We start from the raw sequence: 144,179 nt of genomic DNA on the forward strand, positions 1-144,179 counted from the left end.
ACAGGTAATAGAGTTGTGTGGTACCTCCAGAAATGGTGTTACCGGCAGAGCGTCGTGGCTTAGAGTGGTGCTTCTCTCGTCTGCGTGGACGTTGCCGTCACCTGGAACGCTCACCGAGTCACCGGTTGCGGGGCTCCAAGCTTCCAGATTCTGGTTCAGCAGGTCTGGCAAGGGGCCCCCAGACATGCCCATTTAAAAGTTGTTAAATGAGGATGCTAAATCTCAGCTCTACCATTTCCAGCTGTGTGATTTTTGAAGACCGCCTCTTTTTGCCTCATTTTCTCCTGTAAAATGGGGCTCATCATACGGTTGTGAGGTTTAAATGAATCACAATATTAAAAATTTCCTGCATATTAAGAATGATGTCATTTTGCTACTGTTAGGTATATACCAGCCTCTAAATGAGTATCCAGCTGTCATCTATGATTCTTTAATGTCAGCCAAAGGAATAAATCTATATATGTGCCAGTACTCGGCTTTCTTCATGATGATGACTTTTTTCACCTACTTATATACAGATATGTTTAGTCCTTTTGAATTATGTTCACATGAAATCACAGGCAGATGTACATTCTGGAGGATCTATTAGCCCTCGAAGCGGCCACACTAAGTGGTTTCGAGGTGCTAGCTAAGCAGCATCCTCACACACGTCCTGACTCAGGTCTCGTGAGCATGTTCGTGGAGTAAATTCCTACAAGGGTGGCTGCTAGGCCAAAGTGGATGTGTATTTTACATTTTGGTAGTTGGAAAACTTCAATACAAATGCATGTTCTTGGGAAGGCTACATTCATTTCTAAACATAGGTCTGCCAAAGCCCCTGATATAACAACCTAAGGGTAAATGGTGTTTTCTTACAGACTTTTTGGTCTTCATCTTCAAATTGAGAATGAGAAACCAAATAACGTTGTATATGGAGGGTCAATTATCTCTGAGCTCCTTGTTGAGCACAGAGCAAGAAGCTGAGGATCCAGAACTGGTTAAAGCATGTTCTCTCTGCTCAAGGAGCCCTGCTCTGGAAGGGTGTCCCTCAAGAAAACAGCTGCATTACAGTCTGGTATGAGAGATACATTTAGAGGGTAATATGTACAGATCAAAGAATGCATAAAAAGTGAATTGGGATCAGGAAAAGCTTCTGGAGGATGAGATGTAGTTTTCGCAAAGTAAGAATGGACAGGAGGGAAGGGCACTTCCAAGATTAAGGATAGTATATGTGAGAGCCCAGAGGTTTGGTAGCACCTTACCTTATGCACAGTAGGTGTTCAGGGAGTGTTAATTGAACACAGTCTCAGCCCTGTGGGGTGTACGATACACAGAAACCAGTGCCTTAGGTTCTCTCTGATCCAACTAAAGACCAAGAATTCCTTCAGACAAGGCTGCTACATTCTAACTGTAATTTTAGGTTCATGAATAGCTTAGTGAATTCCTAATGAATTCACACAATCAAGACAAGATCTTCTTACACCTCCAATGACTGGGTTGGAATATAAGTACTGAAATAATCTTCAGATGAGTCTAGCCTTGCCTGCACTACCTACACCCTGGAGAGAAGTCCCAGGATTGAGTGTAGAATGATCCTAGTCCCTCCCTTCCCCAAAGACTCCATTCCCTGGTCGATGGCCAGTGGACCTTGCTTGAGCTCTCCTGACAGCTGAGAAGGTCTACTTACACAATCAACTAAAATCCTGGACACATATGCAACCTTTTAGTTAAACACTTGGATCTTGCAAACTTTTTACCTAAATGGTAAAGGAAAAGACATGAAACAGAACTGTAGGGGACATTTGCTATCCCTTGCTTCAAGGGACAAAGAGTGTTCTGGTCCAGGCTGCTCTTCAAATATGTCCCAAGATGAACTGGAAAGCACACATCAGAAAGGTGTGTTTCATTTTTACAGTTTGCAGGTGGAGTTGGATGAGGGTACTGAGACTGCTGTTGGTAAGACAACATGGCCCACTGGCATGGAATAAAAGCAGAAGATACCATCTTAAGTTGTCCCCAAAATATTCTAAAGTTATCATCTCATTGAAAAAAAATAGGTAGAAGAAGATCTCTGAGGTGCTCTGATTAACCTGCCCCATTATCAGACCCCTGATTGACAACAAGCAAGGTCTTTCATCCTTGGTCCCTGCTCACTTCACCAGCTTTCTGCCCCCCACCTCCACCCCATGCTTCCCTGCCAGCCAGTCCTGCAGGAACCCAAGCATGGGTGCAAAGTCTGACTGACTTCAATCCAAGCAATGCTACTTTGCAACTATACAACCAAAAGAAAGTCAGCTAGCCACTCTGAGCTCCAGTGTCCCTATCTCTATCATGGAGTTAATGTTGAGAGGATTAAACAGTCACAGTTTTTGGAAGGGTCCAGCTCAAAGCCTCAGGCACATGCATTTAATTTTTTACAGTGCCCTCTATGCCATAGAAAGAGAATTGCCATCACATATGGATAATCGGTATCCCCCCCGCTTTAAGTTGGATGGCTTATTAGCTCATCCCTTAACTATGGGTTTCATTGGTGATCTTACATATGTGCTAATAAGAGTTAGGGAAATAAAATGAATTAGTTAGGACTTTTTGTGCTTGCCAAGACTAAACCCAACTTGAGCTGGCTTAAGGAAAAACACAGATGGTGTATTAGCAATAGTGATGTTTCATGAAATGATAGGATGGAAATAGCAACTGAGCTTAGCTATGGAAGGGTCTGCAAACCAGGACTAGAAGCTTTAAGTAGATCTGATCATCGGTTCTCTCCACTTGATATTCCTGCTTCCCTTCATGTGCTCAATTCATGGTTTCTTCTCTTTTCCTTACAGCCCCTCTCTGCTCCCAGTTCCATGGTAGAATATGTGGCTCCACAGATCCTGTATTTACCTGAGGACCAATGAGAAACAGAGACCGTCAATGCTGTTCTTGGTCTCAGTTTGAAATTCCTAGAAGATGGAATCTGATTCTTCTGGCTGGAGCCTATACTTGCTCTAATCAGCTCTGGGTGGTGAGTAGAGTCATGAAATAACTAATGGGTATTGAGGGTTCTTGGGCATCATGCATATAAGATACGAGTCTGTGATACAGGGACAGATTGATGATTTTAGTAAGAGAGGAAAAGGAGAGAGGTTTAAAAGGAAGAAGTAGTAGATTAAATGTTGCTCATTCCCCACTCTCTATAAAGCACTATTGAATACCCAGATGTGTATATCGAGCTTCGGAAAAGTATCTATTTTTACATGAGAAAGTTGAACTAGATCGATGGTTCTCAGCCTTGGCTTATCTTTTGAATAACATGGGGAGCTTTTAAAAATCTCAGTATTCAGGCAACATTCCCAGACCAAATAAATCAGAATCTCTATGGGATCCTAATATCAATTGTTTTTAAAGTTCTTTAGATAATTCCAATTTCAGCTAAGGTTCATAACAATTGGACATAAAAAATGACTCCCAAATCAGAATCTAGTGAAAATGAATATTGTGATCTAATAGGTTCCAAGTGAGGCGTAGGGTTCTGCAGGGCTAACGAGCTCCCAGGTGTTGTCAACACAGCTTGTCTATAGATTGTACTTGGAGCAGCAAAGCACTACATTATCCCTGAGTTCTAGTCCAGCCCCAAGACTTGAAGAAAGAGAATATTTACTCTGCAAATATTTATTTTCTGCTCTGCCCCAGACCTTGTGCTCAATGCTAAGGCACAGAAATCTAATAAGTTTCTACCACAGAGGGGGTCCCATGTAGCCCCATAGCTTGAGAGAGGCTAGAGAAAATATCCTGTGTATACTACGTTGTCTTAGTTGTATTTGGAAGTCTGAATCAGGGATTTTTGTTTTGTTTTTGTTTTTAAGAAAATATCCTTATTGAAAAGGCAGCTGGTTTTCCTGACAAGAGAGAAGCCAATTCAAGTCTGGGGCTGAGGCCATTTGACATAGAAGGAAGGGAGGCTTTACCATCTAGTCATTGAGGGTGATAGGAGCGAAACATGGAGTCTGTGATGGCGAGAGCAGCTTGGCCCTGAGCAACAATAGACAACAGAGAAGCTAGTGCTCGGGAATAAGACAATGATCTGTGTGATGTTACATAGATATATAAATACTCCATGAAAGGATCTCCTTGTTTTGCAGTAGATTCAATGATTAATGAGTCAAAGCCACTCTAAGAGATCGTTAGCATGTTTTAGGGCATAGCTAGAGTCCCCAGTAATAGTAACAGAACCAAAGTCATGCCAATGCTTATGGTGTAAGTCTGCTCACATTTCATTAAGCTCCTTTGTACCAGAAAGCCTGGAAAGACACAAGTTATGATGCCTCGTTTCCATATCATAGAGTGGGCATCTAAATAGTGGGGGGGGGGGGGGAGGCCATAATAAATGGCCTGATTTCCATTCAGCAAATATTCCCAGAGTGCCTCTTAATTTGATCAAAGCACTAATTTGATCGAAGTTTCATGTAGTTTGATGGTTATTCCAATGCTATCATCTTTTGGTGACAAGTGCCGGCTGCCCAGCTATACACGGTTACATTTATTCCTCATCAGGACCCAGGGTGGAGGAGTCAGGCTGGTGATGCCGTTGATGTGGTTGATGGTGGTGATGGTGATAATTTGGGGATAGATTTCCTATTTAAGAAAAAATTTTAAATGGGCTCCAAAGTGACAAAGGATTATAGAAAAGTCCCACAGCTGGTACATAGCCAAGCTGAGGCAAGAACTCAGACACCCAAACTCCAAGCTCGGCTTACTGCCCACTCAGCCATGTTGAGGAACTAGAACATTAGCCAGTTGCTCAAGGTTAGCTTGGGGTTAGCCATGCTAAACACAGTGGAAAGATGAATGAAAAATCCAGGACCAGGGCGCCTGGGTGGCTCAGTTGGTTAAGCGTCTGCCTTTGGCTCAGGTCATGATCTCAGGGTCCTGGGATTGAGTTCTGGGTCAGGCTCCCTGTTCAGGGGGGAGTCTGCTTCTCCCTCTCCCTCTGCTGCTCCCCCTGCTTGTGCTCTCTCCCTCCCTGCCTCCCTCTCTCCCTCCCTCTCTCAAATAAATAAAACCTTAAAAAAAAAAAAAGAATAGAAAAATTCAGGATCTACAAAACACTATGGCTCCATGTATAAGAGGAGAGCTTCACAAAGGCGACTCCGGAAGTCTCACCGAGTTTTCACTCCCAGCTCACATTCTTCTCTCCTGGCAAGGAAGGCTGGAATAAGGATCGGTCGTAAAGGAAACGTTTCACTCTGCCTCACAGATGCATTTCTGTGCCAAAGTTAGCTTTATAGCTAATACACATAAAAAGAGAATATTTAGACAGGCACTTCACAAAATCGTGGTTAGCTTAGGAAGTCAGGGGTTTATAACTGCCCCCAAGAAAATGCCGTGCTTTTCAAAAGGCTTCAGTCTCGCTGGCCTTGCAACACACACGCTGTCTGGCTGAGCTCCAGTCCCACCCCATACCACAGCCAGAATGAGTCTATCCAAAATGCAAATGTGATTGCCTCTCTGTGGGGCTAAAAATTCTCAACGGCTCCCTCATCTGCGGAAGAAAGTTCAGGCTCCTTAGCTTCCAACCCACTGCCTTTTGTGACATGTCCATCACTGACCACTCCAGCCTTATTTTCCTTCTCTCCTTCCAGCCTTCCATAATGTTCTTCAGCAAAAGCTAATCACATGTAGCCGCAATCCCGCTTATTGAACTCACAGCGTGATGCTCCTATGCCTTCGATGATGCTGGTTCTGCTGCAGGAATGCTGCCCCTGCCTTCCTCACCCAGCAAACTGTTACTCATCCTTAAGGACTCACCTTATCCAAAAACCCATCTTAGACCAGTCTCAGACCAGAGCAGAGGGGCCACCTCAAGCATACTTCTATCATCATCACCCCCACACACAAGCAATCATTGAGGGTCTACTAGGTTCTAGCCACTGTTCTAATCACTTTACATGTATTCTCATTTTAAATATTCATACAGCTCTATGGGATTGGAAATTAACAACAACAAAAAATCTCGAGCTTCCCAAATGTAATAGTATCTGGAATATAGTAAGCATAGTACTGCTCAATAATTTGTAAAGCTAAATTGATAACTTCCTATTCATTCATTTTTAGAAATAGGCTTTATTTTTAGAGCAGTCTTAGATTTACAAAAACATTGAAAATAGAGTACAGAAAGTTTCCATATACTCCACACCTGGTTTTCCCTATTATTAACATCATGCATTAGTATCCTATATTTACAATAAATGAGCCAATATTTATACATGAATATTAACTAAAGTTGATAGTTTATTCAGATTTCCTTAGTTTTTACCTATTGTCCTTTCTGCTCCAGCATCCCATGCAGGACATCATAGTACATTCTGTTGTCATGTCTCCTTAGGCTCCTCTTGGCTGGGACAGTTTGTCAGACTTGCCTCGTTTTTTTGATGACCTTGACAGTTTTAAAGAGTATTACTCAGGTCTTTTGTAGGTGCCTCTCCATAGGAATTTGATGGTTCTCTCATGATCAGTCTAGAGTTGTTGGGTGTTTTAAAGGCTTTATTTTAATTCCAGTTAGTTAACATAGAGTGTTCGATCAGTTTCAGGTGTACAGTATAAGGATTTAACACTTGCATACAAGACCACTGCTCATCACAACCAGTGTGTTCCTTAATCCCCAACCCCCACCTCCCCTCTGGTAACCATCAGTTTGTTCTCTATAGTTAAGAGTCTGTGTTTTGGTTTGTCTCTCTCTCTCTTTTCCCCTTTTTTGTTTTGTTTCTTAAATTTCACATGTGAGTGAAATCATATGTTGTCTTTTTCCGACCCCACTTTGCTTTATACTCTCTAGCTCCACCCATGCTATTGGAAATGGCAAGATTTCATTCTTTTTTGAACTAATATTCCATCATACACACACACACACACACACACACACACACACACACACACACACACACCATATCTTCCTTATCCATTCATCAACTGATGGACACTTGGGCTGCTTCCATATGTTGGCTATTATAAATAATGCTATAAAATAGGGGTGCATATATCCCTTTGAATTAGTGTCTTTGTATTCTTTGGGAAAATACCTAGTAATGTAATTGCTGCATCATAGGGTAGTTTTATTTTTAACTTTTTGAGGAATCTCCATACTGTTTCCCAGAGCGCTGCACCAGTTTGCATTCCAACAGTGCGAAAGGGTTCCTTTTTTCCCCCCCACATCTTCGCCACACTTGTTTCTCGTATTGGTGATTTTAGCTATTCTGACAGGTGTGAGGTGATAGATCATTGTAGTTTTGATTTGCATTTCCCTGATGATGAGTGATGTTGAGCATCTTTCCATGTGTCTGTTGGCCATCTGTATGTCTTCTTTGAAGAGATGTTTGTTCCTGCAGTCTCCCCATTTTTTTATTAGATTGTTTTTTGAGTGTTGAGTTTTATAAGTTCTTTATATATTTTGGATACCAACCCTTTATTGGATATGTCCTTTACAAATATCTTCTCCCATCTGTAGGTTGCCTTTTAGTTTTGATTGTTGTCTTTGCTGTACAGAAGCTTTTTATTTTGATGGAGTCCCAATAGTTTATTTTTGCTTTTGCTTCCCTTGCCTCAGGAGACACATCTAGAAAAAAAGTTGCCTACAGCTGATGTCAGAGAAATTCCTGACTGTGCTCTCTTCTATGATTTTAACGGTTTCAGGTCTCACATTTAGTCTTTATTCCATTTTGAATTTATCTCTGTATATGATGTAAGGAAGTGGTCCAGTTTCATTCTTTTGCAGGTTGCTGTCCAGTTTTCCCAACACCATTTGTTGAAGAGACTCTCTTTTTCCCATTGGATATTCTTTCCTGCTTTGTTTCTGGGTTTTCTATTCTGTTCTGATCTGTGTGTCTGTTTTTGTGCTAATACCATACTCTTGATTACCACAGCTTTGTATTATAGCTTGAAGTCTGGAATTGTAATGCCTCCAGCTTTGCTTTTATTTTTCAAGGTTGTTTTAGCTATTGGAGGTCTTTTGTAGTTTCATACACATTTTAGGATTGTTTATTCTAGTTGTGTGAAAAATGGTGGTGGTATTTAATAGAGATCACACTGAATGTGTAGATTGCTTTGGGTAGTATAGACACTTGAACAGTATTCTTCCAACCCGTGAGCCTGGGATGCCTTTCCATTTCTTCATGTTGTCTTTAATTTCTTTCATCAGTGTTTTATAGTTTTCAGAGTTAGAGTTGTGAGTTTTTGAGAGTAAGATCACAGTGGTAAAGTTGCATTTCTATCCTGTCGTATCAAAGATACTTACTATCCACATGACTTTTGTCTGCTGATGTTGACCTTGATCACCTGGCTGAGATAGTATTTGTCAGTTTTCTCTACTGTAAAATTACTTATGCTTTCCCCATTTACATATATTTTTGGAACAAAGTCATTGTGCAGAGATCAAACAGAAGGGGTCTGGAGTTAGGCTTCCTCCTCCTTCAGGGCAGAGTATCTACATAATTGTTTGGAATTCTACATAGGAGATTTGTCTCTTTTCCTGATACATTTATTTTATCACTTATTTAGAAAAGCATGGACTCATGAATATTTTTTTTCTATTTTGGGTTTTAATCCAACACTACTTAATTTTGTTGCTTAAATCATACCAGCTTTGGCCATTGAAATTTCTTTCAAGTGACTCCTGTGCTCCTTTGACTGCCCCCCCCCCCCCGCCCCATCAATGCAAGTTTTTTAAATTTTTGAGTTCCTTCTTTCTGGTCCAGGCTTATCTTGTATCTTTCCTGCCCTGGCGTCAACCATTTCTCCTAGAAGCCCCAGTTTAGCAACAATGATCTGGGTTCTAACTGTGCACATTGCTACCGGGGTGTTGTTTCTTTTAGGTCTTCTCAAATGAGGAAAAAAAAAAAAAAAAACTGTATGTATTTTGTACATATGTGTATACTAACTCCTGTACATATGCATTTATATACTCATGTATTACACACATGGATATTTCTACTGTAACCATCTGTATCTATATGAAGCTACTCATGAGTTCATACTCCTATCTCCAGCTTTAATCCATTACTACATGAATCGCTCTAGCTTCCTTACCTTGCCTATCAGTAAATTCCTACTTAAACAGTGAGAAACCTAGCTCCCATCACCTGCCATCCATTTGCTTAATTGTTTTGTTCCAGTGTGCACACATAGCTGCATGAGAATTGTTAACCTGTAGCCCTGTGGGAAACAACATTATCGGCCTGAGTACAGTGCTTATGTGTAGTTCTTTTTGCCTTTAATCTTACAGACTGCACTCATTTCCAAAGCTACCTCAGTCAGCACCTTCTCCTCGCTGCCCGCTTCAGCGAGGTTGTCTTACACATTTGTAATACACTTGGATTCTCTTGTCACGATCTACATTTCTTCCTGAGGTTCTCCTGATTTCCTAAATGATTTTTTTATGTGCGTGCATTAAGGTTCATTCTTTGTGCTGTACAGTTCAATTATTCATTCATTTTTCATCATCTATTTATTCCCCAGTCATTCATTGTTTATAGCACTCCTATCACATACTCAAAAATAAGTTGAATTAACTGACATTTAGAAAATGTCTCTGATGGCATTTAAAGTAGAAAAGATTAAAATCTACAGAGAGGCATGGAATAGATAAACCCTATCAGAGCTTAGCTTCAAAGAATTACTGCAGTGGGAGAGAATTAAAGTTGGCTTGGAGTCTCCTGGCTGCCAAGCTGATGAAAAGAAGTATAGCAGGATCAGCTAGCTAGATTCTCTCCTGGCCCTAAACACTGAGTAGCAGCTCAGTGGGCTCCATGGCAGGGTGGGGTGAACTAAGGTTGACTTGGGATCTACATGCAGACTCCCAGATGGCAGGTATTGAAATAAACCCTAAGTCCAGAGAAACTTGCATTTCAAATTCCTTATGGTTGCTCCAGGACTCTCTCCCCCAGAAGTTCATGTGAGTGTGTGAGATTCGCTGCCAGCATTGGATAAGAGCCTTCATCACCACCCTCATCATGAGGGACATTTGAAGGGACACATTAGCCCTGTCTTTACAGAATGCTTCTGTGTGTTCATCCTCTTCTCATGTTCATGCCCACCTGGGAAGTCTTCCCAGGTATATGGTCATCCCCATTTTATAGATAAGTGGAGGGTCAGAGAGGGCTTGATTTCCTGATAGCACACAGTGAGGACAAGGAACTCAATTCCAGTATCCAGCTTTCTCCCCACTCCCCAAAATGACTCTTGCCATTTCTATCACCCTTGATGACTTTGGGGATAGAACCCCAAATAAAGGTCATCTAAACCAGAGAGTATGCTTCCTCATTTCTGATTCCTGTGAGAATCCACGTTAGAGGGACTGAGATTTCATATACATGGACTTGACAATTCCCAGTAGGCGAGCCAGGCCCAGATGTTGTATCACGGCACTGCAGAGCGGCCAGTGGCCTTCTGTGGCAAAGAAAGCAGATGTTCCCTTTTGTCTTCCCAGGTCCTTCTTAGGTATCCATGTTTTCTCATATCTAACATCATTTTTTTTAAATACCCCGAAACTAAGAAGTAAAGAGTAAAACTTCTGAACAGAGCAGGTGGTGTTCACTCCATTCCCTCTTCATTTGCACACACTTACGTGGGGCTTCTTCACTCTTATTTTACACACACAGTCCAAATGGCAGTAATTACTTGATCTCCAGGCATACTGCATATTCGAAACAGCAACTGGCAGAGAGGCGAGTGGGGACTGGAAGGATTAGGCATGAAGTGTTCAAAATAGGAAACTGGGGGCAGGGGGGAGGTTTAGATCAGGGGCACAGTGTCTCTAGGAGCCTCTACTCCCCCTGAAATTGCTCGTTCATTGAAGCACAATGGTATGATCTGTGCTGGGAAAAATGTTTCCAAATTATTTTTTTAGATACAAATACCTGAAATTTTTTTTTATTCAAAATGATTAGAATAAGTAAATATTTCTGTATTTCAAGTAGGTAAGCCTTAAATGTGTGGAAAGCAAGATTATTCAGTTTACCTCATTAACTCAATAAACATTTACTGTGTATAAATTGTGTGACAGGAACAGGGGATAGAGAAATAAATAATATTGATCCCTGTCTTCAGGAAGCTCAACATCTAATTTGAGAATCTGCCCCTAGGGGTCTGGATTGCTGAGGTTTTTAGAGCATAAAAGGCTGATGGTTAAACCTTTCTGCTCTGTGAGTCTTGACGACTCCTAGAGGTGAGAACCACGGAATCACACATTTAAGGTTTGAAAAGAAGCAACAAGATTCATATAATAAGGAAAGAAGGAAATAACCCTGCTACCTTACTGAATTGGGGCAGATGGAAAAAAAAGTCTTATCCAAAAACTTCTCTGTGGATCCATGTAAAGCTAGCCAAATGCTATAAATAAAAGGGTAATTTTACAAATGCCATCCCTTCCATGATTTGTAAGTTAGCAATGTAGGTGTTATTATCCTAATTTTGTGGGGTAAGAAACTGAGGCCTCAAGAGTCTAACCATCGTGCCCAAGCTTAGACATAGACAGGCAGGGTTAGGGCTGGATGTAAATCAAGACCTGTCACATTTGGTGTGAAATCTCATCCCTCGTCACTATGCAACATTGCCTTCAGCCATAAGAGGTTGGACTGATGTGAGAAGTGTCTACAATGGCATGCTACAAAAATAAAAAAAAAAGAACATCCTTAGGATTCCCTTCACAAGAGAGGCAAGCACTCACTCCTCATTCACCCATGACTTAGTATCTAATCCATCCCCTTGTAACATGGCCATTCTGTCAGTCAGCGTTGTGGTGCATTCCAATTGAGTGACTTGAGAGTTTAATAGAATATTTACTAAAGACATGACACCATGTAGGAAACCCACAGGACGTATGTACAGTACTCCAAGCCTAGTAAAGAAGCAAGGGTAGGGAAACAGTGACTGGGATCTGGAGAGAGACTTGAGAGCAGAGGGACCTCCTTACAGGAGCTGTGCCCTTCCTTTTGAGGGGGTGAAGTCATCCATGGTGATCCACAGTGAGGGAACCAGGGAAATAAATGCTCCCACTTCAGTCTTTTTTCTCCCTCGTTTCAATCTCCTGATGGGTTCTCCACTGGCCCAATCCATTTGGAAGCTGGGAGGTGAGGGACCCCCTGGATGTAGACTGTAGAGGTCAAGCACAGAGCAGAATGAAAAGGGAAAGTGGATATGGGTAGGTAAATAAAACACAGCCATCCCAGTCCCCCTTATGCATTCCAACATGGAATCAACTTAGCTCAATATCAAAAGATGTTTTCCCATTGGGATCAGAAGCAATCTCATGATCTGTGCTCACTTTGGCAGCACATATACTAAAAATTTGAACAATACAGAAGTAATCTCATGATCTTTCTTAGCATAGCCCTCCAGGGACCTCAGAGTAATTGATTGGAATTGGACGAGAAGTTGGGATACATGTGCCATCCTTGCCCTAACCCAAGCCTGGACCTTGTTCCTTTTTGTTCTTTCATTGGTTTGATCATTTTGATGCCAGCAGGCCTTATAACTCTTTATGATTTGCTAGAAACACAGCATAGATAACATTTTGTGGATTCAAAATATCCAAGGAGATAATAATGTTGTCATGAAAGAAACACTGGACTTGATTTTAGAAATCGCTATATCTTACAAACTGGGTCACCTTGAACAAGCCATGTGCCTTATCAGAGTCTCTGATCTTGTTGGGGATGTCATCAAAAAGAGGTGACTGCCGATTGACCTGTGAGCTGGACGTGGGCGCTCAGAGGCTCCCCATCCCCTACTCCTGTCCTTGGAATGTGCCTTTCCTGCTCCCAGAGGCTGTTCCAAGGACATAGCCTTGAGATTGTGACATGGTACTGAGAACATCTACATGGTATACGTGACTGAGCACAGGTAGAGCCTCTTTATAAACTTTTAAGATTTGGCAGGTAGGTGCAGGGATCCATTCATTTTGCTGCTGCCCATGACAAGCCTTGCATGTAAGTTCCCTTTGCTTATTAAAACCGCCATCTACCAACCTGGAGTGCCCTGCCTCTCCCTGCGCTCCAAGTATGGGTCCGGTTTCAGATTACACCTGGGAAGCTCTGGGAAGGTTGCAAACCAACAGATCTCCCTGGTGTGAAATAGGAATATGAAGTTACTTCTCAGGATGGTACATTTTTGGCAGTCTAAAGATACAAAGCAAAAAAGGAAACTGTGATTGCATCATACACAAGAGCATCATGATTTTTCAATTTGCTTTTCAGTAAGGCATTATAGCAGTTAAATCAAGCTCTAGGTCACAAATTAAGGCTTTGAACCTGGGCTCTAGAGCTTCTTATCTGGGTGACAATGAGCAAATGCCATAATCTTTCTATACCGTAGTTTCCTAATCTACAAAATGGTACTAACTAAAACACCCACCTTAAGAGCTGTTATTTACTGGTTCATAAATAGTGAGAAAACCATGGGTATTAGTTATTTTTGTACTGTCCTAGATTCAAAAGATGCCTTCACAGCAATGGCCAAGTCCATAATTCATGTCATTCTTTAATTAAACAGCCCTTATTGTGCCCTGCTATTCTTTAAGATGTATTATCTAGCTGGAGACAACATCAGTAGTTACATCTACTACTCCTGAGACCATAGTCATAAACAGAATTAAAATCCTCAGTGCTGTTCTTCCTGAATTTTGTTTATCAAAGAGATCTTTGCTTCAGTCTTAAAATTTTCAATGTGAGCTGTTCGAACTCACTGGCTTGGGAATCAGGTTGGTCCATTTCCTGTTGCTGCTAACTTGCTGGTTGACCCTCTATAAACCACTGAATTTCCCTAGGTCTCATCAAACTCCCTTGATAAAAGAAGATAGATAGGATTTTCACCAGTAAACCCACTCAGTTTCCATTTCAGAGATTCTGTGGCTTCATCAACCCATTCTCTGAAAGCAAATTCATTTATTCCTGGAGTTCCTTTACCACTCTTCACACATGGAAAGTGTTTAACAAGCTCAAAAGAACACACAAATATCAAGCACCTACAATGTGCCTGACACCAGATATAGACTTAATAAATTCTGGATATTTTCTGAAACAAACAACATTTTCCATAATCAATTCCCCAAACCAAGACATTCATCTGTCTCCAGTGGAGTAGAAGTAATTCACATGAATCCCACCTCTGTTAAATTCTGCAGTGGACCTAAAAGTTCCCAAATTCCATATGGATGCACATTGCTGTGCTTTGATTCATACTCAATTTCCTAAAATAGGAAGGGAGGATTAGTTGGATGAAGGGGCTGCAGTATAAAGAGCAACACATATGTCTTCTTGGCTAATGTCTGCTCTTTTTCCAGTCATTAGAGTTAATGCCGTCACAGGAAGGGAGCAGAGTTGTTTTTCCCCCTTAGAACAACAGGGGGAATGTGCTGCAGATAAGAGGCACTGGGGTGTTTTGGCTTTTGGAAACGGAAACAGAATAGCTGTATACATGACAGCTTGATCTGGGAAGCCTGACAACCTTCCCCCTTCCCTCATCTTTTAATTCTGATTACTGCCAGCCTGAGATCTATCTATCAGTTCTGAATGCTCTTTGCAAGAAAGGTTTCATTGTGAAGGAGGGGGGCTGGCCTTATTTTACCAGTAGAAGGCTATTATCTTGCAACAGCTGTTTATAGTTAACTGCAGCCCATACTTAAAGCCTGAACGCTGGAGCCTTATTTAGTGCCCGTGGATTTGCGGTGAACAGAGTCAGGCTTAACTCTTTCTGCCCCCTGTAGTTGATGACTTCAGTGGGGATTGGAGATGGAGGAGTCTGTTAACAAAGAGGGTGGAAATAGATGGAGGGTTGCCCATGTGAGTGGAGCAAACTGTTCTTCCTAACTATGCTAAACAGTGAGGTGTTAGGAGATTTCAGGGATGTGTTGAGCACTTTGAAGGATTATTTCAGTGAATTTTGACTATCGGTGCTCTGATGTTGATAGGGTTGTGCCTCTTTCAGAGGTGAGGAGATGGAAGCTCAGGTGATGAAAACTGGGATTCACATCCACACAAATCTAGTTATAGAGCCAGAGTGCTTCACTCCCACAGTATGTTGTATTATGCTTCCCATTATTCCAGAGACATTAACTGAGGATATTTTATGTGCTCTGCACTGTGCTGCACACACTATTAGGGATAGAAAGTTTCCACCCCAGAGGACTCTCAGGCCGGCCAGGAAGGTGAGCAAATACAGGTGATACACTGACAATAAAGAAAAGCCATAACAACTCCAGAAACTTCTCACTCTATCTAGGGTGGAGAGAGTAGATAAGGGCCCAGAGGAATTTAGGGAAGGGGCAGAGTTTACTCAAAAAAACAAAAACAAACATTTCAAGAAGGCAACGCAGCTACAAAAAATATGAAATAGTGCACAGAAAGAGGCTGATTTAATCAGGGGTTGAGGGGGCCGGGGGATACAACCAGAACCCCAGGAGCATCTTGGCTGCCCTGCCAGGAACTTAAACTTGATTCTTCAGGAAATGAGCAACAAGGTAGTCAGATGTGCATTTTAGACAGATCACCGTGGCTGTGGTGGGAAGATGTTTTGGAGGGAGCAAAGCAGGGAAGAGAAGAGTTAGGACACAGTGGTGATCTTGAAAGAGGAGAATGGGCAGAACAGTGGAAATGGGCAGCGGGGACTGGATTCAGGAGATAACGCCGAAGATAAGAACAAATAAAATGATGCTCAGCTTCCTTGCCTGGCTAAAGACTAAAAGACTAAAAAGAGGTTAAATTTTCCAGCAGGAAGTTGGAAGGAACATTGCTCAAACCACTAACTCAACCCCAAATGACATACATTCCTAAGGGTTACAATGCTGATCAGTGGCATTTGACGGTGGTGGGTGAGACTATGCCAACGTGCGCGCGCACACACACACACACACTTTCATTTTCTCAGCACGTCTGGAATTTTTGTTCTCCTTTGTTTGACTCCAACATCTTTCCTGATGACAAAGAAAACCAAAGATCTTGCAATCCATTGTTAAGCACAAAGAGAGGCAAAGTGGGGGGTTGTGGGGGAAAAGTTGGCCGACTCCGAATTTTATTCTCAGCCGAGGTTCGCAACAATTCACAGTGGGAGAGAGAGTGGCTTGCCAGAGGGCTCCATGTGACTGGGCTAAACTAGAAGAATATGTCAAGTTCAAGATGAAAAGACAGCCCTCACAGTTGAAAACGGAGCTGGGAGCTAATGGAGCTGGGGAAGGGGGCCTTTACAAAGAAAAGTGCTTATTTGCAAACTCGTTTCTCTGCAGCAAATGCTCCCAGGACCTCTGGCAAAAGGAATTCCTGGACACAGGCCTTCCCATTGAGCCATTAGTGATCTGCGGTTAATTACCTCTCGCCAGGCTCCCTTCTGCAGCCAATCCGTGGGGCGACTGCAGAGATCTGGGGTGGAGGTTTTGCCCTTTTAATTCCAACATTCAACAAAGTTAAAGTCTTACAACTGCAGAGCTAGAAGAAACCTTACTTCTCCTTCTGCTCTAAGTTCCCAATTGTTCCAGTGGCAGGAGTCCTGGGTCAGACAAAGCAGGGAGAAAGGCAAGGCCTCCCGTGGGAGGCCTGGGGGTCTGTGGGTGGTCCACGAGCAAGGTGTGGTCTTCATGCTGTGAGGGTATTCTAGGAGATCCTGTCACTCAGCCAGGATGATCTGCCCTCATTATAGGAAGTGGAGTGTAAACTATCATTTAGGTCCAGATTCCACTGGCCCAAAGGGGTAAGGTCCCTTCCAGGACTGCTGGTCTAGGCTCCCTTTATTTGATATCAAAATGAAACAAACTTTTCCTGAAAAGAAAGTGCATGAATCAGATTAGTCAGTGCTCTCCAAAGATAGGTTGATAGAGATTTATTTTGAGGAATTAGCTGATGTGATTGTAGGTGCTGACAAATCTGAAATTTATAGGGAAGACTAGCAGGCTAGAGATTGAGGTTAGAGTTGATGTTGCAGTCTTGAGAATTCCTTCATCACCAGGAAACCTCACTTTGTTCTTGAGGTCTTCAGCTGATTGGATGAGGCCCGCTTACATTATGGAGGGTAATTTGCTTTACGTGAACTCCACTGATTTAAATGTTAATTACATCTTTAAAAACGTACCTGTGTTTGACAAAACAACTGAGCACCACAGTCTAGCTAAGTTGACGCATAAAATTAACCATCACAGAAGGTATTCCAACAGGGTCCAAAATGTGTCAACAGCCTGTATTTGGACATCCTGGGGATGAAGTCCTTGTCCAGGGATTTTTATTCTTCCTTCCCTGACGACGGTTGAACACATGCCATTTTAGATCTACCTGCATCCCCACCCATCTCTTCATCCCTAATGCTAGCATTCTACCCATTCCAAAAGTAAACATAAATCATAAGACAAGTGAAACCCAGGACTCTGGTTCTAGATCAAGGATCTAATAACTGGCATGAGCCCTTGGCAGGGGATTGTTGAGGAGTCTAGAAACCATAGAGTTGTGTGGTGACTTTTATCCATGATTTATTCATTCCATTACTGAAAGCCTGTATTTCCCACTCCCCTTCACCCATTGACCCAGCCCCCTCTCCTCTTCCCTATAGCAACCATCAGTCGGTTCTCTGTATTTATGGGTCTGTTTCTGCTTTTTGCTTTTTCATTTGTTTTTTAGATTCCGCATATAAGTGAAATCATATGGTATTTGTCTTTCTCTTTCTGACTTATTTCATGAAGCCTAATACCCACTAGGTCCATCTAGGTTGTTGCAAATGGCAAGATCTCATTCTTTCTATGGCTTTGTAATATTCCATTGCATATATTTACCACCTTTTTTTTTTTTTTTTTGAGAGAGAGAGAGAGAGAGAGAATCCCAAGCTGGGTGTGAAGCCTGACATGGGGCTCAGTCTCACATCCCTGAAATCATGACCTAAGCTGAAATCAAGAGTCAGATGCTTGATTGAGCCACCCAGGCACCAGTATACCACACCTTCTGTATTTATTCATCTATCATTGGACACTTGGGTTGCTTTCATATTTTGAGTATTGTAAATAGTGCTGCACTAAATATAAGGGATAAAGATAAATATATCTTTTTGAATTTGTGTTTTTGTTTTAGGTGAATACCCAGTATTGGAATTACTGGGTCATATGGTATTCTATTTTTAATTTTTTGAGGAACTGACATTTTTTTTTACACAGTGGCTGCACCAGTTTGCATTCCCACGTGAGGGTTCCTTTTTCTCCACATCTTCATTAACACCTGTTATTTCTTGTCATTTTGATTTTAGCCGTTCTGACATGTGTAACCTGGTATCTCATTGTGGTCTGGATTTGTGTTTTCCAGATGATTAGTAATGTAGAGCATCTTTTCATGTGTGTGTTGCATATTAGCATGTCTTTTTTGGAAAAAATGTCTATTCTGGTCCTCTGCCCATTTTTAAGTTGGATTATTTGGTTTTTTGTTTTGTTTTGTTTTTTTGGTATGGAGTTATATAAGTTCTTTATATATTTTGGATATTAGCCCTTTATTGAATATAGCACTTGACTTTCTTCTCCCATTAAGTAGGTTGCCTTTCATTTTGTTGACAGTTTCTTTCACCGTGCAAAAGCTTTTTATTTTGGTGCATTTGCAATAATTTATTTTTGCTTTTGTTTCCCTTGCTTGAGGAGACCTATCTAGAAAAATGTTGCTAAGGTCAATGTCAAAGAAATTATTGCCTATGTTTTTCTAAGCGTTTTATGATTTCATGTCTCACATTTAGGTCTTTAATCCATTTTGAGTTTATTTTTGTGTATGGTGTAAGAAAGTGGTCCAGTTTTATTCCTTTGCATGTTGCTGTCCAGTTTTCCCAACACCGTTTATTGAAGAGACTGTCTTTTCCCCATTGTATATTCCTGCCTCCTCTGTCATAGATTAATTGACCATATAAGTATGGTTTTACTTCTAGGCCATCTATTCTCTTCTATTGATCTATGTGTCTATTTTCATACCAGTACCATACAGCTTTGATTACTATAGCTTTGTAGTATATCTTGAAGTTTGGAATTGTGATACCTCTGGATTTGTTGTTCTTTTTCAAGATTTTTTTTTGCTATTCAGGGTCTTTTATGGTTCCATACAAATTTTAGTATTATTTTGTTCTAGTTCTTTGAGAATCAGGATTGCATAGAATATATAGAGTGCTTTGGGTAGTATGGACATTTTAACAATATTCTTCTAATCTATGAGCATGGACTATCTTTCCATTTGTGTCATCTTTAATTTCTTTCATCAGTGTTTTATAGTTTTCAGAGTACACATCTTTCACCTCCTAGGTTAAGTTTATTCCTAGATATTTTATTCTCTTGATGCAATTGTAAATGGGACTATTTTCCTAATTTCTCTGTTATTTGTTATTCGTGTATAGAAATGCAACTGATATCTGTGTATTAATTTTGTATCCTGCAACTCTACTGAATTCATTTATTTTTCTAGTTTTTGGTGAAGCCATTAGAGTTTTCTATGTATAGTATCATGTTAACTGCAAATAGTAATAATTTAACTTCTTCCTTACCAATTTGGATGCCTTTTATTTCTTTTTCTTGTCCGATTGCTGTGGCTACAACTTCCAGTACTATGTTGAATAAAAGTGGTGAGAGTGGACAACCTTGTCTTGTTCCTGATCTTAGAGGAAAAGTTCTCAGTTTTTCACCATTGAGTGATGTTATCTGTGGGTTTTTCATATATGGCCTTTATCATGTTGAGGTACGTTCTCTCTAAACCCACTTTGTTTAGAGTTTTTATCATGAATGTGTGTTGAATTTTGTCAAATGCTTTTTCTGCATCTATTTGAGATGTTCTTACGATTTTAATTCTTCCTTTTTTGATGTGGTATATCATGTTGATTAATGGGTGAATATCGAACCATCCTTGTATCCCTAGAATAAGTCCCACTTGATTGTGGTGAATGATACTTTTAATATATTGTCGAATTTGGTTTGCTTATATTTGCTGAGGTATTTTGCATTTGTGCTCAGGAAGGATATTGGCCTGTAGTTTTCTCTTTTTGTGTCTTCTCTTTTGTGGTGTCTGTCTGGTTTTGCTGTCAGGATAATGCTGGTCTTACAGAATGTATTTGGAAACTGTCCTTCCTCCTCTATTTTTTGGAATAATTTGAAGAGAATAGGTATTAACTCTTCTTTAAATTTTTGGTAGATTTACTTGTGAAGCCATCTGGCCCTGGACTCTTTGTTGGGAGTCTTTTTGTTAATGTTTCATTCCATTGTTGTTGCTCTTCATGTTCTTTATTTTTTTAAACCAAGAGAAAACACAAGGGGAGAAAAGGTCTGGGAAGAAACAAATTTAAAACAAAAATCAAAATGTGAGAATTAAAATGTTACTCTCTTATTAAAAAATAATATATCACTCTCTCATATATTTTTTCATACTACTTTTGGCCTGAAGGTCATCTATGTAAGAGGAGGGGCACCCTACCCCTTGTTTGGGACTAAAGGTCCATACTGGGGTTTTTCAGACCTTTAGTGAGCATATTCTGAGCATATCCCTAATTTTTTCTCTTTGCCTAAGAAGGAGTCATATTTGTAAATACAGGTGGAAAGTCATGGTATAAGTCCTTGACTTAGATAAAGGGTACGTCCTAAGAAATGCCTCTAAAAATTCACATTCATGAGTGCCTCAGTAGCACACAATTTACCCCCACATAATTCAGTAAAACAAAGCTAAAACTTGGAGTCACCCAACTTAATCTTTAATAAGTATCATTTAGTATTACATGATAAGAAAAAACAAAACCGCTTGAGTTTTGGGTGCCTGTAGGTAGGGTTTAGGGACATTTGCAGGTTGAAAGGGTCATGTGATTCTGCCAATTTCCCAGTGAATATTTATGCACAGGCTTCAGAGAAATGGCATATCATAGACCCATGAGGCCTCGTAAGTATAATCAAAATCTAACTTTCCTTAGTCAATGCCAAAGCATAAGATCTCTCAGATGCCTTCTGATAGGCATTCCCATGGCCAAGGTTGCCTTCAAGTCTGTGCTTCTCCCTTTGTAGACTCCTTGCCATTGTGGTGAATAAATTGCTGGTTCATTTGTGTATTTGATGGTCTTTCTCCTCTGTTGTATGGCAGATTTTGTAAGGGCAAGATCTCGGCCTAGTGTAATGATGACATAACACTAGGTAAACTTAGCTTGATGAATACTCATCAAATGAATGAATGTATTGACTGACCAACCAGTAGCCAAGGTACTACATTCCTTGCATGTGATTCACATGACCATGTCTACTTCCAATTACCATAGATACAAATAAAACCTTACTTTTCCCTCTCTTTTTCCTTTCTGCTTTTGGAGTATAGACATTGATAACTTGCTCCATACTTTCAGGAATATTTAGAGGCTACCACATATTTGAGGCTGCCACCATTTTCTGCTACCACTATGCCCCATGAGATTCTTAGAAAACCATCATCATGTCAGTGTTTGTCAACTACCCATCTTTTATCTTCCTTTCCTATAAGTTCCTGCAAAGCTTGAAGAAAATCTGGTGTGTTTGTGTTTCTTCCACATTTGGTTTGGTTTTTCAAAATGAAGGTGTCTGGGAGCATACTTAAGTGCAAGACATTAGTCAAAGGGCTCTATAATTTTATCTCCCTCTGTTAATTTGTTGTTCTCATTCCTAGCCACTTTCCACCGTGCCCTGAGTCCCCCAGCCCACCACTGCATAAAATATGTATAGAAAAGTGGTAACTAGGTATCAGGTCTTGAGGAAAGTGCTGAGAATCCATGGAGAACAAGACAGACGTGGTCTGAGCCCTCATGAATTTACACTTGTTAAAAGATAGACTGAGGCATATTAGAAATTTTAAGATTTTATTTGACCAAAAACCAATTCAGATCAGGCAGCATCAAACCAGAAGTGGTTAGGAGCACATTGCTGACAGGAATCAGGGGAAAAACTTGTACAGAAAAAGTGCAGAAGCAAAGAAAGGAAATTACGTGATTGGCTATAGTGTAAAGTTGTACAGTGTAAAAAAACGGCTGTTTGTGATTGGTTGTCCTTAGCATTTTAATTTTGTAACTTCGAGGCATTTACAGGCTTAGATTTTGGTTTGCTTACTTAGTCCTCGATGGATTAGGGACTCATCAGTCTTGTGGCCTCCTTGTTTAATTAATTTAACACACTGGATTGGGGAAGGCAGGCATGTAAGCAAGTATGTTGAGTATAATGCAAGTTAACAAAGAGGATTTTAAAAGTGTGATGAGCGCATAAATGTAAGAATTTAACTGACTCTCCTGTGTCAGGATAGGCCAACTTGAGAACATGACATTTAACCAGGGAATTGAAAGAAATGGGTAGAAGTTAGTTAGTGACCAGAGTTGGGCTGGGAACACTGTTACAGGCAGAAGGAAGAGTGGTCAAGAAGACCCAGTGTTGAAAAAGAACATGCTATATTCAAGAAAATGAAAGAAGCCAGAATACTGGCAGAGGAGGAAGAGTTCTCCCAACGTAACATACATATAAATTTGTGCCCTTCTGTGTTCTTGTCTTCTGTTCCCTTTCTCAATCTAGTGCATACTTGGTTCAATATTAATGTTCTAAAAGTTTGCCCAGTGTCTCCCCTGATGGAGTTACTTCTTCCTTGACAACTCTTCATTCAAACTCTTCCATGGTGCTCATTCATTCACAATTCTGCTATGTCACTACATCCTTCTCAACTTGGTGGTGGCCTCCATACACCTTATTCCGTGGACTAACACAGTGGCCGGTACAGAGAGAAACTCGGTGCCTTTACCAAAATGAATTAAATTGTTTGATTCAGCAACACTGGGCAGGATGAATACCCCCAGCAAGCATCAAGTTCTCAGTCCCACCTAATACTAGAACACTTTCTTCAGCATTTCTAACTGACAACAGAGTTTCTAGCTAATTATTGCCTTAAGAAAGCCCACAGAGGGCAATGAATGTAAGCTTCTGAGTTTGGAAATATCTATAAAAGAACAGATTGAGAGAAAGGTTTAACTTGGGTAAGAAGATTAATAGTCTGAGCCTAAAAATCATTAAGAAGATGTGAAGGAGGAATGAACTTTGAATAAACAAAGCCATATCTAATGAAACATTTTTTTGATACCAAAGTCAAGTTAGTAGCAAAGGGACTGACATTGGGTTTATAAACATCGTAGAGTCATGGATATCATGAGCAGGAAAACCTGTCACAGTAAGATGGGGCCCTGAGAATTAGGTCAGCACTGAAGATCTGAGAATATGCTAAGTGTTGCTGGGCGGTAGACTCGGGAATGTTGAATCACTGCTTATTCCTCAGACCCAGATTTCACCTCTTCAGCTGTCCTGGTCTCTGGGCCCCTGTGCTCTTTTCTCAACCTACAATCCCTTCCGCACTTGTTTTTCTTTGGGCTTGTAGTCCCTAGCATGTAACAGGTGCAAAAGGCATCATTATGTGGCATCATAATGATGAGTAAAAACAATAACAGCAGCAACAGCAATGATGCAATATATAAAAAAAAATCTCTTCACCTCTGTGAGCTGCCCTTTCTCCCTTTCTAACGTGCAGATCCATAACATTCAGCCCACAACATTTAAACTGTAGTGAGTACACATAAAGGGTCACTGGAAGTAAAAGGGAGCATCATGTCATGATAGGAAAGTATCAGTTTTTACACAGATCGCCTTGGCAGACTTACCTTTGTTTATATTCGTTCCTTTATTCAATCATTTGTTCATTCATCAGCAAATGTTTATTCCATGACTGAGAAAATCTGTCGTTAATAATATATTTGCTACTTACCACTAAACATGGTATCTAGAATCGTCGAGATGAGAAATTTGATTGTGAGTCAAAGCATATAGCCTTTTGATTTAGAGCTTGTGTTTGTAATCACAGTGTATTTGCTATTTCATATGACCTTGCATGAAGGAATTTTCTTTTCCATTTGGCTGTCCTGGGGCATCTTGTTGTATCTCAGTGGCTATAGCTCAGAAATGCAGTGGTCTGTTATTGTTTTGTTTTGTTTTTTTGTTTTGTTTTGTTTTTGGTATGGTGCCCCGCCCCCCCGGAGACACCCAGTGGGAATTTGAGCTTTGACAAATAGTTTATATTTTATCTTAGACCATCCCAAACATACCTTCTAAATTGCTGGTGTTACATCCACAGATATTTGTGAAATGTGGTAACAAACAATCAGAAATGTGATTTTATTTATATGGACACAGTACTGGACCTCGAGCATGTCATCCTAAACAAGGGAGGCCCACCACCTGTTCTCCTGCAGCTTAAAGTCTTTGAGGGAAGACAAATGTTATGCAAGAAACCACAGTAAGATCTCATGAGTGTTCAAGTAAGGGAAGAATACAGGGATATGCAGACAAATAACAGAGACCTAACACAATGGTAGGGGTCAGTGTGTAATCTTGAGTAATTTGAAGGCAGAGCTGGGATTAGGGGAGGAAGCAGTGGGGACCAGGGAAAGATGACTGTGCCCCAGTTAGCACGGCTGGATGGCATCTGCAGTGTGGCACTGAAGGCCTAGCAGTGAACACCAAATGCTAGAGTTCAAATCCTACCTCTGTAACTTACTATGTGACTCTGGGCAGGTTACATAACCTTACTGTGCCTCAATTTCCTCATTTGTAAAATGTAAAAATACAATGCTCAATATTGTGGCATTATTTTGATATTCAAATTGATATATAAAGAGCTCTTAGAAGACTGCCCCACTCATAGGAGAGCTACATAAATGTTGACAATTTTGATCATGATTATAATCATGATTATTCTACTGTTACTAACTTAATAATTTTAAAAGAGGCAAACAAACTCCCAGAGCCTCAAGGTCCTCAGCCACAAAATGGGAATACCAATACCTTCAATGCAGGGACATTATTAACTTAAATGTTAAATGCAAAGCATGTGTATCTTCTAGGCATCCTGTAGATGTTTAACAGATGCTACCTGGTTTTCATAGCAATAGCCCAAACTTCTTGGAATGCCTTGACCTTGGCCCTGGCTGCTCTTGACAGGCTATGTTCATGTGTATATCCTTATAGGTCTTCCTCCTCCCCGTCTGCCTAAGGCAGCAAAGGTTATGTAGAGGACAGGTCAGGTATCCCTCACCCAGACAGAAAGGTGGGCCACCTTTGAATTGCTTCCTTGCTTGGCAAGGGCCATGTTAGTGAGCCCAACACTACCTGCTGACTACATGCTTATTTTGTAAGTTGTTTAACGTTGGTGCTTCAGACATCCTGAACTCTGGACAATTTTCCATGTCTTGCTCTGAGTTTCACACTCAGTGGGGGAAAGGTCAGCAACAAAGAGGAGGTGGACACAACGGGGAAACGCTTGTGCCAACACCTGTCAAAGAGAGATGCAGTGACCTTTCAGTGGCTACCCTTGGGCTCTCCTTGAGGCAAATCTGGGAGACAGAAGACGGGGCTGCTCTCTGTAAAAAGAATCCATCACCCAGCCATTTCCCTAGGTCCCATTAAAATGCTGACACCATTAATCTGCACTACTTTACTTTTCATTATGCAGAAATGTGCTCTTGATCAAAAGTCCCCTTGTGTAGCAGCTTGATTCATCACCAATAGCTGTGGGCCACACACCAGAAATTCATAATCGGTTGACATTATCCACCCAAATCATTCCCAGGGTTTGAAAGCTCAAAACCATGCCTGTCATTGGGAAGAGGCTGCCACATAGGATGCAATCTGCAAACATCTGCAGAGAGTGCTGGTGGTTAATACAATAGAGTACCTTTGGAACAGGGTTAAATGAAGGAACGAACTATCTCCCACGTCCGTGTCTGGTTCATCTATTTTCTGAGAACTCACCCTCATTGACCCCATGTTGGAAGTAAACAGGCTACACAGTTTGGAGACAAAAGGAACCTAAGATAGGGAGATGGAGACTTAGTGACACAAAGGTACTAGCTCATGGACACAAAGCCAGACATTTCTACTATGAGCCTGCACACTTCTGAGTGCAGTACCCTTTCTCCAACACCCAAATTTGATGGTTGCCATTCAGTGATATGTGAGCTAGGTCCAGTCACTTCCATTCTACCCTCACTTCCTTATTCTAGCTCTTACTGCCTCATGTAAGAGTGACTTAGATTAAATAACAGACCATGAGTTGCAAATGTGTTAAGACTCTGAGTCTGTGTTCTGAGTGATAACCTCTCAATTGACTAGCACATTTTTTTTGCAAGAAATGGAGTCCTAATCAAGCTTGTTAAGAGAACTAATTGCTACATAATTCCCTGAGAGATGATCAGGTAGCAGGGACTGTGGCATGTGCTTTGTAAGCATCATAGCAATTATTTCGACAAACTGCCACAACTTCATAGGATTGTTTTGGGAATTTAAAAATTAATACATATAAAATGCTTAAAACATAGTGAGTACTCAATAAATTATATTCATTAAGCATTAGGGATCCCTGCAAAACATTCTATAAACAGGGCTGCTTTGTTTTTGTTTGAACATTTTCTGACAAGAAGATTGCTTCTGAGCACTCTGTCTCAATTCCAGACCCTTCTGGCCATTGGATAGATCTGCTGTAACTCGGGCTAGAACCTTCATCCTTTCAGGTCCCATCCACTGTTTCTCTATTTGCCTACCTACATAGAACAGGTCCAGTTCTTTCCCTTAGGAAAATATCCCTGGAATAATTTTAAAAGAGTAATCCTAATCTCCTTAAGTCTTGTATTATCTGGGCTTAACAAAAGTCATTTCTTTCTACTGGCTCTAGTATGACTTGAACTTCACTTCCTAACTTACCATTTCAAATCGAGTGTCTCCTCATCACTGTGCTTCATGCTGAGGAGCCCAGACAACTTCTCTGTCTAATAAAGAAAGGAAATAGGCAATAAACAGACACCCAGGTACTTTGCTCAAAGATTAAACAGATGCTATCATTTCATTATATTTGCTTCAATTTTCTTTTAGGGAATAAATAATACAGTGTGGCTAAAACCCTACCACACATTCCTTCACCTGTGGCTAACTCCCAAGGTGACCAAATTGGAAGTTGATTTGTAACTTTTTCATGCATGTTTTTCTATGTGGATACATGTGGATATTTCCACAAATATGTAGTGTTGTGAAAATTTAAAGTGTAAATAAATGCTTCCATGCTGTGCATATCATTTTATATCTGTTTGTACTCCATGTTAAGGTTTTTCATTTTAATACTTTTTGTTGTGTAGCAATCCACTGTGTGAGTTAACCACAGTTTATTCGATCCATTATAAAGAAGAATTACCTGTAGGTTAATAAGGTTGATTCCAATTTTTAAAAAATATATATATATATGTTTGTATATACACATATATACATAGATGTGCACACACACATATATAAATACACCCTTTCCTCTTTTGTATTTGCACCCATATATCTGTGTGTATATATAAGCACATAGATACATACACTCTCTCCTTATGTGGATATGTGTGTGTATGAATTTCATATAAATCTGAGTGGAATAGAATAGGCTGTCACAGAATATGCACATTAACAACATTATTGGATATTGAAAAATTCTTCCCCCAAATCACTATGCCAATTTATTATCGTCATTAATATATGGAATCATATACTTGATCTCAAAAAACTAAAAGAGAAGAGATTATATAGGTCACATTTCCTAATCACAATCCAATAAAATTGGAAACAATTACCAAAAAAAAAAAAAAAGAAAGAAAACTTACTTTTATTTATTTTTTTTTTTATTTTTTTTTTTTTTAAAGATTTTATTTATTTATTTGACAGAGAGAGACACAGCGAGAGAGGGAACACAAGCAGGGGGAGTGGGAGAGGGAGAAGCAGACCCCCCGCCGAGCAGGGAGCCCGATGCGGGGCTCGATCCCAGGACCCTGGGATCATGACCTGAGCCGAAGGCAGACGCCCAACGACTGAGCCAGCCAGGCGCCCCAGAAAACTTACTTTTAAAAGAGGACTAGATAATTGAATTCTGAACCTAGGACTCAAGTAATGAGACAAACTGTCGCATACCAAAACCTACAGAAGTTAACACAAAACTGTACTCAGGGGAAAATTAAAGCCAAAATTAAACTCATAAATTTTAAAAGGCATTTCAGAACCAAAGAATAAGAACAAATTAAGAAATGTGATACTCAATAAAACAGAAAAAAAAAAAGGAAGGAGGAATTAGTAAAATCTATAGTTAATAAAATTTTCAATGACAGTGAGACCCAAAATCTGTTTCCTTAAAAGACCAATAAAATAGATCAGGAGTTCTGTTAAGAAGAGAGACAGAGACAGAGAGAAAGAAATATGAAAGATTCTGAGGAAGATGACCTGACTGCAAACAGAAGACTAAAAGAATGAAGGGAATCATACCTATAATCTTATGAAATCAGTTAGAAAACTTCGAGGAAATACATGACTTCTTAGAAAAATATAAACTGCCAAAATTGACTCAGGAAGAAAAAAAATAGAGTACTATATTACTCCAAATGATATTAGGAATTAAAATTTATCACTGAAAAAGGCAACAAGACAGACTAGTACAAAGTTGACTTTCATCCATCATTCATAAAGTAGCCAACTCAAATGTTGTATCAGCTAGTTCCAACCATAGAAAAAAATGGGAAACTAACCAGTTTTACATGCGGTCAGAAAAACACCAAAATCTGATGAAGATAGTATAAAAAACACAGAGTACTTTCACTTTTGAATATATAAGCACAAGTATTATATTAAATGTCAACAAATGGAACCAGTGATATACCAAAGACTAACACTTATGAGAAGCAGCAAAGGTGGCAAGGGTTCATTTCAACTCCTGGGAAAAGAATGGATTATTTCAAAATAGCATTGGCATAAGTGGCTATCCATCTGTAAGAAAACAACCATCTAAGACCATATACAAAAATATACACAGTAAATTCTTAAAAGTGTATCAGAGGATACTATCAAGAAAGTAGAATGACAGACACAGAATATGAGAAAATACTTGCAAATCACATATTGGGTAAAGGACTTGTATCCAGAATATATAAAAATTTCGGACGATCCAACAATAGACAACCCAATTAAAAAATGGGCATAAAGGTCTCAATATATATTGTCTCCAAAGAAGATGCAGAAACGATCAAGAATCACATGAAAAGATGTGCAATATCATTAGTCACTAGGGAAATGCAAATCAAAACCACAATGAAATACCACTTCACACCCAGTGGAATGGTTATAAAAGAAAAGATAATAACAAGTGCTGGCAAAAAAGTGGAGGAATTGGAACTCTTCTACACTGCTGGTGGAATGTAAGATGACACAGGCACTTTAGAAAAAGGTTTGGCCCTCCCGCGCACTGTTAAATATAGAGCTGTCCTATGACTCATCAAATTCACTCCAAGCTATATGCTTAAGAGAGGTGAATACATATATCCGGACAAAAATTTGTACACTGATGTTCATAACAGCATATTCACAAAGCCCAAAAGTGCAAACAACTCAAATGTTCAAAAAAAAAAAAAAAGGCTAAATAAAATGTGATATAATCATTTGATAAAAAACAATAATCTATGAAGTTGTGATACATACTACAGTCTAGATGAGCCTAAAAACATTATGCTCAGAGTAAAGTCAGAAAAAAAAAAAAAAAACCCACATATTGAATGGTTCCATTTTTTTTTTTTTAAGATTTTATTTATTTATTTGAGAGAGAGGGAATGAGAGACAGCATGAGAGGGAGGAGGGTCAGAGGGAGAAGCAGACTCCCTGCCGAGCAGGGAGCCCAATGTGGGACTCGATCCAGGGACTCCAGGATCATGACCTGAGCCGAAGGCAGTCGCTTAACCAACTGAGCCACCCAGGCGCCCTGTGGTTCCATTTATATGAAATGTCCAGAACAGGTGAATCCACAGAAAGAGAAAATAGATGGATAGTTGTCGTAGGCTTAGAGAGATAATGGAGAGAGACTGCTGATGGGTGTGCGTTTTTGGGAAGGTGATAAATATGTTCTAAAATTAGACTGTGGTGATGGCTGCACAGTTCTGTACTAAAAATTATTGATATGTGCACTTTAAATGGGTGAACTATATGGTATGTAATTATATCTAAAACATTAAAAAAAATGAAAGAATGGATTGAAAATCCAAAGATGAATCAGACTGGCCCACATTTGGGGCCTAGTATTATGAAATGTCTCTTATCACCTGTGAGACTCCAGGTTCTTTACCTGTTCCAATGTCTACTTTAAAATGAAATGAAGAATTAAGCCTTTTATTCTTCCATGGAAATTTATATGACATGAAAATTGCCATTCTGTTACAGAATATAAGGAAATACCTCATTGCAAATTGTATGCCTATCCCAAATTGATAGCTAGAAGCAGCTGAAAAACATGTTCTGAAATTTTAGAAATAATGAAGTTCACAGAAAAGACATATTTATAACATCAACAACCTTAATGCCAAAATGAGAAAAATAATTATAAAGTGATTTGGTGGGGTTGGATCAATGAAAGAATTTTAAAACCATCCATATAATATACACTATAAAACCATATGTATATAATGTTCATGTATTAGTTTCTTCACATATCAAACTGCAAACTTTCATTCTAGAATGTGCCAGTTACAAAGGTGAACTTCAACTCAGTGGCTTCCTTCATAGAGCTCCATTTTGTGATTTTTTTCATTAGTATTCATTTGGAAGCCCATTATTGACGTGAACTTAACATATATAGACTTTTTTTCTAGAAGTATTCTGGGAAGTTAACTACTAATTAAGTATGACTAATACTGAAGAAGAAAAGGCACGTATCAGGGCTGATTCACAACTAAGATCCTTCTGGAGTTCACGATGGTCTACATGTGTAGTCACCTAGAGTCTTCATAGTGTCCACCAAACTTACGATTACCCTCTTTAGGGCCCTTTCAATAAGTACGACAGGCCACCCAAAATCTCATAAAAGGCCACTAGAGTTTCTTGCTTTTGAAGCTTTTCTTCACCATTCTCTGTCTGTGTGTCTTGATCCTCTTTGTCAGCTTTACTAAGTTAGAAGCTCCATTCCATTCCATGTCTCGCCATCTTAAGCTTAACATTGTGAGGTGAGACTCTGGACTCCTTGCATTTCTGCTGTTGTATAGAATAAGAGTTTCCAAACTGTCCATGAGTGTTTTCAGTACCCCCAAGAACCTCCACCCTTCTCACTGGAGTGGAGGTAATAAAAGTCATTATTGTTAAGCACACAGTAGAAATCCGTTTTGACATAGGTGCTTTATATAGATTACCTTTCAATGTTCATGAGCATTCTCTCCCATTGGGTTTCAACGGGAAATGCTTTCAATGTTTTGGGAACTTTCATACTATGAAGCCATGAAAATGGGCAGAATCTGAGTATTCCACTCCAGCGCCAGTGTTTCTGTCAGCTTGGTGGAAGAACACGTGTCAGGTCACCTGGGGAGTTTGTGAAATGCACAGATTCTCTGGCCCCAGCCAGAGTTCCTGAATCAGACTGGGTGGGTGGGAGGGATAGGTGCTTATGTTAATACTTCACAGTTTCCATTGGTGATTATGATACAGGCAAATGTGAAATACAACTGCATTCTCTCTTGAGTGTTTAGTACAACATTTTAGCAATTTCCTAAAAAGATCTAATCCCCTCATGGCCAAAATGTACATTAGTGGCATCATTTCCACAGTGGATGGGGGAAGATTTTCTTATACTTCTCTTTCCAATCCCCATTTGTTATACTGTTCATGATACATTACATACTGGAAAATCCAAAGGGAAAAAAAACACAACGAATTATTCAGCGTGTCTGTGGCACCCCTCGACTAAAAAAGATGAGCTCACGAATCTGGTTTTCACTAGTCATTGTTCAAACGTATGTAGAGGACCCCCACCCTGCATCTTGCAGGGCTCAGCTGCAGGCTTATCCCAGAGCTACTGACCACTCTTGCTTGTGACTTGAAGTTGAGTTTCCAAACACAGTCATTCTGCTCCTATTTCAGATGCAAGATCCACAGACATGGAGAAATGTTGATAGTCTCCATACTCTTGAGAACAAAGCCCTCACAGTGGTCGGGGAAGGGTTTTATCGGATGCTTGGTAGAAATGTTTCGTTTAGGATTTAGCTATGTATTGTCCCTAATCGAATCTTCTCCAACACCCAACACAATGCCTTGTTAATGGCAAATTGCTTCACACATAGGAGTGGGGTTGGTTTTAATGTGTGCATCTCTTTTCCCAGTTGAGATAACATGATCATCGGGATGAGGCCACTCCATTTCTTTCTCCATAGTTTAGAACATTTGATTTAGGGTCAGTCGTGCCATCCACATAAGGTCTCTGTGAGTCTCCGACCTTTGACAGATTTCTCAGTGACACTCGTGTTTGCCCAAACCACTGTGACTTCAGCCAGTGTTAATTCTCCACTCCTTCTTTAGTTAGTATCGATACCTGCCATCTGCCTGACAGAGAAAAATAAAAAGCACACTTGTTGAGAGAATATAACAAACAAGAAAGAGAAGATGATACTCTGAATACACTACTCATTAAAAGACATGTGAAGAGGAGAGGAAGGGGCAGAAGATCATTTCAAACACACAATCCCACTGAGCTTAGAATACCCCCTTTTAGGGTAAAGTTTCGTTCATACTGATATGACAACCATTTTCCCAGCAGAGGAAGTTTAACACATTATATAAATACCCCAACACACATACGCAGTGGTAGTAATAATTAGTTTTCTCCTCTTTCATCTCCGTTGTGTCTGCCCACACATATTTCCTATTTCAAGCTTTGGTGTAACAAATGCATCTTTCATACTGGAAGCCCACGCCTTGTTTGCACAAACACAGGTCTCTTTATCGCCACGCGCAGTCTCTCCAGCTCACAGAACTGAACAATGAGGCATTTTCTTTTCTCCCTGGCCCCGGGGCTCGGACAGAATTCATTTAATTTCCCTGTAAAATGTAATTTGCAGATAATAATAGGTCACTCGCAGCAATATCATTCCCCCCCCCACCCCAGTCACCCATCGTTGTGCTAATTGCGGGATAACAGAATAGACAGCTAAGGCGCGCAGATGGAAGGGGACTGGCCATTTTGTTTTTGTAATGCGATGAAGAAGGGTGGAAGAGAAAGGGTCAGCAGATGCCACAGACACTGCACCCCTCTTCTAAACTGACTCAGGAAACAAAGGTAAGGCTTCCCTGTGGACAGGTCACCCTTGATATTCTTGATGTCACCTGCAAAATCCACAGGATTTTGAAGTTTCACTGGGCAGGGGGGACCACTTAACTGCTCTCCCCTGCCCAACAGAGCAGCTTCTTGGGAAGAAGTGGAGAGTAGCCAAGTGATTGATGCTGCATAGGTGACAAGCACCCACTGATTAATTTTGCTTTAGAATATTTCTAATATGTTGGTCACAAACCTCAGATTCTTCCTTCTAAGCCCAAAAGAGAAGCAGGGCCCATTTCTGCAGAGCACGGCTTTCCTCAGTGGAGAAGCCTGCATTTGCCCATTGCTTACCGTGTTCTTTTGCTTCTGAGTTGGCCAAGTCGGGAAGTGCCACGGACTGTGAGTGCCAGAAAGGTGGGTCCAAAGATGACTACACTCAAAACACTCACTGACCTGATTTCATAACATTCTTTTCTTATTACAAAGATAATTCATGGTTGTTGTAAATTATTTGAAAAAGGTGAAGACAGCAGAAACAGGGTCCCCCCTCCAGAGAGGCTGTCAGTGTAGATGGTGAAGGTGAAGCGAACTCTTCTGTCTCAGGAGGGACAGCAGCAAAAGGGGGCTTGTGTTTACAGTGAGGTTTGGAAACCGGTATCTGGAAAGAGCATGTGTATGTGTCGCTCTTAGCTGTCGGTGTCACTTTGTGCCCACTGGATGAGGCAGAGGCGGGCTGCTCGGGCAGGGCCTCCCAGCTCCCCTCCTGCCAAAAAGCAGAGGCCCACTGGGTCAGAGTGAAGCGTGGCCAGCTCCAGGGCATGGGGCCAGATCGTCAGGCTCTGGAAGAGGAAAAGAGCTGGCCCATTCCCTGCACTTGTTCTCCAGTTTGGTTTGGGTATGTGAAGCTGGAAACTGTGCCCACACTCTGGAGACCGACAGAAAGCTGGGGCCGGTCAGAACAAGCAGAGTAAGCCCAAGAGAGAAAGGGAAGCCGAGAAAGTGGAGGGATTGAGGGACAGGCACAGAGGGGAGAAAGGAGGATGCAAGAGACAGGCATGGGGACAGGGAGATGGAGAGAGAGAGAGAGAGAGAGGCAAGGAGGATTGAAAGAGAGAAACCGGCAGGAGCACTGTAACACCCTGATGTGTGCATGTACGCGTGACGGACGGATGTGTGTGAGGGTGGGGTGTGGGGGGAGTCAGAGCCGGAAGGGCCTAGACGGCGCCCAGGGTTTGAAAGCTTTCTCTGGCTTTTATAATGCCCTCCCGCACATCTACCCCTAAATACTTCCAGCACCTCTGGAAGCCTCAGAGAATTCTCTCTTCGTTCTGCCTCTCTTTCTTCAACAGCATCGGTCCTTCCCCCATTCCAGTCATTGTGTGGACAACTTGGTGACTCTGGTTTGGAACTCCACACCCCGAGACGTAGCAGGGGTCATCATGAAGGGGGGTCTTGTGGCCTGAAAGTGGTGTGGGGAAGGGAGCTAGGCCAGCCCCACAGGTGGGAGAGGGCTCTAATACAGGGGTGAGACACTGAGGGCTATGTCACATCCTCACTCAAAGGTCTGATGCAGTCAGGTGGGTGATACTCACCACCTAGGAGGTCGGTTGTGGGTGCGTGCGTGGAGTGTAACAGGCACCATGGTGGACACTGGATCCAGGGCACAAAGACCAGGATGGAATTCTTGACGCCAATATGGGCTGGGGGGCAGGTGAAGAGAAATCTGTCTGTGAGAAAGGCCACTCTAGGGACACTGAGTTTTGTTTTTTTTACGATTTTATTTATTTGAGAGAAAGAATGAGCATGAGCGGGGGCAGAGGCAGAAGAAGAAGCAGACTCCCCACTAAGTGGGGAGTCTGATGCAGGGATGCAGGGGCTCAATCCTGGGACTCCGGGATCATGACCCAAGCTGAAGGCAGACACTTAACCGACTGAGCCGCCCAGGCATCTTGGGACACTGAGTTTTGAGAATGAATAGAAGTGGAGGAGATCCAAGGTAGAAAGTGAGGTTTCCCAGCAAATGGAGCTGGGTTTCTCCATCTCAGGTCACAGGGGTTGACTTGATTTAAAGCCTCCTAAGGTGGAAGGAGGGAAGCAGCCCGAACCTTCTGCCTAGGAAAGTTGTTTCAAGTCCTAGACAATGGTGGACCCATTTGTGGGGAATGAGAAGATAGTCCGATGGGAAGCCTGTCCTATAGGGACACACACACACCTGAGAAAGGAATGGCAACTTTACACGCTTCCTACTCAAAGTGCGGCCCAGCAGCATAAACATCACCTGGGGCTTGTTAGGAATGCAGAAGCTCATGCCGCACCACAGACATAGTGAATCAGAATCTGCCCTAACAAGAGCATGTCCAGTCCCGCAGCTGGCAGGGGGTCAGGGAAGGCTTCTGAGAGGTCTAACGATTTCATGCGTTGGGCATTACTTTCTTTGTCTTAGAGGTAAGGAAATGAAGTTGGAGAGATTCTGTATTAGTAGCCCAAGGTAGCAAAGCTGTTAAATAAAAGCTGGTCTCAAGCTCAGGTGTAATGACCCAAAATTAAATTTCTTAAACCATGACTACCACTTAGTCATGGCTTCTGTGCCAAGCCCAGTGTTGAGTACTTTATGCTATCCATTAGCCACTTGGATTCTCACAACAACCATATAAGATATATTTTCTCTAGTTCACAGAGCAAGAAACAGTTGGCTCAGAGAGGTCAATAGTTTTTCCCAAAGCCACACATCTAGCAAGAGCCAGAGCTGGGATTCAAATTTATGCTGTTTAACCCCTAAGCCTGTGCTTTATTTCTGATGTTGCTCTGTATTGCCCAGTGGCTCACCACCATGCCTTCATTTTGTATAGATGGAAAATCTGTTCCTCTGGTCTCAATCGCCATTCTCTTCCCCTCTCTGGTCACAGATGGCCACAGCAGTCAGGCCTGTGGCCAGCAGGCAAGGACCACTGAAGCCACATGTTGAGGGTAGGTGGCAGACAGATCTGGGCACCTGCTGATCACTAGCATTGAGCACAAGGACTCCAGACCAGACCTGCACTTGGAACCCAACCGTGGGGTCAGGAATAGCAATTTGTGTCCTTTCTGCCTGAGCCACACAGTTAATGTCTTCCCATGGCCTCAGGCTGGACCCCCTGGGGCTGCCAGCCTGGGAAAAGTTCAAGGAAATCAATTTCCCAGAATGTCTCGAGGTTTCCCAGTAGCAGAACGTCTGGGGGACACGTCTGCTCCACTGTTTCTCTAATTATAGCAAGGAGTCTTTCAGCTCCCCCTGCTCACTGTTCTTCCCATGCAAACTCCAGGTGGCATTTCCTGTACTGGAAACTCTTGCTTCAAACACAGGCAGCTGAGAATCTCCGCCCTGCTACACCGATCAGCAGAGCTAAGAAAAGGAGCACACGCAGGTGGACCTCCTCACAAGTCTGTTTTCTGAGTTCCAAACTCCCCCAGACTGTGTGTGAATGCATCTGCCTGTAGGAGGGAGCTCTCCAAAATGCAAACCACATGGGCTTGAAGCGAGAAGGCTTGTTTTCTATTATACAAAGACTAGCAAAATCCAACAATACAGTCAAATCAGGTGACTGAAGATATCCATGGATCATAACGTACCCCTCAGGGACATCACCATTCAGAAGTCCCTGAGTCTCAATTCTGATTTTCTGAACTGCCTGTCTGAATTAATCCTCTCTCGGGTTCAGATCGCCCCTGGGCAGGCTGGAGGCCACGGGCCCTGCTCAGGTGCGGCTGCTGAGTGGAACACATTCCTAATAAGGCAGGTGTCAGTCCAGAGAGAAAACATGATTAGTGATTGTGAAGGAGGAAAGGCTCATGGAGAGGCTGGGAAGGGAGGTGACTGCCGAAGAGGTGTGTGATCAAACTGTAAAACCCTCATATCCCCAACAGGGCTGATGGGGATTCAGGAAGTATGAACACGTCGATCCTACCTCTGTGTTGGAGAGCAGGGAACTCACGACAGCAAGCCATCCTGTTACCGAAGTTTCGGATCATCTAACAGGTACAGAAATATTTAAGGAAATCGGGGCCTGTCGGTGCTCACTGTAAAAGTATGTCGAGGCAGGCTTGGTGATTGTGGGAAAGTTACCCGGGAATAAAAACACAGCTTTCAGCTCTACAAATGCTTTTGAGATTAGAGGAGCCCCTCGGTGGCTTTGCCTTTAAGTGGAGATTGTTCCCCTGAGAGAAATCAGCCTCAAATTTTCGAGCGCTCATGGACATAAGGGAGGAAATTGTTCCAGCAGGGAGGCTTTTATCAAAGAACCTCGTGTAGAGTCAGAAGGAGAGAAAGGCACTCGTCAGGGGGATGGGCTGCCGGCACCCTCCCGTCAGACAGGGCCAGGAAGACACTGGTGCAAAGCCAAAGGTGACCCCTTCCCAAGGTGAGAGCTTCTCAGGAGACCATAGATGGGGGAAAAAAATAAGCATGGGATTTCAAATCAAGATTCTTGGCTTGGAGAACCTGACCCAGTTTGTTTCTTAGCCCGTGTGACCCCAGAAGGATGAACATTGCTTTTGGTTTTTAGGTTTTCTGACTGAATTATCATTTATACACAACAAAATTCTCAGATTTGAAGTGTGCAGCTGACTGAGTTTTGACAAGTGTATTACCCATGCTACTCCCATCCCAATTAAAATATAGAACATTTCTGTCACCCCAACATGTTTCCTCATGCTCTGTTCAGCCAACACCCACCCCACTTCCTTTCATGGGCATTCACTGTTCTGAACTCTGTCATCACAGGTTAGTTTTGTTTGTTCTAGAGCTATATATAAATGGAAGCATACAGTATGGATCATTTTATGTCTGGCTTCTTTCACCCAAAAGAATGCTTTTAAGTTTTATTTGTCACTGCTGTTGTATACAGAAGTTGGTTCCATTTTATTGGTGGGTGGTGTTCCATTATCCATTATAAGATTATATCACAGTTTGTTTATCCATTCACCTGTAGATGGACTCTGAGGTTGATAAGTTTTGGCTCTTATGAATAAAGCTATTATGAACTTTCCTGGATAGAAATTTTTCTAGAGACGTGCACTTGTTTCATCTGGATAAATCCCTAAGAGTAGGATTTCTGAGTTGCAGGATAGGTTTATTTTTAGCTTTATAAGAATCCATCAAATTGTTTCTCAATATAGTTGAACAAGTTTACATTCCCAAAAGCAATGTAAGAGTGTTCCAGCATGTTCCACATACTTACTACCCCTTAATATTGTCTTTTAAATTTTAGCCATACTGATGTCTGTCTGTAAAGCGATGTCTCATGTGAGTTTGATTTGTTCTTTTCTGATGACTGTGATGTGGCTTCTCATACACTTATTGGCTAAGTGTACATCTTCTTTTGCCAGCGATTTGTCCATTTTCTTATTGGCTTATCTGTTTATTTTTGAACTGTAGGAATTCTTTGAATATTCTGGATAAAGTCCTTTGCAAATATTTTTTTCTAGGCTTCCACTTTTTTGAAGGTAATTTTCTTCAAGAGCATATGTTAAAGTCTGTTTTTTTTTAATTGTATTATTAGTACTATTTGAGTCCTATCTAAGGAACTTTCACCTATGTTATGGCGTGAAGTATTCTTTTATATTTTTTGTAGGAGTTGGCTAATATTAGCTTTTATGCTTAGGTATATGACCCATTTCAAATTAATTTTGGTGAATGATAGGAGTAAGGATTGAGGTCCCTCTTGGTTTGTTTTTTTTTTTCATACAAGTGTCCAGTTGATCCAACACTATTTCTTGAAGACTTTCTGCACTGAATTGCCGTGGTATCTGTAGATGTGAGTTTATTTATGGACTCTTTTTTTTGTCCTAATTAAATTATTCATCTATCATCCTAGTACAGCTGTACAAAATATTCACTGAAACTTTTCATTAAGTCTCAAAATCAGGCACTATAAGTCTATCTTTTTTATTAATATAGGTTTTGGCTATCCTAGGTCTTTTGCATTTACATATAAAATTTAGAAGCTACATATCAATTAGCACAAATAGGCCTGCTAGGATTTTAATTAGAAACACATTGAATCTTTAGAAAAATTTGGGAAGGAATTACATCTTAACATCTTACCAATATTGAAATCTTCCAATCCGTGAACATGGTAAACCTTTTATTTAGGTCTTTTTAATTTTTATCTGGACAGTGTTTTATACTTTTTAGTACAGAGGCCTAACTTATATTTAAAAAAACAAATCTACATCCTCAAATATTTTGTTTCTGTTTGTTAATGTTTGTGAATGTTGCTGTAGATGATACTACTTTAAAGTTCATTTTCCAATCATTATATTAGTTATCAATTGCTGTACAATAAACCACTCAACAATTTAGTGGCTTAAACTAACAGTAATCATTTATTCTTTCTCTATTGGTCCTTCTCTATTTGGTGCCAATTAGATGGCAAGTTTTGCTCTCCTAAGTTCGCAGTAAAACATCAAATAGAATGGCGGTCATCTGAAGGTTTGACCCAGACTAGATGATCCCATTACCAGTTAGCTCACTCACGTGGTGTTTATCATATTCCCCACGTGACCCTCCCCGTGGGGTTGCTTGACTATCCTCCCATCAGGGTAGCTGGCTTCCTCCACAGTAAATGATCCAAAAGACCAAGGGAAAAGCTGCAATGCCTTTTACGCAGTCCTTTGCAATGCCTTGTTACTTAGGACTTACTATATTGGTCACTTAAGGCAGCTGCAATCCAAAGTCTGTGGGGCCTACACAGGGAATAAACGGTGGGAGGCAAGGATCACAGGACCTTCTTAGTAACTGACTACTAATCTAGTCTATAGAAATAGAATTGATCCTGTAAGTTGATGTGTATGTTGTCATCTTGCTAAATTGACATTAATTTTAGTAGGTTTTATTAGATACCTTCCTTATTCCTATATAAAGAGTCATGTTACCTGTCAATAAAGATATTTCTAATCTCATGCCTTCTATTTAGTACACTGGCTAAAATATGTGGTATAATGTTGAATAGAAGTGGTAAGAATAGACATCCTTATCTTGTTCTCAGTCTCAGGTACAACATGTTTAGTATTTCACCTAAAGCACAATGTTGGCTGTAGGTTTTTCATGGATGTCCTTTATTAACCTGAAAAAGTTTCCTTCCATTCTTGGATTCTTGAGAGCTTTTTTCCCCTCTAGGAATGCCATGGAATTGAATTCTTGTCTAATGCCTTTTCCCCTGCATCTATTAAAGTAATCATATAATTTTTCTTCTTTATTTTGTTAATGTGGTAAATTATATTGGTTTAGCGTGCCTAAATCAATCAATTTTGCATTCTGGAACAAATCCCAATGATGCATTACCCCTTTTATATGTTTCTGGATTAATTTTTCCAACACTATTTAAGGACTTTTGCATTTATAATCACCAAGAATATTGGACTACATTTTATTTACTCATCATATGCTTCAGGTTTTGTCAATCAGAGTAATATTGACCTCGAAAAGGTCAGAAGTGTTATCTAATTTTTGTTTTCTAAAAGAATTTGAGTTAGATTAGTGTTACTTCTTCCTTAAATGGCTTTTTAAAAAGATTTATTTATTTGAGAGAGCATGCACGAGCAAGTGGGGGGAGGGGCAGAGGGGGAAAAAAAATCCCAAGCAGATTGTGCTGAGCGTGGAACGCCCCTTGGGGCTGGTTCTCACAACCCTGAAATCACGACCTGAGCGGAAATCAAGAGTTGGACACTTAACCCACTGAGCCGCCCAGGTGCCCCAACTTCCTTAGATGTTTTATGGAATTTATAAGAACATATTCAGCTGGATTTTTCTTATAAGTACATTTGCCCCCAATTCAATTTCTCTAAAAGATAAATTACTATCATAATTATTCTTGTGTTAGTTTTATGTTTTACTTCCAAGAAATTTGCCATTTTGTTTCAGTTGACAAATATATTGGCACAGAGTTGATTTGTAATATTTTTTAAAAAGATTTTATTTATCTTTCCGAGAGGTGGGGGGGAGGGAGAGAGCACACAAGCACAGGAGCGGGGAGGGGGGCAGAGGGAAAAGCAGACTCCCCGCTGAGCAGGGAGCCCAACATGGGGCTTGATCCCAGGACCCCTGAGATCATGACCTGAGCCAAAGGCAGATGCTTAACCAACTGAACCACCCAGGTGCCCCAATTTGTGATATTTTTAAGATCTGTAGTTTTTCACCTGTATCATTCTGATATTGGTATAAAGTTAGTTTTGTAACATTTGTAGGATATGTACCTGTGCCTAAAAAGAGTTAATACAGCAGGTCTGATGGCTATCATTTGAAAGGATTGCTTTCAATGTTGTCTCTTGGCTGGCACCAAAAACTTGGATTTCAGGAAGGTCCTCACTGTCTAATCTGATAATACTGGCTCACTGTACCTAAAGTGTCAAACAATATGGTGTGTGCTGAATACCTGCTTTTCTATTGGGAGTCTGGAATTGTGGTATATTCTAGAAAGAGGCTGACTACATGGCCAGTCCCCAGTAAAAACCTTGGACGTGGAGTCTCTAATGAGTTCATTAGGCATTTCACATGTGTTGTCACAACTCATTTTGGGGGAACTAAGCATGTCCTGTATAACTCTACTTAGAACAGACTTTTAAAAGTTTGTCTCTGGTTTACTCTGGAATTTACCCCATGAAACTTTTCCCTTTGCTGATTTTGCTTTTTGTCCTTTTGCTATTTAAAAAAAAAAAAAACCTCAGCCATGAGTATGTTTATATGTTAAGACTTGTGATCCCCAAACTACCCAGGTTTGATGATTTGAGAGGACTCACATCACATTATTTATTTCTCCTCTATTGTACTGATATTAGTAATTTATATTTTCTCTTCTTTTTTCAGTTGGTCTAAGAATCCTTTTAGAGAACTTTGCCTTCATTGACTTTCTCTATTAGTCAACATCGGTCACTATCAGTCTGTTTTTTAGGTCCTGATTTCTGATCTCCATTATTTCTTGTTTTTTTTTTTTAATTACTTTGTAATTAATTTGTACTTTTACTTCATACTATGGAAGCTTAGATCACTGATTTTTAAGCCTATCTTCTTTTCTAATGTAAGCTTTTAAAGCTATACATTCATTTCCAAGTATTTCTTTAGTTACTGCCCACAAATTTTGATAGGTTATGTTTTAATTATCAGTTACTTCAAAGTATTTTTTAACCACCTCTGTGATTTCTTCTAACTTCCAAATAACTTTGGGCTTTACCAGTTATCTTACTGTTACTAACTTCATATATTTTTCTACTCTTGTCAGAGAATATACTCTCCATGGTTCCAACTGATTGGCATTTATTGAGATGTGTTTTAAGGGTCAGCGTATGGTCTATCTTTATGAATGTCCCATATGCAATTGAAAAGAATATGCATCCTGCAGTTGCTGGGTATATGTTCTACAAATGTCACTATGCTCAAGGTGGTTAACACTGTCCTCAAATTTTCTACATTCTTCATTGTTGTCTACTTGTTCTATCAATTACAATTGAGTGGTGTTAAGATCTCTGGTTTTGTTTGGATTTCTCTATGCTTTCACTTTGTCTGTTTTTTCTTTATCATTATTCATTATACATACTTTGAAGATTTTTAGGAATTGAGTAATTGAGCCTTTAGTCATTATGAAAGAATGTTCTTTATCTATAGCAATCTCCCTGTCTTGAGGTCCACTTTGCCTGATAGGCAATTATGAGTCTCCTCATGTATACCCACATAGGACATTAAGGTTTTTTTTAATTGTTAGTTTGTTTAAGATTTTATTTATTTGAGAGAGAGCGAGCATGGGAGAGAACATGAACAAGGGGAGGGGCCGAGGTAGAGGGAGAAGCAGGCTCCCCAATGAGCATGGTGCCCAACACGGGTCTTGATCCCAGGATTCCAAAATCATGACCATGCTTAACCGACTGAACCACCTAGGCGCCTCAGGGCATTAAGGTTCTGTTCATCATTTTTCTGTATTTTTGCTTTCACTCATGCATGTCTTCATATTTAAAGTGCTACTTTTAAAAACAGATACTTGGTTCTTCCTCTATATCCAGTGTGACGATCCCTGCTTTAAAATTGGAATGTGTATGAAAACACTAATTGAAAGGTATATGCACCCCAACGTTCATAGCCACATTATTTACAATAGCTGAGATGTGGAAACAACCTAAGTATTCATGGATGCATGAATAGACAAGGAAAATGTGGTATATATATTAAGTGGAATATTATGCAACAATAAAAAAGGAAATATTGCCATTTGTGACCACATGAATGGATTTTTTTTTAAGTTTACTTTTATTTTTTTATTGTTATGTTAATCCCCATACATTACATCATTAGTTTTAGATGTAGTGTTCCATGATTCATTGTTTGTGCATAACTCCCAGTGCTCCATGCAGAACATGCCCTCCTCAATACCCATCACCAGGCTAACCCATCCTCCCACCCCCCTCCCCTCTAGAACCCTCAGTTTGTTTTTCAGAGTCCATCATCTCTCATGGTTCATCTACCCCTCCGAATTCCCCCCCTTCATTCTTCCCCTCCTGCTATCTTCTTCTTTTTTTTTTCTTAATATATATTGCATTATTTGTTTCAGAGGTACAGATCTGAGATTCAACAGTCTTGCACAATTCACAGCGCTTACTAGAGCACATACCCTCCCCAGTGTCTATCACCCAGTCACCCCATCCCTCCCACCCCACCCCCCACTCCAGCAACCCTCAGTTTGTTTCCTGAGATTAAGAATTCCTCATATCAGTGAGGTCATATGATACATGTCTTTCTCTGTTTGACTTATTTCACTCAGCATAATACCCTCCAGTTCCATCCACGTCGTTGCCAATGGCAAGATCTCATTCCTTTTGATGGCTGCATGATATTCCATTGTATATATATATACCACATCTTCTTTATCCATTCATCTGTTGATGGACATCTTGGCTCTTTCCACAGTTTGGCTATTGTGGACATTGCTGCTATAAACATCGGGGAGCACGTACCCTTTTGGATCCCTACTTTTGTATCTTTGGGGTAAATACCCAGTAGTGCAATTGCTGGATCATATGGTAGCTCTATTTTCAACTTTTTGAGGAACCTCCATACTGTTTTCCAGAGTGGCTGCACCAGCTTGCATTCCCACCAACAGTGTAGGAGGGTTCCCCTTACTCGGCATCCCCGCCAACATCTGTCATTTCCTGACTTGTTAATTTTAGCCATTCTGACTGGTGTGAGGTGGTATCTCATTGAGGTTTTGATTTGGATTTCCCTGATGCCGAGTGATACTGAGTTCTTTTTCATGTGTCTGTTGCCCATTTGGATGTCTTCTTTGGAAAAATGTCTGTTCATGTCTTCTGCCCATTTCTTGATTGGATTCTTTGTTCTTTGGGTGTTGAGTTTGGTAAGTTCTTTATAGATTTTGGATACTAGCCCTTTATCTGATATGTTATTTGCAAATATCTTCTCCCATTCTATCGGTTGTCTTTTGGTTTTGTTGACTGTTTCCTTTGCTTTGCAAAAGCTTTTTATCTTGATGAAGTCCCAATAGTTCATTTTTGCCCTTGCTTCCCTTGCCTTTGGCGATGTTTCTAGGAAGAAGTTGCTGTGGCTGAGGTCGAAGAGGTTGCTGCCTGTGTTCTCCTTTAGGATTTTGATGGACTCCTGTCTCACATTGAGGTCTTTCAACCATTTGGAGTCTATTTTTGTGTGTGGTGTAAGGAAATGGTCCAGTTTCATTCTTCTGCATGTGGCTGTCCAATTTTGCCAACACCATTTGTTGAAAAGACTGTCTTTTTTCCACTGGACATTCTTTCCAGCTTTGTCAGAGATTAGTTGACCATAGAGTTGAGGGTCCATTTCTGGGCTCTCTATTCTGTTCCATTGATCTATGTGTCTGTTTTTGTGCCAGTACCATATTGTCTTGATGATGACAGCTTTGTAATAGAGCTGGAAGTCCAGAATTGTGATGCCACCAGCTTTGCTTTTCTTTTTCATTCCTCTGGCTATTCGGGGTCTTTTCTGGTTCCATACAAATTTTAGGATTATTTGTTCCATTTCTTTGAAAAAAGTGGATGGTATTTTGATGGGGATTGCATTGAATGTGTAGATTGCTCTAGGTAGTATTGACATCTTCACAATATTTGTTCTTCCAATCCATGAGCATGGAACGTTTTTCCATTTCTTTGTGTCTTCCTCAATTTCTTTCATGAGTATTTTATAGTTTTCTGAGTACAGATCCTTTGCCTCTTTGGTTAGATTTATGCCTAGGTATCTTATGATTTTGGGTGCAATTGTAAATGGGATTGACTCCTTAATTGCTCTTTCTTCTGTCTTGTTGGTGTATAGGAATGCCACTGACTTCTGTGCATTGATTTTATATCCTGCCACTTTACTGAATTCCTGTATGAGTTCTAGCAGTTCTGGGGTGGAGTCTTTGGGGTTTTCCACATAAAGTATCATATCATCTGCAAAGAGTGAGAGTTTGACTTCTTCTTTGCCAATTTGGATGCCTTTGATTTCTTTTTGTTGTCTGATTGCTGTGGCTAGGACTTCTAATACTATGTTGAATAGCAGTGGTGATAGTGGACATCCCTGCTGCGTTCCTGACCTTAGGGGGAAAGCTCTCAGTTTTTCCCCATTGAGAATGATATTTGCTGTGGGTTTTTCATAGATGGCTTTTATGATATTGAGGTATGTACCCTCTATGCCTATACTCTGAAGAGTTTTGATCAAGAAAGGATGCTGTACTTTGTCAAATGCTTTTTCTGCATCTATTGAGAGGATCATATGATTCTTGTTCTTTCTTTTGTTAATGTATTGTATCACGTTGATTTGCGGATGTTGAACCAACCTTGCAGCCCAGGGATAAATCCCACTTGGTCATGGTGAATAATCCTTTTAATGTACTGTTGGATCCTATTGGCTAGTATTTTGGTGAGAATTTTTGCATCCATGTTCATCAGGGATATTGGTCTGTAATTCTCCTTTTTGATGGGGTCTTTGTCTGGTTTTGGGATCAAGGTAATGCTGGCCTCATAAAATGAGTTTGGAAGTTTTCCTTCCATTTCTATTTTTTGGAACAGTTTCAGAAGAATAGGTATTAATTATTCTTTAAATGTTTGGTAGAATTTCCCTGGGAAGCCATCTGGCCCTGGGCTTTTGTTTTTTGGGAGATTTTTGATGACTGGTTCAATTTCCTTAGTGGTTATAGGTCTGTTCAGGTTTTCTATTTCTTCCTGGTTCAGTTTTGGTAGTTGATACATCTCTAGGAATGCATCCATTTCTTCCAGGTTATCTAATTTGCTGGCATAGTGTTGCTTATAATATGTTCTTATAATTGTTTGTATTTCTTTGGTGTTGGTTGTGATCTCTCCTCTTTCATTCATGATTTTCTTGATTTGGGTCATTTCTCTTTTCTTTTTGATAAGTCTGGCCAGGGGTTTATCAATCTTGTTAATTCTTTCAAAGAACCAGCTCCTAGTTTCGTTGATCTGTTCTACTGTTCTTTTAGTTTCTATTTCATTGATTTCTGCTCTGATCTTTATTATTTCTCTTCTCCTGCTGGGTTTAGGCTTTATTTGCTGTTCTTTCTCCAGCTCCTTTAGGTGTAGGGTTAGGTTGTGTACTTGAGACCTTTCTTGTTTCTTGAGAAAGGCTTGTGTTGCTATATACTTTCCTCTTAGGACTGCCTTTGCTGCATCCCAAAGATTTTGAAGAGTTGTGTTTTCATTTTCATTGGTTTCCATGAATTTTTTTAATTTTTCTTTAATTTCCTGATTGACCCATTCATTCTTTAGTAGGATGCTCTTTAGCCTCCATGTATTTGAGTTCTTTCCGACTTTCCTCTTGTGATTGAGTTCTAGTTTCAAAGCATTGTGGTCTGAAAATAGGCAGGGAATGATCCCAATCTTTTGGTACCAGTTGAGACCTGATTTGTGACCTAGGATGTGATCGATTCTGGAGAATGTTCCATGGGCACTAGAGAAGAATGTGTATTCCATTGCTTTGGGATGGAATGTTCTGAATATGTCTGTGAAGTCCATTTGGTCCAGTGTGTCATTTAAAGTCTTTATTTCCCTGTTGATCTTTTGCTTAGACGATCTGTCCATTTCAGTGAGGGGGGTGTTAAAGTCCCCCACTATTATTGTATTGTTGTCAATGTGTTTCTTTGCTTTTGTTATTAATTGCCTTATGTAATTGGCTGCTCCCATGTTAGGGGCATAGATATTTACAATTGTTAGATCTTCTTGTTGGATAGACCCTTTATGTAGGATATAGTGTCCTTCCTCATCCCTTATTACAGTCTTTGGTTTAAAATCTAATTTGTCTGATATAAGGATTGCCACTCCAGCTTTCTTTTGGTGTCCATTAGCATGGTAAATGGTTTTCCACCCCCTCACTTTCAATCTGGAGGTGTCTTTGTGTCTAAAATGAGTCTCTTGCAGACAGCATATCGATGGGTCTTGTTTTTTAATCCAATCTGGCAGCCTGTGTCTTTTGATTGGGGCATTTAGCCCATTTACATTCAGGGTAACTATTGAAAGATAGGAATTTAGTGCCATTGTATTGCCTGTAAGGTGACTGTTACCGTATATTGTCTGTGTTCCTTTCTGGTCTATGTTGCTTTTAGGCTCTCTCTTTGCTTAGAGGACCCCTTTCAAGATTTCTTGTAGGGCTGGTTTCGTGTTTGCAAATTCCTTTAGTTTTTGTTCGTCCTAGAAGCTTTTTATCTCTCCTTCTATTTTCAGTGACAGCCTAGCTGGATATAGTATTCTTTGCTGCGTATTTTTCTCATTTAGTGCTCTGAATATATCATGCCAGTCCTTTCTGGCCTGCCAGGTCTCTGTGGATAGGTCTGTTGCCAATCTAATATTTCTACCATTGTAGTTTACATATCTCTTCTCCCGAGCTGCTTTCAGGATTTTCTCTTTGTCTCTGAGACTCGTAAGTTTTACTATTAGATGTCAGGGTGTTGACCTATTTTTATTGATTTTGAGAGGGGTTCTCTGTGCTTCCTGGATTTTGATGCCTGTTTCCTTTCCCAAATTAGGGAAGTTCTCTGCTGTAATTTGCTCCATTATACCTTCTGCCCCTCTCTCTCTTTCTTCTTCTTCTGGGATCCCAATTATTCTGATGTTGTTTCGTCTTATGGTATCACTTATCTCTCGAATTCTGCCCTCGTGATCCAGTAGTTGTTTATCTCTCTTTTTCTCAGCTTCTTTATTTTCCATCATTTGGTCTTCTATATCACTGATTCTTTCTTCTGCCTCATTTATCCTAGCAGTTAGCGCCCCCATATTTGATTGCACCTCATTAATAGCCTTTTTGATTTCTACTTGGTTAGATTTTAGTTCTTTTACTTCTCCAGAAAGGGTTTCTCTAATAACTTCCATGCTTTTTTCAAGCCCAGCTAGTATCTTTAAAGTGATGATTCTGAACTCTAGATCTGACATCATACTAATGTCTGTATTGAGTAGGTCCCTGGCAGTCGGTACTACCTCTTGGTCTTTTTGTTGAGGTGATTTTTTCCATCTTGTCATTTTGTCCAGAGGAGAATAGATTAATGAGAGAACAAAATGCTAACAGGGTAGCAATGTTCCCAGAAAATATACTCTAAACAAATCAGAAAAGACCTGAAGCAGTGGGAAAAGAAAGGGAAAGAGAGAAAAAAGAAAAAGAAAAAAAGAAGGAAAAGAAAAAGATAAAAACAAACAAAAGCAAAACAAAACAAAAACAGAATGTGATCAAATATGATCAGGCTGGTATATAGATCAGTGCCACACACTAGATTTTGGGTGTATTTGGTCTGTTAGAATTAAGTGCCTCCCAAAATTTTAAAGAAAGGAAAACTTATATATGTAGAAAAATAAGGGTTGATATGATGAAGGGATGGAATATGATTGTAAAGATGGAAATTATAAAAAATTTTATAAAAGGAATTGGTAAGAAGTTTGAAAAAAGGAAGAAGAGGATTTAAAAAAAAAAAAAAGAAAAAGGGAGAGAATGTGATCAGGCAGGGGAGTAGAAAAAAACCATACAATAGAGATTTAGGGTATATTCTGATCTGTTAGAAGAAACTATCTCAAAATTTTAAAGAGAGAACAACTTCTATATATATGCCAAAAATACGGGTAACTACTATGAAGGGATAGAATATGACTCTAAAAATGAAAAATAAAAAATTTTTTTTTAAAAAAGGGATTGATAAGATGTTGGTTGAAAAAGGGAAAAAGAAAAATTCAAAAAAAAAAAAAAGACCGTTAAAAAAAAAAGTAACTTTGAAAGATTAAAGAATCATGGGGAAAAAGCCATGAATTCTATGTGCAGTATTCCCCTAGCGCTGGAGTTCTGCCATTCTCATTGATCGGTAAACTTGGTCTTGGCTGGCTGTTCTCGCTGATCTTCTGGGGGAGGGACCTGTTGCCATGGTTCCCAAATGTCTTTGCCTGAGGCGGAATTGCCCCACCCTTGCCCGGTCTGGACTAAGTAATCGGCTCAGGTTTGCCCTCGGGAGCTTTTGTTCCCTGCAAGCTTTCCATACAGCTTTGGAGGCAGAGAGTGAAAATGGCGGCCTCCCAGTCTCTGCCTCGGAGGAGCCGAGAACTCGGGCCCACTCCTCAGTGAGCCCCCAGAGAAAAGCCGTCAGTCACTCCCGTCTCCCCGGTCTCCGGCCGCACTCCGTGCTCACCCGGCCTGTGACCGCGCGTTTCTATCTCTGGCACCCGGCCCCGTGTGGAGTCTCCAAACCCAGCAGATCCCTGCAGTGCGCCCCTGCACCTCTCCTCCCAGGGGAAGAAAGTGACTCTCCCCGGATCTGCCGCTTGTTGGGTCCCTGCTGGAGGAGCAGTGGCCCCCCTGTGCTGCAGATCACGGTTTATGGCAACCCCGAGCTGAGAGCCCGCACCTGGGCTCTGTCTCTGCAGCCGGCTTCCCCGCTCCAATACCTGGGAGCTCTGCCGCACTCAGGCACCCCCAGTATTCCTGTGACCCCGAGGGTCCTGAGACCACACTGTCCCACCCCCCGCTTAGCCACCGGAGTGACGTCCCTCAGCGGAGCAGACTTCTAAAAGTTCTGATTTTGTGCTCCGTGGTTCTATCACTTGCCAGAAGCGGCCGACGGAGGCCCCTCCCCCGCCGTCTATCCTCCCGAATTTCGCCTCGGATTCACTTCTCCACACGTCCTACCTTCCAGAAAGTGGTCGCTTTTCTGTTCAGAGAGTTGTTGCTCTTCTTTTCTTCGATCTCTTTTTGCTCATAGTTCACGTCCTGTGGCCTATGGAGTCCACTCCCTGCCATCTTCACTCCAGAACTCAAGCCACTGTCTGAAGCATTAGCACTTACAGAGGCCGAGAGAAAGGAGGAAACCTGTGTGGGAACGGCATACCCCCACATGAATGGATTTTGAGGGCATTATTCTAAGTGAAAAAAGACCAAGAGAGACAAATACCATGTGATCTCACTTATAGGTGGAATCTACAAAAAAAATAATAAACTATTTTTAAAAAGCTAAGCTCATAGAGAACAGACAGCTTGTTGCCAGAGGCAGGGGTTGCAGGCAAGATGGATGAAAGGAGTCAAAAGGTACAAACTTCCAGGTATGAAATAAATAAGTCATAGGGGTATAATGCACAGCATGGTGGCTATAGTTAATAATACTGCATTGCAAATTGGAAAGTGGCTAAGAGAGTGGATCTTAAAAATCCTCATCACAAAAAAGCTATTTTATAAATTGGAACGTGTAAGTCATTTGCATTTAATAGAAGTATTGAGATGGGGTTAATTATAGCAGCATGTAATTTATTGTTTCTGTACTTCAGTTCTTGGTCCTTTCTGTCTTCTCTTGGTTTAGTCAAAGTTTTGGATTTTTTTTAAACCTATCTCCTGTATTAGTCTTCTTAAATTTTTTTATGATTACTCTAATACTGTTACTAACAATCTAATATGTTATTAACATATCACTTCATTTATAATGTAATAAACAACATGTAAGCCTAAAACAGTGTGTTCCCATCCTGTCTTTGTGCTGTCATCATATATTTTTACCCCTACTTTACCAATCTTGATTTTGTTGTTCATTTTGCTCTAAAAAGTCCATTACAGTCTATACAAATTGAGAAAAGAAAATAAAACTTTAAATATTTACTATTTCTACTGCTCTCCTGCTTCCCTTAAATATTTAATTGTTCATTGGTGGTATTCATAACCAACCTAAAGAACTTCCTTTACCATTTCTTTTTGTTTGTTTGTTTGTTCTGAATATATTTTCTGAGCTATTGTTTGTCTGAAAACTGTCCTTATTTTTTTCTTTATTTTTAAAAATATATTTTATACTTCGTGGTGGAATCTATGTAATAGTACCTCCCCACAGTTGACCCTCTGCCTGGACACTTTAAGATGTCATTCCTTTATCTTCTGAGTCTCCATTGGTTTTTTGTTTGTTTGTTTTTTGTTTTATGTCTTTCTTTATAATAAATCTGCTGTCCTCCTTCCCTGGGTTCTACTGTATGTCTCCTCTCCTCCACTGAGTGCTTTTAAGGCTTTTCTTTTATTTTGGTTGACAGCAGTTTGACTACAATATGCTCAGGTGTGATTTTCTTTGTATTTGTTCTGACTGGGATTTTCTGGGCTTCTTGGACCTGTGCATTGATGATTTTGAGGACAGTTTGAAAAAGTTTGGCCAATATACTTCATAACATTTTTTTAAATTTATTTTTGATGTAGTGTTCCATGATTCATTGTTTGCGTATAATACCCAGTGCTCCATTCAATACGTGCCCTCTTTAATACCCATCACCAGGCTAACCCATCCCTCCACTCCCCTCCCCTCTAGAACCCTGAATTTGTTTCTCAGAGTCCACAGTCTCTCATGGTCGTCTTTCCCTCTGATTCCCCCCCCCTTCATTTTTCCCTTCCTACTATCTTCTTCTTTTTTTTTTTTTAACATATAATGTATTATTTGTGTCAGAGGTACAGGTCTGTGATTCATCAGTCTTACACAATTCACAGCGCTTACCAGAGCACATACCGTCCCCAGTGTCTATCACCAGCCACCCCTTCCCTCCCACCCCCCACCACTCCAGCAACCCTCAGTTTGTTTCCTGAGACTAAGAATTCCTCCTATCAGTGAGATCATATGATGTATGTCTTTCTCTGATTGACTTACTTCGCTTAGCATAATACCCTCTAGTTCCATCCATGTCATTGCAAATGGTAAGATTTCAGGTTTTTTGATGGCTGCATAATATTCCATTGCATATATATTTACCACATCTTCTTTATACATTCATCTGTTGATGGACATCTGGGCTCTTTCCATAGTTTGGCTATTGTGGACATTTGCTATAAACACTGCGGTGCACGTACCCCTTCGGATCACTACATTTGTATCTTTGGGGTAAATACCCAGTAGTGCAATTGCTGGATCGTATGGTAGCTCTATTTTCAACTTTTTGAGGAACCTCCATACTGTTTTCCAGAGGAACCTCCATACTGTTTTCCAGAGTGGCTGCACCAGCTTGCATTCCCACCAACGGTGTAGGAGGGTTCCCCTTTCTCCGCATCCCTGCCGACATCTGTCGTTTCCTGACTTGTTCATTTTCGTCATTCTGACTGGTGTGAGGTGGTATCTCATTGAGGTTTTGATTTGGATTTCCCTGATGCTGAGCGATGTTGAGCACTTTTTCATGTGTCTGTTGGCCATGTGGATGTCATCTTTGGAAAAATGTCTATTCATCTGCCCATTTCTTGATTGGATTCTTTGTTCTTTGGGTGTTGAGTTGGCCAATATACTTCAAATGTGTTTTTTAACTCTTGCTTTCTTCTTCTGGGGTTCAATTACAGGGTCTTTTTCCCCCAATTTGCTTTCTCATTCCTCTGTTCTTAGTCTGGGATAAATACTATTAATGTGTCTAAGTTTATGACTACTTTCTTTGGTTGGACACACCTGTTAATCCCATCCATGATTTTTTTTTTTTAGTTTTAGCTATTGTACTTGTCCACTTAAGATCTCTATTTGATTGCTTTCTTAAGCTTCCATATCTCTTCTGAAATTATCCATTACTTTATTGTAACTATCTGTAACATTTTCATATTATTTTATTTTTATAAAGTGCAGCTTTTTTTTTTCCAACTTTATTGATATAATTGACAGGTAATATTTGTTGATGGACACTTGAGTTGCTTCCATAGCACGTCTATTTGAAATAATGCTGCAATGAACATAGGGGTGCATATATCTTTTTGAATTAGTGTTTTCCTTTTCTCTGGGTGACCCAGGAGTAGAACTACTGGATCATATGATATTTCTATTTTTAATTTTTGAGGAACCTCCATACAGTTTTCCACAGTGGCTGCACCAACTTACATTCCCACCAACAGTGCACACGGCTCCATTTACTCCACATCCTCACTGACATTTACTTCTTTTTGATTCTAGCCATTCTGACAGGTGTATGAGGATATATCATTGTGGTTTGGATTTGCATTTCCCTAATGATCAGTGATGTTGAGCATCTTTTCATGTGTCTGTTGGCCATCTGTATGTTTTCTTTGGAAAATGTCTATTTAGATCTTCTGTGTGTTTTTAAGTTGGATTATTTGGGGAGGTTTTTTTTGGTGTTGTTTAAGTTCTTTACATATTTTGGATATTAACCCCTTATTGAATATCTCATTTATCACTATCTTCTCCTATTCAGGAGTTTTACCTTTGTTTTGCTGATGGTTTCCTTTACTGTGCAAAAACTTTTTATTTTGCTATAGTCCCTGTAATTTTTGCTTTTTTTCCCTTGCCTGGGGAGACCTATCTAGAAAAATGTTGCTGAGGTCAATGTTGAAGAAATTACAGCCTGTTTTTTTTTTTTTCTAGAACTTTTATGATTTCATGTCTCACATTTAAGTCTTTAACCCATTTTGAGCTTATTTTTGTGTATCGTATAAAAAACGGTCCAGTTTCATTCTTTTGCACATGGATGTCTAGTTTTCCCAGCACCATTTATTGAAGAGACTGTCTTTCCCCCCATTGTATATTCTTGCCTCCTTTGTCACAGATTAACTGACCCTAGAAGCATGGGTTTATTTCTGGGTTGTCTATTCTTTCCTATTGCTCTATGTCTGTTTTTGTACCAGTATCATACTATTTTGATCACTATAGCTTTGGAGTTTATCTTGAAATCTGGAATTGTGATACCTCTAGCTTTGTTCTTCTTAAGATTCCTTTGGCATTTTGGAGTCTTTTGTGGTTCCATACAAATTTTAGGATTGTTTGTTCTAGTTTTCTGAAAAATGCTGTTGGCATTTTGTTAGAGATTGCACTGAATCTCTAGAATGCTTTGGGTAGTAGGGACATTTTAACAATATTCTACCAACCCATAAGCATGGGGTATCTTTCCATTTGTGTCATCTTTAATTGCTTTCAGCAGTGTTTTATAGTTTTCAGAGAACAGATCTAACTTACTTGGTTAAGTTTATTCTTGGGTATTTTATTTTTTGGTACAATTATATAAAAGGGATTGTTTTCTTATTTTCATAGTTTTTATTTAAATTCCAGTTAACATAGAGTGTAATATTAGTTTCAGATGTACAATATAATGATTCACTACTTCTATACATCATCCAGTGCACAAGTGCACTTCTTAATCCCCATCTCCTATTCACCCATCCCCCCCATCTTTCTGGTAACCATCCTTTGTTCTCTATAGTTAAGAGTCTGTTTCTTGGTTTGCCTCCCTCTCTCTCTCTCTCTCCCTCTCTCTCTCTCTTTTTTTTTTTTTTTTACCTTTGCTGATTTGTTCTGTTGCTTAAATTCCACATATGAGTGAAGTCATATGGTATTTGTCTTCCTCTGACTGATTTTGATTAACATAATACTCTCTAGCTCCATCTGTGTCATTGCAAATGGCAAGATTTCAGTCTTCCTCTGGCCGAATAATATTCCTGTGTGTGTGTGTGAGTGTGTGACTTCTTTATCTATTCATCAATCAGTGGATGCCTGGGCTATTTCCATATCTTTGTTAGTGTAGATAAAGCTGCTATAAACATTGGGATGCATGGATCCCTTTGATATAGTATATTTGTATTCTTTGGGTAAATACCCAGTGGTGTGATTGCTGGATCATAGGATAGTTGTATTTTTAACTTTTTGAGGAACCTCCATACTGTTTTCCACAGTGGCTGCACCAGTTTGCATTCCCATCAACAGTGAACGAGGGCTCCCTTTTCTCCACATCCTTGCCAACACCTGCTCTTTCTTGTGTTGTTGATGTTAGCCATTCTGACAGGTATGTGGTAGTATCTAATTGTAGTTTTGGTTTGCATTTCCCTGATAAGAGATATTGAGCATCTTTTCATGTGTCTGTTGGCCATCTATATGTCTTTTTTGGAAAAATGTCTATTCATGTCTTCTGTCCACTTCTAATTAGATTATTCATTTTTGGGGGTGTGTGCTTCATAAGTTCCTTATATATTTTAGATACTAACCCTTTATCGCATATGTCCTTTGCAAATATCTTCTCCCTTTCACTAGGCTGCCTTTTACCTTTGTTGATTGTTGCCTTTGCTGGGCAAAAGATTTTTATGTTGATGGAGTCCCAATAGTTTATTTTTGCTTTTGTTTCCCTTACCTCAGGAGACATATCTAGAAAGAGGTAGCTATGGCCGACGTCAAAGAAGTTACTGACTGTGCTCTCTTCTAGGATTTTGATGGTTTCAGGTCTCACATTTAGGTCTCAATCCATTTAGAATTTATTTTCATAAATGGTGTGAGGATATGGTCCAGTTTCATTCTTTTGCATGTTGCTGTCCAGTTTTCCCAACACAATTTGTTGAAGAAACTGTCTTTTTTCCATTGGATATTCTTTCCTGCTTTGTTGAAGATGAATTCCATAGAATTGTGCATTCATTTCTAGGTTTTCTATTCTGTTCTATTGACCTTTGTGGTTTTGTTTTGTTTTGTACTAGTACCATACTCCTTTGATTACCACAGCTTTGTAATACAACTTGACATCCAGAATTGTGATGCCTTCAGCTTTGCTTTTATTTTTCAAGGTTGCTTTGGCTATTCAAGGTCTTTTGTGGTTCCATAGAAATTTTAGGATTGTTTATTCTAGTTGTATGAAAAATGCTGGTGGTATTTAATAGAGATCACACTGAATGTGTAGATTGCTTTGGGTAGTATGGACATTTGAACAATATTTATTCTTCCAACCCATGAGCATGAAAAGTTTTTCCATTTCTTTGTGTCCTCTTCAATTTCTTTGATAGATGTTTTATAGGTCTCAGAGTACAGGTCTTTCACCTCTTTATTTAGGTTAATTCCTAGGTATCTAACTGTATTGGGTGTAACTGTAAATGGTATTGTTTCTAAAAGGCTCTGTTTTCTTAATTTCTTTCTTCCTTTGTTAGTGTATAGAAATGCAGTGGATTTCTATATATTAATTTTGTGTCCTACAGTTTCACTGAATTTATTTATTAGTTCTAATAGTTTTTGTTGTATTTAGGGTCTTCTATGTATAGTATCATCTGCAAATAATGATAGATTAACTTATTCATTACCAATTTGGATGCCTTTTATTTCTTGTCCAATTGCTGTGGCTAGGACTTCAGTACTGTGTTGAATAAAAGTGGTGAAAGTAGACATTCTGTCTTATTCTGATCTTAAGAATAAAAGTTCTCAGTTCTTCACCATGGAGTATGATGTTAGCTGTGGATTTTTCATACATGGCACTTATTTTATTGATGTTTGTTCCCTCTAAACCCAGTTTGTTGAGAGTTTTTATCATGAGTGGATGTTGTATTTAGCCAAATGCTTTCTCTGCATCTACTGAGATGACCAAATGGCTTTTATCCTATCTCATCTTAATGTGATATATCACATTGATTTTGCAACTATTGTACCACTCTTGTATTCCTCCAATAAATCTTATATTGTAGTGAATATTTTTAATGTACTGTTGAATTCAGTTTGCTAATATTTTGTTGAGGACTTTTGCATCTATGTTCATCAGAGATATTGACCTGTTTTGTTTTGTAGTGTTTTTATCTAGTTTTGTTATCAGGATAATATTGCCTGCATAAAAAGAATTTAGAAGCTTTCCCTCCTCTTCTATTTTTTTTTTTTTTTGAATAGTTTGAGAAGAATAGATACTAACCCTCCTTTAATGTTTTTAGTAGAATCCACATGAATTCATCTGGTCCTAGGCTTTTGTTTGGGAGTATTTTTGTTACTTACTGATGAACTTCATTACTAGTAATTGGTTTCTTCAAATTTTTTATTTCCTCTTGATTCAATTTTGAAAGATTATGTGTTTGTAGGAATTGACCCATTTCTTCTAGGTTGTCCAATTTGGCATATAATTTTTCATAATATTCTCTTATCTTTTGTATTTCTGCGGTGTCAGTTGTTTTTTGCCTTCATTTCTGATTTTGAGTCTTCTCCCTTTTCTTGATGTCTAGCTAAAGGTTTATCAATATTTTTATCTTTTCTAAAAACCAGTTTCTGATTTCATTTTCATATTTTTGGTCTCTATTTTACTATTTCTGCTCTAATCTTTATTATTTCCTTCCTTCTACTAGCTTTGAGCTTTGACTGTTCTTCTTTTTCTAGCCCTCTTATGTGTAAGGGTAAGTTATGTATTTGAGATTTTTCTTGGTTCTGAGGTGGACCTGTATTGCTCTAAACTTCCCTCTAAGAACTGCTTTTGCTGCAACCCAAATATTTTGGATTACTGTGTCTTCTTTTTCATTTGTCTCAATATATTTTATTTCCTCTCTGTTATCTTGCTTGACCCATTCATTAGTAGCATGTTATTTAGCTTCCTTGTATTTCTATTCTTTCCATATTTTTTTCATAATTGATTTCTAGTTTTACACCATTGTGGTTGGAAAAGATAGTTGGTATGATTTCAACCTTCTTAAATTTACTGAGGCCTGTCTTGTGACCAATCCTGTGTTCTATGCTGGGGAGAATTCATTGTGCACTTGAGAATGTATTTTTGCTGCTGTTGGATGAAATGTTCTTTATGTATTAGGTCCATTTGGTCTAAAGTGTGCTTCAAATCTAACATTTCCCAGTTGATTTTCTTCTAAATAATCTATCCCTTGTTAAAAGTGGGGCATTAAAGTCCCCTATTCTTATTACTGTCTATCTCTCAGATCTGTTGGTATTTGCTCAATATATTTATGTGATCGATCTTCTTGATGATTTGACCCCCTTATTATATAATAATCATTTTTGTCTCTGGTTACATTTTTGGCTTAAAGTCTATTTTATCTGATGCTAATAAAGCTACTCATGCGTGTGTGTGTGTGTGTCCACTTTCTTAGAATACCTTTGCTATCCAATCACTTTGAATCTGTTTCTGTCCTTAGAGCTGAGGTGAGTCTCTGTGGTAGCAACATATAATTGGGTCTTCTATTTTTGTTTGTGTTTTTTACATACATTCAGCCACTCTATGCCTTTTGATTGGAGAATTAAATCCATTAATATTTAGAATAATCACTAATAGGTAAGGTCTTACTAATTGTTTTTCCAGATGTTTTGTAGTTGCATTTTTCTTCCTTTTTTGCTAACTTTCTTTGTATATTGATAATTACCTATAGTGCTATGCTTTGATTCCATTCTATTTTTGTGTATCTATTGTAGATTTTTGCTTTATGGTTCCCATGAGGTTTACATAAACACTGTAAAGATATAATAGTCTATTTTACATTGATAACAATTTAACTTTGGTCACATATCTCTATCCTTTTATCCCCCTATTATATTTTGGATGTACATTTACTTTTTGTGTATTATTTAAAAATTGTTGAAGTTATAATCTTTTTCATTAGTGCTTTCATCCTTTGACATTTATTCTAGAGTTTAGTTAACACATTACCATTTTACAGTATTAGGTAAACATACAGAGTATCCTGTTTACCTTTACCAGTGTGGTATATATTTTTGTGTTACTATTTAGTATCCTTTTGTTTCAGCTTGAAGGACTCCTTTCAACTTTTCTTATAAGGCAGGTTCGGTGATGATGAATTTCCTTAGCTTTTGTTAAATAGGGAAAGTATTTTGCCTTCAGTCTGAAGAACAATTTTGCGGGGTAAAGTATTCTGGTGGGCGGTTTCTTTCAGTACTTTGAATATATCTTCTCATTCCCTCCTGGCCTGTGAGATCTCTGCTGTAAAATCTGCTGACAGCCTTATGGAGGTTCCCTTGTATGAGAGAATTTCTTTCTTTTCTACTTTTAAAATTCTTTGTCTTTGGTTTTAGACAATTTTATTCTGTATAATGGAGAAGAATATTTCAGACTGAAATTTTAAGGTGACTTACTACCTTCTGGAGCTTGGATGTCCAAAGCTCTACTCATCTTTTTGAAGTTCTCTGCCATTATTTATTCAAATAAGCTTCCTATTCTTTTCTCCCTCTTTTCTCCTTCTGGGACTCCAGTAATGCAGACATATTGCTTTTGATGGTATCTCCTCTGGGCTTTCCTCCTTCCTTTCAATTCTTTTTTTTTTGCTCTTCTAATTGTACAATTTAAATTGATCTGTCTTCTAGCTTACTGATTCTCTCTTTTTCAGGTCTGCTGTTGAAGTCATCTATTGAATTTTTTAGTTCAATTGTTTTATCTTTCACTTCAAAATGTCTGTTTGGGTTCTTTTTAATGTTTTATCTGGGAACTTCTCATTTTGTTTTAGTAGTATTTTCCTCATGTTGTTAAATGATCTGTTTTCTTTTAGCTGAGTTTCTGTAGAAAAATCATTTTGATTTCTCTGTCAGACAATTACTGGATCTCCATTTCTTTGGGACCAGGTCCTGGAGGCTTACTATATTTTTTGGTGTCGACATATTTCCCTGATTCTTTATAATCCCTGCAGCCTCAAATAGTTGTCTGTGCATCTGAAGAAACATATATTATGCACTAATTTCAGTTAGGGAAGTCCTTCATCTCAGAAAGGGCACACTGTATTGTGCTATGACCCTGGGTCTAGTGATGTAGGGTGCCAAGTGCTGGGGCACATGGTGGCACCATCTTCAAGTGCAGTGTGATGTCTCTTTAGCTCAGGCCACTGGGGTCTACACTGTTGACAGCTGTGTCATCCTTGGCAAGCACTGCATGGGGGAGTCTACAGTGGCCACATGGGCTATTGGGCTCCTAAGCAGCATCTCCAGGACTGGTGACTAGGGACGAGGGCAGGCAGTGGTGGGGGCTGGAGCCAGCGGTGTGCGCACATTCAGCTGTAGGTGCCTATGTAGTGGTAGAGGTCACCTGCAGACATACGTGTAGTGATGGGGACCAGGGCCAATTATGGGCCCACTGGTGTCTGTAGAAGACCTAGGTGTCAGTGTGTCCTCCTATGAGTTTACACTCTACTCCCTGGTACGCATACTGTGGTGGAGGCCAGTGATAGGGGTCAAGCTGGGGGACATGCAGGCTCAAAGCTGGAGAGACCAGCTTACAGGTAGGCATAGTGGTGCTGGCCATTGACAGAAGCAAGACCTGACATGGACTTGCAAGCAGCTATGGGGGACCTGGATATTGATGTGCTCACCTACAGCTGGACTCTCTTCCCCTGGGTTTGCACACTGTAGTGAGGGTTATGACAGCGGTAGGGCTAGGGGCTAGGGGCATGCCAGAACTAAAGCAATCTATAGCTAGGAGTGGTATTGCTGACTAGTGACAGAAGGCAGGGCTTGATTGTATTGACAAGCATCTGTGGGAGGCCCTGAATATTTGTGTGTTTATTGGTGGCTGCACGCTGTCCCTTCCATGCATGTGTGTTGCAGTAGGGGCCACATCAGGCAGTGGCGTGCAGGTGCATGGCTAGGGGCTAACCTCAAGCACAGGCATGCTGGTGGGGGTCAGCCCAGGTTGCTTATACTGGTATCCTGTACTCACACAGCTGTAGAAGCCTGGGCTGGCTGTGAGCATAGCACCCAGGCCCTGGTAGGAGTGGGAAGGAACTAAGGTGCTGATTTCTTACACTTGCACTGCCACAAAGATCTTGAATAGCTACCAGTGTTGGGTCCAGGCTTTGGCAGAAGGAGTTTTAAGGGAGGGGATAGGAAGAGGGGAGGGAATGAGGAAGAGCTAGTATTAGCAATAGTAAATACCCGTGGCAAAGCTGCTGAGTTTGTCTGAAGAGCAGGTCTCTGTGAACCACAATCATTCCTGCTGTGTGTTTGCTAATAATAGCCTGTTTTTCATCCTGTTCCTAGCTGGCTCTCTTTGCCAGTTGGGGTGGGGTAAAAACTGAAGCTTGACCTTCACACAGTGCCTGGAGAGGCTAGAGAAGCTCATCTCAACCCATTCTTTCCTGGTGACAGGAACTCTCACTAGCTGGACATCTCCTTCTTGGAGTTGAACAGTGCTGGCTTGGGGATGGGATGATGTGAGGAAAATAAACTTGTTTTTCTTCTCATGTGAATAATCTCAGGGTTTTTTTGTGTTGTTCCATATTGTTGCTAAAATTTCTGAAGGGGAATCTAGAGCTCTTCTGGAGCTGTTTGTTCATGGATAGCTAATAATTTTTATGGGCGTATGGGAAAGCTGGTATCTCCTACATCACCGTTTTTTTTTTTTCTAGAATGCCTTGGTTACCTTAAAGTGATTTCTTGCTAATCTATGGTCATTTGGGGGGTTTACTTTTATTGACTGGTTTCCCCAAGAACAAGGGTCACATTGACCTGTTTTTGCATACACCTATTTTTTTATTGTGTATTGGGCATCATTGGTAATATGTTGCAGACACTGAATCTTGCTAGCTCATTTGGAACTGGGATGCTTTTTTGTTTTCCCCAATCAATTGTATGTATTAATTACAGATCACCTTGATTCTGTAGCAGCTTAGTTTTAGGTTTTGTTAGGGTGGTTGCTATGTTGGTTTTGCGCTTAGTCCTAGGACAAACCTCTTAGTTCTTAGATATGGAAGTAAAGTCCAAGATATGAAAGTGAAACGCCAAAGATTCTTATCAAGCACCTCTCACATACAGGGATTCTAACTCCAAGCTCTCACTCCTCTATGGTGGGCAGCAGATTAAATCTCTTCTTAGTTCTTTCATTCTTCAAGTTGTTAATATTGCCTCTGGGCTCCATCCTGTCTCATCTAAACATGCATAGTAAGGATTCAGGCTAAAATTAGAAAGAATTCATATATGGATTTTTGGAATTTCCTGTCTGTGATCCCATCTTAGAATTTTCCTTCTCAACATTCCAGGATTTTTGGAAATCCCAAAACAATATTCTGATTCCACAGGCCCCAAACACTGTGTCTTCAGCTCTAGCTGTCTATAACTACTAGAGTATCCTCAAGGGAAATACAAATGTGGATGTTACCCAGTATGGCTCCTTTTTGTTTCCCCCAAGGATCAAGTCCTTACTGGTTTAAGCCTATATTTGGTCACTCTTTGATCACTCTAGTTTTGTTGTTGTTGTTGTTGTTGTTTAAATTGTATTGTATCCATAATTTTTAAATCTTGCTTCCTCTGGAATGATTAGTTCAGTGCAAGCTGCCCTATTGCCTAAACTAAAACTCCCTGAGTAATTTTTACCTATTAATTTATTCAAGTGTTTGCTGAACCCCTACCATGTGCCTTGCAGTAGGTTAGACATGGGAGATGTAATGGTGAATAAAAACATAAAGGGAGTGAGATAATAAAAAAAAAAAAGGCTATAATTCCCATCCTCATGAAACTTATACTATGAGAGCAACACACACAAATAAATGTATAATGATAGCATGTGGCTATGAGAGCCTATAATAGGGCAATTTTAACTGATCAAGGAGATTCAGGAAGATGTCCCTGGGGACATAATAACAGTGCTACCATCTAAATTTCCTCCTGGCACCTGGGAAGTATTCATGTGATTATACAAGCTGAGGTCCCTTTGCTGAGTCAGTGGCTACAACCTTGAAATCAGTTGTCCAGTAAGCCATGCACTACAAGCAGAAGAGTCCAGTGATGTGCTGGATACTACAATGCAAAGATTTATCCTGGATATCAGTTGTCTGGGAAAGCATCTGTGATACAGCTATGGATCAGGAGACCTGTCATTGGAGTTGGGAGAGGAAAATGAAACTCCACCAGATATAACACTCCAGTACAGGGATGTGTGAAAATAAATGGCCACTTCCAGCACTTCTGAATAATTGTGAATAGATTTCAATGACATAAATGGGATAGGATCTGAGGATTGCTTTCTTTTACAATTCAGTAAAGAACTAGAGGAGACAAAAATTTCCTTTATGGATTAAAAATTCTATTGGTGACAAGGAACTGTGAGACACTGAGGATTTTGTCCCTTCACTGGAAGCCTGGGAATCCACCCCTAGGGACTGATGTTGAGATCACCTGGGAGATGGAGGGCAGGGGGCCACAGTATGAGCCTTAGGGAGCAAGAGGGGAGCACCTCCCCCATAGAGCATGAAAAGGCGGGGGTGGGGGGGGTACTCTTTCACTCCTTCACTTTTGTCATAGCAACTGCTTCATGTTCTTTTATGAAGATTTATTCTGAGTCCTGTCAGCCTTATGGTAATGTTTTCTCAACTTATTTTATAATTATGAAATAATTACAAATGGGTGACACAGATACTTAGTTCCTCTTTTTCTTTCTGTGCAGTGGTCGACATTCTGCCTGAAATTCTTTTCTGATTAGCCAACCCTTGAAATAATTTGCCTTTGTAAATATTCCTAGTCTAGTGTAAACATGAAAAATAACTGTTAGAGAGCATTCATTCTTTCAGTATCAGTTGAATTTTCATTAATAGAGGTTCTAATTCTATGAAAAATATTTAAGAAAACAAAACAAAGTAGTAGGAAGGAAGACTTAAAAAATACGCATAGCCTGTTACTTAACCTTGGATGTTAGCAGCAATGAGCTTTAAGAGCTTCCTGCCTGTTAACAGAAGCATCTGGACGCAAAACAGGGCTCTCCCTGAACCTCACAGTGGCTGGGTAGATAAAGCAAAACATGATGAGGGGGGAAAGGTTTCCTCTGGCCAAATCATATATATAGCTTTTTGAGGTGCATTAAAGACTTTAGAACTTATTCTTGAATGAAAAGCCATTGAAGTGTTTTAAGCACAGGAACTTCTATAATCAAATTCATATAAAAATATCCCTCTGACTTCATCAAAATGAAGCAAAGGTGCATGAGGAGAGGCCATTAGGAGGTTCTTGATTTCATCCTGATGAGATTAAACAGTGGCCAGGAGGAAGATGGTAATGATGGAGAAGTAGAGATATTCACAGATTTAGGAGATATTTAGGAAGAGCAAATGAACAGGCCTGCTGATTGATTGGACATGGAATTTGTTCCAAGCTTTTTTTTCTGACATACAGGTTTCTCCTGATCTTAATATGTTGTATTGTGTACACAAATATTATACTCTGATTCTTTATTCTTTTTTTCTTTTTATTTTAAAGATTTTACTTATTTATTTGAGAGAGAGCACAAGCAGGGAGGAGGGGCAGAGGGAGAGGGAGAAGCAGACTCCCCGCCGAACAGGAAGCCTGACATAGGACTCTATCCCAGGACTCTGGGATCATGACTGAGCCAAAGGTAGACGCTTAATGACTGAACCACCCAGGCACCCTTGGATTCTTTATTTTTAACACTGTTATTATATACTGTTATGAAGCGATGTGTAATAACTCATTGACCTTATGTACCATAATTTAATCCCCTGCTCCTCATTGTGGGATGCAGAAGCTGTTCCCCAAGTTTTGCTAATATATGTAATTCTGTGATTGATACCTTTGGGCATAAAGAACCTTCCCTATAGCTGATTATTTACTTAGGATAAACTCCCACCAAATGATTCATTGAGCTAAGATATATGATCATCTTAAGATTCATATGGCAATAAAGAGATATGCCTATAGTAACATCACAATTATATAATTTCTTTAGGGAAACAGTCTTATGTCAGCTTGATTACATCAAGATTCTTTCAGCATGGAAGAGACAGTGATTTGTCTTCACTGCAATAGATACATATTCTAGATATAGATTTGTCTTTCCTGCCCACAACGTACTATCAGAACCACCATCCATGGACTAGGAGAACCTTTTATTTGCTATCATGGAAGAACACAAAACATTGCTTCTGAATACAGAACTCATTTTATACCAAAATAAGTATGGTGGTTGGTTTATACTCCTGCAATTCAATGATCTTATAATATACCACATTTCCTTCAAAAGCATCTAGTATCCTGGAATGGTGGAATGGTCTACTGAAGAGTCAGTTACAGTACCTACTGGGGAACAACACCCTGAGAGTTTGGAGTTCGATCTTAAAATATGCAGTATATGCTTTAAATAAGCAACCAGTACATGGTGTATTTCCCACAGTCAGAAATACAGGTGTGAGAATCAAGAGGTAAAAGAGGGAAAAACTCCTCTGGTTTTTATACCCATTCATAGAATATTTGCCCCCTGTCCCTACAACTCTGAGCTCTTATAATCTGAATGTTTTGGTTCTCAATGGAGAAATGTTTTTTTTGCCAGGGGACACACACTGTTCCACTGAATTAGCAGTCTCAGTTGCCATCTGCCCATTGCAGACTTGTTATATATACCACTAAACCAACAAGGGGAGAAGTTACTATCCTAGCTAGATGTGTGTTCTTGATCATTAAAAAGAAATTTGAGTTGCTGATGCACAATGGGTCAGAAAGGACTATGTCTGGAACCTAGGGGATCCTCTTGGGCAGGTTTTAGAATCCCCATGTGCAATACTAAGCTAAGAGAAAGCTGAAGCAACCAAAGTGGAAGGCAAAACAACTAAGGATTTAAACCATATAGGAAGGGATCCATAAAGAACATTGATTAGTGGGGGTGCCTGGGTTGCTCAGTCAGTTAAGGGTCTGCCTTAACTCAGGTCATGATACTGGAATCCTGGGATGGAGCCCCACATTGGGCTCCCTACTCTGGGGAGTCTGCTTCTCCCTGTCCCTCTCTCCTTACCCCTCCCCCTTGCTCATGCACTCTCCCTCTCTCTCTCTCTCTCTCTCTCTCTCTCTCTCTCAAAATAAGTAAGATCTATTTTTAAAAAGCATTTAAAATATTTTAATAAAATTTTTTTAAAAAGACATCATCATTAGCCATCAGGGAAATTCAAATCAAAACCACATTGAGATACCACCTTACACCAGTTAGAATGTCAAAAATTGACAAGGCAAGAAACAACAAATGTTGGAGAAGTTGTAGAGAAAGGGGAACCCTCTTACACTGTTGGTGGGAACACAAGTTGGTACAGCCACTTTGGAAAACAGTGTGGAGGTGCCTCAAAAAATTAAAAATAGAGCTACCCTATGACCCAGCAATTGCACTACTGGGTATTTACCCCACAGACACAGATGTAGTGAAAAGAAGGGCCATATGCACCCCAATGTTCACAGTAGCAATGTACACAATAGCCAAACTGTGGAAAGAGCCAAGATGCCCTACAATAGACAAATGGATAAAGAAGATGTGGCCCATATATACAATGGAATATTACTCAGCCATCAGAAAAGATGAATACCCAACTTTTACATCAACATGGATGGGACTGGAGGAGATTATGCTAAGTGAAATAAGTCAAGCAGAGAAAGTCAATTATCATATGGTGTCACTTATTTGTGGAACATAAGGAATAGCATGGAGGACATTAGGAGAAGGAAGGGAAAAATGAAGGGGGGCGGGAATCCGGAGGGGGAGACAAACCATGAGAGACTATGGACTCTGAGAAACTGAGGGTTTTAGAGGGGAGGGGGGTGGGGGGATGGGTTAGCCCGGTGATGGGTATTAAGGAGGGCACATACTGCATGGAGCACTGGTTGTTATACGAAAACAATGAATCGTGGATCACTACATCAAAAACTAATAATGTACTTGCAGTACGTGCCCTCCTTAATAGTACTGGGTGTTATACGAAAACAATGGATCATGGATCACCACATCAAAAACTAATGATGTATTGTATGGTGACTAACATAATAAAATTAAAAAAAAAAACTAATGATGTACTGTATTGTGACTAATAAAATAAAATTTAAAGAAAAAGACTGATTAGTGGAGATAATGGATAAGGGGGGAGTTATCAATAGCAACCACTACCTTATGAGCAACTACATAAATAAAGACTAATACATGTGTGTACATGCACACATGTGCATGCACACAAGGACACTGCTTTTTTTTCTTTTTTTTTTTTTTTTTACTTCTCTTGTTCCCTCATTTTATATAAGACTTATTAACAGTGGTTGAGAGCTTTTGTGGCATCTAGTTCAGTTACTAGATTTAAAGAAAAATGTTCTTCAATGGTTTTATGATGTATACCAGGGCAAAATAAATGAAATGAAAATATTCAGATAGTATATGGGCAGAATCCAAGAAGGTACACTGCCTTCTTGTAGGATTGGCATAGACAGAAAGATACCCCTGTCCTTAAAGACCAATGGAGGACTGAGTTTAGCTCAACATAAGAAAGAAGTTTCTAGCAACACTATGCAAGAATGAAAGGAGCCTCATTGTCAATGTAATGAGCTCCCTGTCACTGGGAGCCTAAAAGATACTCAATGGGATTTATGTATTAAGTACAAGATTGTGAAACCAAATAGGGTATTACTGTTTTTGTTTTGCATTTGAGGAAAATAATTGTCAGAGAGGTGATAAAACTTGCCTATTCTCATACAGCTAACAGTGGGGCTGCCCAATTGCATCTAATACCACAGTGTTGCTCAGCATTTTGCTGGTAACCCAACAGGACCACAGGGAAAGCTCTGAGATTTTTTCTTTCTTTCTTTCTTTCTAAGAGTTTCAGCTTTCCTTGGGAGCCAAGAAGTTCTTTCTGTGTGTCAGGCAGCTTATGTGAGCCTTACTTTAATGTATATATATATATTCAAAGTGCATCATTAAATGATATTTAGACCAATTATTTATCCCATTAACCTATAAAAATTTATAGAAAACTGGCATAGCATTACACAACCAAAGGCGTTAACTGTTGTCACTGTCTCCTATGCTCCTCTTACCTTACACCCCAGCCACACACACCATACAGGTATACAACATACACACACATACACACATACACATATTCACTCACGCTCCAGATATCTTCATAAGCATGTGTGCTTGATTTTAAACATTTCTCGTTTTGTATACTGATGCACTTTTTTAAACTAGAACGTGGTTACATTGCTTAGATATTGGTGTACAAAACAAAATGTCTTTTCCCAGGATTATTGAGATATAATTGATATACAGCACTATACAAGCTTAAGGTGCACAGCATAATGATTTACACATATTGTGAAACAGTTAAAACAATAAGTTTAGTTAATATCTATCTTCTGACATACATAGAAAAAAAATTTTTGCCTTGTAATGAGAACTTTAAGGATCTACTGTCTTAGCAACCTTTAGATATACCATGCAGCAGTGTTAACCACAGTCATCATGTGACATATTCTTAGTACTTATTTTTCTTATAACTGGAAGTTTGTACCTTTTGAACACTTTCATCCAATTCCCCTAACTTCAACCCCTGCCTCTAGTAACAACAAATCTGATCTCTTTTTCTATAAATTTTTATTAAGATTCTACATGTAAGATTAAGATCGTACATGTAAATTCTATAAATAAGATTCTATATGTAAGATCAAATTTGTCTTTATCTGACAATTCACTGGGCACAATGCCTTCAAAATCCATTCTTATAGCAAATGGCGGGGTTTCCATTTTTATGGCTGAATAGTATTCTCTGTGTGTGTGTGTGTGTGTAATATATATACCACATTTTATTTATCCGTTCATATATCAGTGGACACAGGTTGTTTCCATGTCTTTGCTATTATAAATAATGTGCAGTAAACATGGGTGGGGGTGCAGATATCTCTTTGACTTAGTAATATCATTTCCTATGAATACATACCCAGAATTGAAATTGCTGGATCATAAGGTAATTTTATTTTTAATTTTTGGAGGAACCTCCATACTGTTTTCCATGTAACTGCCCCAATTTATAATTCCACCACACAAAGGTTCCCTCTTCTTCACATCCTTGCCAGCATTTGTAATCTCTTGTCTTTTTGATGATAGCTATGCTAACAAGCATGAGATGATGTGTCACTGAGGTTTTGATTTGCATTTACCCAAGAATGAGTGATGCCGAGCACCTTCTCAGGTATCTGTTGACCATTTGAAAATCTTCTTTGGGAAAATGTCTATTTAGGTCTTTTGCCCATTTTTTTTAAAGATTTTATTTATTTGACAGAGAGCTAGAGAACACAAGTAGGCAGAGAGGCAGGCAGAGGGAGAGGGAGAAGCAGGCTCTCTGCTGAGCAGGGAGCTTGATGTGGGGCTGGAACCCAGGACTCTGGGATCATGACCTGAGCCGAAGGCAGTCACTTAACTGACTGAGCCACCCAGGCATCCCATCTTTTGCCCATTTTTAATTATATAATTTGTTGTATTGCTCTTATATTATGACTTTTTAATAAATTTTATATAGTAACAATCAAATATATGATTAGCGAATGTTTTCTCCCATTCTGTAGGTTGTCTCTTTAATTTCTTGATAGCTTCTACACAGCATAAGAAACAATTTAGTTTATGTAGTCCTGCTTGTTTACTTTTATTTTGTTGCTTATGCTTTAGCTGTTCTATCCAAAAATCCATTGCAAATATTCATCTCACAGAGCTTATTTTCTGTTTCTTCCAGGAGTTTTATAGTTTCAGATCTTATATTTAAGTCTTTACTCCATTATGAGTTAATTTGTGAGTGGTATAAGGTAAGGGTCTAGATTCATTCTTTTACATGTCAAAATCCATTTTTCTAGCACCATTTATTTCTTCATTGAGTGTTCTTGGCTCCCTTGTCAAGTATTTATATACCATACAAGTATGGGTTTATTTCTGGGCTCTCAATTATGTTCCATTTGTCTATGTGTCTGTTTTGATTGCTATAGCATTATAATATTGTTTGAAATGAGGAAGTGTGATGCCTCCAGCTTTCTTCTTTCTCATGATTGCTTTGGCTATTTGGGGTCTTTTGTAGTTCAATGTAATTTTGGGGATTGTTTTCTCTACTTCTAAAAAAAAAAAAGTGCTAGGAGAATCTTGATAGGGATTACATTGAATCCATAGATGGCTCTGGATAACATGATACATTTTAACAATAAATTATTCCAGTCCTGAACATAGGATATCTTTGCATTTATTTGAGTCCTCTTCAGTTTCCTTCATCAAAGTCTTAGTTTTGCATGTAGAGACTTTCACCTCCTTGGTTAAATTTATTCTGAAGTATTTTATTGGTTTTGAAGCTGTTGTAAGTGATATTACCTTTTTTCTTTATGATAATTCTTTGTGTATAGAAAAGCTACTGTGATGGGCATTAAGGAGGACACATGATGTGATGAGCACTGGGTGTGATATGCAACTGATGAATTACTGAACTCTACATCTGAAACTAATGATGTACTATACTATATGTTGGCTAATTCAATTTAAATAAAACTACTGATTTCTGCATGTTATTTTTATATCCTACAAATTTACTGAATTTTATCTAAACAGTGTTTTGTGGAGTCTTTAGGATTTTCTCTATGTAAAATCATGTCATCTGCAAATAGGGACAATTTTATTTCTTCCTTTCTAATTCCATTGACTTTTATTTCTTGCCTGATGGCTTCGGCTAGAATTTCCAGTATTATGTTAAAAGGAGTAGTGAGAATGGGCACCCTTGTCTTGTTCATGATGTTAGAAGAAAAGTTTTCAATCTCTCACCACTGAGTATGTTAGCTGTGGACTTGTCATACATGGCTTTTGTCATGTTGAGGTATAGTCTATACCTAGTTTGTTAATAGTTTTTTTTTTTTTCATGAATAGATGTTAAATTTTGTCACCTACTTTTCCTGTATCTGTTGAGATATGATTTTTATCTTTCATTCTGTTAATATGGTGCATCACATTTAATTGCATATGTTGAACCATCCTTGCATCCCAGGGGTAAATCTTAATTGATCATGGTGAATGATCCTTTTAATGTGCTGCTGAATTTGGTTTTCTAGTATTTTATTAATGTTTCTGTGGATATATTTCAGGGATGTTGGCCTATAGTTTTTTCTTCTTGCAGTGTCCTTTTCTGGCTTTGGTATGAGGGTACTGCTTAAATGAGTTTGAGAGTATTCCCTCCTGTTAAATTTTTTTGGGAAGAGCTTGAAAAGGATTGACATTAATTCTTCTTTAAATGTTTGGTAAAACTTACAGTGAAGCCATTTGGTCCTGTGTTTGTCTTCCCTGGAAGATTTTTGATAAACTGATGAAAACTCCTTACTAATAATTGGTCTGTTGAGATTTTCTGTATCTTTCTGATTTAGTGTTGGTAGGTTGTATGCTTCTAAGAATTTATTCATTTCTTCTGGATTATCTATTTCTTCTAAGTTATCCATTTTGATGGCATCTAGTTGTTCATAGTAGCCTCTTACAGTCCTTTGTATTACTGTGGTATCAGTTGTAATGTTTCTCTTTCATTGACAGTTTTGATATGGGTCCTCTCTCTTTTTTTCCTTGAGTAGTCTAGCTAAAGGTTTGGCAGTTTTCTTTTCAAAGAATCAACTTTTACTTTGATCAGTCTTTCCTATTTTCCTGTTTTCTATTTCACTTGTTTCTTCACTAATCTTTATTCTTTCTTTTTGGTAACTTTTTGTTCAGTCTGTTCCTTTTTTTTCTAGTTCCTTGAGCTGTTGAGTTAGGGTGCTTACTAGATTTCTTGTTTCTTAATGTATGATTTTTTGCTATGAACTTCCCTCTTAGAACTGCTTTTGCTGCATCCCATAAGTTCTGGTATATTGTGTCTCCATTTTCATTCATTTTAAGAAAATTTTTAAATTTCCTTTTAATTTCTTCTTTGGTCATGAAAGTGTTCCTTAATTTCCACTTATTCGTGAGTTTCCCAGTTTTTCTACTGCTAATGATTTCTGTTTTCATATCATTGTGGTCAGAGAATATACTTGGTATGATTTTAATCTTCTTCAATTTGCTAAGACTTGTTTCATGGACTAACTTGTTGTCTAGGATAAATGTTAGTCCATACTGTCCACCCTAAAAAATGTTTCTTGTGTGCTTGAAAAAAAACTACATATTTTGCTGGTTCAGATAGAGTATTCTGTATATGTCTGTTAGGTCCCTTTGATCTATAGCATTGTTCCAAATCCTGTTTCCTTACTGGTTCTTTGTCTGGAATGTATCCATTGTTGAGACTATAGTAATTAAAGTCTTCAACTACTATTTTTTCACTGTTTACTTTGTCTTTTAGTTCTATTTTTTTTATATATATTTGGGTGCTTATAAGTATTTACAACTGTTATATCTTCTTGATGGACTGACCCCTTTATTATATAATGACCTTCTTTCTGTCTTTTTACCCTTTTAGTTTAAATTCTATTTTGTCTGATAAAAGTATAGTTACTGTTACTTTGGGCGGGGGTTATTATTTGCTTGAAATACCTTTCCATATCTTCATTCTCAGTACGTATGTGTCTTTTAAAGTTAAAGTAAGTCTCTGGTAGATAGCATATCGTTGAATCATGCTTCTTATCCATCAGATATTCTATGTCTTTAATCAGACTAGAGAATTTAATCCATCTACATTGAAAGTTATAATTGATAAACACTATTCCATTTAAAAAGTTACTTTCTGTTTTATAGATCCATTGTTCCTTTCTTACCCTTCTGTCTTATTTTTGTGGTTTGATGTCTTTTGGTATCTATATGCTTGAGCATCTTAATATGTTCTTTTGTGTAATTACTACTGGATTTTCCCTTGTGGTTACCATGAGGCTTACATAAAATATCTTAAACACCTTACTTTAAAAATTAGAACACCCTATTTTAAGCTGATAACAACTTCACTTGATAGCATTCCTGAACTTTACACTTTTACTTTTCCTCCTCCTCACATATTAGGTTATTGATATTACAGTTTACATATTTTTATATTGTGTATCCAATAGTAGATTGCTGTAGTCATGGTTAATTTTACTTCATTTGTTTGAATTACAACTATAGTTCAAACGTTAATCACACACCAATATTACCACATGATAGAATCTAACTTTGATTATATGTTTACCATTACCAGTGAGTTTAACACAACCATCGTGTTTTTATGATATTAATTTGCATCCTTTCTCCTTTGATGAAAGAACTCCCTTTAGCATTTCTTGTAAACAGGTCTAGTGGTAATAAACTCCCTCAGCTTTTGTTCAGGGAAGTTGTTATCTCTCCTTTTCTAAAATATGCCAGGTATAGGGGCACCTGGGTGGCTCAGTTGGTTAAGCGACTGCCTTCGGCTCAGGTCATCCTGGAGTCCCAGGATCGAGTCCCGCATTGGGCTCCCTGCTCAGCGGGGAGTCTGCTTCTGCCTCTGACCCTCTCTCCTCTCATGTTCTCTCTCTCATTCTCTTTTAAATAAGTAAAATCTTTAAATAAAATAAAATAAAATATGCCAGGTATATAATTCTTGGTTAACATCTTCTTGCTTTCAATATTTTGAATATATCACCCCATTCTGTCCTGGCCTGAAAAGTTTCTGTTGAGAAATATGCCCATAGTCTTATTCGGTTTCCTTGTATGTTGCCTTTTCTTTTTGTGGTTTCAAAATCCTTTAACTTTTGACAATTTAATGTTTCTCAGTGTTGCCCTATCAAATTCAATCTATTGGAGGTCTTTTGGGCCTCATGGATCTGGATGTCCATTTCTCTCTCCAGGTTTGGGAAGTTTTTATCCATTATTGCTTTAAATATACTTTCTGTCCCTTTCCCTTTCTCTTCTCCTGTGATTCTCATTCTCTATATATTCTTTTGATGGTATCCTATATTTCCTTTAGGTTTTCTTCACTTTTTTTTTTCCTTTTGTTCCTCTCAATGGATAATTTCATATGCTCTGTCTTCTGGGTAAGTGGTATTTTCTTCTGCAGGGTCAGGAGTGATGTTGAAGCTCTCTCAGATTCAGTTCAGTTATTGTATTCTTCAGGTCTAGGAATTGTGTTTGGTGTTATTGATGGTTTGTGTTTCTTTAAGCTTCTTGTTTTGTCTATGTGTTGTCTCTTTATTTTGTTGTTAGTATGTTTATAAAGTTCACCAAACTTCTTTAAGAGAATTATGTTGAATTTTTTACCTGACTAATCATAAATCTCCATTTCTTAGGGTCAGTTATTGGGGCTTTATTAGTTTCCTTTGATTGGTGTCATGTTAACCTGAATTTTTTATGATCCTTGATTCCTTACATACCAATGTAACATTTCAGTAACTGGTCTCTCTTCCAGACTTTACAGGTTGACTTTGGCAGAGACAGTTCTCACTGGTCAGCTTAGTTTGGATTTCTCTGTGTCAGCTGGTAATGTCCATAGGATGGACTCCTAAGTTGCCTGGATCCTCTCTCTGGTCAGGCTTCTGGGACCATTGGAGTTGGGTACCATATTCAGCAGGTGGTGGAGCTATGAATTAGATTCCTTGCTATGGTAGGGCAGCAGAACAGGCCCTCAACTCATCCCTGAGGACTCTCAACTCAAGCTAAACCGCACTGAAAAACATGGCCAGATGGGGCCACTGGTTTTCTCTGCAGATGGGGAAAGCCATGGGCTGAGCTCTCCATTCAACTGACAGTCTAGGCAACACAATAGGATGCAGCTTTCCATGTGCTGTGGTTAATTTTACCATTCAGGAGTGTTGAAAGCTATATTCAGCAGTAAGCAGGGCTATGAATTAGTGGCCCTACAGAGGCCAGGCTCCAAGGTTGGCAGGCCTCCAATTTGGGGATCAAATTAGGTAGACCTGTGCAGCAAGTTTCCTGTCTTAGTTCTGTAGGTAAGTAGGTCCACTTACTTAGCTCTACTGAAGTGTTAATGTAATCTGATGTTCAGGATGAGCTACACAGATCCCTGGGGGCTCTTGTTAGATGACTGCTTAGGCTGGGCTATAAGCTATATTAAGTAGTATGTATTATTAGAAATTAGCTTCCCTCCTTGTTAGGCTGTTGAACAGGCCCCAGTTATGGAAAAGTTTCCTTTTTTGGCAGATCAAATTAGAAATGTGTGCTAACTTTGGAAAACAGTGTGAAGGTGACTCAAAAAATTAAGAATAGAGCTACCCTATGACCCAGCAACTGCACTACTGGGTATTTACCCCAAAGACACAGATGTAGTGAAAAGAAGGGCCATATGCCCCCCAATGTTCATAGCAGCAATGTCCACAATAGCCACACTGTGGAAAGAGCCAAGATGCCCTACAACAGACAAATGGATAAAGAAGATGTGGTCTGTATATACAAAGGATGAATACCCAACTTTTGCATCAACATGGATGGGACTGGAGGAGATTTATGCTAAGTGAAATAAGTCAAGCAGAGAAAGTCAATTATCATATGGTTTCACTTATTTGTGGAACATAAGGAATAGCATGGAGGACATTAGGAGAAGGAAGGGAAAAATGAAGGGGTGGGGAAATCGGAGGGGGAGACGAACCATGAGAGACTATGGACTCTGAGAAACAAACTGAGGGTTTTAGAGGGGAGGGGGGTGGGGGGATGGGTTAGCCCAGTGATGGGTATTAAGGAGGGCACGTACTGCATGGGGTACTGGGTGTTACAGGAAAACAATGGATCATGGATCACCATGAAGAAGCTATGCTTCTGCCTCACCCCTGTGTTCCAGTGTTTTCTCAGTGGTGTCTTGTCCATGAATAGTTGTTACTCTTCTTGTGAAGTAGAAGGAAGTCAGGGATGGTAACATGACTCCTCCCACACCAGTGTTTCTAGTTCCTCTATCCATCCCAAAGACATGGAAGGATTATACTTTCCCATACCTTTGAAGTTCAGTGTGGCCATGTGACTTGCTTTGTCTAATGAAATATGATTAAGAGTCATCCTGAAACCTGGTATGGAGATGTGAATGTCATAAGATGTGGAGTCTCCATTGGATCAGATCCTTGTATGACTACAGACTGCAGAGACCCCTCTGAAACTTAATTGGCCATGTAGCATGCACAAGAAATAGTTCTTTGTTGTTTTAAACCATTGAGAAGTAGGTTTTGATTGTTACTGCAGCAGGCCCTAATCTATCCTAACTGATACACATGCCTGCCAAGACCTATAGTAGAGACTGAATCTGCAAAACATCTCTATGCAATAGAAATTATTTCAATTTCTTAAATGAGGAAATTGAAGTTCAGTCATTAACATGCCTTAAATCACACAGTGAGTTAGAGTCCAAATAATTGGGAGAGACAGAGGTCCATGTTTCTAAGAAAAATAAGGCTTTGGGTTTGATGCTGGGAAAGAGTGGTTTCTTCAAAGGGAATCCTTTCCACAAGCTTTAAAAGTCCCTTCCCTTAACAGCATTAATCTTTGGAAAGATAGGGCCAGAAAATGGAATTAACTACACATACAACCTCTCCAAGATGGAGTTCTTGGCTGAGGTCAAATGAGAGTGACTATGGTAGAGGCAGGGGGCTGGGAAGGGATTATCTTGAAAAATGACAATAAGTGATACATTCAAAAGAAAGGTCCTCTCTGAAAAGCAAGACCCACAGAAAGATGCAAATATATGCCAGTAAGCTCTCTAAAACTGGCTTCCAATCAAGGTATTATTGCACATTATCTAAACTGTCCAATGTGGAATCTTGTGAAGAAGGACAAATTATTTACTGTAGTAAGTATATAAACTTTTAGGATAACTGGCCCTTAAAATCCTTTCCTTCCTTGATGGGCTATGATCTACATAAGCTTGCTTCTGTACACAGAAAGCAAGAAAAGGAAGCTATCCAACTTCATCTTCTTAAAATGTTATCTGTAAAAACAAACCAACAAACTAATTATCCCTTTACCTGGAATGTTCTCCCACAGATGGAGACATATGGTCCCTAAACACAACTGCTATCTGAAAGTGAACTATATAAACATGTTTTATACTTTAGCAAAATAATGTTAAAAGAGGCAAAATGAGGCAAAGCTCAAGGTAGGGCATAACAAGGAAGCCCTCTACTCTCCCTTGACCCTGCATAGAGCCATTCATTTGGTCTTGTCCAGTATGCCACCACTGAAGTACTCAGATGCCCTCTTTCTCTTTCCTTCCTTCCTTGGTCTACATCTTGGCCATTGACCTTCACTTAGGACATTGCAACAGCCCCCAAACTGGTCTTCCTGCCTCTAGACTCCCCTTTTCTATCTCCTCTCCAGTGGATGACAGATTAATTTTTGAAAATAACTATTGGATCACATCACTACGCTGATTTTAAGGTCTTCCATGGTTCCCTCAAATGAAATCAAAATACCTCGTGTGACTGGGAAGACCCTTCCCAATAAGGCATCTCTCTACCTTTTTTGTCTTATTCCCTAACAGATGCTTATAAACACTTTTCCATTCAATTCTATAGAACCACAGGGAATTCCCTAAACCTGTATTCTCACCCTTTCTTTCCTTCCAAACCCTTACCCTTTAAAATCCAAAGTAGGCATTTCTTTATCCAAGAAGCTTCCCTAGACCTCCCACTTCACCTTAGCATCTCTGAGATGTATTTGATACTTTGTTTCAATTCCATCTCAGCTTGACCTTCACCACCAGTAAATGTTGAAGTCACTGAGATGAGGGAATCAGTTTGATTTATTTTGTATCATGAGACATAATACATGGTTGTCATGTAAATACAGAAGAAAAGGAGAGAGGGATAGAGGGAAAAAGTGAAGAAGGGGGAAAAAAAGAAAATACATCAACTCTCATGTCCCCAGTATCTTGGTCCATAATCCTTTCTTACATTTCGTGGCAATTTTGGCTATAGCTATAAATAAAACATGACCATGTAGATACTTTGATAGTTGTTGAAAATTTTACTACTATATAGTTAATATAAAAGTAACAGGATTTCTATAATGAGGTGTTACTGAAGAGGTATTTTCTAAGCTCAAAAGCTGATGTTTGAGGTTAGATGTTGAAATAAAATAACCATAAAAAATGACAATAAAATAGTTTATAGAGTTATACAATCTTTAAATAACATACATGGGTAATATCTTACGTGGTATTCAAGAATACTCAGAATGTTATGTTAGGTGGATAGTACTGTTTCCATCCTGCAGAAGAGGAAATGGAGGTTCAGAGCAGAGGTCATTCCTCAAGGCCACCTTCCAAGTCATTGGCAGAACAGGAGACCAACTGCAAACCTCTGGACCTCACATCATTAAACTTCACTTTCCATACATCCTGCTGAGCCACTTTGCTCTAAATAAAATAGCAAGGAAATTTCCTTGCCTTAAATGCTGCCCTGGGTTTAGACCGCCCTTTGTTTAGGATTTTATATTCAGCTTTCTATGCAAGTTGTTACAACTCAGCACTTACCCAGTAATCTTCTCCAAGGGAAAGAGTAACAGTAGTTTTCTTGGGTTTACATTTTTTTTTTCTAAGATCTCAAAATTACAATTTCCCAAATATCTTCCCCGAAGCTTAAAGTGTATAAAACAAAAGTGCATAAAGAGAGGAAAGAAAAGCCATTGGTCCCATGAAGCCAAGGACTCTTTTTATAACCAAAGACCAACTTCAAATGAAGATTTGATTCCTAACTTAAATTCATGGAGGAATTTTTGCATTAGTATAGGGAATTTATGCTAAAATATTTAAGTATCCTTAGGCCTTCAGACAACAAAATTAAACTTCCACTGGTCCATTTAATTGATCATTTGGTAAACATTACGCTCCTATACTGTACCAGGCATTGTTTATATATATATAGCTTGTTTATTTATAAGCTTAAAACCCCAATCTTGAGAGCATCTTAAATCTAGTGGAATCCTCTTCTCTCTTACTGAACTGCATTCTTGAATTCTATATTTCCATGCCAAGAGGATTTTCTACCTGTCGAGTTTTGAATTGCTCTGATGTGAGTCTCATTAGCTTTAGAGGTTCCTAAAGTTGAATAGGTTGCTACTTCTGCTGGTCAGTTTTTGGGACAAACAGATAATTCTCCCACCCTCAGGGAATGACAGAAACACAGGGAGGCCCACTCATTAGGAGACTTTGTAAAGCTTCCCCATGGTACTGCATTGGACTAGCAGACTGTAGTCTGCTTTAAGACAAAAGAGACCCAACCATAATTAAATAGTCACAGAAATTCTTTGTGGGTTTCTGTCTATGCACATTTAGAAGGACACTAATGAGGTGGGGAGTCCTTGTATGCCAAGCTCTCCTGAGGCACAGAGGGGGCCTACCTTGGGGGATTCTCTCTGACCAGCAGCAGTGTTTGGCCTCTTCATTGATTCTCTAAATTATGTCTGCCCCACTAATAAAGCCCTAACAGTGGGAGCCAGAAGGCTGCCTGCCTTTCTCCATCCAGGGGACTCTGCTTTCCCCCAGTGTGGGCTGCTGGGCATGAATGACCCCTTTGTCTTTATCTCAAATGTTTTGGCAGTGCTTCTGAAAACAGTGGTGAATGAAAAACCACATGGTTCTAATTGTTTTCTCTGGGATCAGACTGATTTCCTTAGGGTGTCTACCACACACACACACACACACACAGACACACACACACACACACACACACACACGGTGCGTTGGGATCAACACTGTCCTTAGACTTCCCAGCTAACACTCCAAACCATAAATTTTTTTTTAAAGTACCAACACACACACAATTGCTTTCAGAGAGAACGTCATCTCTTTCCGTTTGGTTATCAACCAGGTGAAAACAACAGGGTGTGATTTTTCTTTCCAATTAGAAGGTACACTAAGCCAAGAAAGCCACCTGTTTATATCAGAGAAGGTACTAAAACCTTGAGGAAAGGATTGCAATTTCTTGAATGAAGAAACAGATGAATAAACAACTGAATGAAGAAAGGAACAGAATGGCAGAAACTGTTCATTCCAAAACTGCAAATATTGTTTGGATGTTTATCTTGCCCCAGTTACTGGGTCAGGGTACCGCAACTATTGAATTTTGGGCTGGATACTTCTTTGTTTTAGGGTCTGTTCTGTGCATTGTAGGGTGTTCAGTAGCATCTCTGCCTCTATCTACTAGATGGCAGCAGCTACAACCTACCTCCAAGTGTGACAATCAACAATATCTCTGATCTTGCCAAAAATCCACTGTATGGGTGGAGGGTGCAGGTTAAAATCATCCCTGGATGAGAATCACTGAATTAGAGGAGTCAAAAGGACAAGAGCTGTGGAAATGTTAGACTGGGTGCTAGAACTGGTGGCTGGGTAAGAATCCTAGCTCTGTCTATTCCTAACCAATTGCCCACCCTTCCTGAAACCCCCTTATAAAGTCAAGAGGATTAAATGAGAAACCACATATAAAACACTTAGCACAATGCCAGGTACACAGTGAAGGTGGAATAAACATGAGCTGGTGTCAGTATCATCCTTGTGGTTATCTCTGCCATTTCACATGGATGACAGACATCTTGTCTGAGAATAAGAAATTCATTCATCTGCTGGGCTCAGTTAGTGCTGCTCATGGTCATCAATTCTGGAGTTTCCTGCCTCCATATGTCAGACTCAAGAACAGCAAGGAGCAAGGGCTCTGGCATCACCCATGACCCTTTGGCTCCCTCCTGGGGTACACACATGCCAGGGGCTGAGAAAGAAAGATGTTTCCCACAGATGAAATGGCTGCTGACATTTTAACAAGCACATTTTGCAGGCCTTTGACCAGCCAGGGCCATAGGTCAGATTCCTGGCGCTCCCATTTTCCTTCCTCCAAAAGAAAAGGTTGTTGGTGCTAATGGATACCTTCAGCCTCTGGTTACAGCCTGGGAAGGATAAGATGTCCTCACAACATGGATGTTAGAGATTTTCACACCTCACACTGATGCTCACACCAACAGCCGGCTACCCAGCGTGGCCCAAACCCTGCTCCCTGGAACTGCCTCCTCTCTAGTCCTCATGGCTTCCTTTGCTTTCTATTAGCCTCTCTCCATCTTCACGCTTGTGTTCTAATAAGTCTCCCTGCCACTCCCGGAATTGGAGATTTGCACCAGCCTCTTCACCACCCCTAACTCCAGTGCATCCTCCAAGCCAACAACTGGTATTATTTTTCTAAACTACAACTATATTCATCACTCCTTGCTTAAAAAATCTTCCATGGTTCTCCTTTTCTTTTGGACTAAAGCTCTCAGTATGACATACGAGCCCCTGAATGTCCTGACCCTTGCCTACCTCCCTTCAACTTTTAAGAAGTAGCTCTCCTCCTCACCCCCATTCACTGTCTGTTCCTTGGGCAAAGAACTCCATGCAATTCCTGGAAAATGGCCCATTCCTTTTTAGAGCTGATGCATCCTCTCAACACTATAGAGAGGATGCTCAGGGCCAAGGATACTGTCAAAAGTGTTTGAGATCTGGAAAACAAATGTATCAGATTATATATCTGAAAAGAAAACTGAGAAATCAAAATATTTAATTAAACATCCACAAACAAGTCAACTATAACTCAATTCATATAATTCTATATAAATAATATGGATTAAATTATACAATAAGTTATTTTGCCAAAACTGAAAACTTGAAAGTATAATGTGAGCTGTGCCTATGTACTTATATTTGATACAAAATAAGGTTGAGGCTTCTGCCATCAGGAAAGGCTTGAATGTGAAAAGGTTTTAAAATGTCTCTTTCAACTCTGGACCTTTGCATGTATTCCTGTCCCCCACCCCAAATTTTATTGATAGGATTTATATTCAATAGCATGTAAGTTTAAGGTGTATGGCATAATGACTTGACATATGTATATATTGTGAAGTGATTACCAGAATAAGTTAACATTTATTACCTCATATAGTTACAAAACATTTTTTTTAATGTGATGAGAACTTTGGGGCTTACTCTTAGTAACTTTCAAATAGGCCATACAGCATTGTAAACTATAGATATTATATATTACATCACCAACACTTATTTATCTTATAAGTAGAAGTTTGTATGTTTTGAATATATGCATCTAATTCCCATTCCTACCCACTGCCTCTGATAACCACAAATCTGATCTCATTTTTCCTATGATTTTTTTAACATTCTACATGTAATTGAGATCATACAGTATGTCTTCCTCTGTTTGACTTATTTCACATAATGCCCTCAAAATCCACCCATGCTCTCACCAGTGGCAGGATTTCCTTCTTCCCTATGGCTGAATAATATCCCAGGGTGTGCATGTGCGTGTGTGCGCAAGCGCCACATGTACTTTATCCGTTCATCCATCAATGGACACTTAGGTCATTTCGATGTCTTGGCTATTGTAAATAATGCTGCAATAGACATGGAAGTGCAGATATCTCCTCAACACAGTGATTTGTTCCCTTTGGCTATATACTGAAGAGTGGAACTGCTGAATAAAACAGTACTATTTTTACATTTTTAACTTTTGAAGGACTTACCTCCATACTGTTTTCCATAAAGGCTGTACAAATTTACATTCTTACCAACAGTGCACAAGGGGGTCCTTTTTCCTCCAGAGCCTCACCAGCATTTTTGTTACCTCTTTTTGATGATAGCCTTTCTAACAGGAATGAGGTGATAACTCCTTGTCGTTTTGATTTGCATTAACCTAATGATTAATGATTACTTTTCAAATAATGACATACGAGTCCCTGAATGTCCTGACCTTTGCCTACTTCCTTTGTCTTTCAAGAAGTAGCTTGTTGGTCAATTTGAATATCTTCTTTGGAAAATTGTTCAGATCCCTTGACCATTTTTTAATTTTTTTTTTTTTTGCTATTGAGTTGTATTAGTTCTTTATATATTTTAGATACTAACTTCTTACCATGATAGAGGACTGCAAATATTTTCTCTCGTCCAATAAGTTTCATTTTGTCGATTATTTCTCTTGCTGTACAGAAGCTTTTAAGTTTGATGAAATCCAACTTATTTTTTATTATTGATTCTAGTGCTTTTAGTGTCCTATCCAAAACTCATTGCCAAGATCTATGTCAAGAAGCTTTTTCCCTGTTTTCTTCTAAGAGTTTTATGGTTTCACGTCTTATATTTAAGTCTTTATTATATTTTGAGTTAATGTTGGTGGTGGAAGATGAGTGTAGTGAGTCTAGTTTCATTAATTTACATGTGAATATCCAACTTTCTCAGCACCATTTATTGAAGACATGGTCTTTTCTCCTTTGAATACTCTTGACTCCCTTGTCAAATATCAGTTAACTGTATATGCATAGGTTTAAATCTGGACTCTTGATTCTGTTCCATTGGTCTGTGTGTTAATTTTTATTCCAGTACCATGCTGTTTTGATTGCTATAGCTTTATAATAGAGCTTGAAATCAAAAAGTGTGGTGCCTCCAACATTGACTTCTTTCTCAATATTGATGTGGCTATTCAGGGTCCTTTGTGTACCCGCAAAAATTTTGTGATTGTTTTTTCTACTTATGTAAAAAAATGCCTTTGGAATCTTGATGGGGATTACACTGAATCTATAGATGGCTTTGGGTAGTATGGACATTTTAACAATATAATTTTTCTAATCCATGAACACAAGATCTTTGCATGTATTTGTGTCATCCTCAGTTCCTTTCATCAATGTCTTAGAGTTTTCAGTGTAGAGATCTTTTACTGCTTAAGTATTTTATTTAGATAATATTGTAAATGGGATTTTTTTCAGATAATTCATTATAAATAAATAAAAACATTGATTTTTGGTATGTTAATTTTGTATCCTGCAAATTTACTGAATTTGTTGATTAGATTTAACAGTAATTGGGGGAGTCTTCTGGATTTTCTATATATAAAATTATGTATCTGCAAATAGAGACAATTTTACTTCTTCTAAGTCTGATATCTTTATTTCTTGAGTACTGTATGGTACTCAAGTGGTAAGAGTGAGCACCCTTGTCTTCTTGATCATAGTAGAAAAGCTTTACAACTTTCACCATTGAGTATAATTTTAGTTGTGGGCTTGTCATGTATGTATGGCCTTTATTATGTGGAAGTTTTTTCCTTCTACACCTAATTTGTTGAGAGTTTATCATGAAAGACTTGTATTTTGTCAAATGCTTTTTCTGCATCTATTGACTTGATCATATGACTTTTATCTTTCTTTCTATTAATGTGAGTTATTCCATATATATTCACATAGGTTGAACCCTCTCTGATTCCCAGGGACAAATCCCACTTGATCATGGAGTATAATCTTTTACTTATTTTTATTTTTTAAATGTTATTTTAATTCCAGTATACTTAACATACAATGTCTTATTGGTTTCAAGTGTACAATATAATGATTCAACAATTCTATATATTACTCAGTGCTCATCATTGTAAGTGTACTCTTAATCCCCTTCACCTATTTTACCCATGTCCCCACCCACCTTTCCTCTGGTAGCCATCATTCTGTTTGGTTTGTCAATTTTTTTATTCATTTGTTTTGTTTCTTAAATTGCACATACAGGGGCGCCTGGGTGGCTCAGTTGATTAAGTGTCTGCCTTCAGCTCGGGTCATGATCCCAGGGTCCTGGGATTCAGCCCCACATTGGGCTGCCTGCTTAGCTGGGAGCCTGCTTCTCCCTCTCCCTCTGCCTGCTGCTGCCTCCCCCCACCCGCGCTTGTGCTCGCACTCTCTCTCTGTCAAATAAATAAATGAAATGTTTAAAAAAATAAATTGCAATACAAATGAAATCATGTGGTATTTGTCCTTCTCTGACTGATTTATTTCACTTAACATTATACTCTGTAAGTCCTTCCATATTGTTGTAAATGGCAAGATTTTGTCCTTCCTTATGGCTGAGTAATATTCCATTGTATTTATATACAACATCTTCTTTATCCATTCATCTATTGATGGACACTTGGGCTGCTTCCAGAATTTGGCTATTGTAAATAATGCTGCAATGAACATAGGGGTGCATATATCTGTAATTGGTGTTTTTGTATTCTTCATGTAAGTGTCCAGTAGTGGAATTACTTTTACCTTTTTCAGGAACTTCCATACCGTTTTACACAGTGGCTGTACCAGTTTGCATTCCCACCAACAGTGCACGAGAATTCATTTTTCTCCACATCTTTGCCAACACTTGTTTCTCATTTTTAATTTTAGCCATTCTGACAGGTGTGAAGTGATACCTCATTGTGGTTTTTATTTGCATTTCCCTGATGATTAGTGATATTGAGCATCTTTTCATGTGTCTGTTGGCCACCTGTGTGTCTTTTTTGAAGAAATGTCTCTATGTCTAATGCCCATTTTTTAATTATATTATTTGGGGATTTTTGGTGTTGTTTTAAAAGTTCTTTATATATTTTGATTACCAAGCCTTTATCAGATATGTCCTTTGCAAATATCTTCTCCCATTCAGTAGGTTGTCTTGTGGATTTGTTGATTATATGCTCTGCTGTGCAGAAGCTTTCTGTTTTGATTTAGTCCCGATAGTTTATTTTTGCTTTTGTTTCCCTTGCATCTGGAGACCTATTTAGAAAAATGTTGCTATGGCTGATGTTAGAGAAATTACTGCCTGTGCTCTCTTCTAGGATTTATATGGTTTCAGGTCTCACATTTATGTCCTTAATACATTCTGAGTTTATTATTGTGTATGGTGCAAGAAAGTGGTCCAATTTCATTCTTTTGCATTTCTCCTAACACCATTTGTTGAACAAACAATCTTTACTCCATTGCATTTCTTGCCTCTTTCGTCGAAGATTAATTAATGATATAATCATGGGTGGGTTTCTGGGCTCTCTATTCTGTTCCATTGATCTATGTGTCTGTTTTTATACCAGTACCATAGTGTTTTGATTACCACAGATTTGTAGTATATCTTGATACCTAGGATTATGATATCTCCAGTTTTTTCTCTTTACTGCTTTGGCATTTTGTCTTTTGTGGTTCCAAACAAATTTTAGGATTGTTTGCTCTGGTTCTGTGAAAAATGTTGTTGGTATTTTAAGAGAGCACTGAATATCCAGAAGGCTTTGGGTGGCACAGACATTTTAACAATATTCTTCTGACCTGTGAGCATGGAATCTTTGCATTTGTTTGTGTCCTTTTCAATTTCTTTCATCAGTGTTTTATAGTTTTCACAGAACAGGTCTTTTACCTCCATGGTTAAGTTGATTTGTAGTTATTTTATTATTTTTGGTGCAATTGTAAATGGGATTGTTTTCTTAATTTCTCTTTCTGCTACTTCATTATTAGTGTTGGGAAATGCAACAGATATCTGATGGATTTATATTGATTTTTGTATGCTGTGACTTCACCAAATTCATCTATCAGTTCTAGTAGTTTTTTTGCTGGACTTTCGGGTTTTCAATGTAGAATATAATGTCATCTGCAAATAGTGAAAGTTTTATCTTCCTAACCAATTTGGATGCCTTTTATTTATTGTCGGATTGCTACGGCTAGAACGTCCAATAGTACTGGTTTTGATATCAGGGTAATGCTGGCCTTAGAGAATGACTTTCCTTTCTCTTCTTTTTTTTTTTGGAATAGTTTGAGAAGAATAGGTATTAACTGTTCTTTAAATGTTTGGTAGAATTCACCTGTGAAGCTCTCTGGTCCTGGACTTTTGTTTGTTGGGAGTGTTTTTGATTACTATTTCAATTTCATTGCTGGTAATAGGTCTGTTCAAATTTCCTGTTTCTTCCTGCTTCAGTTTGGAAGGTTATATGTGTTTAGGCGCTTACTATTTCTTCCTGTTGTCCAATTTGTTGGCATATAATTTTTCATAATACTCTCTTATAATCCTTTGTATTTCTGTGGTGTCAGTTATTTCTCACCTTTCATTTCTGATTTTGTTTGAGTCTTCTCTGTGTGTCTCTCTGTGTGTCTGTGTCTCTCTCTTTCTGAGTCTGGCAAAGGGTTATCAATTTGGTTGCCCTTTTCAAAGACCCAACTCCTGGTTTCATCTGTTCTATGGGGTTTTAGTATTTTTTTGTTTTTGTTTTTTTAATGTCTGCTTTAATCATTATGTTCTTCCTTCTACTGGCTAGGGTTTTGTTCTTTTTCTAGCTCCTTTAGGTGCAGGGTTAGGTTGTTTGAGATTTGTCTTGCTTTCTTGAGATAGACCGGTATTGTAATAACATACCTCTTAGAACAGTTTTTGCTGCATTCCACAGATTTTGGACCATTGTGTTTTCACTTGCATTTAGCTCTATTTTTTTTTTAATTTCCTCTTTGATTTCTTGGTTGACCCATTCATTGTTTAGTAGCATGTTATTTAACCTCCATGTATTTGTGTTCTTTCCAGATTTTTTTGTTGTTGATTTCTAGTTTCATAGTGTTGTGGTTGGAAAAAATAAATATGTGACTTCAAACTCTTTTGAATTTATCGAGCCTTGTTTTGTGGGCTTATATGTGATCTATTCTGGAGCATGTTCCATGTGCACTTGAACGTGCATTCTGCTATTTTAGGATGGAATGTTCTCAATATATCAGTTAGATCCATCTGATCCAATGTGTCATACAAAGCCCCTGCTTCCTTGCTGATTTTCTGTTGTGATAATATATCCATTGATGTGAGATGTTAACGTCCCCTACTATTATTGTATCACTAACAGTTACGTCCTTTATGTTTGGTATCAGCTGCTTTATATCTTTGAGTGCTTCCATATTGGGTGTGTAAATATTTATAATTATTATATTTTCCTGTTGGACTGTTCCCTTTATTATTATATAGTGTCCATCCTTGTCTGTTCTTACAGTCTTTGCTTAAAGTCTATTTTGTCTGATAGAAGTATTGCTACCCTGGGTTTCTTTTCAATTCCATTTGAATGATTAATGCTATTCCATCCCTTTACTTTCAATCTGCATGTGTCTTTGGGGCTGAAATGAGTCTCTTGTAGGCAGGATATAGATGGGTCTTGCTTTTTTATCCATTCTGTGACCCTCTGTCTTTTGACCAGAGCATTTAGTCCACTTATATTCAAAGTAATTATTGATAGTTACGTACTTAATGCCATTTTGTTACTTGTTTTATGGCTGTTTTTGAAGTTCTCTGTTCCTTTCTTGCTCTCTTAGAGTTTGCTGGATCCTTCTGGGATCCTATGTATGTTATTTCACTTGATGGTGTTGCTGAGTTCCCCTAGTCTGTTTTCATTCATTATGCTATTTCTGTTTCTTGTTCAACTTGATTGATTTTCGTTACTCTGTCCTCCAGGTTGTTGATCCATTCTTCTGCTTCCTCTAGTCTACTATTCTAATTTTCAATTCTGGTTATTGAGTTCATCTCTGATTTTTTTTTCCTTAGGTTTTCTCTTTGTTGAGGGTCTCACTAGAGGTCCTCCCCTCTTTCTCAAGTCCAGTGAGTATCATTATGATGATTACTTTAAATTCTCTATCAGGCATATTACTTATGTCCATTTCATTTAGCTCTTTTGCTATGATTTTTGTCTTGTTCTTTTATTTGAGACATATTCCTTTGTCTCCTCATTTTGTTTAACTCTCTGTGTCTGTTTCTATGTGTTAGGAAGCTAAGCTATGTCTCCTGTTCTTCATAAGGCCACTACTTTTAAGAAGAGGTCCTGTAGTGTCCTGCACTGAAATGTCCCGTTCACCTGAACCTGGAGCTTCAGCTATGTCACCTATGTGTTTTCCATATGCCCTACCATTGTGGCTGAGCCACATTTGCTTTAAGTCCAGTCATCCTTAGTGGCTCTCTTTGCCTGTTGTGGGCAGGGTTTGAGAGGTATAATTCTTTAAAATGTGCTGCTGTGTTCAGTTTGCTAGTATTTTCTTTTGTTTTTAATTTTTTTATTAACATATAATGTCTTATTTGTTTCAGGGTACAGGTCTGTGATTCATCAGTCTTACACAATTCACAGTGCTCACTATAGTACCTACCCTCCCCAATGTCCATCACCCAGCCACCTCAGCCCTCCCACCCCCCTCCACTCCAGCAACCCTCAGTTGGTTTCCTGAGATTAAGAGTCTCTTCTGTTTAGTCTCCGTCTCTGGTTTCATCTTGTTTCATTTTTCCCCTCCGTTCCCCTATGATCCTCTGTCTTGTTTCTCAAATTCCTCATATCAGTGAGATCATATGATACTTGTCTTTCTCTGATCGACTTATTTCACTAAGCATAATATCCTCTAGTTCCATCTATGTCGTTGCAAATGGCAAGATTTCATTTTTTTGATGGCTGCATAATATTCCATTGTATATATATACCACCTCTTCTTTATCCATTCATCTGTTGATGGGTATCTAGGCTCTTTCCATAGTTTGGCTATTCTGGACATTGTTGCTATAAACATTGGGGTGCACGTGCCCCTTCGGATCACTACATTTGTATCTTTGGGGTAAATACCCAGTAGTGCAATTGCTGGGTCGTACAGTAGCTCTATGTTCAACTTTTTGAGGAACCTCCATACTGTTTTCCAGAGTGGCTGCATCAGCTTGCAGTCCCACCAACAGTGTAGGAGGGTTCCCCTTACTCGGCATCCTCGCCAACATCTGTCATTTCCTGACTTGTTAATTTTAGCCATTCTGACTGGTGTGAGGTGGTATCTTATTGAGGTTTTGATTTGGATTTCCCTGATGCCGAGCGAGGTTGAGCACTTTTTCATGTGTCTGTTGGCCATTTGGATGTCTTCTTTGCAGAAACGTCTGTTCATGTCTTCTGCCCATTTCTTGATTGGATTAGTTGTTCTCTGGGTGTTGAGTTTGATAAGTTCTTTATAGATTTTGGATACTAACCCTTTATCTGATATGTCCTTTGCAAATATCTTCTCCCATTCTGTCGGTTGTCTTTTGGTTTTGTTGACTGTTTCCTTTGCTGTGCAAAAGCTTTTTATCTTGATGAAGTCCCAATACTTCAATTTTGCCCTGGCTTCCCTTGCTTTTGGTGATGTTTCTAGGAAGAAGTTGCTGTGGCTGAGGTTGAAAAAGTTGCTGCCTGTGTTCTCCTCAAGGAGTTTGATGGATTCCTGTCTGACACTTAGGTCTTTCATCCATTTTGAGTCTATTTTTGTGTGTGGTGTAAGGAAATGGTCCAGTTTCATTCTTCTGCATGTGGCTGTCCAATTTTCCCAACACCATTTGTTGAAGAGACTTTCTTTTTATCCTTTGGACATTCTTGCCAGCTTTGTCAAAGATGAGTTGACCATAGAGTTGAAGGTCCATTTCTGGGCTCTCTATTCTGTTCCATTGATCTATGTGTCTGTTTTTTGTGCCAGTACCATACTGTCTTGATGATTACAGCTTTGTAATAGAGCTTGAAGTCCGGAATTGTGATGCCGCCAGCTTTGCTTTTCTTCTTCAACGTTCCTCTGGCTATTCGGGATCTTTTCTGGTTCCATACAAATTTTAGGATTATTTGTTCCATTTTTTTGAAAAAAGTTGATGGTATTTTGATAGGGATCACGTTAAATGTGTAGATTGCTCTAGGTAGCATAGACATTTTCACAATATTTGTTCTTCCAATCCATAAGCATGGATATTTTTTCCATTTCTTTGTGTCTTCCTCAATTTCTTTCATTAGTATTCTATAGTTTTCTGAGTATAGATCCTTTGCCTCTTTGGTTAAACTTATTCCTAGGTGTCTTATGGTTTTGGGTGCAATTGTAAATGGGATTGTCTCCTTAATTTCTCTTTCTTATGTCTTGTGTATAGAAATGCAACTGATTTCTCTGCATTGATTTTATATCTTGCCACTTTACTGAATTCCTGTATGAATTCTAGCAGTCTTGGGGTGGAGTCTTTTGGGCTTTCCACATAAAGTATCGTATCATCTGCAAAAAGTGAGAGTTTCACTTCTTTTTGTCTATTTGGATGCCTTTTATTTCTTTCTGTTGTCTGGTTGCTGAGGCTAGGACTTCTAATACTATGTTGAACAGCAGTAGTGATAGTGGACATCCCTGCCACATTCCTGACCTTAGGGGAAAAGCTCTCAGTTGTTCCCCATTGAGAATGATATTCGCTGTAGGTTTTTCATAGATGGCTTTTATGATATTGAGGTATGTACTCTCTATTCCTACACTGTGAAGAGAGTTTTAATCAAGAAAGGATGCTGTACTTTGTCAAATGCTTTTTCTGGTCTATTGAGAGGATCATATGGTTCTTGTTCTTTCTTTTATTAATGTATTGTATCACACTGATTGATTTGCGGATGTTGAACCAACCTTGCAGCCCAGGAATAAATCCCAGTTGGTTGTGGTGAATAATCCTTTTAATGTACTGTTAGATCCTATTGGCTAGTATTTTGGTGAGAAATTTTGCATCCATGTTCATCAGGGATATTAGTCTGTAATTCTCCTTTTTGATGGGGTCTTCATCTGGTTTTGGGATCAAGGTAATGCTGGCCTCATAAAATGAATTTGGGAGTTGTCTTTCCATTTCTATTTTTTGAATCAGCTTCAGAAGAATAGATATTAATTCTTCTTTAAGTGTTTGGTAGAATTCCCCTGGGAAGCCATCTGGCCCTGGGCTCTTGTTTGTTGGGAGATTTTTGATGACTGCTTCAATTTCCTTAGTGGTTATAGGTCTGTTCAGGTTTTCTATGTCTTCCTGGTTCAGTTTTGATAAGTTTATACATCTCTAGGAATGCATCCATTTCTTCCAGATTATCTAATTTGCTGGCATATAGTTGCTCATAATATGTTCTTATAATTGTTTGTATTTCTTTGGTGTTGGCTGTGATCTCTTTCATCCGTGATTTTATTGATTTGGGTCATTTCTCTTTTCTTTTTGATAAGTCTGGCCAGGGATTTATCGATCTTATTAATTCTTTCAAAGAACCAGCTCCTAGTTTTGTTGATCTGTTCTACTGTTCTTTTGGTTTCTATTTCATTGATTTCTGCTCTGATCTTTACTATTTCTCTTCTCCTGCTGGGTTTAGGCTTTATTTGCTTTTCTTTCTAGAGCTCCTTTAGGTGTAGGTTTAGGTTGTGTATTTGAGACCTTTCTTGTTTCTTGAGAAAGGCTTGTATTGCTATATACTTTCCTCTTAGGACTGCCTTTGCTGCATCCCAAAGATTTTGAAGAGTTGTGTTTTCATTTTCATTGGTTTCCATGAATTTTTTTAATTCTTCTTTAATTTCCTGGTTGACCCATTCATTCTTTAGTGGGATGCTTTTTAGCTTCCATGTATTTGAGTTCTTTCCAACTTTCCTCTTGTGATTGAGTTCTAGTTTCAAAGCAATGTGGTCCAAAAATATGCAGAGAATGATCCCAGTCTTTGGTACTGGTTGAGACCTGATTTGTGACCCAGGATGTGTCCTATTGTGGAGAGTGTTCCATGTACACTAGAGAAGAATGTGTATTCTGTTGCTTTGGGATGGAATGTTCTGAATATATCTGTGAAGTCCATCTGGTCCAGTGTGTCATTTAAAGTCTTTATTTCCTTGTTGATCTTTTGCTTAGATGATCTGTCCATTTGAATGAGGGGTGTGTTAAAGTCCCCTACTATTATTGTATTGTTGTCAATGTGTTTCTTTGATTTTGTTATTAATTGGCTGCTCCCATGTTAGGGGCATACATATTTAAAATTGTTAGCTCTTCTTGTTGGATAGACCCTTTAAGTATGATGTAGTGTCCTTCCTCATCTCTAATTACAGTCTTTGGCTTAAAATCTAATTTGTCTGATACAAGGATTGCCACCCCAGCTTTCTTTTGATGTCCGTTAGCATGGTAAATGGTTTTCCACCCCCTCACTTTAAATCTGGAGGTGACTTTGGGTCTAAAATGAGTTTCTTGCAGACAGCATATCGATGGGTCTTGTTTTTTTTATCCAATCTGATACCCTGTGTCTTTTGATTGGGGCATTTAGCCCATTTACATTCAGGGTAACTACTGAAAGATACAAATTTAGTGCCATTGTATTGCCTGTAAGGTGACTGTTACTGTATATTGTCTCTGTCCCTTTCTGGTCTATGTTACTTTTAGGTTCTCTCTTTGCTTAGAGGACCCCTTTCAATATTTCTTGTAGGGCTGGTTTGGTGTTCACAAAATCTTTTTGTTTGTCCTGGAAGCTTTTTATCTCTCCTTCTATTTTCAGTGACAGCCTAGCTGGATATAGTATTCTTGGCTGCATATTTTTGTCATTTAGTGCTCTGAATATATCATGCCAGGCCTTTCTGGTCGGCCAGGTCTCTGTGGATAGGTCTTCTGCCAATCTAATGTTTCTACCATTGTAGGTTACAGACCTCTTGCCCTGAGCCGCTTTCAGGATTTTCTCTTTGTGTCTGAGACTTGTGAGTTTTACTATTAGATGTTGGGGTGTTGACCTATTTTTTATTTTGAGGGGGAGTTCTCTGTGCCTCCTGGATTTTGATGCCTGTTTCCTTCCCCAAAATAGGGGAGTTCTCTGGTATAATTTGCTCCAGTATACCTTCTGCCCCCCCCCCCCCGCCCCGTTCTTCTTCTGGGATCCCAATTATTCTAATGTCGTTTTGTCTTATGGTATGGCTTATCTCTCGAATTCTGCCCTCCTGATCCAGTAGTTGTTTATCCCTCTTTTTTCAGCTTCTTTATTCTCCATCATTTGGTCTTCTATATCCCTAATTCTCTCTTCTGCCTCATTTATCCTAGCAGTTAGAGCCTCCATTTTTTATTTCACCTCATTAGTAGGCTTTTTTATTTCAAATTGGTTAGATTTTAGTTATTTTTCCAGAAAGGGATTCTCTAGTATCTTCTATACTTTTTTCAAGCCCAGCTAGTATCTTTATAACTGTCATTCTGAACTCTAGTTCTGACATCTTACTAATGTCTATATTGATTAGGTCCCTGGCAGTGGGTACTGCCTCTTGTTCTTTTTTTGAGGTGATTTTGTCCATCTTGTCATTTTGTCCAGAGGAGAAGAGATGAGAGAACAAAATTCTAAAAAAATATGATAAAAGAGTAACAATGACCCCAGAAAAATATACACTAAACATATCAGAAGAGACCCAAAACCAGGGGGGAAAAGAAAGAAAGAAAAAAAAAAAAGAATATGATCAGGCTGGTGAATATAACAGAGCCACACACTAGAGTCTGGGTGTATCTTGGTCTGTTAGAAGAAATTGTCCCCCAAAATTTTAAAGAAAGAAAAAATTATATATACACAAAAATAAGGGTAAACATGATGAAGGGATGGAATATGACTGTAAAGATGAAAATTAAAAAGGATTTTAAAAAAGGAATTGGACAAGAAGTTGGTTGAAAAGAGACTGAAAAAAAATTTTTTAAAAGGAGAATGTGATCTGGCGGGAGACTAGGACAACGTCATACACTAGATTTAGCATATATTTTGGTCTGTTAGAAGAAACTGTATCCCAAAATTTTAAATAAAGAAAAACTTATATATAATATATATAATATATACATTATATATATACAATATATATTGTATATATACATATAATATATACAATATATTATATACACACAAAAAAAATAAGGTTAATACAATGAAGAGATATGACTGTAAAAATGAAAAAGTAAAAAAGATTTTAAAAAAGGAATTGATAAGATATTGGTTGAAAAAGGAAAAAAAAAATTCAACTAAAAAAATAGAAAAAAATAAAGAAAATTTAAAAAATTAACTTTGAAAGACTAAAGAATCATGGGGAAAAAGCCATGAATTCTATGTGCTGTATTCCCCTAGGACTGGGGTTTTGCAGTTCTCATTGATCAGTAAACTTGGTCTTGGCTGGATGTTCTTGCTGATCTTCTGGGGGAGAGGCATGTTGCAGTGATTCCCAAATGTCTTTGCCGGAGGCGGAATTGCCCTGCCCTTGCCAGGGACCGGGCTAAGTAATCTGCTCAGGTTTGCTCTCAGTAGCTTTTGTTCCCTGCAAGCTTTCCGTACAGCTTTGGAGGACGAGAGTGAAAATGGCAGCCTCCCAATCTCTGGTCCCGGCAGAGCCCCCTCAGGGTCCCACTCATCAGTGAGCCCCCAGAGAAAAGCAGTCAATCACTCCTGTCTTCCTGGTCTCTGGCTGCACTCTGTGCTCACTTGGCTTGTCACTGAGCATATCTATCTCTGGCAGACGACCCTGTTTGAAGTCTCTAAACCCAGCAGATTCCTGCGGTGCGCTCCTGTGGCGCTCCTCACAGGGAAAGAAGGGGAGTCTCCCCGGATCTGCCACTTGTTGGGTCCCTGCTGGAAGAGCAGTGGCCCGACTGTACCGTGGATCACGGTTTATGGCAACCTGAGCTGAAAGCCTGCTCCTTGGCTCCGTCTTTGCAGCCGGCTTCCCTGCTCTGATACCCGGGAGCTCTGCCACACTCAGGCACCCCCGGTCTTTCTGTGACCCCGAGGGTCCTGAGACCACAGTGTCCCAGCGAGGGTTCCACCCCCTGCTTAGCCATTGGAGTGACGTCCCTCAGCGGAGCAGACTTCTCAAAGTTCCGATTTTGTGCTCTGCTCTCTATCACTTGCTGGTAGCAGCTGATGGAGGCTCCCTCCCCTGCGGTCTGTCTTCCTGAATATCGCCTCAGATTCACTTCTCCAAATGTCCTACCTTCCAGAAAGTGGTCGCTTTTCTATTCAGAGAGTTGCTGCTATTCTTTTCTTCAATCTCCTGTAGAGTTTGTAGGTGTTCAGAATAGTTTGATAGCTATCTAGCTGAATTCCTAGGACCAGATAAAATGTAGGTCTCCTACTCCTCTGCCATCTTGCTCCAAATAAATGACATTTTCTGAATAACAAAACTTTAGAACATGCAGATAGATTGTTTCTGAAGGCAGACGACACAAATCTTTCCTTCTGATAAACAGCAGCCTCATTGGGGGCGCCGTCGCTGTCTGCTTCCAGTTCACTAGTATTTTCTTGAGAATTTTTGCATCTCTAGTCATGAGAAATATTTTGCTTAATTTTCTTTTATTGTAGTGTCCTCATCTGTCTTTGGTATCAAGGTACTGCTGGCCTTGTAAATTAAGTGTGGGAACGTTACTTCCTCTTCAATTTTTTGGGAGAGTTTGGCATTAATTATCTTTAATTCACCAGTGAAGCCATTTAGTCCTGGACTTTTGCTAAGATTTTTTTTAAATCACTGATCCAATCTCCTTGCTACTAATTGGCTTTTAAGTTTTGCTATTTCTTTCTGATTCATTTCATTATGTTATTTCTAGGCATTGATCCATTTTTTTCTAGGATGTCTACTTTGATAGATGTTCATAGAAACACAAAGCATCATAAGAACTACTGAGGGATCAGTTGTAATGTCTCATCTTTTCATTTACAATTTCTTGTTGATTTGGGTCCTCATTTGTTTTCCTTGCTAAGCCTACCTAAAGAATTGTCAATTTTGCTTCTCTTTTCAAAGAACCAACTCTTAGTTTTGTTAGTTTCTTCTTTTGTTTTCCTGTTCTCTATTTCATTTATTTCTTCTGTAACCTTTTTTTCCTTCTGCTTCGACTTACTTTGTTCTTTTCTAGTTCTTGCACATACATATAAAGTTAGGTTGTTTATTTGAGGTCTCTTTATTTGACATTAGCATTTATAGCTAAAAATGTCTTGTTTAGAACTGGTTTTGCTGTATCCCATAAGTTTTGTTATGTTGCATTCCTATTTTCATTTGTCTTAAAATACTTCTTAATTTCTCTTTTTAAATCTTTGATGTGTTGTCTCAGAAAGAGTATTGTTTGATTGCCATGTATCTATAAATTTTTCAGTTTTTACTGATTATAGTTTCATGCCATTGTGTTCAGAGAAGATACTTGGTATGATTTCTATTGTCTTCAATTTGCTAAGACTTGTTTTGTAGCCTAACATAAGATCTACCCTAGAAAATGTGCTGTGTGTGCTTAAGAATGTATATTCTGCACTTGTTAGATAAAAGGGACCTAACAGTCACATAGAAATCTGTCTATAGTGTGATTGTTTCCTTACTGATTTTTTTTTTCTAGACGATTTATACATTTTTAAGAGTAGGATATTAACATATCAAACTATTGTATTCCTGTTTCTTTCATCTAATTTTAGTAGTACTTTATATTTTTTTGATGCTTCAGTGTTAGGTGCATAAAGGTAAAACAATTGTGAGTATTTTTAAAGGATCGACACCTTTATCATTAAATAGTGACCCACTTTGTCTCTTTTTACCACTTTTAGCCTAAAGTGTATTTTGTCTGATACACGGAGAGCCATTTCTGATTTTTGTTTTTTGGTTACACTTTGCTTGAATTATCTTTTTGGTTCCTTCACTGTTTGTGTGTCTTTAAAGCTAAAGTAAATCTCGTGTTGGCAGCGTATCATTGCATCTTGACTTTTAATTCATTCAACCATTCTGTGTCTTTTGACTGGAAAATTTAAGCCATTTATGTTTAAAGTAATTCATATGTAAGGACTTACTACTGACATTTTGTTAAACGTTTTCTGACTGTTTCTAGATCATTTTCCCTTGTTGCTTATCCTGCTGTTTCCTTTTGTGATTCGATGACATTTTGTAATTGGTATGCTTTCCCTTCGTTATCATGATCTTTTGTATAACTACCACAGATTTTTACTTTGTGGTTATGAGGCATATATAAGATAGCTTAAACACTCCATTTTAAACTGACAACTTGTTCTGAAACTTACTTTCACTCCCCCACCACATATTTAATTTTACTGATACTACAATTAACATATTTTTATATTGTATACCCAGTAACAGATTGTTGTAGTTAGTTATTTTTAATATATTTTTTCAACTTTTAAACTGAATTACACACCAACATTATCATAAAAAAATCTGACTTTGCTTATATATTTACCATTACCAGTGAGTTTTACACTATGTTATTTAGCATCCTTTTACTTCCACTCAAAGAACTCCTTTCAGCATTTCTTTTAAGGCCAGTCAAGTGATGATGAACTCCCTCAGCTTTTGTTTGTTCGGAAGTTGTCTGTCCTCCATTTCTGAAGGACAGCTTTGCCAGGTAATTCTTCGTCGAAAACCTTTTTTCTTTCAATATTTTGACTATGTCATCCCATTGTCATCTGGCATGAAAAGTTTCCATTGAGAAATATAATATTATGAGGTTTCCTTATATCTAACTTTTTTTTTTGTGGCTTTCAAAATTCGACTTTCGACAATTATAGTGTGTCTCAGTGTTGCTCTATTCAGATTCAACCTATTTGGGATCCTTTGGGCCTCATCAATCTGCATGTCCACTTCTCTCCCCATGCTTTGGAAATTTTTAGTCATGATTGCTTTAAACATATATTCTGTTCATTTCTCTTTTTATTTAACTTCTGGGATTCTCATAATGTGTATCTTGTTTCTTTTTATGTTGTAAGCCCTGTAGGTTTTCTTCTTCTCTAACACTTTTTTTTTTTCCTCCCCCTTTTTTCCTTTTGCTCCTCTGGATAACTTCAAATGGCCTGTCTTCTAGATCTCTGATTCTTTACTCTGTAGGGTTAAGTCTGATATTGAAACTATTGAATTCTTGAGTTCAGTCATTGCATTCTGCAGCTCTAGGATTTGTTTGTTTTTTTCCTAATGGTTTGTCTTTGTTGAGCTTCTTGTTCATGCACTGTTTTCCTAATTTCTTTAAGAGGATTATTTTGAATTATTTGTGTAACAGTTCGTAGAGCTTCTTTTTTTTAGGGTCAGTTATTGTAGCTTCATTAATTTCCTTTGGTGGCGTCATGGTAACCTGACTTCATGGTCCTTGATTCCCTACATTGGTATCTGCTCATTTGAGGAAGTGGTCTTCCCTTCCTAAATTCATAAGTTTGCTTTAGCAGAGCTAGTCCTTCATTAGTCACCTCAGCTTGGGGTTCTGGACATGTCAGCTGGTAGCATCCTTGAGTAGTAGGGTTGCCATCAGGATCTTTTTGGGCAAGGCACTGCTCAAGTTCTGAGGTTGAGGTGGGGGTGCTACTGTCTAAGAACATTTAAATAGGACTGTTGGCTTCATTCCCTGTCCTAATGCAGCTACTGCATGGATTCCACAGTTGCCTAGATTCTCCTGTCAGGCTTTCTAGATGAGCAGGATTGGGTATTATACTCAGGAGGAGCATGCTGGGACAGGGCAGCAGAATAGGCACTAAGGTTAGCACAGCTTGTGTCAGGCAGGACTGTGCACCTAATTCCCTGGTCATAATGGGCCGGTGGCTTTGCTCTGCAGCTAGGGGCAACCACTGAATATGTTCTCTGCTCAAGTGCTACTGTATCGAGAGCTGAGGCTGAGCTATACAGCTTCCCTTATGCTCTGGTTAGGTTTACTGTTTAGGCAGGTCGAATGCTGTATTCTGCACTGTTGGTGCTTCAAATTAGTTGTTGTAAAAGCAACCCAAACTCTTACTTGGGGACCAAATTAGGGAGAAATATGCACCAAGTTCCCTGACCGGACAGCTTTGACTAACAGCTGGACTCTATATTCAAGTGGCATTATAATCAGAGTTGCTGGATGGGCTTCATGGATTCCCTGGAACTCTGATTAGGCCTCCTGATCAGGAAGGCTGGAGGGAGTATTGAACTGTGGGACAGGCTATAAATTAGTTCACTGCCCAGGTGGAGCCTCAGACCAGGCCCATGGACTGGCAGGGCTCTTTGGGGACCAAATCGGGCATAACTATGCACCAAACTTGGTCATTTGGGGCCACTGGCTTGGCTCTGCATATGGGCAGAGGCTTCCTGGTCAGGCAAGTAGGGGATCTATACCCACAAGTAGGTGGGGCTATGAATTAGTCTCCCTGTCCAGGCAGAATGGCTGAACTAGCTTCAAGGCCAGTATGGCTTGTTATTTGCAGTCCTGAATCTGGCAGACCCATGGCTTGCTGAGTTCTCTGGTCTGATTGGGCCACTGCAGTGAGGACTTGGTATGCCAAGGTCTGACCATGGTTTCTGTAAGCCCACCCTTCTTTTCCATTGCTCTGATCCCCAATGTTCAAGTCCTGCAGACTCCACCACAGTTCATAGGAAGCGAGGCCCCAGTGGGCTTCAGGAGAAGCAACCCACAATGCTAGGAGTGTTGGATGTCCACCTTGGGCCTCTCTCATGCCACTGGAGGTGCTGTAGGCTCAGAGGGGCCCCCTCGATGGAGTGCTGCACCTGCCTGGGGGGGAGGGACAGTGCTGTCAGTGTAGCCTCTTCTCTGTCTAGGTTTCTGTGGTGCAGGGGGATGCTGCAGCCTTATCCTTTGTTTTAAGATCTTAATAGTGGGGTCTTGCCCATGGATAGTTGTCTTATGAGGGGGACCACAGTTGGGAACAACCTATGTCACCATCTTAATGACATCACTCTCTGCAAGTATTCTCTTTCTGCAGAACATGGTCTCCAGTATCTCCACCTAAAACATTGTTTCTTATTCTTTAAGATTCAACTTAGAGGTCTTTTCTGTGTGCCCTGTGTTCTCTCTCAGTGCTTCTCATACTGTCTGAGAGTCTGTCTCTTGCCAAATTTGGAGGAGGACGAGGGACAGGGCTACATTTTACGTTTAAGTAGTTCTCGAGTGCCTGGAACTTGCTGTTTAATGGATAAGTGTTCACAACGATAATAACAATGACAGTAATCATCTAGGCACACTTAACGGGTACACCCAGGACCTTAACTCTCAGACTGCGAGAAGTGCTCTTTCTTCTGTTGCTGTGACTGTATCCGAACATGCTGTGCTCTGACAGTGCGTTAGGTCATGTAACACCAGGTAGCCATTAGCTGGTCATGCTGATGACTGATGATTTACCTGTCCAGCTTTCTATCTCCAGACCATACCATGGTGATAAATGAGACTGGCAACTCTCAGATCTGCTGCTTTCCATCATTAGTACCTCCAGGGTGTGGCATGGCTCTTCTCCCTGCAAAGTAAGATCCTAAGGGATTTTCTCAGGCTTAGAACAAGGCACGAGCTATAGTGGGGCCGCAGTGGCAATGAATGTCTTTTGTGGCTGAGGAAATGAAATTCTGAGCACTTAGAGTATTGTATGTCCAGCTGTGAAGCATTCCTGGCTACTGTCCCTAATGGAACTGTTGAAATTCTACAAGACCTTACCTCTGTCTCCCCTTTCAGGGGGTGAGGGGAAAGAGGGAGACAGAAGAGGCATGTCTTGGTTCATCAACCAGATGCTTTGTTTCTTTGTCATTGTTCGGGAAAAGCAGAAGTTGCCTTGGGCAGTGTTAAAAAAAAAAAATGGCTTTTGGTGTGAGTCAGGCTTGGGGTTGAAGCCCAGCTCCACCACTTAAAAGATGTGTGACTGGGAGAAAGATTCTATAACTCCACCAAGCCTCAATACACTCCTTTGTAAATGGGCATAACAGGTACCTTGAGTTCATACATTGAATAACAAACATGAGAGTGTCCATGGTTCATATGCAGTGACTGGTGCTCTTGTACATCACATGTGCTGGGTGAGACTGATCCTGGCTCCACTACCCTATACCACCTCATTCCTGCACCTAAAATCAAATTTTTATCTTTAGAAACAGAATCATAAAAGATAAAAATGCTTTCCTGATGAATCCTGCTCTTAATCACCCTACTTTAAGCCATGGCAGTGGACCACATTGCAAACATTGGGCATAAATTTCATTTTGAATTTTCTGTTGATTGGGGACAACAGTCATTTGAGAGAGGCTTCCAGAGAGAGTGGGACATGAGAGAAAGTCCTGGAGTGGAATTTTGGACACTTGAGCTATGAGCCCAAATTTACCACCTTCCCACTGGATAGCCTTGGAGAAAAAATAGTAATAATCAGTCTGTACAGTTTCAGGGGATAGTACTGTTTATAAAGTGCTTTAACGGCACAGAAAGTTAACACATGGGGTATTTCTGTTATGCTCTGGGAAGTATACTAATCATATTGGCCTCTGTTATTTCACTCTACCTTTTCAGTGACTGACTGTCTTCATCTATAATTACCTTTGTAAGTATAAGGACTTTTTACTTCAGAGGGAAAAGGTTATACAGCCGGTAAATGACTGAATGAGGATTTGAATTCCCAGATCTGATTCCAAAACTGATATTCCACCACTAGTGCGCTCCCTGAACCTTAAGAGTAAGGTTAACAGACATAGCACATAAAAAATATGATACCCAGTTAAATTTGCATTTCAGATAAACAACAAATTTTAGAAGTATAAACAAAATATTGTAGTGTAAGTATATCCAAAATGTTCTTTATACTTAAAATGCAAGATGCCCAGTTACATAGGCATTTAAGGTATTTTAATCTAGCAATCCTCCTTAGGAGGCTCATGTCACATGTGCAGGTGAGAAGTGGTATATTAGAGCCTTTCCAAAGGCACCTAAAGGTTGTTCTCATGGAAATGTGCCCTTCAGAAATAATCAACACATTCTTTCATGATAGAAATTGTAAGAATGTCAGCAAAACAGAGAAAAAGGTAACTTATGATGTGTTTTCTAGATGAACTTAACATGGGTCTAGATATTTCAAAGCTGTGCAGACCAAGAATTCCAAATCATGGTTGATAGTGGCATGCATCATGGACAGACAATCTTGGCTGGGTAAACTCAGGCCCCAGAACCCAAGGCAAAGACCTTTTCTGTCAGCCAATACTCACCGAAACCCTACTATAGGCAGTCCCCATGTTGGCATGTTATTGAGGGCATCTCATTGAGAATCCAGGCAATGCTGTGGAGTGTGATAACCCCATGTACTGACTGACAAACTCTGACAGAGAAGTGGCAGAGCTGAATCTGACGCAAGTCTATCTGAAACCTACAGATCATGCTGCATAGTTCCTGGGAAGTACGGTTGGCCACAACCTAATGAGTGAGATGTTATAGATAGCTGTTGAGTAGTCCTGTGTAATAGAGTTGAAATTGTTCTTTTTATAGTCATGTTACCTGAGTGTTTTCCTGTCTGTCCATCTGTACCCATCTTAAATCCTGTATCTTTCATGAACCATGCTTAAAATGGGATGTGGTCCCTGCTCTATACCCCAAAGCATTCCCTGGCTTGGATTCCAATGGCATAAAGATTTAGACTCTCAGTGTTGAACTGGGCACTTCCTCTCCCACTATGTACTCTATTAGTGGTCTTTTATAAAACTACTAGAGGTGCCACATAGCATAGTAAAGATCATAGGCCATGGAGTCACTCTGCTGGATCTACCACTTAATGGCTGTGAGACCTCTCCATGCCTCCATTAGTTCATCTTTACATGAGAGATGATAATACGCACCTCAAGGGGCTGTATTGAGGACTGAATAAGTATTCAATACATAGTACATTGTTGTTCTTACTATTTTATCTACCATGATTTGAACTTGTGGTAGGCACCAAGCATAGAGCTTAGCAGCTCACACACATCATGTCATTCTATTCTCACGGTGCTTTTTTAAGTAGATGCAATTATTATTCAAACAGTAAATCAAGGAGGCAAGAGGAAAACCCTGGCTGACCATGGAGCCTAGACTCTCCATTTCCCTCTTTGCTTCCTGAAGGTACTCCAAAATGGTGATTGATGTAAAATACATTATTTTCCTTATTAACATAACCTATTAAGAGAGATCAGCATGTTTCTCCTCCACAGAACTGAATGCTACTGAGTCAAAACCTTTCTTGTATATATCTGTGCAAATAGAAGAGCTTATACAGCAGGGGTTGAATGAGGCCATTCGAGTATAGGTGTAACCATTATCCTGACCTAGTTTTCAGTATGTGAGCTGCCTTTTATGTACAATGACATGACCACTCCAGGCCTCAGGTTCTGCCTTGGGCCGTGAGGGTAAAACAAATTAGTTGTAGAAGTGTCTTAAATATTCAAATACCTCATCTATCCTTGATTCCTTACAATGATTTTTTTTAAAGTTGGCATACCATTTTACTCGCCCCAAGCTAGGGTGGAATAGGGGGCAAATCTTTATGATACAGATCGTGCCACGTAATATCCATTACTACCAACATTTCTGCTGCCATAAGAACATACTGCACCAAGCTAATCATTTGTCTTGAGCAAACCACTCTTCAGTTGATTGTATAATCTGTAGACAGTTAACTTTGCTAATGAATAAGAAGGGTTCTTTTTTAAAAGGACTGAGCAGGATTTGTCCCAGCCACGGGTGAACAAAGGAAACATTACAGCCTGACACCCTCAGTGGCAGCTTCAGGAACATAATGAATCTTCACCGATGAGCAAAGTGTATGAAAATTTTCACATGGCACTGGGAGACATGAGGTTTAGGACCCATCTTGGAATACATCCAGGGATACCCTGTCTAAACTGCAGGCAAATTTCTTAGCTCTTCTTAACCTCAGCATCTACTTCTTTGAATTTGTGAAAACCATCCTTCTCAGAATTGTGATAGGTGCACAATGAAGTCACAGATATCAAAGTGCCTGGTATGATAACTTTGTACCAATTATATTATTTTGTTAGGGAACTTGATCTCCCAGTATACACATTTCTGATTTGGGGAAACAATGATTATTTTATCAAACTGGTAACTGATATGACCATTGAAATTCAAAAAAAATCTCCACCTTTGCTCTTTAACAGCATTGATTTGCTGGGTTTTCCCTTCTCCCCCACTCATAGTTCAGTTATTTGAGTGAAAAGACCACGTTAGAGCTATAAAAATATGATTGCATTGCTGTTGCAAGTTCCCAAACTCAGATGGTTATAACCTGATGCAGGGCATTCCAATTTTAACTATCTACTGCTGTTTTTATTTCATAAAGCCACTAAAAACATCCTGCACTGCTTTTATATACATCACTACCTTTATGGCTTTTGTGTCATAATAAAAAGCAGTTCATTGGAAGCTGATGGGTTTTTTTTCCAGCAGAAGAATAGCAAACTCAGAATAAGACATCTCTGTGTAGTTTCTCTGCCTTCTAACTCTGTACCATGCGATCAGTCCATGTTCCTCCAGGCTTCCAGGCTATTTTTCCCAAAAAGCTATTTGTAAGGCATTGCCCTATTCAACCTTCAAAGGCTCCCCACCACATTGATTTGGAGGCTGTACATCCTTAGCCTCGCATTTGAAGATGTCTAGTATCTTTATAACTCACTTTTGTTTATATAAACAAAACACCTAGTTTGCTCTCCACCTTCTTGAGTCCTTATGGTTTTATCCACATTGTGCTTTCTCCACCATTTATGGGAAGTCCTTGATTCTGTCAGTTTAATTCTTATCCATCAATAGAAACCCTGCTTTCTACCCAGCTTTTCCGGGAAATCTTCCCTGGGATTTCTCCCTCTTAACCTTTAGCAGAACTTACTGCCCTCTTTTCTTTCAACACAATCATGTTCTCCTTAGTCATTTCCCTTGGATTAGGAAATAGGTCTTGTATGTTCACTGATAATAAATACCTAGTGACATAAGGGCTTCTGGGGTTGGTTATCAGACAATTCTGATTCCTATAAAGTCCCTTGCCTAACGGTCACTTTATTACTTCATGTCAACGGTCGTTGACACTGGATGATATGATTGGCATAATGCCACACATGGAGATTATGGCAAAAACATGGTTCCTTGTCCTCATATCACTTTCAGTCTAGGTAAAATCTCCATTTAATCCCCTTTTCCCATTAAGTCTTGTATCAAGCAAATCTTGTATCAAGCTGAACATTTTTTTCTATCCATCAGCATCTCTCCTCCTCGCTAATCCTCTCAGTGCCCTCCAATTCTTGCCAATATGCTATGATCTGAGTTCTTCCACATTTCTGGTCACCCTACCTGTGACTGCTTCTCTCTCTTGGGAGTTAGTTATAAACCAAGGAGTCATGTGTCCCCAGCTGTTACTATTGCTAGAAACTCTCCAGTCCAACAGTCCCTGATGAGTGAGACTCAAAGCCAGACTGATAACCCCAGCACTGGACTACCAATTAAAGTCAACATTAACCTAGAAACTCTGAAATGCCACTTCCGTATTGGGTGACTAACCATCTTCAAGATAGATAGGCACTTGCTGAGCACAACTTCAGGTGTTCTTGACCTAACTACCTCACATGCCTCCTCCACATGGATTTCACATATGCTTACCTGGCTTTGCCTGTTCTAAAACTTCCCACACAGCCCCTGATGTATCAGAACCTTCTAGAGGGGATCTCATTTTGGTCCAAATACAGGCTCACTCTTAGCCACAGTCCTCAAGTGACAGTATTTCTGTAATAGGTTACTGTAACTTTTGAGAAAATGCAATACTTGTTAACCTCACATTCATCCTCTTGCATTATATAAATTATGCCTTCTAGGAGGTAAGACAAAGGCTGATCAACAGTCTATAGGTGCTTACTATTAGCAATATTAGGAACCAGAATAATTCATGCATGCAACAGGTTCTACTCTTTCTGGTTTTGAGCTTGGTTACGTAGTACCACAATGAATGAGGTGCATTCTATCAACCAGATATGAACTAATAAGAATGTGATGGCAGGTATCTGCCCCGTTTAAGAAAAGCCATGGCATTTCCATGTTAATGTCAGAGGAGAAGTATCTAGGAGAGGCTGGTATCCACCCTCACATTGACCCCCTGCCAGAAGTACTATGATATCCCCAATGTGGATGCTATATACAGTACCAACAAAATCATTATGGTGAAATTTTATTACAGAATCATAATAAGAAAGAAGGAAATCATAACTGAGAACTTGAGCTCTAGAGTCAGGCAGCTCTGAGGTGTGTATTTTGGTTTGGCCAACTTCGGTGATCTTGCATAAGTCATTTAACCTTTTTGTATCAAACTTCATATCAAAACTAAAATTTAGTATTAAACACACTGGGGTACGTATTTAGTACAATAGAACGTGCTAGATAACAAAAGGATTGGCTATAATTAAACATAGAACAGTAATGTGGCTTATACTTAATGCATGTTCTCTAGATTTCCCCATAATTTTTAGTCTAATTTTATACTGTAGGTATCATCCAAGCATAAAACTTTCAAGAACACACCTCAAAATCCAGATCCAAAAAAGAATGACACTCTTGCCCTTCTCCTCTTAAAATGCAAACTTTATTTGCCTCACATTTTTTCTCCAAAGTATCAAACATATGGTATTTCATCTGTCTCCATAAAATTTTAAAGCAGATACAGATGTTCTTCTCTACTAAGTGTCGAATCTTGGTTGTGAATTCTGCCTCCTCTGCTTCTTAACAGTGGGATCTGAGTCAACTGGCTTCATCTCTCTGATCCTTGGTGTCCCCATATGCAAAGGAATAGCAAGGATGCCGTGATGGTGACAATAAGGGCAAGGACAGTGACATCAGGACACCTACTTTACAAGCTTGTTAGGAAGATTGTATGTGATAACAGTTGCAAAGTCCCCCTTAGTCTTATGATTGGGGTAACCAAAACTCATGGTGGGGAGAAGTGGCTCAAGGTTACTCACACACTGTCCATGAATGTAAAATTGAGACTTTGTCGGAGTGACCTCCTATACAAGTCACTCTGACCTGATAAGATAGATTGCTTAGGGTATCAGAGGGGCATGAATGAGTTATTCCACCTTCAATTCCTACTGTGGGGGCATACCCATGGACAAAAAGAGGTCTAGAATCTTCACATCTGTATGGTTTTAATGTGATGGATGGACCTCCCTCCACAAAAGAACAGTATTGAAGCTTTTAATTAATGTAATCTCTTAATTAAGGCTCCTTTGGCTAGTTGAAATACATTGGGGGATCATCAAAAAGCCCTGAGGTAGCTCATAAAATTGATGCAACAGTTTTGAAGAACCCAAAGACCATACAATTGGACTCTAGAGGTATGCTGTCCAAAACAATAGACTGTATATTTAATTGCTACTTTAAGTAAAACTAAAAATTCAGTTTCTCACTCTAGCCACATTTCATATACTCAGTATCCACATGTGGCTGTTCTATTGCAGAGCACTGCTCCAGACTGATGCCATTTAAGTGCCATTATCCACAAGACTCTACATCCCCGTACTCCAATTTTTGGAGGGAGAATTGGCCAGGTTTACATGGTATCAACATTTGGAAACAATCAATTATGATCAAGGTGGACAGTATCCTTTAACGTAGTCCTGGCCTCCTTGATTGGGGTGGGGGATCTTTTCCAGAAAAGGGGTACAGTTATGCCTCCCAGAACTTTCCTGTTCAATCCTGATGACCCTTGATGTAGCCTGGAATGATGGAGAATTTAGAAAGCAAAGCTGCGCCTGAGACATCAGAACGAGTGAGTGATTCGGGGTTACAACCCACTTTCTATGTCTTGTTTGTTACACTAATGACGTCTTCTTTCACATTCCTCTTTTAAAATCTTATGAAGAAAGATACTTTATCATTGTTCATTTTGGACAGCATTCTCGAAACATCCTAATATCAACCTCTTAAAGAAATCCCCTTGGGCATGGTAATAGGAACAAAAGACAAAACACCACTTTTATGTCTCTTCGTCTCAAGGTATAACCCAACATACTGAGGGCTGTGTATGCTAAAGCACGATTTATTTTAAATGTAGACAACCTCCTGAATGCATGATGCATTTTTTTTTTTTTTTTTTTAGAACCCTAGTTCAGAGGAGGGACAGAGAAGCCAGAAGAGGTTTGTGCCTTCTATGAAAAGCATCTAAGCTAATAACAAAGAAACTAAACACACAAAACTAATTATTAGAGTGATTTTTAATTAACCTGGCCAGCTAATATAATCCCTGGAACGTTTTTTCATCCCTAGGACATCATCATCCTTGTACTCATTGGATCTGCATTGATTGCACATCTAGGTCAGTAAGTGGGCTGATGGGTTTGGTTTCCACCACTGCTTATAGCTTCTCCTTGATTTGTCTCCCTGCAGACTTTATTTTCTGAGTGTTCTCATGGAATAACCAGGCCTTATATCTCATGGTATCTAAACTATATGCATGCTCTGACCAGGAACTGCAGTGCCTCACTTGTCCACACAGACAGTGGTATTCCGAGGATGCGTGTGCCCTTGAAGGCAGTTCTCAGCCTTGACTGAACATTAGAATTGCCAGAGGAGCTTTTACAAAGATCCTGTCCAGCTGTACTCCAGACCAATTAAATCAGAATGTGTAAGGGTGGGACCAGCATCAGTACATTTTAAAGCTCTTTGGATGACTATGAATATTCATAGCAAGTTACTGGACAGTATAAATGTAGGCTCTCTGACTTCACCTCACACCCCTGAACAAGAATGCATTCTAATAAGATATCCCAAGTGACTAATATATATAATGAAGATTGAGAAGCACAGCTCAGCCAGTGGCTCTCAAGTTTGAGCATGCACCACCAGTACCTGGAGGGTCTATTAAAATGCAGTGCTGGACTTCACCCCCAGAGTTCGTGACTCAAGGTATGGGTAAGGCTTTGCATTTCTAACAATGATGTAATACTGGGGATCCCAGTTCATGCTGACACCATGCAGGAACCACAGTTTCAGACACCCTGCTCTCTAAAGCATACTTAACCCTCTTTCCTAGTTCATTTATTCTGCCAAGAATCTTTTGAAGCACAGGGAATTTTGCAGTGAACAAAGAGATAATACTTGCCATCGTGGAACTTAAATTCTAGAGGAGGTTCAGACAATAAATAAGCAAACTAATTATGGAAACAAGTATTACAGATTATGTTTATGGAAAAGTATATACCGAGTGATTAGATCCAGGGTGACTAGAAGGTGCCATTTTAGGTTAAATGGTAACGTAAGGACTCACATGTGAGTAAAGACCTGATGGATGAAGGTTTTAAAAGCACGATACAGAACAGAAGAAACAGAAGGAAAAAGAACCCTAACTGCCCTGACCCAAGGTGGGTTTAATATACTCAAGACGAAGGAAACAAGGTTTTCTTCTTCATATCCCAGATCCACAACCTGCCTCCTGAATGATTTTTCAGGGCCTATTCACTCCTCAAGCTTCCCTTGTAGCTTTCTTTGGAAGATTAAAACTTCACTGTGAAGTTACACTTGCTTACTGGCACCAGGTCTCGAAGAAGGAAAGAATACAGAAATTTCCAACAGGTGTGGGTGGGCCATCCATCTTTACTAAACCTTGTAATAGGAGACATGAAGGATGAGAAGATTTTACTGCCAACGGGAAACCCCCAGCCACAGAGGATGGAAAATGGCAGGAAGAAATAAGACTTAAAGAGCAGAAATGGCTGCATAGGTTATTATGGGCTAGGAGTGATATCACCAGGAAGGTGACATAGGTAGATCCTGACTTTGCTCCCCTGCCCAAGAACTGAAAACTATTCATGACATCACTGAAAAAATCCTAGAATGAAGGTGAGGCTGAAGTATCTCTGCACCACAGACCTGGAGACAGAAGGGTAAGAGAAGCAGATACATATTACCCCATCCCACGCTGGCAGGGTACCACAGTGGGAGGTCTCCCCTAAGCCTATAGCCCTCCAGGGCGAAGAGAGAGCCCATGATGGCCATCAAGCTCCCCCTGCATTGTGGGTCACTTTTGGGGAGTTTCCACTTTGGTCTCACCTCAAGGAGATCATGGGGGAATCTGCAGGTCTTGCAACAACCAGCATTCAGATCTTGGACCACTGAGTTCCTACCTGCAGTGCCCAGGTAGAAGTCCTAAAGAGCAGCCTCACTCATCGGCACAGCCAAGACAGGGGGCAGTTTGACCAGGGAATGAGGCAAGTAAGCCTGATTTGGGACTGCAGATGGAGAGCCTTGCTGGACCCTGAGTCTGGTCTCCTTGGCCCAGTGAGCAGCTAATTCATAGCCCAGACCAAGGCTGAGTGTAGTTCTGGACCCTCCCAACCAGGAAGCCTGTTCTGATACCTTGAAAATGTCTTGGCATAGCAGCATTCAGAGAGCCCAGCCAGTGGCTCTGCCCATCTAGCCAGAGAGTTTGATGCACTGGTCTGTCTGATAAGACTCTTATTTGGGGAGCTAGGCAGCCTTGAGACCTGTTCTGTGGCTCCCTGCCTCTCCCCTTGCATTCGTGAAGCTAATGCAACCCTAATTACAATGGTACTTGAACAGAGGACAGGACCAGCAGTTGTGTATTTATGGAGCCAAGACTGTAGCCATCTGTCCAGGCACCTGAGTATGCAGGTCTGTCTGGATTCCCTCCACAAGAGGCCCTGAGGCCTGGTCTGCAGTGTGACCAGGCAAGGGAATATATAGACCAGCCCAAACTGAATACAGCCTCCAGACTGACATGACCAGGAACCCTAATCAGAACTCCTTGGACTCTGTTGTCCATCTTGCAACGCCAATTACAGCAGCACATGAGTAGACAACTTGGTACATAGTTCTGCCTCATTCAACTTCCAAACAAGAACCTGCCCAGCCTGTGCAGGACCCCACCTAAGCAGAAAAATGAAGAAAGTGCCCCCTGTTCAAGGATGTTACAAACTGATGCATGCAGAAAATCAAGTCAAGTAGTCCGGTAAAGTCTGGAAGACAAGACCCTTTACTCAAATGTGCAGATACCAACATAAGGAACCAAGGATCACAAAAAAAAATGTAAATATGACACCACCAGGGGAAACTAATAAAGCTCCAATAAATGACACTAAAGAAATTGAACTATCAAAAAATTCAGAATAATCCTCTTAAAGGAGTTTAGTGAACTACAAGAACACAGAAGAAAACTAAACAAAAAACAATAAACAAAACCATAAAAAACAAATCCTAGAGGTGAAAAATACATCAAATGAACTGAAGAATTCAATAGAGAACTACAACAGCAGACTTGACCATGCTAAATACATTATCTGCCATCAGAAAGGTTGAATACCCAACTTTTACATCAACATGGATGGGACGAGATTATGCTAAGTGAAGTAAGTCAAGCAGAGAAAGTCAAGGAATAGCATGGAGGACATTAGGAGAAGGAGGGGAATTGGAGGGAGAGATGAACCATGACTCTGAGAAACAGACAGGGTTTTAGAGGGGAGGGGGGATTGGTTAACCCAGTGATGGGTATTAAGGAGGGAACGTACTGCATGGAGCACTGAGTGATCATGGATCACCACATCAAAAACCAACGCTGTATTGTATGGTGACATAATAAAATTTAAAAAAATACATTATCCAGTCAGAAGAGCAAAAAGAATGAAAAAGAGTGACTGAAGTGTACAGGGCTAAGAGGGCACAATCTCAAAAGAAAAAAAATACCCTCATTATAGAAATCCCAGGAGATAAAGCAAGAATGGCTGAAAAATTCCCAAACTTTGGGAAAGAAATGGACATCCAGATCCTTGAGGCCTAAAAAGGATCTGAAATAGGTTGAACCCCAATAGGGCTACACCAAGTCCTATGAGAACCCCCAGAGGACTATATGTAGATTTCTCAACAGAAACTTTCAGGCTAAGAGAATAGGATAATAGTTTCTTCATTTAAATATTTTGAATATATCAACCACGAATTCTATACCCAGCAAAGCAATTACTCAAAAATGAAGGAGAGAGAACTTTCTAAACAAACAAAAGCTGAGTTCATCACCACTAGACAGCCATTGGGAATTTTTCAGTGAAGAAAAAAGATACTAGTTTGTATCATAAAAACATAAGGTAGTAAAACTCACTGGTAATGGTAAATATGATAAAAGATATATCCTCTTATATGGTAATGCTGCATAATTCACTTTTAAAATTTGAAAAATATAATCTTTTGGATTATCTTGCATATAAGATATAAACATATGTAAATTGTAACATCAATAACCTACATGTGAGGAGGAGAAGTATAAAATACAGGAGTGTTCAGTTAGCCAGCATATAGAACATAAAATATAGGAGTGCTCTCAAAATTAAAATTAGAATAAATTGACAATTCATGTAAGACTCAAAGTAACCCCAAGAAAAAAACCTGTAGTAATTATACAAAAGCAATTGATAATTAAGTCAAAGCATACTAATACCAAAAGGCATTAAACACACAAAAGAGTAGGATAAGGAGGGAACAATGGATCTACAAAAAAGAAAACTATTAACAAAATGGCAATAGTAAGTCCTTCATAATTTAAGTGGATTAAATTCTCCAATGAATAGAAAAAAAGTCAAGATTTAACAATATTCTGCCTACAAAGATTAAATGTAGCTTTAAAAACACACTGAAGGGATGGAAAAAGATATTTCAAGCAGAAGGTAATTTTTGTAAGAGCAGGGGGTAGCTATAAATCAGACAAAATAGACTTTCTCCTACCATTTTTAGTTTAAAGGAAGTCATTATATAATAAAGGCATCAATCCCACAAGAAGACATCACAATTGTAATATTTACGTACCCTATATTGGAGCACCTAAATAAAGCAAAAGCAGAACTGAAAGAATTAAAAAGCCATCAGAAATGGTTAATATCATACTCTCAATAATGGTTATTCATTCTCTGGATGATCTAAGAGTCAATCTGAACACTATAGACCAAATGGACCAATAGACGTATAGAGAGCATTCTCTTTGACAACAGAACACACATTCTTCTCCAGTACACATAGAACATCTTCTAAGATAGATTATATATTGGGCAATAAGTCTTAGCAACTTCAAGAAGATAGAAATCATGCTGAGTACCTCTCTCATCAAAATGGTATGCACATTAGAAATTAACAGGAGAACTGGACAATTCCCATGTATTCATACATTTAACAATACTTCTCCTTTGAGCCACCAATGGATCGAAGAAAACAAGCACAACATACCAAAACTTAGAACTTATTTTGTTGCATCCCCTAAGAAGTTCATAACAGTAAATATCCACATTTAGAAAGACATCAAAAACCTAGCTAACTCTATGACTCCAGGAATTAGCAGAAAGAAAAAAATAAAGATCAAAGCAGAAATAAAGGAATTAGGAAAACAATGGAAAAGATTAACAAAACTAAGAGTTGGTTCTTCACAAACCTTTAGCTAGAAGGAGGAGAAAAGGAGGACCCAGATTAATTATGATTGGAAAAGAAGACTGTACAAAGGATCATAAGAGGCTATTAATGAACAACTATATGCCAACAACTATAAGCCAACAACAAGAAATAATTAGAAAAATAACCAAGACAATCAGGAAAAAAAAAAAAAAACTATGAACAGACCAGTTATTATTAAAGAGATGTAATGAGCAACCAAAAATCTCCCACCAAAAAATAAGCCTAGGACCAGATGGCTTTACTGATCAATTTTTACCTAACATTTAAAGGATTGCAAGAGCTAGGATCAAGATAAAGAGTGATCCTGATCTCCCTTGCTCCACTGGACACACCAGAACAACAACTAAATACAGAACAGCTCTCTTTGAGAATCACCTGAAGGCTAGCCCAACAGCTCTTCCATAACTAAAGAGAGGCAGTTGGTAGAGATGCAGTCTAGGCAGGACCTTACACCCCTAGTGCAGCAGCCCATGAGTAGGAGGGATACCACAAATGCAGAGATCCTACCTAAGGAGCAAGGCCCTCAAGACTTACATCGGGAACCCCTACCCTGAGAGGACAAACCCCCATAATGTCTGGATTTGAAAATCAGCGAAACTTAACTCTGGAAGAGCCAGAGAGCTTTCAACCTAAAGGGCCCATGCACAAAGTCACTCATTCTGAGACCCAGTAGAGAGGCAGCAATTTGAAAAGAACCTGAGCCTTATGTGAGGGGAAATTTCTCCAGGAATAGAAGCACTGGTGGGTGCTATTTTTCCTACTTCCCTCCTCACTAGCCCAGCACTGGTGGGTGCTATCTCTGGCACTGTCCATCTACTTTGCTAGCACCACTCGGCCTACCCTCCCTGGCAGGTGCCTCTCCAAAGCCGCTCCTGTCCACCACTCCTATGAGTGACCTTAGCTAGGACTGGTACCCCCCCAGTCAGCCATACCAGCGGCCAGCCCTGTCCATCAGTGTGCCCGTAATAGTTGCAGCCTAGCCACATAGGGACCAGCCCTGGAGTGCCTAGTTCTGATGGCTGGGGAGGAGGGGATTGCACTTGCTTGCCCCACAGGACACCATCTTCCCTAAAGCTACTCTTCCAAGACTGAGAGATGTAGCTGATCTACCTAATATATAGAAACAAATAGAGATTCAGGCAAACTGAGGAGAGAGAGGAATGTGTTCCAAAGAAAAGACAAAAATCTCAGAAAAAGGACTAAATGAAATGGACATATGCAATCTACCAGACAAAAAGTTCAAAGTAATGGTCATGAATATGCACACCAAACCCAGGAGAAGAATGGATGGACTTTGCAAAAGAGATAGAAAATATAAAGAAGAACCAGGGGCGCCTGGGTGGCTCAGTCGTTAAGCATCTGCCTTCGGCTCAGGTCATGATCCCAGGGTCTTGGAATCCAGCCCCGCATCGGGCTCCCTGCTCAGCAGGAAGCCTGCTTCTCCCTCTCCTTCTCCCTCTCCCTCTGCTTGTGTTCCCTCCCTGTCTGTCAAATAAATAAAATTTAAAAATATACATATATAAAGAAGAACCAATCAGAGCTGAAGAATACAATAAACAAAATGAAAAATACACTAAAGGGAATCAGGTTAGAGGATGCAGAAAAACAGATCAGCTATCTGGAAGATGGTAGGGGAGATCACTCAAACTGAACAACAACGAAGAAATTTAACGTTAAAAGGATAGTTTAAGGGACTTCTGGGACAACATGAGCACACTAACATTCAAATTATAGGAGTATTGGAAGCAAAAGAGACTAAGAAAGGGGAAGAAAATTCATTTGAAGAAATAATAGCTGAACATTTCTCTAACCTGGGGAAGGAAATGGAAATTCAGGTCCAGAAAGCACAGAGAGCCCCAAAGAGGTCCACACCAAGGCATTTAATAATTAAAAGGTCAAATTTTGAAAATAAAGAATCTTAAAATCATCAAGAAGAAAGCAACTAGTCACATTTTTCCTGGGAACCCCCCTGACACTATCGGCTGATTCTTCAGCAGAAATTTGTAGGCCAAAAGGGAGTGGCACAATAGATTCAAAGTGCTGACAGGAAAAATCCTACAACAAGAATATTCTACCCAGCCAGGTTATCCTTCAGAAATGAAGGAAAAAGAAGTTATTTCCCAGATGAATAAAAGTTAAAGAAGTTCATTACCACTAATCCATCCTTAAAAGAAGTCCCTTTAGCATTTCTTTTAAGTTCAAAAGAAAAGGCCACAAGTAGAAGGAAATAATGAAAGAAAAAAAAAATCACTGGTAAAAGCAAACCTACAACAAAGGCAGTATATCAGTCATTTGTTAATCAAGTATGCAGGTTAAAAGACAAAAGTAGTAAAATCAACTATAATTGCAATAATTAGTTAAGGGATACACAAAATAGGACATCAAAAATATAAAACATGGGGATAAGGAGTAAATATAGTGCTTTTAGAATGTATTTTAATTTAAGCACCATCAACTTAAAATAGACTGTTATACACATAGGATGTTACATATAAACCTGATGGTAATCACAAACCAAAAACCTGTAATAGAGGTACTAAAACCCTTACATAACACTAAAAGTCATCAAATCACGAGAGGAGCAGAGAATTACCAAAGCAACCAGAAAACAATTCACAAAATGGCAATAATTTCACACCTATCAAAAATTACTTAAAACATAATGGACTAAATGTTCCCATTAAAAGACATAGGGTGGCTGAGTCGATTAAGAAAGGAAAGAGACCCACATACAGGCTGCCTATAAAAAGATGAAAGACATGTGGTCTGAAACCTTTAAGACATTGATAAAAAAAAATTGAAGATGACACAAATAAATGGAAAGATATACAGTGCTCAATATTGGAAGAATTTATACTATTAAAATGTCCATACTACCAAAAGCAATCTTAAGAAAAACAAATTCAGAGGTATTATGATCCCTGATTTCAAACTATACTACAAATATACAGTAATCAAAACAGTATAACACTTGCATAAAAACAGACACATAGATGAATGGAAAAAATACAGAAAGCCTGAAATAAACCCATATTTATAGAGTCAGTAAATCTATGTCAAAGGAGAAGAGTACACAATGGGGAAAAGACAGTTTTTTCAATAAATAGTGCTGGGAAAATTGGACAGCTACACACAAACAAATGCATCTGGACCACTTTCTCACACCATACACACCGAAAAACTCAAAATGGATTAAAGACCTAAATTTAATACCTGAAACCATACAACTCCTATAAGGAGACATAGGCAATAAACTCTTGGACATCAGCCTTAGCATTATGTTTTAGATGCTTCTCCTCAGGCAAGGGCAACAAAAGCAAAATAAACAAATGGAACTACATTAAATTAAACAGCTTTTGCAAAGCTAAGGAGATCATTAATAAAGCAAAAAGGCAATCTACTGAAGGGGAGAAGATATTTGCAAATAATATATCCAATAAGAAGTTAATATCCCAGAAATATAGAGAATGTATACAACTCAACACACACAAAAAGCAATCCAATTTAAAAAGTGGGCAGAGGACCTGAATAGATGTTTTTCCAAAGAATATATGTAGATGGCCACTTGAAAAGATGCTCAACATTACTAATCACTAGGGAATTTTGTATTAAAACCACAATGAAATGTCAACTTACACCAGTCAGAATAGCTAGTATCAAAAAGACAAGAAATAAGTTTTGGTGAGGAGGTACGAAAAGGGAACCCTCATGCAGTTGGTGGGGATGTAAACTGGTGCAGCCACTGTGGCAAACAGTATGGAGGTTCTTCAAAAAATTAAAAATATAAATACTTTATGTTCCAGAAATTCCACTTCTGGGTTTTTATCCAAAGGAAATTAAAACAATTTGAAAAGATATATGCACCTCTGTGTTCACTGCAACATTATGTACAATAGCCAAGGTATGGCAGCAACCTAAGTATCCACTGACAAATGAATAAAGAAGATGGGATATATATATACAATATATATGCAATGGAATATTACTCAGCCACAAAAAAGAAAGTTTGTCATTTGCAACAACATGGATGGACCTAGAGGGTATAGACTAAGAGAAGTCAGACAGTGAAAAACAAATACCATATTATTTCATTTATACGTGGAATCTAAAAAATGAACAAAACAGAAACAAACTCATAAATCCAAAGAATAAGCTAATGGTTGCCAGTGGGGAGGGCAAAAGGAAGGAGCAATATACGTAAAGTGAATCAAGAGGTACAAACTTCCAGTTATAAATAAGTCATGGGAATGTAAAGTACAGCGTAGGCATTATACAATCAGTAACATAATTACTGTGTGTGGACAAATGGTAGCTAGACTTATTGATGTGATTTCATATTGTATATAAATGTAGAACCACTATGTCATACATCCAAAACTAATATTGTAGGTCATCTATACTTAGGTTTAAAAAAATTAATGCCAAACTTCCTACTTTTCAAAAAAATTAAATAGGAGGGAACACTCCCAAACTCATTTTACATATCAAAGACAGTAAAGGTACTAAAAGAAAACTACATGCCAATATCCCTTATGAATAAAGATGGAAAATTCTCAATAAAATACTAGCAGAGTGAATTCAGTAGCACGTTAATAGGATCCTTTACCATGATCAAGTGGCATTTATCTCTGGGAGGCAAGGATGATTCAACATATGCACATAAGTAATTGTGATATACCACGTTAACACAATGAAACATTAAATTCGTATCACCTGAACAGATGCAGAAAAAAACATTTGACAAAATACATTTTTTCATGATAAAAACTCTCAACAAATTGGTATAGAAGGAATGTAAGAGAACATAATAAAGCCATATATGGGGGGCACCTGGGTGGCTCAGTCGTTAAGCATCTGCCTTCAGCTCAGGTCATGATCCCAGGGTCCTGCGATCAAGCCCCACATCAGGCTTCCTGCTCAGTGGGGAGTCTGCTTCTCCCTCTGCCCTCCCCGCCCCCACTCATTCTCTCTCCAATAAATAAAATCTTTTATTTTTTTAAAGATTTTATTTATTTATTTAACAGAGAGAGGGAGCATGAGCAGGGGGAGGGGCTGAAACCATAAAACTCCTAGAGGATAAAAGGAAAAAGCTCCTTGAGATGGGTCCTTAACAATGATTTTCTTGGATATTCAAAAATAAGTTGGACTGTATCAAACTTAAAACCTCTGTACAGCAAAACAATCAACAATATGAAGATAACTTGGAGAATGGGAAAGAGTATTTGCAAATTATGTATCTGTTGTTAATATCCAAAATATATAAAGAACTCCTACAAATCAACAGCAAAAAAAAAAAAAAACAAAAAACCCACACAACCAAAAAAACCCCAACCCAATTTAAAAATGGGTGAAGGACCTAAATAGACATTTTTCCAAAGAAAATATTCAGATAGCCAAGAGGTACATGCAAGGGTGCTCAATCCTACAAGGGAATCATTAGGGAAATGTACATTAAAGCACAAGGACATATCACCTCACACCTGTTAGAATGGCTACCATCAAAAAGACGAGATAACAATGCTGGCAAGGCTATGGAGAAAGGGGAACATTTTTGCACTGTTAGTGGGAATGTAAATTGGTACAGTCACAATGGACCACAGTATGGACATTGTTCAAAACTAATGATGTAATGTATGGTGATTAACATAATTAAAAAAAAAAGAAACAAAAAAATTAAAAATAGACCTACTGTATGACCCAGCAATCCAACTTCTGGGTACATAGCCAAAGGAAGTAAAAACACTTTATCAAAGATCTATCTGCACCCGTCATGCTCATTGCCACTATACAATAGCCAAGACATGGGAAAAAAAATCTAAACGTCCATTGATGGATGAGTGGATAAATATGTACGTTATTCACCATTAAAAAGTAAGGAAATCTTGCTATTTGCAACAACACGGATGGAACTTGAGGGTGTTATGTCAAGTGAAATAAGCCAGAGAAAGAAAACTCCATATGAGCTCACATATGGAATCTTACAAGTCCTAGAACAAGAGATCAGATCTGTGGTTAGCAGAAAGGAGGGGGGTGGGAATTGGATGCAGGAGGTTAAAAGGTATAAACCGCCATTGAGAAGATGCGGAAGTAGTATGTAACGTGGTTACTACACTTAACACTGCTGTATGGCATCATTTCAGGTTGCTGAGAGTGTAGCCTAAAAGTTCTCCTCGCAAGGAAAAAAAATTTTCATGTATCCGTATGACGTGATAGATGTTAACTAAACTTATTATGATAATTATTTCACAATATATGAAAATTAAGTCCTTATGCTGTACACAGTAAATGTATACACCATGGTACATCAGTTATATCTCAATAAAACTGGAAAAAATTGTGAGGTGCATGACTGGGAGATGCTCCGAAGTCTGAAGCAATCCAGGAAGGCTATCTGGAAGAGGAAGAGCTCCAGGTAGACCTTAAAGGAGGATTAGTGCTGGAGTAAAAGAGGGTCCATATGTATATAAATGGACCATATAATTTTGTTGATTTAAGAGTTAGATGCATTAAATCTGACGATGGTAATACCAGACAAACTTTAAACACCTTGTCTTGGAGTTTACATGCTTCATCAATTCTGTAAAATATTTTCACTTCTCATTTCCCTCCTTCACTTCCCTTCTAGAAAGCACAGGGCCAAAATTAATACCCACTTAGATGGAACATAATTGCCTAAGTTTTATAGGTAATGATTTGCCTCTTTTTTTATCCACAGTCTTACTATAATAATGACAGCATTTTTAAAAATTATCCAAAGTGGGAAATTAATGACCTTGGTTTCAACCAGGTCTAGATTTGAAAGTTCCAGCACTTTCTAGCTTTGAAAGAATAATTAAGTCCAAAGGTTACTGAGCATACATTTCTTCATATAAAACAGAATTTTTTTAAAAAAATGACTTTTTAGGGCGCCTGGGTGGCTCAGTTGGTTAAGCGACTGCCTTCGGCTCAGGTCATGATCCTGGAGTCCCGGGATCGAGTCCCGCATCGGGCTCCCTGCTCGGCAGGGAGCCTGCTTCTCCCTCTGACCCTCCCCCCTTCTCATGTGTTCTCTCTCTCTCATTCTCTCTGTCTCAAATAAATAAATAAAATCTTTAAAAAAAAAAAATGACTTTTTAGAGTTTGTTGTATCACACTAGGAAAAACAGTACATGAAGTACAGGGGGTTCGCTCCTGGTCTATGCTCCATAAATGCTGGTTCCCTTCCCTCCTGCATTGTGTGAGCTGCTATACTCTTTCCCACCCTGGTCTGAACAACACAAATTCTGTCCAGTGTATGATTGGGAAGTATTCCCACATGCTTAGGCCTAACTGATGTTCTACCTTCTGCTCTCTTCCATCCTGAACCCTAGTTTAATGCTGCATAAACGATCCCCAGCCCACACACATTTCCCCCTAACTTCCCCCTAAATAACAGATGCCATTGTCTTCTATTAGGCTCATTAGAGATGTTTAATCATCCGAGGCTCTATGGTTGCACGACCATCAACAAGATAGCCTTACCCAAGTGTGGGGAATGCCAGAGCTCCTGCTTTGTGAGTCCTAAAATTGCTGAGGGAGTTGGCATGCCTGAGTCCCCACAGCCTCGTGTCAGCAGAATCCCCCTTCCTGATGAGGATGTTCTTTGTTACTGAGATTTGCAATGTCAAAGAATACTTCATAACCCTCCTTCCTTTCCTTTTACTCTCTATGATCCCAAAAGGGGTATCGTTGGTCAACAGCTGTTCCTAAGTGAGTATGAAAAAAGATGCATTTAGAGTGTTCCTCTAACAGCCTAAGACACAACAAGGCAGCCAGGAAGCCCGGATTATGCTGGGAACCCGGACGAGTGAGCTCAAGGTACAGGAATGAGGGTTATTTCAACGCAATTCCATGAGGATTCCTGAGTATGCAAAATCTACCACCTCCCATGCCCAAGCTCCAGCTCCCAGGCTGACCAAGTTAAGCTCATGGGTAGAAGCCAGTGCACATCCAGGTGACTCGGTGACAAGGGTATAGACACCAAATCAATACCTGGTATCACTCTGAAAACTTCATCAGTGTGAAGATTTTGAAGCGTCTGTACCTGGCTTTTATGGTGTCCACTTCTGAGCATCTGCTCATGGGTCAAATTTCTGGAGCTGGGTCTATTTCAGGGTCATGTCTGTGGATTCCTGGTGCATCCAGAAGTTAACAGTCATGTCTAGCCACTGTGGGTGCCAGGTAGAGTTTCATGCTCCTCTGTCCTAAGCAGCAGATGCTTTGGGTGCCCTGGCCTCCCTCTGATTTTAGCCACAGCTGTGGGTGAAAGTCTATTCAACTGAGAGCTCCCCATCTTAATTAATGCAGAGGGTCTTGGCTGATGGATAAGAATAGCTCAGCCTAGCCCTAGCATCCTATAGCAGCATGGTTCATACTCTCCCTCTCTTTGTCTGTCTCTCCCTTTCCTTTCTTTCCTTTCTTTCCCTCCCCACATGTAGATCTAAAAATATAGACACAGACATACAAGGAACTGAACATGGATTCGTGAATAAGCAGCATCTTGGGTTTTACATGAGAGATAGTTAGAAATGTGGGATCTCAGAACTCATCCTAGACCTACTGGCTCATATTCTGCAATTTAAAAAAAGTTCTTCAGATTTTTCAAATGAACACTAAATTTTGAGAAGCGCTGGTCTTGATTATTTTATGCATAGGAAAAATGACCCAAAGAGGTACACCACCCCTCTGTCTGCTCACCCTTCATTTCAGATATTGATGGCAGCTCTAATACGAAATGGAGTAGACCAGAGTCGTCTTTAAATAAAAGGGGAAAACTGCCTCATGCTATTCCCATGTTATCTTTCATTGTCAAATATCAAGAATCATTCAATTAATTAACTTGGAAAACAAAGTTACTTGAAATGACTGGAAGCAGGTTCATTCTGGTGCTTAAACACCAGCAGTGCCAGAAAGAATAATTTCCTGAAAGCTTCCTATTGCCACACAAAGGAAGTCATTCTTGAGGAAAAAAATAATAGTCCTAATATAATCGCTTTTCATTTAAGTGCTCATGCAGGAAGTTGCCAAATGTTTGTACTCACCCATTCTATCAAAAAGTAGCTTTCTTGCCATAATTAAAATATATGAAGTCTGCTCCACTAGCCACGTCATGACACTCGTGCAGGCATTGAGAATTTCCCAGCTACCCCCTCCCCCCCCATGTCATGAGTAGGTCTGAGATCGCTGAAGCTGGGATAAGCATGAATCCAGACCAACTCCTTTATTTTACAGAACACATACACACGCATGTGCACAAGCAGGTCTGGGTGTGCACACAGACGCTTCAAGATATTGTCCAAGCTAGAGTTCTATTACAAACTCCTCAACTCTGACCACAAGGCTCTTCTAATGTCTTTTTAAAACTTTTTAAGCCTTTCTTTGGTCAAAAGGAAGACTGGAAGTTGAGAAATAGTTAGAATATGATTTCAGGTGACCCAAAGAAGCAAAGCTAGCCCAAACTCAAAGGGATGATAATCCCTAGTTTATAGTTCACTAGAAATAGTGAACTATTTCTAGTTCACTCTAGTTCCACTCTAGCTCTATATATTTACCTCCCTCCCATTAGATCTGCCTACCTACCAATCTAATCAGTGACTGTTTAAAACCAAAAAATTTGGGGGGTGCCTGGGTGGCTCAGTCAGTTAAGCGTCTGCCTTCGGCTCAGGTCACGATCTTGGGGTCCTGGTATCAAGCCCCGCATCGGGCTCCCTGCTCAACAGGGAGTCTGCTTCTCCCTCTCCCTTCCCCCCCATTCATGCTTTCTCGCTCTCTCTCTCACTCTCTCTCTCAAATAAGTATCAAAGTTTGTGGAAACTCAGATATACTCAACAAGGAACTTATCTATTACTATGATTTACTTATCTGTAAATGCTAGCTGATGTTTTACTCTGCCCATCATGGCACTAGGGATTATTCATTCCTTTGAGTTTGGGCTAGCTTTGCTTCTTTGGGTCACCTGAAATCATTTTCTAAGACAATTAGGCATAATTCAGTCACTTTTCTCTGTAAAGGGGCACTATTTCTGAATCCTGAGTGCTATCTGGTTCATGCATTGCCCAGTTTGACCTTCACAACCCCATCAGGTGGGCAAATCCAACACCTTTTACTTCATTTTACAGAAAACTGAAAATTGGGTGCTCAGAGAGAAAGAGACTTACCGCCCATGTGGGCACACACTCAGTGCCTACTGAGAAGCCCCCATCTGAATAATTCCATGGCTGCGAAAATGTATGACCCTAAGAAGCACATCAAGCCTGTCTGTTCACTCTATGTTCCAGATCATTCCAGACTGGCCTTATTGAATAAATGAGATTGTGTGTGTATACAAATGGGCCAGAAAGGCAGATCTTCAGTAAATCGTGTTTCTTGTGCTCTACCTACCCTGCATGGAAGACGACTGTGCATATTGCTCAACTTTATTTTCTTGGCTGTGGATTTCTCTCTGGCCTTTTAAACACACACACACAAACACAGCCTACTTGACCACTAACACACTCTGATAGCTTCAAAGCAAGTCCCCACAATTGGAAGTTGCTCTTTAATTATTCATAAATATGACAAAACCCATCATCAATCCCCAGGTCTGAGTCACCGTGGGACCCCAGCAGCAGCTCCGGCATTTACTCCCAAACTACAGCCACTTGAACAAGAACAGCAGACACCCAGCTTCCTTAGCAGCCAACCCTGGGCTAAACCCCTCCAGGATCTGTCCCTCTGTCTGTTCCATGATGGAAAGACAAGGGTTCTCAGCTGGTGCTATGAGGCCAGGGAAACACCCCCATACACACTCACACTGATAGTGTAAATCAATCTGTTTAAGAAGCAGACTAGGGATGAAGATCCTTAAGCTACTATCCATACCAATACTATATAATTAAAAAGATTTAAAATCTATCCTTCTTTATTCATGTCCTTTGTTTTGCGTACTTAGTTTCCATTAAACCTTGTACTGGGTAGTGGGGTAATGGAGACAGCATCACCAGCCCCTTCCCTGAAAGAAAGAGAAACAAACCAACCTCTTATATGAGATGCTAGAAATAATATCTCGGGGTGTGGGGTCCAGCTTATTGGGGGTTGGGCACCATGTCAAGCCCATCCATCATTCATGTGCCTCACCTAATCAAAGCCATACCCCAACCTATGAGATAGTTTATCTGTGAAGCAGAGATTGTGACAAAGAGCCTGAGTCCTGAAGATGTTTATGGACTTTGCTCAAGCAGAGGTAGAATGGCTGCTATGGATTGTTTCTGTCCTTGTAAAATTCCTATGTTGAAATCCTAATGCCCAATGTGATCGTATGGGAAGGTAGGGCGTTTGGGAGGTGCTTAGGTCATGAGGGTGAAGCCTGCATGAATGGGATTCTAAGGGAGGTTCCAGAGAAATCCCTAGTCCCCTTCATCATGTGAGGATACAGCGAGAAGGCATGGTTATGAACCAGGAAGAGGACCCTCACCAGAAGGCGACCAGGCCGGCACCTTGGACTTCTCAGCCTCCAGAACTATGAGCATTACATTTCAGTTTGTTATTAGCTACCCGGCCAGTGGTATTAAAAAAAGTAGTGTTAAAGTTGTCTGAATGGACTAAAACATGCTCTGTGAGGCCCATCTCCAAATCTTACTATATGAGGACATATCCACAGAGTATTGTAGGACACAGGGAGGTCCCCAAACTGAGATGGACAGAGGTGAGGTAGAGTGCGGGTAGGCTCTTCCCAAAGGGTGATACCTGAGATGGGTAGTGAACAAGGAGCAGGAATTACTCAAGGCAAGGACCGTGGGAACAGCATCACAGCAGAGAGAGGACTGCAGGACAGGCCAGGGCATGGCAGTGAAGAGTGGGGAGAAAGCTTCAGGATGTTCTGTGTCTGGAGGGATAGTGGATGTGGAAAGAAAGGAAGTAGGGGAACAAGAGAGGGCATAGCAGTCTCAGAAAGGGATTTTTTCAGCTATAGAAGACAATGATACAGTGGGAAATAGGGGACAAGGTCCATCAGCAGAGCAATGTGGGGCCACTTCCAGTATTCTGATGAAATGGGACCCCACCACCATACGCACAGCATGTACCCTGAGCAGGCAGTCATGGGGGGCTGGAGACCCAAGCGGAGCCACGTGGACTGTGGAAAGACAAGGAGAGGGATGGGGCACAGGGCATAGTTTCCACCCAGGGTGGGGGAATATTTTTCTCCAATTTTAAAGGAGCTAAAAGACTTAGAGCAGTTTAGGGAGGCATGTGGACCAAGAGATAGAGACTTCTCTGCAGCGTCAGGCTCACTCCAAACTGTCAGTGTCTGGTGGGTTTTGGAGCCTGGAGGGATGACTAGGAGAAGGTGCGCAGTAGGGGGACCTGCCAGCTACTCCTGAGAGAAGAGCCAGCTCCGGCGATCATGAGCGGGGCATGCACCTCGTGGGGCTCAACACACAGCACCCTGTGGGGCTGAGGGAGAGCTGCAGCCCTCCTTTCTCCTGCTCAATAAAAGACGGGAATGCAGCCATCCCTCACAGACCAAAACGGCATGCTAATGCTTCCGTAAATGGAAGCTCTTTGCACGATATGTCTGCAATGTGCTCTAAGTGAGCGTGAAAGAGTAAGCTGACAGTTTTGGGTCACGGGCGCCATCCCTGGGGGTAGACGCAGGCAGTGTTACACAGGAAGACTGAGCAGGAGTTAGGGTCCCAAGGAGGGCTGGGGAAGAAGTGGGGGGGGTTCATCCCATCAGGATGAAGACCAGACCTTTCCCTTCAGGATGCAGGGAAGATGGTGACAGGAGAGATAGGCAATGATGAGAGAGAAGGGAACGCAGCCTCCTCCTCTCTGTTGGTAAGGCTTTGGGAAAGTAAGCTAGCACCCACTGTATGTGGAGTGAACCCCCTCCTACTCCTGCTGGGGGCCCCCCACATTCATGCCTTTTCTGCTGAACACTCCATTTTCACTAGGGAACCTGGAGCTCAGTGGTGGGCTCTGACAACAATGAACCTTGTCAATCCCACCTCTCCCAGGATGGCAATATCCTGGGTCTCGTGCTGGTCCAGGCTTCTAGGGAGAAGGAAACATGATGGGGCAATATCAGCGTGTGTCATGTTAATTCTGACTCAACTCCCCTGATGCTGAGCCCACCCTGTGTGTGGATGGCTAGTCTAGATGAAGCCAATTTCCCCCATGGTCAGCATGATGGCCTCCCCCATACCCTATGTGGGACCCCAAACTGGCACCCAATCATACCATTGGGGGCGCTTCCCCAGGTCCTAGTCCCAACTAAACCTCCTTCCCTCCTTCCCCCACCAGCCTCTGTGGAAGTTCGTGGACACACCTCACGGTCATGTACAAAGTGTGAGTAGTCCAAATCTGTCCAGCACTCCACTTTGGCTCCCACTTCTGTCACACGGTATGTCATCCTCCCAGGACTGTCACTCATAGACAATAGCTTGCACCTTCTGGGTCCTCATCCTCACCACCGTTAGAACCACTGATCTGCCCATGCTAACAGAGGTCTGATTCACTTTCCATGTGGTCATTTTAGAGACCACCTCCATCTCGCACATTGGGATTCTCTCCATAGAAGGCACTTCATGAGACATGGAAACCAAAGCTGTGCACCTGCTTCACAAAGCTTGATGGAAAGAGAAGAAGCTAACAGAGGGGAGGAGACAGGAGCATGGTAAGTAACCCCCTTCAGAGTGAGACACTGGTTGAATTCTGCCTCTAACATGCACTGTTGTAAGAGTAAATGGTTTTCTTAGGGATGATAACTTCATGAGAACACTTAAACAAGTCCTTATCATGATACCTAACGACCTACACTATGACCTACTACTACCATGATACACAATGACCTACTAATACAGCCTGATATGAACACTGTATAGATGATTCCCCCTTAATCCTTGTGTCATCCCTGAGAACTAGGAATTATCCCCATTTCACAGATGAGGGGAGTCAAGCTCAGATAAAGGACACCTGAGCAAAATCCCATGGTAACTCAAAACCAGAGCCAGTATTTGGACCTTGGCCTGGACATCTCCAAAACACACATTCTTTCTCTACCCCACACAGTGCCCTCCCCCTTTGCCTCTCTTGCCCATATTGGGAGGAAATGTCAAGTATAATTCCTGAATCTTGAGCTTGGAAAGTCAGGCCAAGAAGTGCAGCAAATATAGTACACATGACATATCTGGTGGGAAGCTAAAAAATGTCAAGTTTTGAAACCATGAATTATTTTCCTTCTGTTTCCTCAAATCAGCACAAGCCCATCTGCATGTGGTTTTCCTAAGGCAATATGCTGAGAACAAGTTCCATCCAAGTCTGTCCCACTCCCTTAAGCCTCCCATGACACTCTCTGAAGAATCACAGAGAACACAAGGGTTGGAAAAATGGTGACTGTCTTGTGGTGGATTTCATGAGCCCTGGCAAGACCTTGAGCTTCACTGCTAAAAACCCAACCTGACTGCAGATCTCTCTGCTTCATTTAATAAGAAAACATGCTTTCATTCCTCAATCAGAAAAATGGAGCTTGTAAAAAAAAAAAATCCCCAGGATAACACACTCTAAATTTCTTACAAAGGTACGCGTGACTGATATTAGGAAGAAGAGGATGGTTCACATTCAGCACGTTATACACATTTTGCCATTCATGCAGGGTACATGCTCCCATTTTACAGATGAGGCTCAACCAAGTAGAATATATTTTTGTAAACAATGAGTACTAAAAATTAAAGAACATTCATTTGCACAAACACAGGCACATTACTGGGAGAACTAGAGTTTGAACTAAGGCATTTGAACTCCAGAGCCTGTGAGTGTTGGAGCAATGATAGAGAAAATGTAATCCAAGTTTTCTACTTCACAGATGTAGAAACTGAGTCACAGGCAAAAAGATGTGCCCTATAATAATTTACATAATATGTTAGGAGTCTTTGTACTTATACACTTAGACTCGTATTTAGTCACACTTCCAATTACACATCTCTTCCCAAGCACTCTGAGAACTACTTACCTGCAGTAGACTCCTTCAGTATTCTGCCTGCATCCTCTTTTTCAAGAGAGTGCACCCATCCCCCAGCTGCTGTGAATGCCGGTTGCTAATAGCCCACAGCTGCAACTTTCTCCGGAGAATTGTCCTTGACTGACCAGAGAGGGCTGAGATGTTATTCCCACATTGTGCCCCTCACAGAAGCAGCACAGAGTCAATGAATGACTGATTTATTGGACCCCTAAAGCTTGGGACCCTTACATCATGATGGGACAACTCTCCAGAGCTCCCCATGAGATCACGCTAAAACAAGTCTCCAGCTGAGAAAACATCCTTCCTTAGCTTATTTTGCCCTCTTCTACTTCCCCCAGTCTCCTTTTCCTAAAAACACTCCTTCAATAAGTCACTTGCATAAGAATCATCCCTGTCTCAGGCTCCACTTCTAGAGAACCCATCCCAAGATACCATCTAAGGAAGGAGGGGAGACATCACACCGGGTAAAGCCACTAAGAGTAGACACTGAAGTCTTTGCCTTGCATTTGTTCCCTGGATACTACTCAAATTTTTTTTAATAATTTTTTAAAGATTTTAATTATTTATTTGAGAAAGAGCAATCAGGGGGAGGGAGGAGAAGCTGAGGGAGAAGAAAAAGCAGACTCTAGTCTGAGCACAGAGTCCAACATGGGGCTCGATCCCACAACCCTGAGACCACTACCTGACCCAAAATCAAGAGTCAGACGCTTAACCCACTGAGCCACCCAGATGCCCCCACTACTAGAATGTTTTATCGGTTCTCAAAATAAGAGCTAAATGCTTTTTAAACTCAAAAGGGCTTGAAAGACATCTGGTCAACCCCTTCTTTTTAGTGGTGGAACGGCCAACACCTAGTGAGGGAAAGCACCTTACCCAGCTCACACAGAATTGGAACCCAGATCTATTCCCACAGATAACAGTATATTCAGACCAAAGACAAAGCACATTCCCATTCCTACTGTGGAATGTGTACGATCAGCTCTAATACAGGTGGGGCGACTTCTCTGGGGTGGAAGAAGATAGGATTTATACTCAGAGGTGTGACAAGTTCTGATCTGGCTACTCTCCTACTTATGAACAACTGTTCACAGAATGAATGACATGCTCCTCGGTCCAACATTTAGATACTTTCACACGGCAATGCTCCCAAGCCTTAGCGCTTGATATCCATGCTCCCCAAGACAACCCAAATTCCATGTACCTCTCATCTTTCCCTAAGCCCAAGCATGCTGTGCTCTTACTGGTCCATGCTTGTACATACGTAGAATTATTAGATAAAATACAGATTCCCAGTTAAGTATGAATTTCAAATAAACAACAAATAAATTTTAATATAAGCATGTCCCACATATTGCACGGGGCATACTAATGCCTAAAGAGTATTTGTTGTTTATCTAATCTGGCATAATGTTTACTCTCTCTGCCTGAAATTCCCACTCTACAGTCTTAGAAAATTCATCCTCCAAAGGAACAGCTCAAATTGAATTGGTAATGAATAGCTTTCTCAAATTTCTGAAATAATCCCTCTTACCTTAGGGGCAGAGTGCCCTGGGCTTTGCTCAGCTAGAGTACCACTGTCACAGAGTTACAATGTGTTATCAGAAATGGCTTTAGCACTGGGTTCCCCAGGAACCACATGGGATAGTGGGGGGGAGGGGCTCTCTGCCCCATTCACATAGTTATTCACGCACACATGTACATATTCATTCATTCAGTAAATACATATGCAGCATCTTCACTGTGTCTAGCATATGTGGGATGTAGGATCTACACATCAATTTAAAAAAAAAAAACAACAGACATGCTGCCTACCACTATAGGGTTTACAACCTGGCACATGAGGAAGGTGTTGGATAAATAAATGATTTTAAATTATGTTCAGTCCTACAGAAGAAACAAACAAGGTACTTCAATGAAATCTAGCATTATATATCAATTATATTTTGATAAAAGAAAAGGATTAAAAAATACAGTGTAGATGAGTAATAGCTAGAGTGGTCATGGAAGACCTTTTATGGAGGTAATGTTTTTAACTAGAAACTAAAGGATAAAAAGTAACCAGTTGTACGAAGAGCAAAGGAAAGGAGTTTTCAGTAAGAAAGAACAGCCTATGAGGAGAGCCTAAAGAGAAAAAGCTTGTCATGGATGAACCTATTAGAAGAACAGACTAGACAAGAGTACCAAGAAACACGAGCAAAGTATGATGCCATATGTAGGTGACAGATCATACAGGACCTTACTAACCATATGAAGGAGGTTGTTTGAAATCAAGTGGGAGGTTGTCAAAATGACATGATCTGATTAATATGTTGGTAAGATCAGACTTCTTTGCTATGAGCCTCTTTCATCTTTGAACCCCCAAGGTTCACATTGAGTGCACTTAATAAATGTTTTGAAGAAATGAATCTGTTCCCTTATTTGACCCTTGCTTTTCTCATCTGTAACAGGATCAGTATAATTTCCATCCTAACATTCTTTCATCCAGGAAAGATGGTGTCCCATTATTTACATGTCCCCACTGTTAAGAAAATTATCAGAGAGGTATTTCAGATTCTCAGGCACCCAACTTTTTTGGAAGGAGCTTTGGTCTACAAGAGCTGAGATAGAACTTAGCAAACTTTACCAAGTAGCATCTTAGCTTTGAAATTAAATGTCAGCACTGGTTTTCCACTGGGAAACTGGCCCAGGCTTCTGGAAGGCAAAATCTGATGGACAGCACAGGCCAGACCTCAGAATGGGGCACAAGACAAACTGCCTTTAGGAGCTGTTGGGGGTTGGGGCACCTGGGTGGCTCAGTCGTTAAGCATCTGCTTTTGGCTCAGGTCATGATCGCGGGGTCCTGGGATCGAGCCCCGCATCGGGATCCCTGCTCAGCGGGGAGCCTGCTTCTCCCTCTCCCACTCCCCCTGCTTGTGTTCCCTCTCTCACTGTCTCTGACAAAATCTTAAAAAAAGGAAATGTTGGGGGGATGGCAGAGTACCCACTCCCAACATGCTGATGCTGGGGCACAGTGACCCATTCCAGGACGGTGGGTGGGTGGGTGTGGGTGGGTGTGTGTGTGTGTCCATCCGTCCAGCAGGGAACTGAGGGAGATATTTCCATTTTCTAGAAAGAATAGTGGAGGGGAGAATGAGGACTTCCTCCATCCATTCTTCTCATCTAGTGAAGACCCAGCACTGAAGATCTTACAGGGATCTTCTGTTGAAGACCTAACCCAAAGGTACCAAGAAAGTCAAGTCTCAAGACTGAGGGAGAAAATGAAAAAAGGGGTGGGGGCAGTCTCCTTTTCTCCTTTTTCCTTCTGGACCTCAGTAAACTCTGTATCCCTTATCTCATAACTCTAGGGTTTCCAGAATTACCCCCACTATCTCTGCAGTTTCTTAGCCTACTGTTTCCCTTCTCTTTCCCAACCCACCTCACTTCCAAAATACCCTACACTGCAGTCAGACTTGAATACATTTTGCTCAAAAGGTTCTCTCCACTTTTTTTTGTTTTGTTTTCAGCTTCCAAATATCAAAAGTCTCAGCATCCCTCCAGACCCCAAGGTCTTTCGGCCCTGCCTCACTCTTCCTATGCACTAGTGGGAAGGATGGACAGCTCCCTCCCCTGAGCACCCAAGTGCCCTGCACCTAGACCTTATTCATACCTTGGCTATTACCCACCTCATGATATAGTCGATTACATCCCACCAAGGAGATGGGCTCTTTTAAGAGCCAGGAATAGCAGCTCTCCCTCTCTGAATGCCCTGAGAGTCAAGCCCCATTCTTGGAGGAAGGACAGTAAAGAGGCACAGATCAAGACCCACTAAGTAGCATCTCATTTTACTTTCACAATGATTCTATATGAGGATTCTATTATCCACATTTTTCAGATGAGAAAACAGGCTCATGGAGGTTAAGCAAAAACCCAGTCACCTAGATATTAAGTGACAAAGTCTGGATTTAAGTCCAAGCCCACGTATCTCCAATACAGATGTCCCCTCAGCCCCCATTCAAGGCTACCCCAAACAAAACTACTTAACTTTTTTTTTTAAAGGTTTATTTATTTGAGAGCGAGCAAGCAGGGGGACAGGCAGAGGGAGAGAGAGATTCCCAAGCAGACTCCCCCCACCCCGAGCGTGGAGCCCGATCCCACGACCCTGAGGTTATGACCTGAGCTGAAATCTGGAGTTGGCCACCAACTGACTGAGCCACCCAGATGTCCCAAAACCACTTAACTTTTTAAGAATACTTGCCTCCTTTTCCTTTCTGCAACATACTCTTTTCCTGCACTTCCTGCAAAGATCATTTGTACCTACAGCTCACACCTCTCCCCCAGCCCTTCACTGCAATCTGGCATTTAATGGGAGTGAGCTTGCTAAGCCTCCTGCAAACATGATGGGAACGTAGGGACTGTTTGGATTCCAAGGGACCAGATTGGACCAGAGGCGCCAGAGCGGACTACATCTGCCACGAGTGCGAGCAGACATTTTAGTCTTCACTTGCTCGACGATCTCATCTGGAACTCTTGCAGTTTCAGAGAAACCTCTCAGCCACCAGCGAGGATTTTTATTTTCTACCATTTTTCACAGGTCAAAAGTGGTTAACTATAGTGAGATGTCTCCTTTTGGTTGCCCACTACCAAAAAATAAAGTCTCCTTTGCAAGGCTAAGGGACTTTTCACGAGGAGGCCCCTGGTCTCTTCTTACAGCTACCTAGCTGTGTTCTGTTCTCGCTGTCCTGGGTCCACCCACAGGTGGGTTCTGACCATATACACAGCTGGGAACCCCTCAATCCCGGGACCTTGGCATGAAATCCAGATCCATACTCCTGGTGCTGCTGTGTTTTTCTACCTAGAATCAGCTCCTGTGACTCCTTATGAACTTTTCTTCATCCTCCAAAACCCATGACACCAACAACCCTCTCTTAAGCCTTCTCTGAATCCCTGTGACTCTGTTGGCAGAATGAATCACATTCAAGTGTGGTAAGAACACAGCCTCTTACACAAGCCTCTCATCATCATTCACTCAGGAATTGTGTGTGTATTACCCACTATGTACCAGGCACTGTGGCAGGCCCTGGGGATACAACAGTGGACCAAAGAAACTAAATGCCCTCCCTCATGGGATCTATGCTCTGGTGCATGGATTGCCCAGTCATATGAGGCGACGTTAAAAAACTTGGCTCCTCCGGGGCGCCTGGGTGGCTCAGTCATTAAGCGTCTGCCTTCGGCTCAGGTCATGATCCCAGGGTCCTGGGATCGAGCCCCGCATCAGGCTCCCTGCTCAGCAGGAAGCCTGCTTCTCCCTCTCCCACTCCCCTTGCTTGTGTTCCCTCTCTCGCTGCCTCTCTGTCAAATAAATAAATAAAATCTTAAAAAAAAAAAACAAAACAAAAACAAAACTTGGCTCCTCCAATGCATGATCTGTGCCTCCAGCAAAGAACACCTAATTCCCATCTTTGTTTCTCCAGGACAAAGCGGGGTGCCCAGTTGGTAGACACTACATCATCATCTTTATATTCAATTGGGGAAGACACAGGTCATGACTGAGTAATATTCCCCAGGAAGCCAGGATGCCTGGCTCTGCCACAAACAACCTGTATGATCTCAGACCAAAACCAGTTCCCATTCCCAGACACACTTTCCTTGTTGAAATTGAGAGCCAGGGAGGAGATGCTCTCAGGGGCTACTTAGGGCGATATACTTCAAATAAACTATATAATTTGCAGATTTTTCACAGGAGGAAAAAAAATAAAAAGTTCTGCACAGATCCTAACTGGATTTGGACTCAGTTACCAGGAAGTCCCTATGTCTCAGCCAGTTCCTTCTGATCCTAAGCCCAGGGCCCACTGGCAACCTGCTAGCCCACCTTCAGATCAATCCTATTGATCGTGCTCTGTAACAAAGCTACTTCATGACAGACTACAGCTTGGCAGAGGTGCTTGCTGGTATTTCCTGCCATCCTGTGCAGTCACATCTTCATGTTTATGCAGAGACTGAGGGTGTATGAGGCGTGCCTTAGTCTCGATGGTTTGACACTTTCCGCATGAATGGTTAGATACTGGCCTTTCTTCCTGCTACAGAATAATTCTACACAGGTTGTGAAGGAAAACCTGAAACCTCACCCACCCATCCTCTAGCTGCCTACCATCTCTCTCACGAATTAAGGGAGATAAGGGCATCTTGGTGGCCATTAGGAACAGGATGGGAGGGTCCCTGAGGCTTCTTTATTCATCACCTAGAGATGTTGATGGATTATGACCTAAAGATGGTTAAGGGCCACAGGAATAGAACCATTTCATCAACCACCACCATGCCTTGGGTCTTTGAATGGAAAACCTTCTGCTTTTAAGACTGAAAAAAGGAAGATGCCCACATGGGAAGCATCTGGACCTCACAGCCCAAACCTCATCCCCTGATAACCACCTTCCTCAAGAGACTTCTCACCAACTCCTGCTACCAAGTCTGCACTGGCCTCAGGAAGCGCTGTTTCTCCTGAAAACTTGCTGCTTCTCTTCGTTCTCTGTAGCACAACTGAAATGGAGTGGAGATCTCCAACTCAGACGGATTAAAGCCACAGGGAAAACGAAAGGGAAATAATCACAGAGGATCACGGTAAAGTTAAAAATCAGATCACCCGACTTAGAAAATTTGACTTGATCTTTGGACCTTTTATGGCATTTCCATTCTAGCCCTGGCTTTGCCTCCATGAAGTGCTTTTGAAATCCTACCACCCAGGAGCCCGTGGCTCGATGCTTGCCCCCTCAGAAATCCAAGGGAATGAATCTCTGAAAAAGACAAGAGTTTCCCTCCAGCCTTTGTGCTGTCAGAGTCTCACTTCGTAAGATCCACTTGTTTTTTTCTCCAAGGGACTGGTCCCTCTAGAAGGGACCTCAATCCTACTTTATGGACTCTAAAGGATGATCAGATGAAAATATAGTCCTAGAAGGCCAGTACCCTCCTTCCTGACAAGAGACAGCTTCAGGTGGTTCAAAGAATTGTGTTTTGCAGTTTTGCACATGGGACTACTTAATGGACATTTCTTCCAGCTCCTCAAATCCAACTCATGCTCATCCTCTCCTCCTGGACTCCACACCTCCTCCTCTCTAGCATTCCTCATTTCAAAGCAGCACCAGATACCCAGTAGCCAAACATACAAGCTGTGTGTATCCTTTTTCTCAATCTTTCCTTGCCCCCTCTTTTGCCAACCCCTGGTAACATTATTCTTATAAGTTCTAGCCATCCTTGCTCTCTACCTCCACAGCTTTGTCCTTTCAGACCACTCTCACCTCCTCCCTCAGCTGCTGGAACATCTGCCTAGCTGGTCATCTTTGCCCCCGATCCCTCCTTTCTTAAGCATCAGCCTCTTGCTACACAGTTCCCTAAAAAATCAGCTCAGGTCTTATTGTTCTCCCTCAAAACCACCAGAAGCTTCTCACTGACCTAAAATCAAATATTTTATTCTCAAGGGTTTTACTAAGTGTTCCGCAGGCTACATGCAATGCAAAAAGATTTTCTGAAAAAAATACATCTGGGAAACATTAATACTTTGAAAAAAAATCATAATTTCAGGACTTCTCAGTGCCTTTGATAAGATGTTGGTAAGCAAGTGTATTGAAGTTCCATGGTGTCCTGTATTAGGCAACATTCCAAAAATTTTTTTCCAAAAATTATTTTATCAAAAAACTATCTTTGTGGTATTCTAGGGATACTCAGGTCACATGGAAACTGCCTTTAAAAAATCTGTGTATAATATGAAGCCCAAAGTCTATATTCTGGTATTTTATGTACTCCATAATTTAACTCCACTTTTGTTTCCTTCTTCAGTTTCATCCATGAACAATGCCTATTTTATTGAGATTCAATTTAAAATACATAATTTTTTATGAAGTTAAATAAGAGTCTTTATGAAGAATCTAAAATTTATTTTCCTTTAGGCCACTGCCTTAAGATAACAAATCTTACCATTTTTATCCTTCTGCTCCTCTCTTGCTGTGCTTATAGACACACAAACATAGATAGGCTTCCTTATTCTTTCTCATCTCCCTTTCTTACACACACACACACACACACACACACACACACACACACACACAGAATCAGAGCATTACATACATTATTCTGCAGCTTCTTCTTAGTTCATTGACACTGTTTTCTTGGACATTTCTCCAGATTAATGCACATTGATCTTTCTCATTCACTTAAGTAGCTTCCTGATACATTATAGTGTAGATGTACCAAAATACCACAATTTATTCAATCATTTCTCCTATTGATGGATTGATGGCATTCTAGTTGTTTCCGTGTATGTGTGTGTGTGTTTAATACATGCAATGCTACATAACCACTTATAATGAAATCCTTTCATTTTATTTCTGAAGGATAGTCCCAAAAGTTGATCAAGGCCATTTTACCCAAAAACTCATATCCCTTACTTTTAGTAGCTCTTGGGTGAGATGAAAACCTAGTGAGTGGCCAAGTGTAGATGCCAAAGCCCTGGCAGGAATTCTAAACAAGTAAGATAAAATGACCTTCTGCCCTTTGGAAGTCGACCCTTGAGATATGTCTCTGGGCACAATGGGCAGATGACAGGCCCCCAGGTCCACCAGAGAACACTTGTCCCCAGCCATCTCCTTGCTGCTTTACTCATGCTTCATGATGATCCCTCCTGAGCTGGGTGTCTCAGTGACGTCTTCATTTAAAGAAAAGCCAAAAGGTATCAACCACATGATAGGAGCAGGAGATAATGCACAGAAAGAGCCCATGCCTCAGAGACTACCGTGGCCACAAAGGCTCACGGTAAAGACTCAGAAGGGCAGAGCTGACTTGGGAACAGGAGCTATCCCCCCTCTCTCTTACCATGTTGAATGACTACTCATTGCACAAGCTAACTCTGCCCAGAAACTGGCTTGCGATGGACCCCATTCATGGAGAGAGTCAGTTCTGGGAGATACCAACTTTTCTTTCCCTGCTCCTTACTGCCTCTCCCCTTTGAAACCCATTCTGCTGAACAAGCTGCAAGTGACCCTACAAATCTAACTTTCATCAAAATCAAAATAGCAGAGAGGGTGCAAGCCCGAACTCTAGAACCAAACCGCCAGGCTCGAAGCATAGCTCTGTTCCTTGCCAGCTGTGTGATCAGACAAGTCACTTAGACGTGTTGTTCTTTTGACCTCAGTTTCATTATCCATAAAGGGGGAATCATAGTATCAACTCATAGGGATGTAAAGATTTAATAAGTTTAATTTATATCCATTCAAATCAGTGCCCAGATCTACAGATCCATTATACATATAAATTGCTTAAACAGTGGCCCACAGTAATCTCTGAGGAAACTTACTAAGTTTTTACTCTTGGCCACATACCCAATGTGAGGCCAGGTCTTCCTGCAATGCCCCAGCTCTGTTCCCTGCACATAAGGCCAAACCCGGGCCCCTCTGCCCATGCCCCTCAGATGGGCCTTTCCCTAATCCAGTGCCTTCATTCCCAAGCCCTTCTATTCAAAAGCTCAGTTCAAACGGTATGCCCATGATAAAGCCTTCCAGGATTCCTACCTATCCTCCAAAGCTTTCTTTCTCGCCTTGTTTTGTAGCACCACCCCCCTCCTTAGTCCAGTCACCTTCTGCCTTGCATTACAGTCAGGTATGCCCTTGACTTTCTCTCATCCAGACTACAAGCTCCTTGACAGCATGGCTGGATTCCTTCTGTCCCCTTCGCTATCTGCCATGGTGACTGACCCATGGTGATACTAAACACTTGTTGGCCAAGTAAGGAGCATCATCTTAAGAACCCTTTGCAGTGACAAGGTCTCTGCCCATCTTTGAATTCCATTCCATCACCGCATGAAAATCAAGGCTTCCTCTCCATGGGTAGTGGATGGATAGGCTCCCTAAAATCTGGGGTCCACCATAGTGCGGGGTGAAGACAGAATGGCCAGGGCATCATGAGAAGTCTGGGGCTCAGGCTGGGTTGTACCATGAGCAGAGGGACTGATCATGCTAGCTGAGGGCATCTGAAGCCACTGCCCTCCTCTAGCCACGTGCCCACACACCTTCCCAGCTCCTCTTCACCTGTCTCAGAGCCCAAGTTTTAATTTAAAGTGCAGTGTCTGACCCAACTGAAATGGAATCTAGGGAAGGTCGAATCCTATTAAGTCACCAGACCATAAAGCAGAAAGGTATAAAGTTGACAAATTGCTTCTCCCTGTGGCAGCAGCTGTGAGGCACTCAGCAAGGCTGGGCTCTGACCCAGCAAACGGCCAACAGATATTCCCTTTTTCCCAGGGACTGATCTCACTGTGCAGCATCCTTTCCCAGTCAAGGAGGCCTAAGTGTTTCATAGGTAAGTATTTATTCCGTGTATTTTATTTTCCAATTTAAATAGAACCTGGGTGTACCAGGGTCATGTGAACCTGCAGGATAATAAGTCCACAGTAACCCTTTAAAAAGGAATTTCTGCTGGTTGTGCAGCAAGTTAAAATTGCACAAGTCCCAGCATCCTGCCCTTTCCCTCCCAGATGGTCCTGGGAGGAGTTGAGGGTGTCACTCATGTGTTTCTGAAAAGAGTTCTCTTGGCTCCACTGGAGTATGCACTCTGCTCCTTGTTTATGCACAGTCAGCCAAGATGACTGCATCCAGAAGAGGGGAGGATGTGGAGGGAGGCAAATACTGTGTACATTTTATCTGCGTTATCCCAGAGAATTCTCCCTACAACCATGGAATGGCAGTCTTATGGTCCCCATTGTAAAAATGAGCAGAGAGAGGTCGGCAAGGATAGTTACTTATTCAAGGTCAGATGGCTAATACAAGGTCAAGTTGGGATACAAGGTTTGCTCTTCCTGATTAAAGTAATTTTTAATCCATCACACAACACCCTGTTCCTTGCTGCCTCCAAAGCCCCTGCTCTAGTGCATGATTGCCTCACTGAAACAGCAAAGCAACGTCCTCCATCTAAAGCGTGCATTACTTATTCTCATGCTGAAATTATCCATTCCACTTTAGGACCTTTCTACAGATCTTACAGCTTCCCAGAAACACCCTGCTAAGAGTTTTGTAAACACAGCTATGCTGTTGGTCTGTGGCTTCAGTATTTCTCCAGAGCACCTGCCCATTTGACTCGATAGTTCTTGTTCTTAGCCTCACTGCTATGCAGATCGCCCTGCCCCTACCCACCTCAGGTCCCGAACATGGCTTCCAGTTCTCATCTCAGAGCCCTTGGTCTGATGAGCTATTAGGAAAAAAGCGTCAACTTCTGAACTTCAAGTATTATTGCTCAAATAAAACGCTGAAGTGGGATTCATACACCCTAGCTAAGGGACACTTCTACTTAGGCACACTAGTGAACCTCTGTCTCAGTTTCCTCATTGGTCAAAGCGGTAGTGTTTATGCCTCTCTCCTTGGGAGATAAAATGTTGGTCCTGTCCTGTGTATATCAGGTGCTTTGAGTGGGAGTTAGCACAGAATGAAAGTTCAATACATGTTAGCCCCATCCTCCTCATCAACCACTCTACCATGTCCCAAGTCACCAATGTTGACAGGACAAGCATGCCCCACCTCTTGTTACTGCAGACAACCAAGGGGTTGGTTGAGGAGGGGGCTTACACAGAACAGAGTAGCCCTGAGCTCCCCACATCTCTCTCAGAAGCTGTGATTTCCTTCATGCCTGAATTAAAGAAAGGACCCAACATTAGCTGACTAACTCACTGCTGCTCTCAGAAGTGCCCTATTGTCTGACTATAACCCATTCACACCGAAGGTGATTCATGTGCCCAATACCCTTCCTTTGGGTTTAAATCTTTCTGAAGAATCCATACTCCTCATGCAAAGGCTCTCAGGATGACCCATCCCTCTAGCCCTGCAACCCACTGGGAAAACCTTTTTTCTCAATGAAAATAGAGACAGAATTAGGGCCACTGCTCCACTGACCAGGTCTTCCTCCCTTCCTACTTCCTTGACCCATTGCCAACTGCATCCATTCTTTTATCCATACTCATCAGCTGCTTACGTGAATAGATTGCTTAGCTCTATCCAGGAGATTCTAAGTTCTTAGTATCTTTAGGACTACACCTTACTTTTTAAAGCATTAACTTCAGAATAAAGAATAATAATAGTTTGATAGTTCGGATAAAAGCTGATTTTTCTACCTTGTCTGCATTCTTTGCATTCATGTAGGCCATAAAAATCTAAGAAGGTCTTACCATATACCAGGTGCTTTGCTAGGTGTCAGGGATACAAACATTTGTACAAATAAATGCAAAGCAGATGGAGAATTATAATGGAAGTATTGGCACAGTGGAAGCACAGGGGAGGGTGAACTCAGTTCTTCCTGAAAGAAGAGTAACCTAAAGCTATTCCACTCTTGGAAAATGCCTTCCTCCTTCAAGTTAGAGTTCGGAATTCCCCTCCATAGGAAAGCCTTTCCAATGAGCAATGTAAAGATTCAGAAAAGTGCAGTGAATTTCGAAGACTGAAAACAAGGTCATTAGGTTCCATCCAGACTTCCCTTCAATAGGTTTTGGAACACAGTTTGACCTGGGAAGTAACTGGATTTGGAATCTGGTGAGCCATGCATGGTGTTTCCCAGAAGTGCTTTTGAGCATGAAGAAAAGGAGGAATCTAGGAAACTCTTCAAAAGCCTAAGGAATGTAAATGAGAAACTTCTCAACCCTTTGCGTTTGTGGTTTGCTTTGTCATTTGCGGTTCTATCCCAACAAGGACTTTGGGAATTTCCAAGCACATCTCACTGCGACACTCGCCACTTCCACTGTGGGTGTCTTTGTTTTACATGTGGGGGGTGGGGTGGGCAGTGGGGAAAGCTCAAAAAAAGCCTGTCATTTGTGATGTATGAAGTCAGTTATCACATGCAACTAATGACTGGATATGAGAATAATTAGCAACCATTTAACCCAAGGGGCTACTTTTCTTCACTGAGCAACAAGGGGTTTCTTAATTTTCCTATATGTTTTGCTACTAGTGTTCATTTAATGCCAGAAGGCATCAAGAACAATTCCATTCCCATTCTCACCTACATCATTCCCATGCCTGTACAGGCATGAGAATTCAGAGGAAGGGATGAAGCAAGACACTGATCTTTGCTTAGTCAAGCTTTGAACGGTCCTAATTGGATTTAGGAAGACATGGTTATTTTCATTCAGTGTTCTCTCTACTGAATGTAAAAGAAGCAGATTAGGACTCATGCCAGAGTTCCAGCTTCTCACATGATAGATCTAAAGAATGTTACCTCTTATGGGCAAGTCCAGTTCTATGATGCAAGCTCTATTTATGAATTCATGATGACTCCCTTCCATCAGGGAGACAGTGGCTCCAAGATTTGCCTATCCAACCAAAATCTGTATCCTGAGATCTGACTATCAGAGAACATCTCAGTACACCAATGCCCAAGTTCATCATCTCTCCATTCCCTGTACCTTCCTCTCTGGGTGTTTCTATATTGGTGGAGGACGCCACCCGGTCATTCATTTCCGAAACCTGTATGCCATCTTGCTGTTCTCCTCTCCCACATCACCAAGTCTTATAGAGACTATCTTCTTAAAATCAGTATTACCTACCATCCTTCCCCCACCCCCTCTGTACACCATGGTCCAGCTCCTCATCACCTCATGCATGAATACCTTGAATATCTCCTAAGTGCCGCCCACACACACTTGAGCTGTCTCCCAGGCTTTCCCAGCTGCCATAGTAATCTTTCTCCAGTGTAAATGTCACTAAGTCACTAAATTCTTTACATTACTGCTCATTTCCCTTCAGGATAAATTCCAAGCTTCTTATACTCCCTAATGATCTGTGTGTGGTCCTACTCTCAGCCCCTTCCCTAAATGCACTCTCTATCTGTGGGAACATTCGATCCCTTCACCATCAGCTTTCTTTTACTATGATTTAGTGTTCCTAGGGCAAATAGTACAGAGCATGATTGGGTTTTATCTCTCAATCTGGAGTCACTGTCTTTGAACAAGTGACATAAATTCATTCATAGTATTGTGATTACTAATACTTGGACATATATAAGCCCAAGTATATGAGTAATCACAATACGATGAAGGAATTCATTCATTCTCTATTTGCTGCTCTTTCTGGTATTTCTTATTTTCTTATCCTTTGTTCCCTCTCTGATGTCTGTTGGATTGAGGTTCCTCTGCTTTGTTTCACCTGACCTGAATATTTAGTGCTTTGAAAGATTGTACTCTAGATCTGTTTTTTGAATTGTTACCTTATGCTTTAGATAAACATACTTGAACATAGGTTACTCTGAACAATTTTAGGCATAACCAGCATCTATATTCTCCACATAACAAGAATCTCAGCATGCTCTAAATTCCATCTGCCTCCTCTCTACAGCCCAAGCACATTGCATTGGAAATTAGCTGAAATCTTTTCGTTGGAAAATTAATTTTTAAACAGCAAAATAAGGGTTTTTTCTGGTTTATTTGCTCACAATTGTTTCTTTTATCTTACTTCTTCCTCTTGTATTTATCTTCCCCTTGCTTACAATTCTTTTCAAGGGATCTGCATATGGCACATTTTCTAAAATCTTTGCATATCAGAAAATGTATGGATTTTACCCTCGAACTTGAGATAAACTTTACTGGATATAGCTATCCAGATTTAAAGTTAATTATCTCCCTGACATTTGAAAATATTGCTCCATTATCTGTTGCACCCATTGCTGCTGCTGAGAATTCTGGTGTCAACCTGATCCACATCCCTTTATAGGTAATCAGTTCACCCAAGGCCAATGTACCTCACTCCATAAGCTTTTGGAATTTCCTTTAACGATCTAAGATTTCACCACGTAGTGTCTTGTATGGATTTAATTTTTCATTTATTTATTCTGTTTGACATCTAAGAACTAATTGGATTCTTCAATCCTATGAAATCACCTTCTATTGTGTTTGAATTATTGCTGGGTTCATTTTGCCGTTCAACTCATGTGCTGCTATTTCTTCTTTCAACAATCTTTAATATCTACTTTAATATCTACTTCCTCTCTAATATCTACTTCTTCTATCTGGGATTATTAAGACTATACCAAATTGAGCCCTAAAATGTGTTCTTATTAAGTAGGAAAATTATGCTAAACTGAGCTGTTAACCGGAGTGAGTAGGTTTGAAACAAAAGTGCCCAATTTAAAAAAAAATTTAGTTTTCATTACAGAAGTCTGTGAAAGGCCTAGACAATTCAGAATTTTAAATCCTCAGATGGAGCAAGATGTGGCAAGGAAATCATAGCTCAGGATGAAGGTCTGACCACATTCTCATTGGTGGTCTTTCAAAGACTCCTTCCTAATCACACCCCTGGAAGTCAAGGCAGCCCTGGTCATAGGTATACAAACCTCTGAAACAAGCGAATGACTTCAACAGAGCCTAACAAACCAAAAAAGACAATGTGCCCATAGCAACTTAATACATCCACACTATATATGCTTACCTGGAACCAGCACTTCC

General features: G+C 40.0%; 1 long non-coding RNA gene across 1 annotated transcript; it reads left to right on the top strand.

The window, feature by feature from the left end:
- The first annotated feature begins 2,576 nt into the window (after positions 1 to 2,576).
- Positions 2,577 to 111,363, top strand: LOC116644774. The gene is made up of 3 exons (XR_004301817.1): positions 2,577 to 2,986; positions 37,014 to 37,125; positions 107,739 to 111,363. It is a non-coding gene; the product is annotated as an uncharacterized LOC116644774 (long non-coding RNA).
- The last annotated feature ends 32,816 nt before the right edge of the window (positions 111,364 to 144,179 follow it).

Source organism: Phoca vitulina, unplaced genomic scaffold, assembly GCF_004348235.1.
Source record: "Phoca vitulina isolate PV1807 unplaced genomic scaffold, GSC_HSeal_1.0 scaffold30, whole genome shotgun sequence".
In the NCBI taxonomy this organism is placed as follows: domain Eukaryota; kingdom Metazoa; phylum Chordata; class Mammalia; order Carnivora; family Phocidae; genus Phoca; species Phoca vitulina.